The sequence below is a fragment of the Tubulanus polymorphus genome, chromosome 4, assembly GCF_964204645.1.
Source record: "Tubulanus polymorphus chromosome 4, tnTubPoly1.2, whole genome shotgun sequence".
Lineage (NCBI taxonomy): Eukaryota > Metazoa > Nemertea > Palaeonemertea > Tubulaniformes > Tubulanidae > Tubulanus > Tubulanus polymorphus.
Window position 1 is genome coordinate 9,257,890 of NC_134028.1, and position 144,179 is coordinate 9,402,068.

General features: G+C 38.5%; 4 protein-coding genes and 11 non-coding genes across 16 annotated transcripts; 4 read left to right on the plus strand and 11 right to left on the minus strand.

The window, feature by feature from the left end:
• Nucleotides 1-2,810: 2,810 nt before the first annotated feature.
• LOC141904186 (zinc carboxypeptidase-like) lies at nucleotides 2,811-12,402 on the minus strand. Of its 2 annotated transcripts, XM_074792739.1 has the most exons (8): nucleotides 12,344-12,401; nucleotides 11,801-11,842; nucleotides 9,317-9,998; nucleotides 8,231-8,332; nucleotides 7,431-7,603; nucleotides 6,727-6,822; nucleotides 6,543-6,641; nucleotides 2,811-5,997 (listed from the first exon to the last, which is right to left on the minus strand). In XM_074792739.1, the coding sequence occupies exons 3-8, from the start codon at nucleotides 9,963-9,965 to the stop codon at nucleotides 5,827-5,829; spliced, it is 1,290 nt and encodes a 429-aa protein (XP_074648840.1). In that variant the 5' UTR covers nucleotides 9,966-9,998; nucleotides 11,801-11,842; nucleotides 12,344-12,401; the 3' UTR covers nucleotides 2,811-5,826. The 2 variants fall into 2 exon arrangements, with proteins under 2 accessions (XP_074648840.1, XP_074648839.1); XM_074792738.1 differs by lacking the exon at nucleotides 11,801-11,842 and having other exon boundaries at nucleotides 12,344-12,402.
• Nucleotides 12,403-13,300: 898 nt separating this feature from the next.
• Nucleotides 13,301-16,202, minus strand: LOC141904286 (uncharacterized). Its single transcript, XM_074792865.1, has 4 exons — nucleotides 16,094-16,202; nucleotides 15,647-15,857; nucleotides 14,629-14,735; nucleotides 13,301-13,404 (listed from the first exon to the last, which is right to left on the minus strand). The coding sequence occupies exons 1-4, from the start codon at nucleotides 16,200-16,202 to the stop codon at nucleotides 13,355-13,357; spliced, it is 477 nt and encodes a 158-aa protein (XP_074648966.1). The 3' UTR covers nucleotides 13,301-13,354.
• Nucleotides 16,203-28,337: 12,135 nt separating this feature from the next.
• LOC141904287 (heparan sulfate glucosamine 3-O-sulfotransferase 6-like) lies at nucleotides 28,338-42,273 on the plus strand. The gene is made up of 2 exons (XM_074792866.1): nucleotides 28,338-28,978; nucleotides 41,658-42,273. The coding sequence occupies exons 1-2, from the start codon at nucleotides 28,338-28,340 to the stop codon at nucleotides 42,271-42,273; spliced, it is 1,257 nt and encodes a 418-aa protein (XP_074648967.1).
• Nucleotides 38,910-38,981, minus strand: Trnap-cgg (transfer RNA proline (anticodon CGG)). Its single transcript has one exon. It is a non-coding gene; the product is annotated as a tRNA-Pro (tRNA).
• Nucleotides 39,264-39,335, minus strand: Trnap-cgg (transfer RNA proline (anticodon CGG)). Its single transcript has one exon. It is a non-coding gene; the product is annotated as a tRNA-Pro (tRNA).
• Nucleotides 41,293-41,376, minus strand: Trnal-cag (transfer RNA leucine (anticodon CAG)). Its single transcript has one exon. It is a non-coding gene; the product is annotated as a tRNA-Leu (tRNA).
• A 6,738-nt stretch (nucleotides 42,274-49,011) lies between the features above and the next one.
• Trnar-ucg (transfer RNA arginine (anticodon UCG)) lies at nucleotides 49,012-49,084 on the minus strand. Its single transcript has one exon. It is a non-coding gene; the product is annotated as a tRNA-Arg (tRNA).
• Nucleotides 49,085-52,778: 3,694 nt separating this feature from the next.
• Trnar-ucg (transfer RNA arginine (anticodon UCG)) lies at nucleotides 52,779-52,851 on the minus strand. The gene has a single exon. It is a non-coding gene; the product is annotated as a tRNA-Arg (tRNA).
• A 1,830-nt stretch (nucleotides 52,852-54,681) lies between these two features.
• On the plus strand, nucleotides 54,682-54,753 carry Trnap-agg (transfer RNA proline (anticodon AGG)). Its single transcript has one exon. It is a non-coding gene; the product is annotated as a tRNA-Pro (tRNA).
• A 1,606-nt stretch (nucleotides 54,754-56,359) lies between these two features.
• Trnap-agg (transfer RNA proline (anticodon AGG)) lies at nucleotides 56,360-56,431 on the minus strand. Its single transcript has one exon. It is a non-coding gene; the product is annotated as a tRNA-Pro (tRNA).
• A 306-nt stretch (nucleotides 56,432-56,737) lies between these two features.
• On the minus strand, nucleotides 56,738-56,809 carry Trnap-agg (transfer RNA proline (anticodon AGG)). Its single transcript has one exon. It is a non-coding gene; the product is annotated as a tRNA-Pro (tRNA).
• Nucleotides 56,810-57,410: 601 nt separating this feature from the next.
• Trnap-agg (transfer RNA proline (anticodon AGG)) lies at nucleotides 57,411-57,482 on the minus strand. The gene has a single exon. It is a non-coding gene; the product is annotated as a tRNA-Pro (tRNA).
• A 9,662-nt stretch (nucleotides 57,483-67,144) lies between these two features.
• LOC141903841 (heparan sulfate glucosamine 3-O-sulfotransferase 3B1-like) lies at nucleotides 67,145-93,872 on the plus strand. Its single transcript, XM_074792180.1, has 2 exons — nucleotides 67,145-67,320; nucleotides 93,257-93,872. The coding sequence occupies exons 1-2, from the start codon at nucleotides 67,145-67,147 to the stop codon at nucleotides 93,870-93,872; spliced, it is 792 nt and encodes a 263-aa protein (XP_074648281.1).
• Nucleotides 93,873-94,598: 726 nt separating this feature from the next.
• Nucleotides 94,599-94,670, minus strand: Trnap-cgg (transfer RNA proline (anticodon CGG)). The gene has a single exon. It is a non-coding gene; the product is annotated as a tRNA-Pro (tRNA).
• Nucleotides 94,671-106,032: 11,362 nt separating this feature from the next.
• Trnap-agg (transfer RNA proline (anticodon AGG)) lies at nucleotides 106,033-106,104 on the plus strand. The gene has a single exon. It is a non-coding gene; the product is annotated as a tRNA-Pro (tRNA).
• Nucleotides 106,105-144,179: the final 38,075 nt, after the last annotated feature.

Below are 144,179 nucleotides of genomic sequence, written 5' to 3' on the forward strand. Positions count from 1 at the left end.
TATTAGTTACATATTCTGATAAGTTTTGATTATATATTGATAGATTTTTCTCACAGAGATGTCATAAGTTTACATACTCAAAATAATTAACATACACTATTCTAAATATTCTTTAATTGTTTTTTGTCAGGACTCTCTGGTTTTATTCAATTTCCACATCAGATTTTTCTATTTCTTCTCTCCTTCACTTTGACCAGTAGAATAGCCGTTACTACTCCAATGAAGAAACCAAACACAGTATCTAACACAGACTTGCGATCAGGAATTCAGTGACCACAAATCCAAAATTCTATAGACGAAATGTACCTGCAGATTTTCTCGTTTGATGGCGCTCAGGTGCGGATCCAGGGGTGATTGCTTTGGATGTTAGAGTACTCCCCCTAGATTCAAGCTTTTAGTGGGCGTTATTTTGCTTACTGTACGTCGACACGGTTAATTCTTTGAACATGATATCCTCACAAGTCGTTGGATCCGCTATAATATAAATCCAAAGGCTTATAAGTCTCACATCACTCAAAATGTCTTAAAATTATGCAAAAAATACACAAGTTTTATCAGCAACCAGTCAGCTGTTTCTAGCGTTGTTGCTAGATTTGTGTTTTTGGTAAACGTAAGACATATAGACCAAATATTTGTTAGTCTCTTACGGGATATTTCAATGATATCCCGTATTACTTGTAGTTAAGAAATGATTCAAAAAAAACTTTTTATTCTATTCTGTTTCCATTTCTTATTCTATTTCGTGTTATAAGTTATGAGATTTTATTAGATAAGTTTTATATACCATAGTTTGGTTAGATAGAAATAAACTATTCTTTTCTCAGATACGTAGGAACGACTGTGTGTCGATGTTTAGTCAGTAAATTAACCCTTACTAAAAGCAGGAAGCGAAAGAATTTCATTGCAAATGACCGAGAAATAATGGATTTAGGTTCTGACTGGCGCCACCAAACGAGAATAATTCAGAACTTAAATTTGTAGATATCCCGTTATAGTTGTAGAACCACATTAGAGAACCACTTTAGGGCGCTATCGGCGACGCTTTACAATGTCACTGACTCGAGATACAGGGGGCGCGAGCTATGCGAAGTAAACTATGTTATATCTTTTATTATTCTATTCTGTGTACATTTCCCGTTTTGTAAATTAGGAATTTTTATCGAATAAATCTCATTATGTACCATAGTTTGGATAGAGAGAAAAGATAAACATAGAAACGACTGCGACGACACTGAAGCTGTTGAAACTGCCACAATTTAAAGCAATAATCTCTCGTTATCTACGCTTACTAAAAAAGAAAAAAGTCAAGTGGCACCCATGTGAAAAGTTGTTCCAGGCCAAATTAAGCGCGGGCTCAATTTGGCTCGGGCCAAAAACGCTCATGTGTCATCGAAGTTACTATCAAAGCGTATCAAAACCATCGAAATTATACGGAAAACAGACTAACACAGTGCGCAAAACCAACCTCTCTGCGGCTTGTACGCCTCAACTTACCTAAACTAGGGGTCCAGGGACACCATGCCCACTTGGGAAGTGGTTTAAAATGCTCAACAATCTAGCAATTTTAATATTCAACGCCCCCTGGTGACTATATAAAAAAAACAATGACCTTGAAACCCACCACAATCATAGAACATGTCAGCGGCTACAATTTTGTAATCGATTGTGATAACAAAATATGCCTCGTTACCAATTCAATATGGAAATACTAAGTAACTTTACTATTCATCGCCCCCTGGTGACATCCAAAACCCAATGATCTTGAAACTCTCCACATTCATAGAACATGTCATGAACTACAACTTTGCAATTGATCATGATAACAAAATATGCCTAGGTACCAATCTAATAAGGAAATACTAAGTTATTCTACTATTCAACGCCCCCTGGTGACCATATAGAATAACTAATGTCCTTAAAACTCACCACAATCATAGACGATGTCATAAGCTACAACTTTCCATTGATTGTGGTAACAAAATATACATAGGTACAAATATAATATAGAAATACTAAGTTATTGTATCATTCAACGCCCCTGGTGGCCATATACAAAAACCAATGACCTTGAAACTCACACGTTATGGGCTACAACTTTCCTTATTGATTGTAGTAACACAATATGCTTAGGTATCAATATAATGTGGAAAAACTTTTTCCCACCTACCAATGAGTACTGATGACACCAAGATGACCGCCAATTGCGTCATAATTGGCTGATCAAATATACCTGTCTCAGGTATAAAACATCCCTTTCCAATGAATACCCACCACAAATTGCAATGAGAAATGGCAAACTAGTAGGAAGCTACAGGACCCAGAATTCCGGCCAAAATTGACATTTTTGGGCACTAAAAAGGTCATAGGACGACCATCTTGAGTCCGATCGACCCAATTTTTTCTTATGCTGATGGGCCCTTTGGGGATTAAAATATATATTAAAGATCAAGGTAATTAATCAAAGCGTCTTCAAAATTTCCCTCAAAAACTTCAAAAATGTGTAAAAAGTGCTGATTTTGGCGAACAACAATGGCTGCCAGTCGGCCATCTTGATTCTGACAGGGCCAGTTTTTGGGCTGAAGATGTGTCTAGGGTAGATACATGTGTAACCCAAATATCAAGACATTACATTGAAGCGTCATCAAAACTTCCCAAAATAACTGGATTCCGTCTACGGACGGAAGAACGGACGGACGACGGACGAAAAGTGAACGCAATAGCCCGCTGGGACTAAAGTCCCAAGTGGGCTAAAAAGCGACAAAAAACGTATTTGGTAATTAAGAAGAATTGATGTATATTTTATTCTCGTAAAGAAAGAAAGGTGTATACATGTACGTATATACTAGTGGCGATTGACAATAATAGTTTATACATAAGACTAAAATGTTGATGCGATGAAACATGTAAATATACGGCAGCAGAGTACATTTGATCACACCGCAAGTGATCATCGTCAAATATGATCATGTATTTAGGGAGGGGTGCATATCACATATCATTAAAAGGGTATTCCGTAAGTTTATCGGAAAAGATTAACTGATATTTGGAAATACAGAGTACAAGCTTACGAATTCAAACTTTCTATAGGTGCATGTATCTGTTTGATATTTTTCATTTGCATGTGAAATTCCGGAGGGCAACAACACCTGGGCGGGGCCCTGTACCCTCTCCTTGGATCCGCCTCTGCGTAGTTGCAGAAACTTTAATCAGTACCAGTATAAGGCATTCTCCTTGCCTTTCACCGAGCATACCGAACACGCACGCACGCGCGAACGTACACACACAAGCACGCACGCACACGCACACGCACACGCACGCACACACACACCGGAACCACACCTAAGACATTCATTATTTATAATAGAGTGTGAAGGTCTGCAAGGATATAGATGTGATAAAATATCACTTACATTTTTATTAAAATGTCTTAGGTGAAGAGTTCTGAGCTGGTGAACATATACAGAAATGAGATTCACAATATAATCAATACATGTCATGAGCTACATTTTTGCAAATGATTGTGAACGGCCCGCTGGGGCTATACCTGACTTAATTATTAGTTACCTATTCGTTGGTGGTTAGCTTATTTAATCGGATGGGCTTATATCAACGATATATATGGTATGTGAAAATATTCGATCGTGAAACTTAACCACGTGGGGAGACGAATCTGATGACATCAGTAACAATTATCAAATATCATGACTTTAAGTTAAAACCTGTTGATATTTTCCTCAAAAAACCCTTTTCTATTTACGAATGAGCAAAAACGCGTAAAAAGTGCCCATTTTGGCAAACAACAATGGCCGCTACTAGTCAACCATCTTGATTCTCGTTGGGCCAGTCTTTGGGCTGAAAATGTGTCTAGGGTAGATAGATACACGTATAAAACAAATAGCAAGACAATCTATTAAAGTCTTTAAAACTTTCCAAATAACTGGATTTCGTCTATGGACAAAAAGTGAACGCAATAGCCTATTGGCACCCAAGTCCCAAGTGGGCTAAAAATGATTTTAATTATGTTATAACAATATGCTGTTTCAGATTTTGCCCTCCATTTGGACTTCTCTACATTTCATTCAAGTCATATGAAAAAGAACGATTTGACATATTCTAGAAATCGTCCGTATGTACATCATGTTCGGTACCAAATAAATTGATGCCCCCCCCCCTAGCTATTCATTTACTAAGCGCAAATGTAGAACTAAGAGATCGTAAACTAATGATACGTCTCTGTGGATAGAATCGCAAACAGTTTTGATGACGTAATACATTCCTGAGTATATAAATTAACATCAGTAGACTGGTCAGTAGAAATACACCGGTGTATGTCAGCGAATGTGAGGAACCCTGAAAAAATAAAAGTAACATACCTCAGTAATAATGAGAGCCACAAGGGGCACTACGCCCAGCCTAGTTAGCTCCTTTCTCTTTTCAGAAGCAAGAGAGCTGGCAACTAAGATGGCCAATAGTCAGCCATCTTGAAACAGATCGGGCCCATCTTTGGGCTGAAGATGCGTCTAGGCAGGGGCGGATCTAGGGTCTGATTCAGGGAGGGATGAACTCCCAAAATAGGGCACAACACCGCAAGTGATCATCGTCAAATATGATCATGTATTTAGGGAGGGGTGCATATCACATATCATTAAAAGGGTATTCCGTAAGTTTATCGGAAAAGATTAACTGATATTTGGAAATACAGAGTACAAGCTTACGAATTCAAACTTTCTATAGGTGCATGTATCTGTTTGATATTTTTCATTTGCATGTGAAATTCCGGAGGGCAACAACACCTGGGCGGGGCCCTGTACCCTCTCCTTGGATCCGCCTCTGCGTAGTTGCAGAAACTTTAATCAGTACCAGTATAAGGCATTCTCCTTGCCTTTCACCGAGCATACCGAACACGCACGCACGCGCGAACGTACACACACAAGCACGCACGCACACGCACACGCACACGCACGCACACACACACCGGAACCACACCTAAGACATTCATTATTTATAATAGAGTGTGAAGGTCTGCAAGGATATAGATGTGATAAAATATCACTTACATTTTTATTAAAATGTCTTAGGTGAAGAGTTCTGAGCTGGTGAACATATACAGAAATGAGATTCACAATATAATCAATACATGTCATGAGCTACATTTTTGCAAATGATTGTGAACGGCCCGCTGGGGCTATACCTGACTTAATTATTAGTTACCTATTCGTTGGTGGTTAGCTTATTTAATCGGATGGGCTTATATCAACGATATATATGGTATGTGAAAATATTCGATCGTGAAACTTAACCACGTGGGGAGACGAATCTGATGACATCAGTAACAATTATCAAATATCATGACTTTAAGTTAAAACCTGTTGATATTTTCCTCAAAAAACCCTTTTCTATTTACGAATGAGCAAAAACGCGTAAAAAGTGCCCATTTTGGCAAACAACAATGGCCGCTACTAGTCAACCATCTTGATTCTCGTTGGGCCAGTCTTTGGGCTGAAAATGTGTCTAGGGTAGATAGATACACGTATAAAACAAATAGCAAGACAATCTATTAAAGTCTTTAAAACTTTCCAAATAACTGGATTTCGTCTATGGACAAAAAGTGAACGCAATAGCCTATTGGCACCCAAGTCCCAAGTGGGCTAAAAATGATTTTAATTATGTTATAACAATATGCTGTTTCAGATTTTGCCCTCCATTTGGACTTCTCTACATTTCATTCAAGTCATATGAAAAAGAACGATTTGACATATTCTAGAAATCGTCCGTATGTACATCATGTTCGGTACCAAATAAATTGATGCCCCCCCCCCTAGCTATTCATTTACTAAGCGCAAATGTAGAACTAAGAGATCGTAAACTAATGATACGTCTCTGTGGATAGAATCGCAAACAGTTTTGATGACGTAATACATTCCTGAGTATATAAATTAACATCAGTAGACTGGTCAGTAGAAATACACCGGTGTATGTCAGCGAATGTGAGGAACCCTGAAAAAATAAAAGTAACATACCTCAGTAATAATGAGAGCCACAAGGGGCACTACGCCCAGCCTAGTTAGCTCCTTTCTCTTTTCAGAAGCAAGAGAGCTGGCAACTAAGATGGCCAATAGTCAGCCATCTTGAAACAGATCGGGCCCATCTTTGGGCTGAAGATGCGTCTAGGCAGGGGCGGATCTAGGGTCTGATTCAGGGAGGGATGAACTCCCAAAATAGGGCACAACAGAGAGTTAAAAGGGCACCACGAAGAATTAACTCATCAACTCACTTTTAGGAAACACAGGAGAAAAGCTGGAAATGAACTGTTTAGGTACCAACTTAATATTTTTTCTTTTTCAAGTAAAATTTCACAGGAAAGATCACAGGACTTTATAGGGCACCCTAAAAAGCACCCTCCCCTTGGTTCCACTACCGCTAGGGTAGATACATGTATAAACTAATTATCAAGGCAATCCATGAAATCAGTTCTTGGTGTTTGGATAGAGAAATTATCGTATATATTTGAAAAAGTTCTGCACTCCGAATCGCATCCTCACCTGAACACCTCGTACGTTTTCAAATAAATGATTTCGTTTCCACTTAATAAGATATTCAAATATAGTGTCGTAAATCGGTTGCATTTCTTTCAATGATTTCTGGAATGAAACAAAATAATTTGGAAAACCAAGTAACGATAACAAACTAAACATATCTAACAACAGAAATCAATAGTAAACTTACTCTTAAATCAAAACTGGGTGGATTAAACAGATCGAAACACTGAATATTTGGTTTGTCTCCTATTCCCCACATTTCTATCGCGTATGAAAATGGAATCTGAAGTACAGAAAGAAACGTTCATGTATGATTTATTTTTCAGGAGGTTGTTCTTGGGCAATATGAAGTAGCATGTATGTCTTCCCAGGGTAAGCTAATCGTAAAGGGGCATGAAATTGAAGAAAGGAGTAGGAGCGGTGTGGCAGAGTGGTTAGAGCATTCGACTATGGAAAGCCAGGTTGTGGGTTCGAACACTGTACATTACAGGCTATTATAGGCTGTACTGCGCTAAAATGAAATTCGAGATGGCTGTCCTGGCAACCATATTTGATGGCCAATAACCTCAATTTCAAATAGATTTCAGATTTTCAAGAAAAAAATTTAAGCAAGGTTCTTCTTCAAAATTCGGCTTCCCAGGAAGTTGAATTTATGAATTTAAATTCTCCAATTCCTAGGAATTGGAGAATGCATGACGCTTTAGTGCATGATTTGTACATATAAATATATGCTCAGTTCACACAGCAAAAAAGCCTTCGATCTCAAACCCATAACATTTAGATTCGCTCCACTTGTATAACTATAGGCTGAGCCTATGTCTAGCCTAAAAACATATCAAAGATTGAAGTTTTGCCCAAGCGAAAGAATATGCGCAGTTCGGTTTTACTTACATGTCGAACACCGGCCATGAAATCAAACACTGTACCATCAGCTGTGTAATCATTCAAGTCGTACGCCTGGCCGTATTTCAACTCATGTATCGTCGATTTCGATATCTTCTGCGCGAGATCTTTCAGCAGAATATCATTTTCTCGCACGCGATGAGTTTTCCTCGATACTGTGTCTTTTGAGTATTACAGAAATACAAGTAATACAGAAGTAAAATAGAAGTCATATAAAAGAAGTAAATAGAAGTCATATAAATAGAATAAACAGGTACCAATCATCTACTGCCTGGAAACCCAACCCTAGCCTTCACAGACTTCGAAGACATTCCTCGTTGTAGTGGTTTTTGTTTGGTGAAGTTTCGACAATCAGTTTTTATAAGATTATCAAAAATTGTAAGGGATTCACAGTAGGCAGGCCTATATCGAATCAAATCAATTAACCGAATAAATAAATACGAGGCAAAAATCTTCCTTATTTAAAGGTAAAAACGAATAGTAGCCATTGTCTGTCGATAGTTTGAGAGGGTGGGCACATACAGCAGATTTACAGATGCATCTACTACAATCATGTAATTCTCGATTGAATGCCTCTCTTACTACTGTGGTGACATTATAACAGGCATATTTATAGACTAACACCTACTAAAAAGATGAAAATTCAAAGAAGCCACCATTTTTGCCGAGAGTCCAAAAAAGGTTTTTCGCCAACTTAAACTGACAACCGAATATCTGATCTATCTCAATTTTAATAACATCGCTCTGACAACTATGAAGGCTGTTGATAGACTTACAATTACACTCACCAGCAAATGGAAGATATATTTGTTTAATACCGGAATGGAAGGAGAAAAATGCATCAAACTTGTATCGTACGGTTAGATCTCGCAGTACAAAACATTCAGGCTCTACAAAACGGAAGCAAACAAGTTAAATACATACATGGATGATTGGTTAAATGTTGGTGAAAACTAAGCCAATACCCAATTCAAAAAGTGACACTGTAAAATAATTCATCAAGCTAAATGCAGCACACAACGCAGGGAAACACAGAAACATTACCAGCCACTCTCGGTTTTCTACCAAAACCTCAAAACGTTAACCTGATTAGATGAATTGAGTTAATTGCCAAGTGAAATGATCCACCTCCCATGTTCATCAACCTTGACAGCAGTCCCGATTGTTTGGCTCTAAAGGGAAATCTGGGGCAATACATTGTGTGGCAACGCTGCAAAAATATCAGGACCACTTGCTTGAAAATATTGAATTGTACAAATTCAAAGAACAGTTTTATCTAGCATTACATCCGCAGTCCATAGGTTATGAATAAATAACGAAGCGAGTAGTACTACATGTATATAGGTTAACTATTCATTTGACGCACGAGCTTTCGCTACCATAAATGTAATAGAAGCTTCATCAGGTGAATGAGTAGGCCTAACCTATATAGTACTACTCGTCTCGATATTTATCAGGCGCGGATCTAGGGAGGGGGCCTCGGTCCCTCCTTTAAGTGAAGATCGTTTTTTTCGACCGACCTCCCGCCACTCGCTTAATATTAACGCTGCGCTGTGTTGTATTTGTCATGAATTCTTGCCCCAGAATGCAGGAAATGGCCCCAAAACAGGGGCTTCGCGTCTGCGGCGCGAAGCGTAGGAAGGTCTCGCGCCTACGCCCCTCAGTGTCAATACAGTATCATCATAGCTACATTTATTAGGTGCCCCCCCTAAATTGACTCTAGATCCGCCTCTGTTTATTCTAAACCTGGTTAACACGGCTACTCTACCAATCTTTTCAATAGGTTACGGTAACTACCGGTATAACCAATTTTGAGCAATATCTTCTCGTCAAGTTTTGATCCATCTCTCAGAGGGCTCTGAGATGCTCCGTACCTGAGAATGCATGTGGTCCCCTGTACTCTTCATCGGTCTTATCGTTCGAACTTCCTTCACCGGCGAAATTCCAATCGAAATTACGATTAATATCGACGCCCGACGACGTGCCCCTCCAACAATAATTACCGGTATTCTCGATGTGTCTCCGTCCGTCCGGATTCACGATGCCGACGATAAACAAATCCACTTTGTTCACGACGTTTCGCGCGAATCGACGGTGGACGGAATTTTTCGTCGATAATCCGTGACTGATCCGCCGCAGGAAGTCGAGCATACTCTCGACGGGGAAAAACTCACGCGCGTGTTCCCCATATGAGAACAGAATCCGTGGCGGCGTCGTGGCGCCATCTACAGCGCTAGAGTTATAAATGTGAATGAGAAACTGCGGGTATTTCTGTCTGGACACAAACTCATAATCGACGCGCATGAATTGCGGCGCGCGTTCGACGTACATTTCGATGTGTTCTCGGATGCTCGTTAAATTATGATACGTTCGATAATCGGGCAGATATTTTTCCCTGCGCGGTTTCACATCGCCTGCTTGCGTCGAACACAGTATGACGAACGACCAACATATAACAACGACGTTAAGAATTCGGTGAAGCTTTACGATGACTAGACTCAACAGGTAGAACTGATTCATCATTCTCCTAATCACCTTTCTTCATTCGATGCCATACTGAAAAGAAGAAAAAGAAAAAAGTAAGGAAATTGGCAGAACTAGACTGTTCAGGGAGATCACAATCACAAGACTTCCTTATCCCATGTTTTTTGCAGAACTTTCCAACAAGGTTATAATCTAGTAGTGCGCATTTTCCTTTAAAGAAAGAAGTGCCATTGAAAATAACTGAACCTAAACCCGATGATGTCCTAACAGGAATCCAGTGGCGGATTTAGAGTACCTCATATGCCTCACGTGAGGCACCCTGAAAATCTGAAATGCCCTTTTTGAAGAATGGCAAAAAAATTCAAAATCGGCCGAAATCTTCAATGAGGCAAAATTTCTTCAAAAATACGGTCAACCCCCAATATCCACGGACGTAGATTTTACATGTGATATCAAAGACATGTTACTACAAAAATTGATGGACACAGCGACTAGGCCCATCTCAGGGGGGTTACTGGGTTACTAGTAACCCCCTTTTGGCTGATATAGTGCCCTTTTTCTGTGGTACTTTTTATTACTTAAACTGAGACAAAAAGAGCACTTCTTGAAATTAGGCACACGTTCCACAAAAAGGGCACCTTAATATAGACGCAAGGGGTACCTTCATATAAATGCAAGGGGCACCTCCTTTACAGAAAGGACACTTGTTACGCTAGAAGACACCCTTTCCACAAAGAGGGCACTTTCATATGCAAAATTTTTCAAAATATGGCACTTTTTAGTACCTCCGGCGCACCTTTTCCATAAAAAGGATGTCAATTTTGAAATTACATTCAGATAACCTTAGATTACTTCCTGGGCCTTACAAATTCTTAAAATTTTCTTGGGTTGGACCACCAAGCCCCGGTATTATTTGGCCATAGCTTATGAACACAAGAACGTTATTGGTTGAATTGAACAAAGATATAATGATGATGGCCAGTACTGGTACCAACAAGAACTGCAGTTCACCTCTTAATGCTCTAAAATGGTACCATTTTCAACGAAAATTTTGAAAATCCCCCTCGAGCTCCCCCGACTCTCGGCTTGACGCCACTCGGACTCATTTGTTCATATTCCACTTTCAATAAAATGTCTGTATACCATTGAAAATTGTTATGCACACGTTGTGTTTCAACTACAGCGAACCCCTGATATACAGCCATACTCTCCATACCGCCAAAATTGTTCTGCACCGATGTGGGCGGTATATCGGGAGTTGACTGTGTTTCACTCGACATTCCATCACATTTTTTGGCTGAACATTCACATGTTGTAGTCTGGTTTATTACCACAAAAGAATCCAAAAAATGCTTGAAAATGCCTTTAGTGAAATGAAGATGATTCTCATAAGATGCCTTTTTCGGGAAAAAATGCCCCTTTTTCTTTGGTGAGGCAGCCTAAATTAGAACCTGGATCCGCCCCTGAGAATTTCATACCATATGAAACCAAAAGCTTGTCAAGTTGATGATTTCTCTGTATTCCATAAAAATCTAATAAATCTGTATTTTCCCCCGAGAAACCGGCCCCTGTATTTTCCCCAGAGAAATTAGTTCCCCATGCTTCTTCCATTTCCCAGAAACATGGTCACGCTGAACCCTGCTTTGGGACATGAATTGACCCAATTAACCCAGCCCAGTGTTATGCTTGTTAAGGAACTCTGGGGTATCTGTGCGCTGGTCTGTGTGTATTTAGGCTAGCAATCTGTTGGTCCGCGTTCGAATCTGCTATTTTCTCGAACAATATTCTTCACACTTTCCATGAATTTTCTAAATCGCCCACCTGGCAAAATAGCATTGACAGGAATAATGCCGCATTGACAAAATATCACCTACCTTACACCACAGCTTGGTCTTTTGTATCTTTTATAGACTGATCTGTGGAATGAATTCTTCCTTATTATTTGAAGATCAGTAAAAAGGTTATCTAACGCGTCTCATTAGATATATGGACCAGTTCCACAGTTCTGAGTTAGACAGTTAGAGTTAACCCTGAGTTAACGTTAGTTCAATTTCAATGAGTTAACTCAGAGTTAAATCTTAACTCACAACTGTGGAACTGGACCATGAGCTTTAAAGTTACTCTCTTTTTCAATTCAATTATGGGTAAAAGTGCAGATCCGAACCTCTCGTGATTGACACAATCTGCTGAATGACAGAATCCAGGCTAAAATCTTTCTAGTGAAGATATCTAAAAATTAACCAATGGCAATGACCAATGAATGTGAGAATGTACCGAATCAGATGATTGCGAATTGCTGATGAAATTTTGAATCTGAAACAATGATATTTAATGTAATTGATTGAACCGTTTACACGGAGGGGTGCGGATCTGCACTTTTACCCAATTATGTTTGACCTTTTATAGTTTTTATATACCTTTCTATCAAAGTCAAAGTAGGAAAATCAATTTTTTCCACATCTTGGTCGACGTCCTTGGGCGGTGTCAAAATTAAGTCACAACCACCTGATTCTACAATTAGGTGGCAGCACTTTACGGAACATGTACACTTGTAAATTTGTACAGTTCAAAACTGTGTAATATGGTTTCCGGATTCAATCACGGATTTATATCACTCTCGTGATTGGAGCGACTTGAATTTGGTGTCATTGGACTCATCCAACTCCTGATGAGAGCAGAGCGGGCGGTTTGAATATTGTTTAGACAATTGAAATAAAGTACTCATATGAAAGACAGGGTGAAGTTTATCGTGGTAATTATTGTTTATCGTTCTGAATGATGACTATGAGATTTAAACTTCTTAACATATTGATACTGGACCTGATCTGGATTAAACGTGGTCTTCTGGATCCAGTTCCACTTGCGAGTTAGAGTTAACTCACAACTCTGGATCCAGTTCCACTGTGAGTTGGAGTTAACTCTGAACTCAGGATCCAGTTCCACAGTTATGAGTTGAGTTAACTCTGAACTCAGGCTCCAGTTCCACAGTTGAGTGAGTTAGAGTGAACTCTTAGTTGAAATTACCTCATTTGCAATGAGTTTAAACTCGGTGTCAAATGTTAACTCGGAACCGTGTAGCAGGTTTATGTTGTTAATAGTTAAGTCTACCGCGGTAAATAATATGAGAATGTTAAAAATGTGTCCATGTGAGTGCATATAGCTGATGAGGTTGGCAGTGTTTTAAATGACCTCTTTGTTAATGATTCAACCACAAAATGTATATTCAATAAACTACTTTCTATGTCCGACATATATTTCATAGGCCTGATGAAAATTAAAACGAATAACACTATTCATCGATACATTCGTTAGTTTATTTATTTATTCATTATTGAAATTCAGTATTAACAAAATCGCGTCGAAAGGCATATTTCGCTGCTTGACTCCATCCAGTATGGCCAGAGTTGTCCGTAAGATAGTCCAGCGGTCTATTCTATACAGTTGAGTGTGGCTATTCTACCGGATGACTCTGAGACACCTGAAAATACGTTTAAAACAGGAACTGTGGATTATCCGTGGAGAACACGATAAATAGTCACCACACTGACCAGAAACATATGTATTATCACTGAAGAGAAAGACACAGCTAGGCTTTGGTCTAGTGGATGCTCCTCTTGCGTGCTGTAGGTCTGGAGCTCGAATCATGCTATAAGTTTAGAGTTATGGCGTCACCTGGTTAGGGTTACTTAAATCTCGGCTTTCGCATTACATTGATCACCGGCTTTTTCGTGGAACCACACTCCGTCCCGGTGTTTTTTTCAATGTTTCGGGGCGTAAGGAGGGTATTACTGCTTCTCCCAAGCCACGAGGGATTGAAAATAAGCGACGTCAACAGTCTTCAGAGAACCAGTGACAACTTGACACTTGGCATACATAAATACTAGTATCTATATCTTACAAAGTGATTTCAGTAAGATAAAAAATTTTGAAGTTACAAAAATGATCGTATTTGCTAAAAAATATTCCCAGTATATAAAGAGTAAAATTCTAGGACGTTTGTGAAATTAATGATATGCAATGATGTCATAGAAAAAAAGAATAAACGCGTATTTAATTGTTCACAGAGAAATGGCCATCACTTACGTCGACCAGACAAACTTACAAACGTCATCAGTTGCCAAGCGCCGAGTGGACTGGTGGTTTGAGCGTGAAACTGGCATGTTCGAGGTCCAAAATTTGACTCAGGCTTTAAGGTTATTTTCAATGCCGTTATTTATATAAAAATTCGTATTTCTTTATAATAGAATTTTATTAAAATAATTTCAACAAAAAATTCAAAATATTAAGATAGACATTATAGAACCATGCAGTATAGATATTCATTGACGTCAGAAGATGATACATTTACATGATACATTAATTTCATACATGGATTTTATTAATTTAAATAGTATCACTTTCATATACAAAATCAATCAATATAAGTTAGGGTTATATACATGCAAGTCGTCAACAGTTCAATATTTAGCTGCAGAATCGTAAGATGGTGGAGGGCCATTATAATAGTTCATCGGTGGAGATGATGCACTCGCTGGTGGATAGGGGGCGTTGTTCTGAGGGCCACTGTAAGCATTATGCGCTGGAGCTCCCCCGTACACTACTGTTGACGAGGCTGGTCCATTCGCAGAAATATAACAACAAACAAACTTTTGAACAGAAATTGGGCGGACATTTTTCATATGTTTTTGGGATAATCTAGTACCTTGATTCATCGCTTGGTGTCGCTTTGTATACCAAAATATAAAACCGCCGATGAGACAGACCATCAGTAGAGCGACCACAACCACTGGTACAATGATTTTAACTAACCTATAAATAAATATCAATCAGCTTCAACACGAAAGAAAACACAATAATTCAGCAAAAGATTTAAAGTTTAGGTTCAAATTTAGAGTTAAATCATATATATTTCAGTAGTGTTTCGGCTAAACAAATAATAGCCATCTTCAGGGGCCGGTTCCATAGTCAGGGCTTACACTAAAGACCAGTCTAAGACCAACTTAGTTCTATAGCCAATCTAACAACTTAAGACCAGTCTTAAGATTTAAGACCACTTTTGGTCTTCTAGTCGTGACTATGGAACCGGCCCCAGGCGTAGTGAGGCTTATTCTTTGATTTACTATAATTTTTTTTGTTTGTTACTATTGTTTTATTAACTATAGTTTTTTTGGTCTTTGTTACCTTAACTTCTATTCTCATTTCAAGTTTGTTATCACTCGCTCAGATCCTAACTGAAACAAACCCGGTTGCGGATAAGTTGGTTTATGTTTACTCCTTGCCAACACAGAACTGAGAATATTCAGTTATTAATTATTCGATTTAGTTGAAATTACCAGATAAGGTCGAAATTTGTATATCATCCTCAACGCGGATGATAAATTGATATAAATAGGCCCGAATTTTGAAAGTAAAACCAGAGTTTGGCAGAGTATGGAAGCGCCTTACGTCCTGCATGGTTCAGAACAAGCAGTACGGTGGAAAGAAAGATTAAAAGGTGCTAAAATTATAATGATATATTCTAAATGCTGACTTGTCCTTTAATGACTTTACTGCAGGTAGGATCAATGATTCGTGAAGTGCATCTTAAAGTTACAAATATCATCGTAAAAATACATTTTCACTGAAGTCATTTATCCAAGAGTTATCTTCAAAAAACCTTCGGGCATCTGGCCCCGGATAAACTGCGGGCCCCTTGACTGTCTTTTGAACCTGTTAATTACCCAGCGTTTTCACATGAACTTTTCGTAGTTGTTGTTGGTCCGTTCTCATTCTCAGGTATTCTATACCCCTCTCTTGTGCAGCAGTATTTGATGTAGCTTGTTATTCCTTTCCCTCCGCAACAGAATTTTCCACCTGTACAATATTCAACATCGAACCAATGTCCCCCATAGTCACTGTCCATTTTACTACAGAACGCCGTGCAAACAGAGCCTGTAAATGTAATGAAACAAATTGATGGATGTCCCGGGTTCGAATCTATTCACTTAGAAACCCGCTAGTACATACATACTTTAAACTACCCACATAACAAGATCTTGTGAATATATCTCGTTTGAAAAACCCCCATCTCCCACACACTGCATCCCTCACCCACATACCGCATCCCCTCATCCACACCCTCAGTCACTCACCCAATTCAGTGTCACACTCGGAATGTAATAACCTACCGTTGTATCCAGTAACAGAAGATATATCCACAATCAGCATCCATACAATTAAACAGTACACGATATCAACTTCAAAACCTGACAGTTTAACAGCAGTGAAATTAGACATTTCTGAATATGATTTTATACACGGATAAATGTTTTCTCTTCCCGCGAGATGCGATATCGAAAAAGGAGGCACTTAACACTGTAGTATTAGTGATTCAAGTACGGCGCCCCTGTAAGGCAGACGATCGATGCTAAAACAGCTGGTATGGTGATATATTACATCACGGCACGTGTGAAACCGCCTTTTATATATCAGTGTACAAATATTGTCACGTGTATATTTTACTCCGCGCGAGTTTTATGACAAAAAAAAACAAAGGTCGACGTTATTTTCGTCAGCTAAAAACGGGACAAAACGACAGACTGAGGTCGATAACCGATAGAAGGTGAAGGTCGAATTATCTTACAACTCATACCGGTGCAACGTGCATAATCACCCAATAAAACATAGTCATCGACGTCGTCGGTTTTAGTCAAATTCTTATCTTGATTACTTTATTCTAAAAAACCTAGTATTCAGTTTACTAAAAGGGGATATTTGACCTATATTATACAAACAATAAGAGAGTACAAACAGACAAACTTGTTCCCCAAATATTTCAAGTAAAGAAATTTCTATATGAACCCGAACAGGCGCCTGTCGGCTTTACCTACGAGCGACTTGGATGATTGCTCGTAGGTTTTACTATTACGCGGAAATCGAAAACGAAAAAGAAAACAGTTGAATAATCAAATATAATCATGACTAATTGATATGACGACGTTCATCTTTTGTATTTACTTTATGACTGCGACCTGTCTTCAAAGTTTTTAAACGGGTCAATAACCGGGCGTCGTAATAACGGGTCAATAACCGGCAGAGTACGTACGTTATGTGTCATCGTCAGGTTGCTTGTGACGTCATTTTTAAATTTCAGGGCGTACCGTTATTCACGAAACTTTGCAATGGATGGATATAAGATTACTTGTTTTAACGGCTGAGCTAGGGGATGATCTTTTTGCCGGTTTAAGGGAATTAAATAGGCAATATTATCGTATCTAACATGATAAAGTGACGTGTTTTATGTGAAATTCAGAAAGGACGCATAACTTTGGCCCTCTAAATTTCGATGATTTTTAGGGCTTGACTAAAACCAATAACACCATAACTAAGGTCATATATACGTTCGATTTTGGCCGAATATGAAGTTTAAATGACATAAATATCTAGTACATTAATTGAGGTATGGAACATTTACCGAATTTCAAATGTCATTTGAGAAAAAATTATTTTTTTTTAGTTTCGATACGGCGGTTAGTGAACCAGCGACGAATTCATCAGTCTCCACACCTGATTGGTCACCAGTCACCACATCTGACTGGTGATCAGTCACCACATCTAACTACTCATCACTCAACACACTGAACAGACAAATTAACAATATCTGTCAATTACTAGGTCTATTGTCTAGTTATTAGCAGGTTTGGCTGGCATGCTCGAGTATCAGGAAAAGAGCGGCTATACTAATGCCAAAAGAGCCGGTGTTTGTAATTCAGAACTGTCTGATTGGACATTCAACAGATCTGTATCCACGGTAAATAGTTCAGTTACCACTAGTAATAGACTGGTTGCCGGTCTCTACCTTCAGTTAGAGACCGGTTGATTCCATCCTCCATTTTACATTTTCGATGTATGTCAAACATGTCAGTATCGCGTTACTTCCGGGTTAAAATGGCGTCTCATCGAATAAGCGAAACTAAGAGTAATCAAAACCGCAATGGATCAGCTGATTATCTATGAATCATAAAAAAATGTAATCTGCAAACAAACGGAAACTTAAAGACCGAAGAAAAGGCATTAATTGCTGTGAGTATCGAATTAATCCGCTGATATTACTCGGAATTCAAATAGCCACTACTGAATTGATACTTTTTAATTTTGTAGGTAAGAAAAAGGAATCAGCTGTAATAGTCATTCTGAGGGAACTTGGCTGAAGGGCGACGTGGTTTCTTTGTCCACCATATGTAAAATATATTCACTCAATTGTTGTGTTTCTGATGATGTAAAAATGAATAAAGTCGGAATAAAGTTTACAATAGTTGAACTCCTTGCCAGTTTTTTGATATCAGATATTTGGATCCAACGTGGCATCTCTACATATATTCCTGATGATACAGACAGCAAGTTGGGATAGACCAGTAAATCAGATCAACTGGATATTCGCAATAATTTCCTCTCCTTATGGACCATACATGATTTTTGCTAGAAATTGAGTATAAAATCCATCACGACAAACTTTTTTTACTGGCAATTCTATATTTATTGTCCACTTTCTAGTACAAAATCTTATTCAATATACAGACTGCCTGACAAGACGGTGACATACGTATTATGTGACATAGCAAATTGTGTGACAACAGAATGACACTGATATCTCTAACTTAACTCGAATCACAAAGACCAAGTCTTGACCAGAAAGTAGGCCTAAATCCAATCTCAATTCCAATTGCACGCTCGCTCGTGTAGTTATTAATAAATTCCAGCTCTTTAAACCTCATCACTGTATCAGAATCTAGGAGTTTCACCACTTGTTATTTGGAATCTAATTTCATGATGATTAATGCTGGATTCGTTAATCTCTTTGATTCGTGATTGAGGTTACTTTCTGAAATTAAGCCGATATTCATATACTAACAATTAAACCTGGCTCGACTTTTCAATTCATGTTTCGTCCGTTTTTTTTACTTGACTTGAACTCACCATGATACAACAACAATTCATTCTGTGCATGCTGAGCTCATTCAATTTAATACGTATAACTTCTAATTCTTAAGAAAACCTGAGTTGTATCTCAGAAAATCAACATCAGAACACACACAATGACCTACAATAGACAATCAACAGAATATTTGTAAATAAGTATTCATTTACTGTTCACAAGTTTTAAAAGACATTGAAGTGAAGTAAGTGAAGGTACCTGTCGTATAGGCTAATATTTTCACCACACTGAATTGACTGCTAATATCTAGTGTCACATTCAGCATAATCAATCAGTCATCTTAAGCGAACAAACAAATTGCCGGTGTCGTGGCTTCTGCTGAATGGCTGGTTCAGTTCAGTAATTCAGTCAGTAGAAATTGGTTTTTCCATCTCAAGTTCGTCGGTATTGTTGTCGATTGACGACCTTTCCTTTGAGCAGGGTATTTAGATGGTGCTGTAACGGAGACATACTGCCTTGTATGTCGATATCTCCGAGGCCACACGCAGTTCAGGTTCTCACAGAAGCGTTACCTGATAGTTTTGGTCGAGTTTCTTTCTTCCATTGATGTGAAACTCGACTTTTAAGAGGTCCATGGAACGTAAATCGAGACACTCAGGAGGCGGCCATGTTACATTGTGCACGTGATGAAATACTGAAATCTGATTGGATCAGTATATTCCACGGAAAATGGCGGACGGGTTAAACCTGCCCTATTCTGACTGCGAATGCAGGTGGCGCAAAATTGGACAGGCGACCAGTCTAGCTCTACTCCGACCTACGGAAGCCGGGCAGTTGATAGACTGGTTGCCGGTCTCTACCTTCAGTTAAGCCGGGCGTAGGTCGGCCTTGCGACGGCTTGCGACTCACTGCGACGCGACTCACTGCGACCGCCAGCGACGATCGCGTCTCAACGACCAACCGACCTACGCTACCTTGCGACTGCCAGCGACGGGTTGCGACTGGCAGCAACGCCAGTCGCAATGAGTCGCACATGTTCTACTTTCTGCGACGCGACGCGACCGTCGCAACCGATCTACGCGCTCTTGCGACTGGGAGCAACTAGTCGCACACAGTCGCTGACAATCGTGTCGCAACCGACTTACGCCCCCACTTGTGACGCAACGCGACGATCGCGTCGCATCGCAAGGTCGACCTACGCCCGGCTTTAGAGACCGGTTGATCCCATCCTCCATTTTACATTTTCGACGCATGTCTATGCCATATCAAGTGACGTATAACATGCGTTTCCGGTACAAAATGGCGTCTCTTCTGGACGCTCTACGTGACGTTATGCGTATTAAATGTACCTATTCGCAATTGAACACCGAAAAAAACGTGGAAATCCAGTGTCTTAAAGTTCAGCAAAAGGCCATCAAGGCAGCTCTCAAATCGGATGCGATCGTTTTGTTACCGACCGGGTATGGTAAAAGTCTGATATATGAACTGCTTCCGCATATCGTTGACATAGATACTGTATGTAAAAATCCAAACTCAAGTCAACAAGATGTCCTTTGCTCAGCGTCTAAAGTTATCATTGTAGCTCCATTAAATGTCATCTTAGAGGAAAAGCAAGCCTTAAGCGGCGCTGTGTGGTTAAAAATGGACAGTGAGTACCACTCTGGGCCCCCTACCTCTTAGTTTTGAGTTGAGACCCCACTGACAAACTTTTTGGAAATACATCAATCTGCAATGAAGGGAGTTGAGAGTAGAAAGTAATCCCTCATTTTGGAATGATGTTTTCCCAACTCAACGTTTCAATTAAGCCACTTCCATTTGTCTACTAACACTTGCAAACTCTAGATGAAGCAATTTTTTGCAACGATAATGTTGCAATGTAGCATTTCTGCTGATCAGGGTTCGAATCCCTGCACAAGCAATTCACTTTACTACAGTGAGCGACTATATGGATACAGGACAGACTGTTCGTGGTCCTTCAGTAGAAATATTACATTGTAGCTTCCATTATTTCTTATAGGGGAAATATCCGAGAACTTCGAAAAGGGAAACTGCAGATATATAATTGGACATCCCGAAATAATCCTCTCAAAACCAATCTGCAGCGTGCTTCAAAAAGAATGCTTCACGACTAAAGTAACCCATGTGATCATCAATGAAGCGTATTGTATCACACAGTGGGGTGAAAAGTTTCGACCAAGATACTATCAATAATCAAAGTTAAGAGCATATTTTCGAAATGCAAAATTTATTGCAATGACTGGAACTGCAACCGTAAGAATGCAAGATGAAATAAAAATAAATCTGTTGATGCAAAACTATGTAACAATTTCTGCGAATCCTGATAGAGAAAACATAAAATTAACAGTCGTGAAAAGAATGTCTCAGAATCAACACCTTTCAGCTGAAGAGGCATTTTTAGAAACAGCCAAACCTTGATCGATTACCTCATTTTTTGAAAACACTGACTTCCCTAGGACTGTTGTCTATGTAAAGGTGAAATGGTGTGAATTACTTTATGATCATATCTACCAACAGTCGATCATTAGAAATCAACACGAAAAGATGAAGTTAGTGCTCAGTTTCATGCACCCTCAACAGCAGAGGTAAGCCTGATAATGACCAGTAAAATATTTAAACATACTTTTCAGCAATTAATATGCATTTGAACTATAAAAACCCATCTAGCATGTTAAAAGTTCCCTTTCCAAACTCATCACAAATTTCAATAAAAGATGGCAAACCAAGATATGAGTAATAGGGTATATGTTGTTTCATACCGGAGGTCTAGAGGTCGAGCCCACTCGCCCTCTCAACCTCTGATATGAAACAACATATACCCTATTACTCTAATAATTTCATATAAATGAACATTATTTATATGAATATCATATATATGAAAAATCAATTATATAGATTTGGAATAAAAAAATATGTAAAATAAATGAGAATATAAAAAGTTAAGAGTAATTAACGAGTTGAAAATATAAATTTTAATTAAAAAGAAATTACTAAATAAATGAAAGAACAGATACTACAATTCAAAGATATTGATTTACATGAATAAGAAAAATATTTTACAACTAAAAATTTTATTCCTATTAAAGATTTGATTAAAACTGCACGTTTTCGTTTTCAAGTGAAAAATATTACTGAATTAATGTTTAAAAATCATTATCTAATAATAGAGTTATCGAATGATAAAGATAAAATCTTATTCAACACAATAATTCCCAAAATTCACAACATTTGAAGAAATAGATCAACATTTGATAATTACATATGAAATACAATCACTTTTTAATGATGAAAATTCACATAAAACATTATTTTTACACTTACGTTATTGCCCTTTCAGAGAATGTTATGTATTATTTTTCAGATTACAAGAAAAAAGATTTAACCCTGACATTCCAAATGAAAAATCATTCAAAGATGTGGGAATTCAATGTAACTTATGATAATATCAATTATCTATCAGATAGAATTAATAATATTAAGTGTTATGAAATATGTAATAAAAGATATAAAAATGAAAAGAGTTTGAGAAATCATATATTCATGAATTAGATGAAAAGTTTTATAATTCAAATTAAGTTTGATAATGAAAAAGATTAATTTCCTATACATATTGATGGATGAGTGTACGAATGGTACGAATGGTACGAATTGGAAGAATGGATGAGTCTTCCAATTCATCCACTCATCCATTCATACACATTCTAAATTCTATAATATTTCAAATAATAATTTTATTTTATTTCATAAATTGAGAATAAGACTGTTAAATTGGTTGAAATATTGTAAAAATAATATTTCATTAAAAAGGCGGGTTGAGGTATTAATGTATTAAATATGTATTAAATACGTATTAATGTATTAAATACGTATTAATGTATTAAATACGTATTAATGTTTTAAATACATATTATGCTTTATTTCTGAAATTGAAGTCACAGAAGTAATTTATTTTTTTATTTATTCAAATATGATATAAAATTTCTTTACATTTGACTAAAATAATACAAGCTGATACTAAGTTATTCAAGGTAAAGTTTTTCTAATATTATTTAGTCAAATGTAAAGTAATTTAGCATCAATAAGAAATATTAGAAAAACATTAGAAAAACAATAGGTCTCTTTAACAACACTAACTTATTCAATTGTATTTTTTTCTAATTGAATCTATCTAAAATATTATAGATTCAATTAGAAAAACAATACAGTTGAAAAGGATTCGAAGAGATGAGTCGAAATCGATCGAAACGTTTGAACATGTAAATAAACTCATTATCATCATGAAGATTGTGATAGTTGCGTTTTTATTATTATTTAAGCCAATCTTTAATTAAGAGAGTTGGATATATGGTCAAATTCAGCCGAAAGGAAGGTTTCATCGCAGACCCGTAGTGCACGGAGAAAGAGGCCTTGAGCGAGACCAATTTTGATGGATTTAGCAGTAAACGAAAAGAAGTGAAGGTATGCCTCAGCGTTGATAGGTTTACGGTAGACTGAGAAAATCAAATGAGAATATTTATTGTGAATATAAGAACATCTAAAAACGGAATTTGGTCATTTTGTTCCCATTCAAAAGTGAATTTCAAAGATGGATATTGGGAGTTGTGAAAGTCGATAAAAAGAGGTAAGATCAAAATCATCAGAAACTAAGCACAGGATGTCATCAACATATCTAATCCAAAAGTTAGGTTTAGAGCCAGCGTAATTTGGAAGAATTTCGGATTCAAAATGTTCAAGGAAAAGATTAGCCAAAATAGGGGATAATGGGTTACCCATAGCGAAACCGAAAATTTGTTCAAAGAATTTGTCTTGGAATTGGCAATATAGATTGCTCACCAATTTACTCAATTAACCTGTTCTCCTCTGTATATATACCCCTGTTTTTAGTCTACATCTCACACCTGACGATGATCTCTAGTGTGAGATCGAAACGTCGTGTATTCTATATATTTTAGATTGTTCGAATAAATGAATTCTTGATTTTAAAATTCTTTTAATCTGTAGATAGTGGGTATCTTATTATCCGTTCACCACGTTTGAGTGTGGTTATCGTTCTATATTTCCCAATGATTCAAAATTCATCCTAAAAAATGCTTATCACGTGACCATCTGAGCCGGTAGGCCTACAGGTGAATTTTCATATGAAACCTTTATATTTTTAGGTTATTTTTAGTAAACTCTGAGAGCGAGTCTTGTAAGCAGTAATTTCTACAGAGCATGTGAAATGTTTGGATTATAGAGTGTTCCATAGTAGTAGTTTGAAGGAAGCATTTTGATTCGTCGTTCCGCAGTAACAAAATGTGAGGGAGCACTACTGACTTCACAGACTGTCGCGTCAAACAGTTCTGTTGTCTTCATGGATAATTATACCGCTATCACCACTACAACTCGTAGAATATACTGGACTACTCTGAAGACACCAGATTATATCAGAGCTTTCGATAGATTTGCTTTGTTCCTTACCAACTATGGCAAAATATTCAAATATGTTTTCATGTATCCGCCGGGAAGTGTGTTTAACTTTCTGACAATAATTTTACTGATAAAGTGTCGCAGATATCAGTCAGTTCGTTACACGTTCCCCTATCTCATAACACTGGTGGTTTCAGATCAACTTGTCGTGTTGTTTGAATTAAAGTATTTCCCTTATCATTTGAAGGACTTTGTCACGCGTCGTCTAGGATTCTATAGAAAATGTGACGTAAGCCTATATTATCTGACATTCGCTAAACACGGTAAACTATGTCCATCACTTTACTATTTCTATTACTATTTCTACTATCTGCCGAATCGAGTTTCTCCTTCATGTATATTTTCAAACCTATTTCATAACCAGGCAATATCTGTATCAAATTACATGGTTATAGTGATTGCTATCGAGAGATTTGTTTCTATTCGTTTTCCTTTCTTTCACTGAAACATTTCACCGTCACTCGGCGCAAAATTGCAATAGGTTTTATCATCCTCTGGGCGTATATTATGGACTTGGATACTAAAATCGTGTACACTAGTGGTGTTAAATTCACCAAGAGACTTCGATACAATGAAACATATATGAGTACTTGGTGTAGTGGGTCAATAGGTTATCATTATGAATGGTTACGAGACACGATCAAAGCTGTAAAAAATTTTTTACAAGATATGTTTCCTTCTGTAATGATTGTAATATTATCAGTGTTAACTGCTGTATTACGCAATAAGAGATCTGCAGCTCAACTCAAAGTGAGGAGAACAGATCGTCATCAATCTTCAACCAGTAAAACTCTTCTCGTTGTAGTTATTGTGTATATTTTACTAGTTTTACCACATGCGTTTTGTAAATTTATGGTTGGAATTACGTTCAACATTAAGTATTCTTTGGTTGTAAATCACGGTATATTTAAAGTAACGCCGGTACAGAGATTCTACCTGGGAGATTTATGGTCACAGTTAGACATTTTTCTCGACATATTTCGACACTTTGTATTCTGCATTAATTTCATATACATCGGAACATTGAAAGTTTTCAGAAGTAAATTTATAAAATTATTTACCGATTGTTTTTGTTGTAAAATGAAATCAAACCTGAATAGATTCTTTGAACCGGGGCGCCGTCTGGGGTTGGTTTTACGTGTCTCAACCCTTAAAACATTGAAATAACTCTGGTTCCATGGATAACTCAAAGCACCACAGCTGCGGGACCAGATAGAAGTTAATCCAATGATGAATAAATAAATGATCATTACAACAGTATAGAATTGTTTACAAATAAAGAGTATTGAATTGTGTTCATAGTTTGAGGTGTTTATACCAGTGAAACAATGTGATACACTATTACAAAGAAGACGGATTAATTGATGGACTCAATTCACTGATGTGATCGGTCGAAGTGAAATTAATATTTCAGAATCATCGACTTCAACAAACAATGGAAATAATACGGTGAATATAATTAATTGAATATAATCAAATTAATTGAATATTATCATTCGTATGCCATGATTAACAAATAAAACTTTCATAGTTTAATTCAAATATATAACATTTTCTCTAGTTTTTAACACCAGAAACTTATTGAATTGAATTGAATTTATTTTGCATTTCAAAATTACATTATAAAATAGAAAAATTTACAGGGTTTCGTGTGAATTTTTTTTTTGCAAGGTAGCGCAATTATGAAAATGCAGGAGACCCAGAGAAGTCAAAAAGTGACTTATACGAATCCGGGCCCCCAAACCGAAAAAATGCACGCACACGCGAACATACACACACGCATGCACGCACGTACGCACGCACGCACGCACGCACGCACGCACGCACACACACACACACACACACACGCGCGCGCACACACACACACGTAATAAACAGGAGACATATATCAAGCAGTATATGACAGTATACATAATTTCAATACATCAAATAGCGTTTAACTACACAATCATAATACATCGCATTATGAGAGGGTGATTTTTACCCGATTAACTGTCTTTTATAGTGTTTCCTAAATATATAAATACTTGTAGATTTTTTTTAGTTCGACTGCTCGGGAATTCCATAAGTTGGGCCAGAAACTTTTATCGAAAATTGTTTTTTACGGGTTCAATCATTAGGGACGATGCTTTGAAAAATCAATAACTCTGTCTCAACTTACATTCAAAGCAAGTATTGTTTTATCAATCAAAACAATACCTGATGTTGATTGGATTAATATACATGTAGTTGAGTAAGAGTACTCCGACCGAGCAGATGAAGGTTTAAATGGCGTCCAATTTTCCAAAATATACCGCTGCCGGAAGTAGTAGACTGATCAGAGGATTCTTCATACCTGTTCTATGAAACTGTAAGATGCGAAGGATACAGAATCTTGGATTCACTCATGGGCAGGCAAAATTTTGTAATGCCTAAATCTAGCATAGAAAAAAAAGCATTGTAGCATTGGTTAACTGGTCGATGAATCGGGTGGTGCAATATCAAGGTTTGCGTAGACATTCAAAAATCGAGTAGCGGATTGATAGATTCGTCAAGAACAATTTGAAAAAAGAGGGGTTTTTATCGCCATTACAATAGACAAATTCTAGGGCATTAAAGAAACGACTGTTAGAACAACGCCGATGAGAAATCATTATTTGGGAAAGTTGTGCCATTTCACTAATACGTTCACTACTAGATACCATAGGCCTCGCTTTAGTTTCTACGATTTCTAAACATTTCAATTTTCTGTTTCATTTTCAGTCTCTGTTTCTATTTCTGAATGCGTCGAAAGCAGAAACCATATGCAGGCACCTCGAGGCAACGTAAAAGTGGCGTAAACATTCAGATATGGTGGGCCACTGAGGTGCATCAGACATACTGTTCCAACGTCATGATGCGGACAGAGTGAATTTCACAACTTAGGAAGTACGTATATATCCTTACAAGTAATACGTTCATCGTTGTCGATGCAATATTTATCTATAAACTGGCTCCCGGGTACCATTAGTCCTAATCAGCAACACAAAAACGTACGTTATAAAAAAGTCGATGACAAGTTGAATAAGCTTATCAATCTATCTAAGTGGAAGTGGACCTCTGGCAACGGCAACGAAGATGTACATTGCCTATCTTTTAGATTTTGTCATCGAGAGGAACATGCAACCCTCTGAACGACAATAATATTCATACGACAGTATTTTTAATACGTATATAACTTTTCCTCATATCACAGAGGCCTTGTTTACTATATATAACTATGAACCCGTTTGAGAATTCTCGCCATAACATTTCGGCAAAACGTTATCTGGATTGCGTTAAGAAAATGATGCGTCTCATCAGAAGTAGTTTTCTTCCTGAACTAACTATGAACAGACAGTCTGTTCATGATTGAGTCAGGAAGGAAACTACCGTAGTTCTGATCACTTCGACGCGCGGCACTTCTCTCAAACGTGCTCAGCAGCGACGGGAGGGAACATTGTTCGTAGAATAGCTTTGCATTATTTGTCAGAATGAATGAACGTGGATTCTGCGTTGTTCTTATTGATGGTTGGAGTGAACCAATCATAATAATTCTAGATACAAACAACTAGTAGATAGATACATATATCAAATTAGTCCAGTGTGACTTGTCAAAGATAACACACATTACACGCGCGCATCGTCTGGGCTGATCGTGATTGGTCACTTAACCTTGACCAGTAACAGGACCTAAGCTATCAAAGGTAATTAACAATTCCGACTCCATATGGTGGTGGGCTTTAGTTGATAGTACATTGTGGATTAACGTTAACAGCGATCGCCAGGGGGCATAAGGGACCAGCCCCTAAATCTGAGATGAGATCTGCATTTATTCAAAGCGGTTTCGTTCGGAGATACTAGGAAATGCTCGTGGAGTTTTGGAGCTCCAAATATGGATAGACGATTGACGTTGGATAGACGAGGCATCGTAATGCGAAATGGATTTTTCAAAACTATCCTGGTGAATGTATTTTGAACAAAACTACGCACGAAACTCACAATTTCAAATGATGTCTTACGATGGTCTATTCGGCAATGTTCGACTAATTTCCGTCGTTGTCCTATTGGTGACGGTCGGATTCGGATCGGCTTCGTACCTCGCCGTTCAGGAAAGCGGGGCGGCTCGGACCCGGTCGGTCGGGGAACATCACCCAGGGATTTTGAAAAACTTCGACGACAGCGTGATGGAAAAACAAAAAATGGATTCTACTGAAACGGTGGACAGATATAGAAAACGAAATTCTATTTCGGATCATAAAAATGAAGCGAAGACGAGCAACTGGGATAAACACGAGCAAAATACTGATTTGAAATTCCGATCTAACGATTCTGATGACGGCGCTAACAGAACCCGTCCCGAATTCGACAAAACTAAACTAACTCGTTATTTGACGAAACCTCAAATGAACTTTAAAACAGACCAATGGACAGGAAATGATTCTGCGAGTCACTTAACGGATTTGGATCTGAGCTTCGACCAACCATTCCTTGGTTTTTCTAGAAAACTTCCGACCGCTATCATAATCGGAGTAAAAAAAGGCGGAACTCGAGCGCTGTTAGAATTTCTCAGACAACATCCCGATGTGAGAGCGCCTGGACCTGAAATTCACTTCTTTGACAGACATTACGACCTGGGATTGGAATGGTACCGGTAAGTTTAGATTTCACTAAAATACTAAAAGTGTCATGATTGAATCAATAAATCTGATAATGCAAATTATCGAACCGTAAACTACAAACGGTGGGTGTCGAGATGCCATGATCAGAATCTCTATTTTTTGTAACATGCGTGAGATTCGTTATGAAGGTCAAAGTCTGTGAATCTTCAATGATGTGATTTAGCCTTTCGTCCTCAATCTAGTTCCGTTTGCAGGGTCACGGTTTTATGGTGTATATGAGACCTACGTACGTAACAACCATTTGGGGAATTTAAAACCAAATCGGGCATTAGCAGTGGTTTATTATAGGCTAACCGGGGATGTGGGAGTGACACCCACCTCCCTGGGCTAATAGATCGAAACCAAGAGAATACAGAATCTTATAAACTGTGGTAGAACTCTCCCGTAAAACAGAAAAGTTTTTACAGCCCACATTTAGGTTCTCAGGGCTCACTGTAGCATTTTGTCAAATTAGTGAAATCTAAATTCAATTTTGTCAAGTTTACATGATTTTCCCTCGTCGAATTCTTGCTAACATCCTTGGATGCTCGATGACGTATATACGCCTACCTAAGTCCATAAGGTTGGAACTGAGAATCGTCATAATAATTCTTATTTTTGATGCAGCCGACAGAATCGATTTATCTGACATGAACGCGATGTAGTTCGGACGGATGAAATCCCTTGAAGTCTGAATCGTAAACTAACGCCTAGTCTCAGAGCTTTCTTAAACTCTGTGACCTCCTCCTCGGGCTGTTCATTAAAATGTTCTCTCAACGGATTACTGAAGTTTTTTATGTCGCCTTTCTCGGATCTGACTGCGGTTCCCGTAGCGGTCTCTCACTAATTACTCGTCTCGGAGAAATCCATAAAATACAAACTTTAAGTATAAAAGTAATCAAACGGAGAGTTTGTGTGTGATTAAGCCCGATAATACTGACATCATTGCCTTCATTAAATTCAGATTAAAGTAATCTACCATAAACTCTACAAGTCTACATTCATTTTACCCTGGAATATGATTAAAAGAAAGGTATCCCTTTCTTTTCGTCCTCGCTCGGTTCTGTTGTACATTTCAAAGTCTTTTTTGTCTTTTTGTCTCATTTTACGCGGGCGCGATTATAATTACACTGAAGTTAAATCTATCGCAGGATTCTAGATCTTTTTTCTTTTAATTCTATCGTGTTTTTATTGATGGGCCTACAAGCTGTGGCCTCCAGGTGTATCATCGCGGTATCTATACAAGCCGCATAGTCATTGACAAAATATGAATGTCTGAGCAGTTAATAGAGATTTTCGACAGGTATCGGTGTCGCGTCTTTCTTGATTGTATTATTAGATAAACATGAACGGTTAGCAAATTGATTTTTAAACAAGAAAATTGATTTTGATAAATTATTTCACGCCTGCGAAAAAATATAGAATTTTTGAGATAAGCTAATGCGAAATTGCTAATTTGAAATCGAAGTTTTAAGAAATTTGGGGAATTATGAGATTTGGCGTCTGGGTAGATGATACAGGTCTTCGACTGTTTAGTAGTGGTTTAATTTTTTTTATTGAAAATTGTCAATAATTGATAACTTGCGACCGACTGCATTCACTTTTGCCTCTAAGCTGGTATACAACTTCATTGCCTCCATGGTTGTGGAAAGAGCTCTGTTGATGTCTGCTTCATCATGACTTCGGATCATATCGTGTGGCCTACTAGTTGGCAGCCGGCCCGTCCCCCGGTTTGGCGGTCACTCGATTCCTCTTGAGTCTTGGTTGAAGAAGACATTGTCATCTAAAATAACATGTTTATGTTATTCTGTATGAATTCGTGTCTTGAATACGTGTGTCTTGTATGTTGTATTTTCTTATTTTAAAATTTGTAACTTCATTGAAATTGGGAATATGTAATAAGGATCAATAAAGAATTGAATTGTCACCTAATACACATGCCATCAGAGGACGCGGAGCCGTATATGACAGTTATGCTATTATAAATTGCTAATCTCATAAAACCTGCTTACTCCCAAGTATCGAACATATTTTCTAAAACATTTGAATATTGAAATTATATTTTTACACATTTTTATATTGACCGCTTGTTGCCGCCGATGAAATTCACGACGGCCCTACACAGATCGTAGATAGCTTCGTCATTCCACCAGCATCCCCATGTCAGGGTCTTACTTTTATATCAGACTTCTAAATCGTGTATACATCCGCCATTTTGACCGAATAATCCGATTTATACTTATCATTTCTATTTATGCCTGCTGCTTCTGATATAATCATACATCCTTTGCTATTACAATACGTTTTCTAATGATAGTCAATGCAATATAACATTTCGACGTTCAAATAGAGCTCATTATATAATCAAAGGAAGCCATTCTACATCTTTGTCAATAATATTTTGCCAAATAGCTTGTATGTGTACACATAGACCTGTGACGTTTGGCAAATCGATTTACGGTTATCGTTTGTAAAATGACGCGGAATGGTTAACATTGTTTAGGTTTCACAATGGTAACGTTTTATATAAGGCGTCAAAAATATTTGAAAAAAAAAAACAGCAAAAAGATTCAGTTGTGTCTACACGTTGGCCATAATATGAAACCAGTTTGATAGTTTAAGTTGACTCCCGGTGTAAAAAATGGTAAACGTCTATTTTAAGGAAATCTCCGACTCGCATAAAGTTAGACATTTACTAATTTTACATATGGAACTGCCCATTTTGAGATTATGCGTAGATATGATGTTTTTTTTTGTTTGTATGTAATGTAGTAGTCATGGAATTGGGATTTTGTGGTAATGTACATGTTGTCTGGTATACAAGTAATCTATCTAATTGGATAAAGCACCAATAACTGACAGAATGTTATGTGGCGAGGTTTATTAGTTTACCAGTCACGGTTGTTTTAACACGCACGCACCATTCTCCTATAACACTTGGGTTTGCGCCGCTCGGCATCGCTACCGGTCCCGGCTTGGGTGAAATCTCCCTTGGGATATATCTATATACTCTTAAAAATATCACTGGACGTATTGGCTCCACTCTGCGCGGTTGCGCCACCGTGCGGGATTTACGCGAAGCAGCAGAAACAAACATGGCCACCTTCCGAATTTTCAATGTTAGAAATTATAAATGAATTTCAATTATTTCAGCTATCAGGGTTTCAAGGCATGACTAGAAGATGTGATATGGCGATGCCAATAACTGATAATGCCGCAGTGAAGCTAGTCACGATCGAACTGTCCCGATTGAGTGTAGAGCAGCCAAAACATATACATTTGCGTAGTTATATAGCTATTTGCAGTGAAATGCAGACGAAACATGAAGCCTTAAAATGGCCGTTTACAAAAACGTTATAGCAATCACAATTGAAAGATAGAAATGATATACAACTTAAGTCAAAATTATGGCCATTTCTAAAATAATATTACTAATTTGTGCGGAACGTTTGGTTTTGGAACAACGATGAGGGTGGTAGGTTGTCATTCGATTCAAGTCATTGTTTACCACATGCAACTTCCGTGTTGTTGAAAATCTCGCAAAAAATGGCGCAACATTGAAACTGGGTATTATTAACTGCACTAACTATGATCGTTGTGATATGTGTGCTGGCCACAAATGCACACAGATCACACTACACTACCCATTCAACACCCAACTACCCACAGCTTTGATATAACCATCCTATTATCCAGGAAGAAAGCCACTAAATATTTGGATGGATATATGAAAGCTGTGGGTACTGGAGTGTGTAATGGGTAGTGTAGTGTGATCTGTGTGCATTTTGGTGGCCAGCACACAGATCACATTGTTCATTGGGGTTTAGTCCAGGACTCGCGAGATTTTCAACAACACGGAAGTAACGTGTAATAAATGATGACTTGAATTGCATGACTACCTACCACCCCTCATTATTGTTGGAAAACTAAACGTTCCGCACTGACTAAAAATTAGTAATAATAATCATTAACATTTTAGAAATGGCCAGAATTTTAACTTAGGTTCTATCTCATTTTTATTTTACAATTGCGATTGGTATAATTTTTTTTTAAACGGCCGTTAAGGCTTCATGTTTCGTCTGCAATTCACTGCAAATAGTTACTCAACTACGCACATTTAAGTGTTTTCGGCAGCTGTACACTCGGCACCGTTCGTGACTAGCTTCACTGCGGAATTATCATTAATTAACATCGCCATATCACATCATCAACTTATATTGTGCCTTAAAACCCTAACAGCCGAAATAATTGAAATACACACACGATTTCTATCATTGAAAATTGAGAGAATGGCCGTGTTTGTGTTCTGCTGCTTCGTGTAAATCCCGCGGGGTGGCGCCACCGCGCGGAGTGGGGCCGAAACGTCAAGTGTGTATCTCCCTGGTTCAAAATTTTCCCCTCGCTATAGCTAGCGATACTAACTAAGCCTATACGTACATGCTTAATTAAGAAACATATTGCTAGTTGGGCCTATGGGAATAGATACATACGACCCAATATTCGCCCTAATTAATGAATTCTTTAGAAGGTTTTTCTTGTTGCACATACAGTTGGATCCGCCAGCCTTATCAACTTCAATAGCGCTATAAAAATGTAGTTTTATTATGCTGTGTAAAGATCGCCGTAAGACACAGACTACGGTGTCTAATTATTTCTAACTAACGAGCACAAATCATATATAGAATTTCAATATCAGTCATTAATATTCTTCGACCGAAGAGCTATATGCGTACGTAGTATTATCGATTTATTGCCCACGGCTCCAGGTTCATGCAACCAACTATGGGCTGACTTTTTAACATCGCGTTTATACGTATTTTGAGATCATGTGACAAGTCTTTTTTCATACGTCGTTTTTCCCAATTTCCCTCTACTCAAGGAACATATGATATCTATTCACCACATCTGAGTGCGGTTATTCCGATACTAGGGCCCTAATTGCTCGAATGGGTTCATCTGACCAAAGAATCGGTTCATATGTATATAGACAAATCCGAATCGTCCCTAAGATATCAGCAACCATAGCAGGTATTCGCCGTTTCTAAAAGAAAATTAATTTCTTTACGATGCGTTGAATGCGTTTTTTTCCCTTTTCGTATGCACACCATTAGCGTAATCTTCACGAGCGTATCGAAATGTTCTCCCCGGGGACAGCAGACCACAGCGAGCGTGTATGAATAATTCAATGTTAATTTGATATTAATCGAACTTGTTGCCGTAACTGGTGCCTCACGATCGGAACTGCGTCTTCATAAGTTCTCTCGGCGACTTATCGAGTCGTTCTCTCGCTGTTCAGATAAAACATTACGTTGTGAACACTTGATTCATCAGGTGGCGTCTGACTGTGTGGGCCTCTAATTAGCTCGAATGATCGCCTCGCAATTACGACTTACAAGCAATTCACGTAGGACCCTTTTTTTCAAATAAAGATTCCTCTTATCCGAGATGAATTCTGTTTTTCTGCTGCAGGAGAGGATAAGACTTTTTCACTTCTAGCTGGTGAATTGTCGAACATAACAACAAAAACAGTAGGAAAGGGTGTAGAAACTCTCGGACCTGTCACAAGGACTCCGCGGCTATAGAGATATTGATGCACCTAGCCTTTGTTTACCAACCAGTGCTTGACACTCGCCACAAGAACATACAAAAAAAGATGATCGAAGGAGATTTACAAAAGTGGTTGATCTGTCATCATAAACACCTATAGTTTTTACCGACTGATATAGCGTACGCCTACTCAAGCCGAAAAAGCACACGGCCGCGAGAAATAGAGGGTGTCTTGAAAAAACGTCACTCTGATTGAGTTAGTTCTGCCTTGGAGTAATCAGACTGAATGGAGGACGCGCGCAGTTCATTTGTACTGGGCGATGTGCGTCGCTGTCAATCATGTAGTCTGATTACTCCAAGGTTCCGTTAAGTAAATATGGTTATGCAATGTAGTGAATTTGTTCTAGAATGAAGCCGCCGGATGTTTACTTCTTACTATTAAGATTTCATGGGAAATCACTGATGCATTAAGGACACAGAACCGGTCATCCATGTAGTGACAAATTCATTCTACCGATTTGCACTTACGAATTACGAATAGGATCGCCGATTTAACCGATGTTAAACTCAATACCTATAAACGATTCTATACTTAGCCTTAAAAAATTTTAATAACACGCAATTTCTTGCTGAGAGTCTTTCAACCATGTTTTGCTTGGGTGCCTACTTATAAAATGCATATGCACTATATCGGTAACTTTTTTAATTACTTGGAGCACAAATTTAATTCATGAAAAAAGCGGAAGGGCGAAGAAAACAATTCTATTACAGCAGGAAAACATAATAGCCGGAAAAAAATAAAATGAAAATCTTTTCATTAGTTATTTTCCACGTAAAACCTCGGAAGGACTGCAGAAAAAATTAAAAAGCGAGTAAAAATTGTGATAAATTCTATTCAAATGATGGGAGAAATAAAAGCTTATTTTTTTTTCAATAATAAGATTGAAAATTGAGATGAACTTGACTTTTACAAGATACATCATTGAAAATCAAGACGGAGATGTAAAGAAAGATTTTTCAATGAAAATACGAAGGACTGAAAAAAAATTTTTCTAATTGAATTATTTTTTTTTCAGAATCCTGGAAGGCGGTTCCGTACTCCACTAGATTAAAAGAAGGCCTAAGTTATCATCTCATTCATCATCCTGAAATTTTCAAACGCACATTTTATTACTTGATTTAAACAGTAAAGAGTGATAATTTTCGGTAAACCCTGTAAAGCAAATGCTAATGTTTCCGTAACGTTGAATCTGACTACGATGTGTAAAAGAATTTTCCAGAACTCGGAGCCAAGTCGCTATGGGCGAAAACACGTAAATACCGAGACCTTAAAGCGATGTAAATTCTGATCACTTGTAATTGAAATCATTGTTTATAAAACAAGCGTACAATAGTCAAACCCTCTACATTAACCGTGAATGCAGTTGCGTTTAGTGGCTGGAGGCATGGGAGAGGTTCCAATTCGATACAAAACAGAATATGAAGCATGAACGTTATTTTAATGTGTATTGATTTTTTCAGTGATGGAATTTTGACATCTATCTATACATGCATCTATACGTACCGTTAAAAAAGTAAAGCTCGGCGTAAACATACCCACGTGCGAGAACATACGTGATGTCACAAAGGCAGTTGTTACTTCATCTATTCATGTACGATTTTTATAGGGTTATACAACTTAATTGTTTGGTACTTTAAATTTTTTTTGGAAAAATTCGGGTTTATATGATATAATTTATTTTAGATTTTTAGGCCGCCGAATATAGCCACCGAAAAGATTTTTCAGACTTTCTAGTGGCAGGTTTTCAGTTATACTTAATCGATTTAGCATGCATAAATTCAAATGCACAAAATGCAAGGAAATTGACGTGGTTGCTCAAGTACATACTTACATACACAGTACATTCAAGCCTACATAACTTCTAGCGAAACGGACCTTCACCTGCCACACCAGTTGCCGTCTGAAGCTTCAGTAGACTAGGTACAATCGATCAATCTATGGAACTATAATTTCAAATAACAATGATGATACATTATTGTTTTCAGTTTCATAAATAGGAATTTGAATTGATTGATTTTTATGGTCTCTTCATACCTTCAGATGCCGGATTACGATATTTATCATTCTGACCACTGTTGTATGGGATTTCTTGTGCTCAACGTCACAGACTAATGATACTTTCGACTTTCAGGATTAGACCAAGATGAATCTTATAACCATGTCTCCTATTAGTACATATACTACCTTTGCAATAATGTATTGATTACCGGGACGGATTCTTGTGGGATGTAAGAATCATCAGGTTTTGCATATCTAATGAGGTTGTTGTCTCAGAGGTTCAGATATTGACCTCTGGTCAGAGTGGAGAGTGGGCCTACAGGTAATATCAACACAGCTTATATAATATATAGTCTTAGAGAATTCCGATATAAAACTGTTTATACGCTTTGATGGTAAAGGTATACAGCTAGGGATAGGGATTAATTAACATCCAGGATATCCTAACATTAAAGGGGCGGATCTAGGATTTTTCGGATTTTTCGACATTTAGAAAATTTTGAAAAATACTCAGGAAAATGGTGCAATTTGACAGCATTTGTGCGATGGTTTCAGTGAAAATTATGACATCCTGCTGAGCCGTGGCCAGGATGAGGTGTTGATAATTTTAATGAGATGATTGGGGGAAGCTTAGCAGGTCATTTTTTCAAACATTTGTCATCATAATTTACAATTTGTCATGGTACTGGCTTTGGAAATTGACACAGATTGGGAAAAAGTCAAATAGTTTTGATTGGGAAAATGACCGCTTACCGGATACATATACGGCCTAGCGGAATGGCGGGAGATACACTAACTTATATATACGAGCAATCATCTTGGTGATTGCTCGTAGCATACGGCGTCATACAATAGGTTTAAAATACAAAGTCAAAACGCTACTGTTCGTTCTGATTCTGAGGCAGCTAACATTCTTATTTCATCTTCTTAGAGGCTATTTACACGAAAAAGCCCCTTATACAGATCTAAATGGAATTTTATGTTTTTAAGCTCTCCTTGACCAGATCCTGCCCACATGTTTTGAGATTATATATATACAGGTTTGTTTCATTATAAATTGTCGGATAAAGTGTGAATTTCGTTGTAAGGTCCATCGCATGTAAGATATATCGCCCTATTAAATAGGGTGAACGATCCCCCCCCCCCAGTCATTGGTGAGTTCCGTCCGGATACCAGCCTTAGAAAATTTGCGCACCGATTTCAAAAGATTCAATCATTGGTACCACTTTTTCATTTGTTTTTGTTCAAAATATGCGTATGGTTCCATACTAACTCGATGAGGCCAAATTGCAGGTAAGGGAAGCACATTTTTCACCAATAATATGCTAAAAGTTGTGAAAATTGTCTACGCAACTACCCCTACAACATTGGCATGGGTACCTCACAAAGAAGTTTCTGAAAAAAATCTACCGCCATGAAAAAAAGTTCCAGTTTCATGAAAATCGATCCCCCGACAAGGCTGGCTACTGGCCTAATGTACATATTTTGGTATTTCATAATCAAAACCTACTTAAAAAATTCAAATATTAGAAAAAAATTTAACTTGATAAAAAAAACGGATTATTGTTACGTATCGGCGTCATGCGCTCTACATATCTATAGAATGAATCTAAAATCCTCAGTTTTCTACTCTAAATGGTGATTAATATAATCGTAGTATCGTTGGAACCAGATTTAAAGGGGGATTTTCAATGATGTATACGGACCTGTTAGCTCGGATAAGCCCTTTCACGTCGTGAAATGATAAACTTCGAAACGGATTGACTCATTCTCTTCCCGCCGGAGTAAATTCAAATCTGTGACATGTAAATGAGATTTCTTTATAATCAGCTACTCTTCTTATTTCTTAAGTAAGGATTAAACAGGGAATTTCAATTTACAGCAAATGTCTTGTGGAACCAACTGCCTTTAAGTTTTAGACAAAGTCCATCAGCTCAATTTTTAAGCAGAATTTGAAAACTTACTTTTCTTAGAAAAGTTTATAACACTGCTATCAATCTAAAGCAGCTGTAAATTCTAACTTAATTTTATTCTTCAGGCGTATTAAATTACTATTTTATCAGCTCATGTTCATTTTATACTGATGTTAAGCGCACTGATTACACTTTGAGTGCGCTATATCAGAAAATAAATCATTATTATTATTCTTATTACAAAGATTATAATTAGTAGAATAAAGATTGATAAGATTGGGGTTGATCTGGGAATAGAATCCAATTCACACTCTACGCGGGAATAATGTATACCTCTGGATTAAATACCAAGTCTAAGCGTGATTTACAAAACATTGTTAAATTAATTGAAGAGAAAAGACCAGCGGGCTCGTCCGGGAATCGAACGCGGGACCTCTCGCACCCGAAGCGAGAATCATACCTCTAGACCAACGAGCCGGTCGATGTGGCGTAACCGGTTCGATTTGTGGGTTAGAAAGCATTGTTAAGCCGTTCTCCCTTACCCCTCGATTCTAGTTATTCCCTCACCTGACGATGATCTCTAGTGAGAGATCGAAGCGTGTTCATATATTTTGATTTTAATTCTTGATGAATAAAACTTGTTTTAATGCTTAAATTCTGTATATATTGGGTTATAAACTTATAGCTGTTCTCCACGTATGCGTGTGGATATTCTATCACTGTTAACTGCACCGAAAAGAAAAAAAAGGTTTTTACACAGGGCTCGTCCGGGAATCGAACCCGGGACCTCTCGCACCCGAAGCGAGAATCATACCTCTAGACCAACGAGCCGGTTGGTGACAGGTACGCGAGTCAATTTGTGGCTTAGACAACATTCTTTTCGCAGAAGTTGCCTGGCCCCGTTGGAAAAGTGAATGAACCTTCTAAAACTTTCAAACTGCCGTTCGGGGAAGATCTGTCGTTGCATACAATTTGCGTATTTATCTTAGGAACATGAAAAGTAATCTACTCTCAAATGATTTAACAAGGTATCTGGGTGCTTCAAATTTAAGATTTGCCCTTTTTCAATAGGAAAGTGCACCTTTACGAGGTGGATATGCGCACTTTTTCTTGAAATAGAACTGGCCCTAAATAAGCTCGGTTCGGAATTATCGATCAAACACTCCAATCCGCTCTAAGCCAACAGCGGTAGGTGAAAAGTTAAGCCGACATTTAGAAATGTTTATATACGTACTGATAAAGCACATAGAATTTCGGTATCTACATGTTGACCTGTAATATCGAGTGAACCTTTCATCAACAGGTTTCATCTCAAAGTGATTTGAAATTTCTTCGAACTTAATCAGAGCGGGATTTTTTTCCCATTAATACATTTCTTTTCAATCGTCTTATGTAACTTCATCGATTTTCTCGAGAGCAATTCTCCACGCGACCTTGGTGACCTGAAGTGTTGTAACCGGCCGATGAGATTTATTGAATAATCTTGTCAGTGACAGTTGTAATTAAAATCACGATACACACTCATAGAATTCCGATAACGCGATCTGAAACTAGCCCTCACAGTCGACGCGTTCTTTCTTCACTTGCGGTCTCAAAATAATACTGGATATTCTGTAAAATGCATTTTTTATAAGTTCAATTATAAAACAAAGTCTCATGGGTTCGGGTTTCATAAACTGGGGCTTTGTTTCCCTTTAGATCAAAGTCCTTGTAAAACTATATACAGACGATATAGAACAGCGTCAGATTTCTTTGCAACAGAAACTATCAATTCTTAGCGACAAACCACTTATTTATCAAGTCACCTCTCGACAATCAACAGACCTAGTAGTAGGAAAAGGCCTACCCTAGTTTACGTACAAGGCGTTTGACATTTTGCGAATAGGTGGAAATGAAAATGAAAACTGTTACGATGACCGCAAAAATTCAATTGATGGAAACATTTTTTTAGGAAAGTGGACTGTTATAAGCCTTATGAAAAATTTGAATTACGATTAGTTACACAGAACTACAGTAGGGTCTATAGATTCCGCCCAAGTCGGATCCGGGTGTTTTTGTCGCACTAATATGAAATTCATAAAATACCAGAATCTGTTAGATAATTAACCTTCTGCACTGTGGGTTTATATTTGTTAACCCACCACCGAGATCAACATCAGTTCACTATAGTCGTAACATACCAACTCGGATATCACCTAAGTCGGACACATTCTTACGGTCCCTCAAAAGATCCGACTTGAGCGAAGTCTAGTGTCGTATCACCTAAGATGATAAACGTGTTTCGATTAAAAAGTTCCATTAAGCCTTTGAAGGTACAGAACTCGGCGATGCGAACTACATATCATATAAGGCCGCTTAATGTTGTGTTTTGCTGCGAATCTATAATTTTATCGGTTTATCTTTAATAAACCCGCAGGACTAATCACTATCAGATCGCTGTTTCCTGAATTAAACACTGATGTTGTTAACATTTTACTGGAGGTGATATTTTGTACGTAGTAATGGTTAACAACTCTCACAATCGATACGATAATGATAGATTATTTAATTAGATAGATAGCTTTTACCAGCGTCTATCATCTGCTCAAGGTGTCATTAATAGTTCTTAACTGAGTTAATTGCCATGAAATGTTCCTTCTTAATTACTACCTTCGTTACCATGGCTACTTTGCTGGCTCGGTTGCTATACAAAGTCGCGAAATTATGCCGCATTATAGAAAGCCTTGAAAAATTCCTGGAAATGCGCTATAAAAAATGAGGAAACGAAAATTATGATAAAACCTTGACTTGTCAGAAGTGGGATTCGAACCCACGCCTAGAGAACTAGACTGCGACCTGAACGCAGCGCCTTAGACCACTCGGCCATCCTGACACCTGTTTTTGCCGAAAATACTATACTAGGAAAAAATACAGGACACTCTCGTGGAAAATGTTCGTATAAAATAATAGAGTAGAATGCTGAGAGTACACCGTACATTGACGAGAAGCGTTTATTCGATTCGGAATGGAGACAACACTGTGGCTGATCCAGACGGGAGCGCAAGGGACACTAGCTGTCGCAATTTTCCCGTGCCCTTCTGAAAACTAGAAATCTCAGATGAAGTTTTTTTCACTTTGAAGTCAACTTAACTCCGTTTGCTTTTATACTTTCAGGCGTCGGATGCCGTATACACTTCCCAGACAGATCACTATAGAAAAAACACCGTGTTATTTTGTAACGAAAGAAGTACCAGCAAGAATTCACAGAATGTCGAAGGACACGAAGTTAATTCTAGTCGTCAGAGATCCGGTAACACGCGCCATATCGGACTATACCCAGAGTCTCAGCAAGAGAACAGCTAAAAAACCGTTCCACAAACTGGCGTTGATTCGCAATTCAACGGTTGTCGATGCCCATTGGGCGGCTATCAAAATAGGAATGTACGCCAATCATTTATCGAAATGGTTGGACTATTTCCCGCGCGAACAAATACACATAATAAGCGGCGAAACGCTCATTAGTGAACCCGCGCGTATTGTTTCTGGTCTGCAGAGATTTCTCAGACTGAAACCGATTATTTCCGAAAACAACTTTTACTTCAACGCCACAAAAGGATTTCCATGTTTAAAAAAGAGAGGGAGGCGGGGAAGACCGCATTGTCTGGGGGAAACCAAGGGTCGCCAGCACCCGGCTATCGCTCCCAGAGTTATCGACAGATTAAGACAGTTCTTTCGACCGTTCAATCGTCGTTTTTATAAAATGTCCGGTATCGATTTTTCGTGGTCGTAGCAACCGCGGAAACTACGTGTGACAATCCGTAACAAAAATTTGAATACAAACAAAATGGTGCTACCGTAGCCTAGCAACTAATATAAGTTACAAACGGATATATTCGAAACACACGGATTGATCATGGGTCGAGCCGGATTAGATAATATACATGTATTTATATTTTGACTTACGTAGAAGGTACTATATTGGAAGTGTTTGTGATGACGATAAAAATTTGCTCAAAAAAGATAATCAAAAATTAAAGATAAACCCACAATTTAAAAAAAGAAGATATGAGAGTAGTATGACGCTTAAACTGAAGTGCTATGAGTCGTTTTCAAAACTGAAAACGGCATTTCAGTCGAATCGTCAAACTACTGTCATAGTGTTTCTTTTGAATGCTGGTTTTTCTTCAATTCAAATATAGATAGTTATCAATTGTCTTTGTAGACTAATTGATTAATTAGCACGTTATGAAATAATGATAAAAATGAACATTACGATGGATACTATTGATGTACGTAATATAACGAATCTATCGTGAGTAAATGGTAGATTATGATTTCAGTTAGAACATTGTAATCAACGTTGCCTACGTACATTGCTCGGATCGGGGTGTATACGTCTTGTATCCGACGTATTTTTTTTAAGATGTCAATAAAGCCTATTTTCAATTCTCTCTTCAGTAAAAGAGAGTTTTCTAATCGACATTGTTCCCAGTTAAATAAGGTTAAATGTTTTTATATCAAATTAACAATACACTCGTCCGGAATGTATCGTAAGTTTTCAAGTTGGTAAAATAGTTTTCGCTATCAGATCTAGTCTACATAAGCAAAATTCACGAAAGACTGTGTGCGGACTGTACACCGGCCTCTATCTGGTTGAGTTGGGGTAGTTATGGGAAGTTGACCACCGTTTAATGTTTGTTGACGGCAAAGCTTTTCTATTCGAATTTCTGCGCTTGAAATTCTTATTGAATATTTCGTGGTTATGATTATTTCTATCCGTAAGCCCATCACCTTCGACCGGCTCTAAAGCGAGGAAGTAGAAATTGCGAGATGAACGTTAATGCGGTGTGATGATTTCATCTTATCAATTGAAAATCACAATTTGCTGTGAGAAGCCAATATATCGATGATTGAAAATACGTTTTTTAATGATTTTGTAATATCTCTGCCGTATCTGTAATGGTACTGCGGTAATTGAGCTTCGGTCGCATTTAATGCTTAGTTTGATTCGAAGTAGGGTTTGGGAAATCGATTGGGTCGCTATGAACTAAACAATCGAATCACTAACATCGTCAATAGCGCTCGTTTTACTTCCATATTTCAATGAAAATCGAAACGACTTTTCTCATAGCCGAATCAGTTAGCAATAACTATACCCAACCATGGAGCGATAAAAACTCTTAAGCACGTTTTTTGCCTCACGTATGATGCTATCTGGATTCAGTAGCCTGAAAGGGTACAATGAAAAGACTTATCTTACCTGTGGCGTCGAATATACGGGGCGCATAGACACGTCCTCTGTTGGGATAGCCGTTAGTGTGTCGGTACCCTTTCCTGGCGCTTATCTCTGGAATCGGGGTTTATCTCCGTAAAAACAATTAACGAATCGACTTTAAATTCAATATTGCGCTATACATTTTTCGTGAAAGAATTGATTCGTAATTCTAGTTGTTATGGGCTGGTCCATTCTTTAAGTTTTAAGTTTAAGTTTTCTCCATTTAAATAAGCTGGTAGCCTTACGATACGATCTGGAACTAGTTCAATCGGGAATTAGCTCAATTAAAAATAATTAGAGACCGGAGGTTTTTTCGTATGTACATTTCTTTTACAAAAACGACTCCCCGGAGTCCCCACATAGAAAAACTATGTTTTTCGTTCCCATTGCTTTTACATATATAAATAGATATTATATTCTGACATTCAGTTGTGGTCATTATATATTCATTACTTCTCTCAGGTGAAACGACGACGTGGCGGTATTGTAAAATACGAAGGTGACACTATTTTATTGACGAAACGTCGGGTAAATGATTCTTCAACGCAGCAAGAGCGTCTCCTTTGCACGAGAAAGGAAAAATAGCTTTTATTCCTACTTACATAGCGCATACAGTCGACCCTGCCTTCTGTTTAAAATCGTATTCCCAATTCCAAATAAACCTCAAGCTCTTACGGTGCATTTCATGAATTCGATAATATTGCACTTCATAACCGATGGTGAGATCGGAGAGACTAATATGTACTTTCTAACGAGGATGTATGCCTACTGAAACCTTCGATAAAATGTTAAGCCATTGCGTGAAACCACGGAATTCGTTTAAGTGTCCATGGTGAAACTTATTATGGCTGATACAGGTCATACGTATTATAATCTTTCAATATGACAGCGACCAAGAGTTGGTTCATGCGCAATTTAACAGGCAAAAACGAGAGAAAATTAGTTTTTGCAAGAAGTTAACGAGCAAAAAACGATTTTTTTTGCATTGAATAGATTACGCGCGTGGCCCGTGTTAGCTACCATAGAAACGGACTAAATGGGTTTTTTTTGTGTTTAGCATGAAAATGTTCGAATGCATAGTACTCAGACTCAAAAAGACTTATTCAAAAGACGATAGATTATCATTAAATTTCATTACTTGATCATTGGGATAAGTGATGAATAAATCGATTTCATTATCATTTAGATTTTATCATTTAGTTCACTAACTACTGAAAGAAAAGACAATCGTCCTCCAGTGAAATAAAACAATGTATTTGTATTGTTACCTGCCTGTGTTGTAGCGCAAAATGATGATGATGATGATTATGATAATATTGTTGAAATTAATCGGTACATTTTGAGTCGAATTGAATTGAGTTTTTAGTGTTTGTTGTTTCGCAATAAATAACATTTGATAGTGTTACCATTTCTTAACGTTGTTGTTTTTATGGATAGGTCGTGGGGCTCTTAACTGATAAAGGTTTGTGAATGCCGTGTGCTCAAATCTCGTAAGAAGAACCATGGAGCTAGGAGTGACCACCTCCCTGGAAGAACTTACTGGAGCTTCGTGAATATGGTCCCTGAGTTAGAAAGCTTGATCACATTTCCAATAAACTCAAGCAATGTACATGTGACAATTAGCAGAAAATTTTAAAAAAAGACGCTGGTACGTGTATTTCAGCTGAAACTTGAAACGAATGTTTTCATGACGAACATACGCATTGAGTAAAGAAGAGCCACGTGTCCACTTGTGAAATATAGGGCCTTTTTATAAGCTTCGCCACAATTTCGTTGTTCCACAAACACAATGATGTTCTAGATCTTAGAAAAAGTAAAACAGCTTATTGCGAAAAGAAAATTTTTATACTCTTTTAGTTTTTCAACCTAGATTTTGATCTTTCTTCAGAAAATATTCAGTCCGGAATGTTTGAGCGTGGAATTTAAAAAACCCTCCAATTTGGGGGGGGTGTCTGGTTTCACAAACGGGGGTTAACTTTAGCATTAGGTGATGATTGGAATTGAAAATGCTTAATTCGAATTAGCAAACTAGCAAACTAACCCGAATTAGTTCGTGAAACCAGCCCCAGGATCCACCACTTAACTTGAATTCTTCGTGTTAAACGCCCCCTGGACACATAAGCGTATCACCATTTCGTATACATTGTGTTTCCTCAATAACCATGGGTGGTCATGGGTGGATGATACAGGACGAAGCCGTTGGAAGAGGTCTTTTTTAAAAAACCAACTGTTATGCGTTCACCAATCAGCTAGCTTTTATCACACAGCCGACGGATCCCGCGAACATTGATTCAGTTAGTGGTAAACTTATTAGTTAGATATATGAAATCGATAAGGAAAGTGATCGTTTGACTAGATTTAATTTACAAGCCTTCTTTAAACCGATTATTGATCCGGGTCTCACTGCAGCTGCTGAGCCTAGGCCTTAAACTAATTTGTAAAATAGTAATTTATCTGAACTAACGACTACCAAGAAGAACCACTACTCAAAAAAGTTCCATGTTATCAATGTAATTCTTAAGACTTTTAGATCGATTTTAAATCGTGTATCTTACGGGTCTCACTGCAGCTGCTGAGTCTAAGCCTTAAACTGATTTATAAAATAGTAATTTATCCGAACTAACGACTACCAAGAAGAAGCACTACTCAACAGATTATCCACGCATTTTATCAATGTAATTCTTAAGACTTTAAATCGCTTTTAAATCTTATAGTTTACGGCTTCGTGTTAAAGTTGTTAATAAAATATCGGGTAGTTTCCATTCACCAACGGTAAAACTGATTGTAGAAATTAACCATTAAATTGATTTTCGAGTAAACTCATTTCTAAACTGTCGCGTCCGGGAAAACCTAATTACCGCTAGTAAACGACATCTGACAGCAATCTGTTGCTGATCAAATCCGAGCTCGGGTTCTGTATCAACTTTAAACGGAGTTCATTTTCTCCTAATCCACTTGTTATGTCATCTTAATCCGTACATGTCAATCACACCGGGATTAAGTCGTCTCTCGTTTAATCCCGCGGATTAACTTTTGACACCGCGACAGAAAGTGGCTCTCAGGCGCGTTCGTAGAACTGGAAAGAGATAGTAAAGCATTGGCTGCGATGATCATCTATTTTTAAAATGCGTCTGATGTTTTTCCGTTTGAAAGATCTACCGAGTCTCTGAGGCCTGAAGTGTAGTGCCCCTGACTGTGGGGGTGAACATCCTCTATGGAAAAGCAATAATGCCGAAATACGTACGTATGTACGTACATCACTCTTGTCTTATAAGCAAACTCTCCATTACCTGTTGCATTCTCCTGGACAGATTGTACTCAGCAACTCGTCGTTCGTTGGTCCATATCGCATGTTTGATCAAATGCATGATGTGGAAGATCCATTTACCTAGCATTTGAATGTCTTGGGAGGGGGAGGGCGTTGGAGAAATCTAGCGCAGTTCTATTGGATATATAAATGATATTAGCAAAAAGGGCACTTTCCAAAATCCCCTGCCCCTCCCGCCGCTAGGCACAGCCCTGCTTATAAACATGTGACCATGCTGAAAAGCAACACAGCTCTGGTGGTTTCACACACTGGTTGGAATTATTCCTGTAAAAAAAACACGGGGCGGACTTTTCCCACATAGTGGAAAGAAATGTGCATCTTCGTCTGACCGGTTTCATTTAAACGTTACGTACAGCGCCCTTTTTCAGCGACAGCCTCCTTTGAATGTTCACGCTTGAACCGTCTCTATTTACCTAGATAGCGTTTACGTACGGTAGGCTGAGCCAAAGGGGAAATCGATCCGTAGTACTCAAAGTACTCAAATTCAATGGCCCACTAGTCCTCAGTGTAGCACTGATGTACTTTTTCCGCGCTGAAATCCACCGCAAAACGTATAAAACGCAAGTGTTTGTGTCGGGATGACTCGCTGTTATTTTTGAGGCCGCTTTGAACTCGTGCCCTTGTGGTTTTTAAATTAGCGGTTAATTTTCCGCATTTTTCCACGTCGATGCTCGATTCGACACGGTAATTATACGAAGCAATTTCAAAGTTATTAGTTTCCTACCGGGATTCTAAACCTATTGTTTACACACAGATCATCGCCAAACGTTAGCCAGACACACTCGCAATAAGTATTTTTCCCCATCTGTCCCCCGCAAGTAAAAAATATCTGGAAAAAGAAGGTTACACAATTCGATATTTTCTTCCAGTAGATGCTCGATATCAAATTCACGTCGCTGTGTTCTATTGCCCATACATGGCTAGTAAGGTCTTCATACCCCTAGCGTATGATAGAAAAAAAGTGTCAAATCATATGAATACTCCTTCCATAAGAAGTAAACCACCATTGAATTCTTTCAAATCTCATTATAAACGGCACCTTTAACATTTTATTGATAAGCTATTAAGAACATTATTGCACTCAAACCAATGATATTTTTTTCCATCAGTATCACACTTGCAGGTTCCCTCATCACCCACTGTATTTCGTAGCGAGTATCGACAACGATTTTGATGTTTTGCGTCGGGGATTCAACCAGACAGATCCTTTAGGATTTTTTTGAATTGACGGTCCTGCTTTGTGCTGTAAATCTTCCTTGTAAAAAAATTGTGTTACTCGCAAGACTGTAGAAATAAATGAAATGAACTGAAATGTATATATATTCTCCACTCAAAATAGCTTGCAGTTTTTCAGAATTGAGCGTATATTGATATCTGTTTGATATGTATATACAATATGAATTTCAAAATCCACAAAGAACAATCAAATATCACGCCCTTTTAAAACACTCGAATGTCACTTCGGAAAGGGCTGCTCCTAGCAATCCTAATCCAATATATCGACTACAGGATTGCTCCGAGCAGAGAGGAAGGTTTTCAAACCGTCGGTGTCACGTTTTCCCCCCTTTTTGATTTTTCTCCGCCCATGAAATATCTCAAAACAAATCATTTACTCATACAATCAATGTCTGAGTTATTTGTTTTGACACACCCTGTTTATGTTTGGTCTGAGCGGCGTTGGTTTATTTAGAATGCAATCTGATATTCATAATCTAATATCTAGCAACCTCCACACGTTCCAATGCAAAACGATTAAACAAAAAACATACTAATATTGATCTATTGGAAACATCCGAGACGAGCTGGCTCGTATTTCACTTTATTAGCCCACAATACTTTGCTCGTTTCAACCTTTGGGTAGGTTATAGAAAAGTTGGGATTACCAAGAATTTAATAATTAATAAAAAAGCGATTATAAGCGATTTCGTCCGCGACAGGACTCGAACCTGCAATCTTCTGATTCGAAGTCAGACGCCTTATCCATTAGGCCACGCGGACTATACTAAAAACCTGTATAGAAAAATTGTCTGGTTTTAGAATTTGGTATTTATTTTTTGGTATCTGGCAGCTTTCTACTAACATCTTGAAGTTCATCAAACACTTTCTGCATAGCTTTTCCACCCGAACCCTGCATCACTAATCCTGGTATTGTAGTACTGCCTCTTGGAATGCTTTATAAGATTATTATAATGCAATTTGGCAGTATGGAAAATTTCGGGCTAAAGTATTTTTAAAAAAACGAAGTAGATAATTTTCAACAAAATGGTACATTCAGTCGTTCCTAGTTCCATAAAAGCATGAAAGGGCACTTTGAGTCCCTATCAATATCAACAGTAGAAAGATGCATTACAACGTCATATAGCCCGTGCAAACTATCAAGCAAAAATGCATGTTCAGCATGTCCTGAATTGGTTTCTTGTAAATGCAAGACTGATTGCAGCCGCGCCAACTAAAATGCAGAAAGAATAATGTCACTTGTACATCTGCATGTGGCTGTTGCACAGGCACTTGAATATGGGCTTTGATAATGGATAAATATTTGATAATTTACCAGCGATACGTTAATCCTACTTTAATAGATCCGCCATGTTTTAAAATAAATTTACCCATGATGCAACGCGCGCCGGTCGTTTAGCTATACTATAGTACTATACGTATCGCTGGTAAATTATCAAATATTTATCCATTATCAAAGCCCATATTCAAGTGCCTGTGGCTGTTGCCACGAAAACTGCCTAGATAATGATAAACTAGGGGTCCAGGGACACCATGCCCACTAGGGAAGTGGTTCCAAATGCTCAACAATCTACAATTTCAATATTCCCCCTGGTGACCATATGCAAAAACCAATGACCTTGAAACTCAATACAATCATAAAACATGTCAGCAGCTACGATTTTGTAATTTATTGTGATAACAAAATATGCCTCTTTACCAATTTAATATGGAAATACTAAGTTATTCTACTATTCAACGCCCCCTGGTGACCATATTCAAAACCCAATGACCCTGAAACTCACCACAATCATAGAACATGTCACGAACTATAACTTTGTAATTGATCATGGTAACAAAATATGCCTAGGTACCAATATAATAAGGAGATACTAAGTTATTCTACTATTCAACGCCCCCTGGTGACCATATAGAATCACTAATGGCCTTAAAACTTGCGACAATCATAGATGATGTCATGAACTACAACTTTGCAATTGATTGTGGTTACAAAATATGCATTGATACGAATATAATATAGAAATACTGAGATATTGTATTATTCAACGCCCCCTGGTGGCCATATACAAAAACCAATGCAATGACCTTGAAACTCACCACAATCATAGAACACGTTATGAGCTACAAGTTACTAATTGATTGTGGTAACAAAATACGCTTAAGGTATCAATATAATGTGGAAAAACTTTTTCCCACCTACGAATGAGTACTGATGACACCAAAATGGCCGCCAATTGCGTCATAATTGGCTGATCAAAAATACCTGTCTCAGGTATAAAACATCCCTTTTCAAAGATTACCCATCACAAATTGAATGAGAAATGGCAAACCAGTAGGGAGCTACAGCACTCAGAATTCGGGCCAAATTTGACATTTTTGGGCACTAAAAAGGTCATAGGACGGCCATCTTGAGTCCGACCGACCCAATTTTTGTTATGTTGATGGTCCGTGGGGGGATTCACATATATCCGAAAGATCAAGGTAATTGATCAAAGCGTCTTCAAAATTTCCCTCAAAAAGTTAAAAAATGTGTAAAAAGTGTTGATTTTAGCTTACAACAATGGCTGACAGTCGGCCATCTTGATTCTGACAGGGCCAGTTTTTGGGCTGAAAAGTAGTCACGAAAAGTGAACGCAATAGCCCGCTGGGACTAAAGTCCCAAGTGAGCTAAAAAGTAAATTGCAGTTAAGGGAATATTAGTTTTACTAAAGGTTAACTTGTATCATCCCCAAGAAGTAAGGAAAATTCAAGGAATTGCCTCAGAAATGAGCTTTCATTCGACAAATTCGGTGAAAGGGTTCAAAAGATATGGGAGAAAATCTTATGGGAAAAAAAGAATTTTTTCAAATAAACGCGTATAATGTATGGTTACCATGGTGACAACGTTTAGTTATAATTTACTCGTGAACGAATATGGAATGATTTTAAAATTTTAAAGAAAAAAGATTAGATATGGTTTTAGATAAACACATCCTCAATTAATCCATTGGTTACGTCAAGAATGTGGACAAATTACGCGATTTTTCTGCAATTGCAACAATGGTTACCATTGTTGCAATTCAATTGTTAGCAAGACGTAGTAATAAGCGGCCCAATACATGGCCGAAGACTTTAGGCAAGTTTGAGTACATCTGGAATGTCACGAAAGACCCAACGCCCAAAATACCGGTACCTGACGGATGAAGAACGCAGATTTGAATTGCTGTTACCATAGAAACCAATAAACAGTTAATCCCGATATTGACCAAGTACATACGAGTTATAAGTAAGTTTAAAGAAATATCAAAATAATCAACAAAAAACATTAACAACATCACTATTTGAGTTAATAACCTTTAAAATGAATATTTCATATGAAATTGCTATTTTCAAGTGAATATTACACGATTGTTGCTGCTGTAACTAGGTAACAAATGAATGTATGCATAAAATTAACGTTGCGCTATATGCGCTGCAATCCCCCAACTCACAGAAGGTTTAGATTGTAAAATTACTCCAAACCTAAGATGAGATATTTGAATTATTTAGCAAAAGTAGTTTAAAGTGTATTTCCTTGCCGAATGAAAATGAAGATGTTTAAATTTCAAAATGTCTGACTTAAGCGCCCCCTGTAGGCCAAAAAACGAAAAAATTGTAAAAGGCATCCACCACACATGATAGCCCACATACTCTGCTATCAAATGAGCCCGGATGCCAAGCTGTAACAAAAAATGCCGTGATCGTCGAATTTTAGGATAGTTTTTTAAGGTTGGCTGGCTGAATAATTGTTGCGTCACAATAATGGTCCGAGTGATGATGGTTTATTTTGAATGCAATCTGGTATTTCACTCCACGCGTTTTAATGCAAACGATTAACCGACAAACAATTATTGATCGATTGGTAATATCAGAGATGAGCTGACTCGTATCTGCCTTAATATCCCAACAAAAACTACAACAAACTATCGGACTATTTACACGTAGAAAACGACAAAAATATGAAAATGGACGAAATGATCTTCAACCTTATAATATGGCTATTTCCCAAATTTCGATGTATTAAATTAGGCAGCCAAGAAAATTCACCCCAATCAGTCGCTTGTCGGTTCAGACTGAATGGAAGATTGTTTGAATGAACCGGAACCGAATTTCCAATGATACTTCGATTTAAACAAATGAATATGTAAACTCGACCGCCGATCACACTTCGATTTCAAAATCAAACCCCCTGTTTCGCTCCCGGCAGGTGTGGTGGGTCTGTATGGGATCAATCAACAATAATGGGCTGTAAAGCCTCCAATGGATTCGTCAATTCAAAATCAAACGAAATTTACAAACCAATAAATAACAGGGAAAATCCCTTTAAGATTTAAACAAAATATCCCAGCAATTTGTTCGTATCAACCTTTGGGTAGATTATAGAAAAGATTCGATTATTGAGAATTCCAAGAATAAAAAAGAACCATAGGACGACTTACGTCCGCGACAGGACTCGAACCTGCAATCTTCTGATTCGAAGTCAGACGCCTTATCCATTAGGCCACGCGGACGATACACCGATTGGCATCGAAAAATGGTTCCAGATGGTATTGTTCCATCATCATTAACAATGCACTTTTTCTATGATCGAGCCGTTAAGTATTGTTGCTGCAACTATTTTAAATGGTTCTATTTTTTGGTAAAAAGGTGTCCTAAATTAAGATGCACTAATTATGGTGGGCGTTCAATCGGATAATAACGTGAAATTCTTGATATCTGCAAATGAGGATGCTAACGCCTGGACGCCAATACAAGGAAAAGCTGCGTTATGCTTTTCTCCGAAAATTCGTTTTAGTTCGTTAAAAGACAGCATTTCTTGTCTGGTAGGAAACTCATTTGCATAGGACTTGTACGAATTGCCTCGAATCAAACACTACGATTCTGATCTAGGACGGAGGTATATATTTGAAATACGTCTGATCTCCACATCAACTCGTGATTGTGCTAACTTCCGCCCTTCCTGGAGCTGTCTGATCCCAACCAATCCAATTTTAACAGAAAACAGAAACAAATACGACTATGCAATCACCGTGTCTGGTCAACTTGAATGGATGATGCCAGAATAGATACTCTACACGTAGGCCTACCTCTAGATTATCCGATACAAAAAATATTGGTATTTCTAGCCTATACGAAGACCATATAATAGTTTGATCAATAAATTTTTATCTGAAGAACTCGCGATGGTTCGTCTTATTGATTTTCATACCCGCATTGTCATAGCAACACAAATTATGATCTTTGTGTGAAATATTTTCATGATAATTGATGTAAATGTCCAGGATCGCATTGCGAATAATCGTCGGCCAAAATTGCGAAATCAATTCGTACCAGGGAATTCTTATCAACAGGCCGCCGTGCATGTATACTGGTAAATCAGCCGACATTATTCGAGGATAGTCGGCCTAAAGGGCCCGATGGCCAATACACATGAAACAGGAAAACGAACTTTTTATGTGTATTGACGTCTTAAAGAATGACACATACATATTGCTTAATATGGTCGACAATATATGATGTCTTGTAAATGATATGATATCTATTACGGATCATGACAATAATTTTGAATTTGAATATCGATGGTTGAATTGCATTGACCGGCAACTAGGGTGATGATGTACTGCGCATCGTCTCAGATATTGACTATCAAAAAGACAAAAAAGATAGAAATGTTACATTATTTAATTGCAAAATGAATGCCAAAATTTACTATTATAATTGTTCTTTTGAAACGCCGATATTGATGACGTAGTGCACGTCGGCTCACACGGAACACCGGTATGTCACGTGAGTAGTTCTCAATGTATATAAACATTATCATAACGGTTTTCACGCCGTCAATTACCCGACCACATGGCAGTATTGCCCTCATTGGTCAATTAGTGGAGTCTAAAACGAGATTCTACGTTTAGAATTGTATAGTCATGTTGACCGAGCCAATGGAAATCCAGCGGGTCGATATTGAAATATCATTAATCCAATGGCCTATTTGATGAGCCTATAGTTCTGTCATGGACGATACCAGACCACGGTCGATGTAAAGGCGATTAATAACACTTAACATTATGAAATGCGAAGGGGTTGAAATCTTCCATCTCAAATACGCATAAACTCACATAAAACATATGGTAACAAAAATCGAATTCTATTGTCCGTGAATATTTCGCACGAATCCACGCGCTTCGGGGAGAGTGGTGAGTCATTGAGAACAATCTACATGCAAACCAAATAGGATTCAAGCGTTATCACTTGTTAGTTGACCCATTAACTAATACAACTTACAACGTGACATAGGGCATCGCGCGTGGTCATCTGCGTCATTCATTTCCACAGGACATATCGGCTCGTTGGTCTAGCGGTATGATTCTCGCTTAGGGTGCGAGAGGTCCCGGGTTCGACTCCCGGACGAGCCCTGTGTAAAGTTTTTATCAAATTGATAAATGAAAATGTATCTTTCCCTACAACCTTAAATATAATTTAGGTTGCGCGAGGTCCCGAGTTCGACTCCCGGACCAGCCCTCAACATTTTTTTCAAATTGATCAATGAAAACGTATCGACACTAGCTCCGACGAATCGATCGTTCCCTACAACCTTAACTTTCCACCAATGAGAAACCAACACTTGGAACCCGTGTCAACGCGTGGCACCCACCCCCAAAACCAGCATATCGATAATTCGTTTAATTAATTGCGCTCACAGGTAGTGAACAATTCGGTAGAAAAAAACGCGTGTCAATTGTTAACAAAAATATATCAAATTATCTTCCGACATTTGAACCACTCGCCATCGACTGATTGTTTCATATTCTGTTTTTTAGGTTGGTTACGCAGGGTTCCAATCGATATTACGGGTTTGCGTATCTAATTTTTTCCCCACAGACACGACGCAGACGCGACAATCGAGTTTCAAATGCGGCTTTGAAAAAGTTTTGTATCGATTTAAAAAACATGAAAGCACCGTGCGATGGAATGTAACATTTATAGAGAAGGTAATTTACTCGATATTCTATTACCAACATCACTAAAGCCTGCAGTGTTTGTTGGCATAAACGTTAAAAATACTACAAATACGTTTGCGAAACAGTCGGAGCGAGGGATTTTTTTCAGATTTAATAGCTTTTCGATCTTTGAAGACCCCGAGCACTAAATTCTACTAGATATCTGCGAGTTAAGGTTTTGAAATTTTTGGTAGCATCGGAGGGGTTGCAGAATCTCATCGAGATATCGAGGTTTTCAAAACCAAGAACACAAAAACAACATTTTTAGAGATATATACGAGACAGTCGACGCCTACCTTCCATTAACAATTTCAACTTCAACAGGCCCGTGCCGATGGCGAGAGTTCAAGGGTAGGCGAACGAAAAGATTTTCAATGTGCCCTTCAAACAGTCTATGTAAAAAAATTTGGGGAATACTTTTCGAAATTTTGATACTCATGTTTTTTACTTGTTTTTAAATGAAAAGTAATATTTTCTCAAAGGCACTTCATATGTATTTAGTATCTACCCTTTTTTCCAATAGAAAGTGCCCCTTTTGACGGTTAAATAGCGCCCTTTTCTTGAAATCGAACTGCCCCTCAAAATTCGACGAAGGCCTGGTTCGAATGGAGTTATAAGTAAGACGCTTTTTTACAACAAGAAAATCTAAAAGAAAACCCGACGAGTGCAGCTTTAAACTCAAGTTCTTTATAAGTTTTACTTTCATGTAAGACTGTGCCGCACAACCTTTTGAGCTTATATCGATTTTATGATGATGACGTATTTATCAAGTCGTCAGAGAAGCCGCTTCTATGTAACATTACGCGATCCCTGACATTTTAACCAAACCCATATTAACCACCGCTTTAAAATGTCACCGTTGAGCACATCAAAGCTGTACGGAAAAAACCTTATTTTCGTAGAAGGCATCATTTCTCCCCCAATCTCCCCCCTCACAACGATGCGTTAGAAGTTATTGTATAACGCTTCAGTAGTCTTGTTGATACGTATACGATCAATAAAAAATAGTGTTAATTACAAAGGGCTCGTCCGGGAGTCGAACCCGGGACCTCTCGCACCCTAAGCGAGAATCATACCACTAGACCAACGAGCCGCTACTTGTAGACCGACGATATGCAAATAAGGAAATTTGAATTTTGCTCAAGAGGGGCATTTTGTTCATGTATGAATTTGAAACTTATAGACGTTACGTATAATGCAGTCATACAATTTTCCGTTGGTATTTTGAATTGAACTCATTAAAACAATAGAGTAGGATTCAAGTTCCTAACATGTCTTCATCTTCAATCTTATTACATTCGTTTAGACTTATTGAGATACATGAGCGCTACTAAAGAAAAGTACGTACGCATTGAGTTAAATTCTATGAAGAACCAAGATAAGAGAAAAACGTACCGTTGGGCTCGTCCGGGAGTCGAACTCGGGACCTCTCGCACCCTAAGCGAGAATCATACCACTAGACCAACGAGCCGATATGCGACATTGGGAATTTCCTCAGAACGTGCACTATGTGCATTCATGAATTGGAAACTGTATCCATTCGTACAATGTTCTGTTCATATTTGAATTAGATACATTGTACAATAGATTCAAGTTCCTATCAGGTCCATCCTCGCTTACCAGGGTTGATTTTCTCCCGCTTAAGTTCACGCCAACATAAACCCTGGCCGCAGGCCCTTCATTGTAACCTGTTCACCCAATCTTGGGCAATGCAATAGACCAATGAAGGGTTGCGGCCAAGGTTAATTGTGTTGGCGTGAGCTTCGGCTGGCGGCTATCAAACCCTGGCAAGCGAGGATGAACAGATCTTCAAAAAGTGCATTCGTGTAGACGGAGAGCCATGTCTTCAATACTCAATGAACATGCTTAATTCTAATTCTAGCAATAAAACGTCCCCACGAAGACAACTAGACACAAAACTTATGAACCGTTTATGAAAAGTGCGTATTGAGTTCAGTTCTTTGCAAGTTCATAAGCAAAATCTAGTAAAAAGTTTTCTATGATGTTTATATATAATGTTTATATCATATTTTCTATGTGCGGACAGGTTACCTATAAAAAAAACTCACGAAGGGCTCGTCCGGGAGTCGAACCCGGGACCTCTCGCACCCTAAGCGAGAATCATACCACTAGACCAACGAGCCGGATGAGTACAACCCAATTCGTTCAAACTAAATAACATCTTGCACTTGGTAGGCTATGAATTCAAGATAACCTACTTTTGGCGGAACGTAATGCAAACTTATCAACATGGGTTAGAATTATTCTTTCGGTTTGGTAAGTTTTTTTATTTGAGGCGCCAGAACATGACATGATATGTTTGTTTTTTTCGGGCTGAAATTGAAAGCTGATGAAAAAGTATACGTTTTTCCTTGTTTAGAGCGATCTGGGACCAGTTCCACAGGTTGTTTGTTGGTAAAGTTTGACTATAGATTTTTATATTAGTTTATTTCCAATATTTCAACTTAACCAGTCATCTTAACATAAGCATTGTCCCTCTTATCTCTTTGATTGATTGATTAGTTTTTATGACTTAATTGGATGATGGGTTCCTAACAAACCAACCACGCCTGCCGAAACATGATTTTGAAATCGGAAATCGCATTACAGAAATATTGTGTGATATGTGTATTGTGATATTGTGTAGATCATGATCAAGTTTTAACCGCTTTTTTGTTAAGATCAAGTTTTCACTGTCGAACTCTGTTTATGTATATCCATGACCAAGTTCAACAGCTGTGAGTTAGGTTCGACTATTGAGTTGAAATAAGTTCATTTTCAACTAGCAAAATTCACAACCAGTGTAACAGGATCCTGGGAGTTTTAGCACCCTCATTCGCATCTTAGTGGTCAGTCATGCATCATCTTCACCAATAACCATCGCTCTGACTCAAAACAAAAAAAAAATAACAGGAAGTTACTGATTCAGCTCTGTTAGTGTATATATATAAACTTGGACATCAAATTTCGATATTTCAGATTTTTTTGCACACGGGCCGATTTCGACGGTTATGGTCAAGCAAATGAATGTATATGAATAGTGTAAGTCCGAAGCTCTTTACCTGCGCTATCTAACGGGGTTCCGAGATTGCGGGGTTCCCCACGTGACGGTGGGGAGTTTCAGAATCTAACTATTTTCTTTCGGTAGTTCATCTTTTCAGTTCTCACTGCTGTTGTTTATATCGTCAGGAGACGGTGGCTTTATTATTTTTTTACGCCTGCCACCGTCGTCTTCAATTTTTACCTCTTGACAAAAAGCCGTTGTTTTCGTTGCCGTTTAAATCTGATACCAGCTAAACACAAGAGGGACACGCCATTAACGCTACTTTGATCAACCGTTTCTGATGCGGGGATAATTTCAGCACTGATGGGTATTGTAGATGTACCCGATCTGAGAAGCTGGGATTTAATGCGTTCTTTGTGTACCAGCAAAACGATCGATTCGCAGCATTGTGTTCCCTATCTATCACCTGCCCTTTGAAGGCCAAGGTCAAAACTATAACAGAGCATATGATAATCACGGCTAAAGTTAAAGTTTATAAGGAAAAGAGAAGGGACCTCTCATGGATGGGTATATAAACCAGCCCTGGGATAGGAACCATGCAATCTGTATATACGTGTGTTTATTCTTGAGGGTCGGTTTAGCACATTAACAATAATATCATAATGTTAGAAGCCTGTGTACATAATGGTGTTACTATTTACAATAATCAAAACATGAATAATAATCAAAAACCATTAATTTGGCTTTGGCTGGGCGGAACCCGTTAATCGATGTTCTACTCAGGACCAACACCGACGAGTAGCTTGTTGCTAAATCGCAAAAATTCAAATTCAAATTCAAAATCTTTATTCAGCATAAACAAGTGCACTGTTTGTGACTGACATACATACAAATATACATGTTACAACATTGTGCGCAATATAATATTCTTCATCTGATGAACAAGAACTGATAGAAGCAAAATAGATACAATATGATAGACAATGTGTGGTTTGAAAATATAACAAAAATACTGTTCAGATATGTTTGGGCATTCTAAAAAAGACGCCTACTATACCAGTTTTGTTCTGTAGGTATCCCAGCGACAGTGTCCATCATACGACATTAATGGTTCTGATGGAATAGTTGTCCTGAACCTTGAGTAGGGAATGGTTGTACCAATCCGTATGTAAAGAAGAGATCTTAATAAATACCTAGTACGTATTTCTCCATATTTAGGCAAAGTGCCCAATTAAATATTTGATAATATTCATAACAAACAATGATGCAAAACTGCAGTGTCAGTGTTGAGATTGATGACATATGGCAGCTTCTGCTCTCGAGCAGATTATTTCCCTTGATATAAACTGACTTCAAACACAACAATACCATGTTGACGACAGACTTTGTTTTCAAAATTCGATTGTCGATGAGGCGCAACTCTTGTATGACAAAAGGCAGCGATAATGGATATGAGGTGTACTAGGATTGATTTTTATAATGTTATATTGTTGTTTCTGGGCTCGTTTGATACAATCATCTAATTGTCTCCATACAATGACATATAAATGCGTATATATCTTATAGGGTTTCGGCGAACTGCCCTTCCTGGTAATGGATAACACGTTGTGTTTTTTTTCTTCTGGTTTCTATAGCTTGTTTTTGTGACATCGCATTTTGTCGGGCTTCGCAAAAAGGAACGGTTCCCGATCTATTTACCGGCCATCATCGCGTTTTGTGCACACGCACCTTAGTTTTGAGAACCATGATTCAATGAAGTAGCAATCAGACACCAGAGTTGTCGATCCATTGGTTCGAATATGGGAAAGACACGACGGCCCTGAATACACAGGAGGGGGTATTTTGGTTGAACACAATTTTGAGTCACAGTCAACACAAATGAAAAAAAAAATACTTGCTCAGATAAACAGGAATAAGATTGCACAGAAGTCATTAGCAATAAAAAAAAACGATTCAGTACATTTCCATCGTTTAATGATCGGCCAAACATACAATTAGATAAAAAGGACCGTTCGTTGGTCCGTAAAGAGAAATAATCATCATGAATGTATGTATAATCAATTGAAACCAACTGTCAGTCGGTTTTTCGTCAAGTTGGATGAGTTAGTAAGAATATTCTACAAATAGCGTAGGTAACTTTTCATTCCGGGAAAACTTGTGATAAAAACCACCGTTTACGGCTCAGTAAACGACGAATTTGATGTTATTTCCGAGGAAACTAATACAACTCGGGGAATTGAATGAAAGAAATTTATGTACATTTTTGGGAAATAGAACTCGAGTGCTATTGACTGGAAAACATATGAACGTTCAAGTTATCGACGAGTTTCTCGAGTGGAATTGATATATTTTGAATCGGTAGTAACTAGAGTCATTGTCAAGAGTTCTACTGTTTGTGGTCAAGCTATTAGAATTGACCGATCGTAAACAAACGTTTCTGTCAATTGAAACGTCTACCGGTTGCAATACGCTCGATTTAACAATTATCTCTACACCGCTAAATCCGTCGAATCTAAAGTATTTTTTATTGTGACGGTGTAAATAAACCAGTTGTTGAGAAATTTCACGCACTTTTTAAGCGGTTATTTGAACGACTGGTGAAGCCTTTACGATTGTCGCCGGGTTTCAATGGACATTATTAACGATAGGTCTGCTCCAGAGAAAACAACACAAGGACTAGTCATCGGTGAGGGTAAGCCCTAAGGGGACCCGACTGTAACCGAAAATCCTTCCAACAGATTTCTATTATTAAGTCTATTAAACGCTTGTCACAACAGGGGGAAGGCAGGGGTAAAACGGAGGTCAAATGGCGGATTTAAAAATTTTCCAATGCCAACTCAAAACAGTAAAGTATCGCAAAGAACCAGGACCATACGCTCCGAGCCGTGTACAATTCAAATGTATTTGAATTCCCGGGAGGCCTACGTAAGCCGCTAGTGTTCGCTTCTTATCCTCTCAGACTCCCAGCCCATTCAATGAAAGGATTACAAGCACGCCGACTAAATACTTTTACAATAATGGCTTCTCTCACAAGACACCTATCGCACTCTGATTACAAGACAACATCGGGGGGGGGGGGGGATTTCCATTGTTCGGTCAATTTACAGTTTGTAGAAGATTTTAACCGGCATTGTGTTTAATGTCCGTTCGGCGAAAAACACATGTTTTTAATAAGCGTCAGATTCTTACACGAAATATCGGTGTATAATCCTCAGTGGGCGTTGGCGGGATTTTAGAAGTTTCACTTTTACTCTTTTTTACTCTTTTGATCTCTAAAAGTTTCAGCTGCCCAATTTCTTGTGTGATTTTCATATTCGTCATTCGACTTAATTCGAGAGAGTGAATAAATATAGATTCTCATAGATTCTCATCCATACCATTTCATAATGGAGTGTACTTTTTTTCGAAAGTTTAAGAAGTCGGTACATACCGCAACAACTAGTAAATTTCCCAAACTTAAAAACATTTTATGAATCTTTTTACATCACAAGACCCAAACATCGTAAGGAAGCTGGCAGTATTTATAAAAAAGGCACATCAACTAGCCAACGCTGTGCACACACGTCTTAATTGCGTGTATAATGATATGTACGAACTTTATAGAAGGAAAAATTGTTAACTGTATATTGTAAATGTAACTGGAGTTACTGCATTTGTATAACTGTAAACTGTTTATTTTTTTGTATCCTGTGCTCGAAAAATTGTATAATTTCTGGAGCAATACATCTGAATCTGAATCTGAGTAAGATATCCAACCCCCACAGTCTCAAACGCGCGTCTTGGCAATCCACCCATTCCACCATAGTCTTGCTGGAGCTCCACATTTGTGGAGGATAATTTTTCACTACATTATCCCTGAGAGGTGGAAGAGAGCAGCTATTCGAAAATTCCGGGAAAACAAATGCAACTCAGGGAATTGAATGAAAATAAGTTAATGTACATTTTTGGGTAAAGAACCTGAGTGCTCTTGAGTGGAAAACATATGGACAGTCAAGTTTTCGACATAAGACAGAATTTGTATTCAAAGCCAATCACTTTACAAAAGTCTGATCTCCAAGAAGCGACAACAAACGACAAAAAGCGGAACTGCTCTATGTCCGATCAGTGATAAAACTATAGCCACTGAAAGTTACTGCTGAAACGATGGCTTCTGTGGCTGGATCCGTTGCTGAAACGATGAGATCTAGATAATTCCTGCGCACGTTGGATTAAAGGATTATCTAGTGACAGATGTTTCGTTTACGTTGAGAGAAGACGTCTTAGGGCGATATCTTAGAATTTGCATATTTCTCAACAACGAAAACGTCTAAAAGGAAATGTGGATCCAGACTTCCACAGAACTTCCGATGTGTATCAAAACGCATTTCAAAAGTTTATGGTTAGAATCTGTCCAGCCGTTTTATGAGTTGATTTGTGAAGGTTGAACCCTAAACCGTGGAACTATTTGAAGTCACAAGACATCGGACCAGGCCCTAGCCTAATGTTGGCACGCGTCAAATTATTGCATTTGAATTGCAACTGGTTCTAGAAGTGACTCACTTCGTTTTGTTTAAGCATTGTTTAGCATCGAGTGAGTGGTGTACATGTGAACGCGCTCTCTTATTAGTCACGGACCAAATTTGACTCAGTTATGATCCGGACCAATCTGGCCCCGGCCAAATTGCAATCTTCAATCTGCAAACGACGTTGCTTTACAACCTATTGTTTCTACGCTGCATTTTACAACAACGTTCTCGGTTACGTTACGTTACGTTGCCGCTCTAGTCTTCGCTGTAAGCTGTGCAACGAAGCGTAAACGCTTACGCGCGGTGGGATTGTTACCGATACCGATAAGAAAACTTTCGAACAATAATTTGCATTATGATCTAACGTTACAAATCGATATCTAATTACTCTGTATTGAATTGATAGGGGATATTTTACCGAGTGAACGGATTAAGGGTTTAGTTCCCCAGGTAGAAAGTCAGTAAAAGATTGTATTTGCCGAACAATCTGTCGGCAAATACGGCGTACAAGATGCGCGCAAGATTTAATTAACTGCCGAATAATGGGGTGCCCGCAAAACCAGCTATACCGCCAGATGGCGTGACGAGCAGTAGGTCGCCCGGTGTCAAATTTAGTTCATTTTCAATGAACTCTGAACTGGACTCCCGAATCAATATATCATCACAGCACCAACCAAATATACAATACTTTCATTCTTCTACTCGGAGATCGGTGTAGGTATATGAATAATCGATTTATCGAGGAGAAAAGTTCATTCGGATTTGATTGAAATGTAGAAGAAATTGAAATAGAAATCGGCCAATTATCCACTAGAGCAACCTGGTGGACCCTCGCCTGCCATACGTGGAATCCTCGATTGCCACAGTAGCACTGCGGACCCATTGTTCAAGGAAGTGGCTATGATAGAACCAGATCCACGATCCGACGAAAACGACTTGGCCTGTGGGTCAAAATGACCCGGACTAGGCCCGAGAGTTCTAACGTTGATAAACCAAAACACCAGCTATCCCACCAGATGGCGCAACGAACACTCATTCTTACACTTATGGTTTTTAAACGGCTTATTATATTTCTATCTTTTTTATGAAATTGTAAACAAGATCCATATACCATGACAATGGAAGGAGAGTAAATAAACTTATCTTATTTCATCTCATCTAACATTATCAGAAATTTGAACTGAAATTTTTGGACTCCAGAATCCTTATATTATCGCATGACTTTCTGAATATATATCAATTCATTCTTCTACTCAGATATCCGTATAATCTTCATTGATAATTGATTTATTTAAGAAATAGTTCATTCAGTTTTAATTGAAATGTAGATGAAATCGAACGCGGAAGACCGATTAACTACTAGCGAACCTGGTGGACCCTCACCTGCCATATGTCGAATCCTCAATTGCCACAGGTAGTGTTGCGGGTACAATTCAGCTAAAATTTAGCACGGGTCCAATTTAACACACATATCGACATAGGTTTAATCTGGCTCGGGTTAAACGTGGACGTCGTTGAACACGCTCGTATTAGAGGGCGTATGGGCAAAAACGCGGTAAAAACCAGAAATTACATCTCTATTGAAATTCCCATCGGTAGATAGAAATACCGAATGAAACGGAGAAAATCGATGACCTTCTCAGACGAGAAATAAACCTTTGTACATTCGACGACTGACCCGATAATCAAAAATATCGAACCCGAGAAAATATGAAATATCAATACGCCATTAACTACTAAATAATGAAATGTGGTTCCCGTCTGAATTCAGTCGATGCCTTTCATCTATAACGACGGGTGAATTCATCAGAATTTCACAGGTCGCATTTGCCAACCGAATCTGAAAACGGATATAACGTTTTGGTCCAGAACGTTTTGGGCTTTTTTGAGGGGCAGTTCTATTTCAAGAAAAGGAACACCTTTACGCCATGAAAAGGGGCTCTAATCGAACATTTGGCAATGAATTACTTTTCATTTCCAAAAAAATCATGAAAATTGTGTTGGTAAATTTGTGAAGGAGGGCAGATCTTAGGAAGAACCTGAATAGATCATTTGAAAATGGATTACTTTTTCTTAAAAAAAGAAAAAAAAACCTGAAAATTGTATTGACAAACTTCGAGAAATCTTGACCCGAATTTTTCTACACTCACTTTTTGAAGGAAACTTTAAGGGGGTTCGTTCGCAACCCCCTTTCGGCACGGACCTGCAAAAGATATATACGTACAAGACGGTCTACCCTCAGAATAGATTGAAATTGAATTAAGACTTGAGTGATTGGCAACGTAATGGCATTTTTTAAAGCGTTTTCAATCGCAAATACGTCGAGAAGTAATCATTGTTAGCGCAACGAGACAATGCATCCATTGTTCTGACACGTTATTAACGTAAGCGTACACGCGGTATTTTTAAAGTTGAACGCGTATAGCGAGCGACACACGAACGCAGAATGTATAAAATCACGACGCCAGATTCGCGCTATTTTGATTATAGCGCAATTAAAACGCGTGAAAAAACCCCTCTCGGGATCTACTCCGATCAATCTCGATAACTCGATCTAATTAATAACGACAATTAAACCCTCCAGGGGGAAGCACTGACACCCGCTGTGCCGGATTAAAGCGGATTAATACATCTTTGTTCTAGGAACGATTTTTGGCCATTTGTTATTTCCTCGATTGCCGTGTACGGACAAATGAAGACGGCGCCATCGCAGCGCTGCTGAATTCGACTTAGCCCCGGGTGAATACCTCCGGCGTAACTGGAACGGCTAGGCGGCGCTGCACATTCAACCGCAGGGATTATCGGCCCGGGTTTTATTGTCTCAAGGCGACTGTAAAAAGATGAGTTCGGCCTTACCGGGCTGTTGGTATCGATCGAACCCGCGGGAGTTTCCGCCAGCTCCGCAGGCTAACCTTAGAACACTGACTTACCAAAAGATATTCTGTCAGGTTCAGTGAATTATGCGAGATCTGAAAATAATAGGTATCACCTTCGCGTCGTAATGAAATTCTCCAGTCAACACAAAATTGTTGGAGGACCTTCAACTTTTCAACCGATGCGCGTTGAGTTGGTGAAATGATTAATAAATCGATGCTTATTCTTGTAACAATAACAATAAGGGGCAGAAAGAAAATCGATTAGACTTTTAGCGCTTAAGTTCTGAAAAGGATTTGAGACATGTTTCAATCCAGCTCTTCCACAAAACTATGCACAGAATATTGAATGCGATTGGATTGGAAGTTACGTCCGTGGCCAGGTTTTGATTCGCGCATTCGCAAAAGTCAAGAAACGGATGCAGATCCAAGGGTACTCAAGGATGTCCAAATTTTTGCCGATCAAACAATTTTAAAAGACCCTTTGTATGTGAAATGCTCAGAACGCACGAAGCACCTTGCATCTACCTTAACGAAATTGTTCTCGCGGGTCGACCCAAACTTCTATGGATCGCTAGTCATTTTACTGCTAGCGGTCGTGTTTGTACCACATCGTTTTCTGTACATATAGCCGTTCCCTTTTCCGAAAGCTTGTTTCGCCACTTTTGTCAAACACTGAGTTGGGAGAGGTTTCTCTCGCGCCAAACTGATTCAATCAAAAAGTCTACATTGCAAATAGTTCAAGCAATCACCGTTAGGATATTAGTAAACTGCTAGTTCACGTTGTTCCTATTGACGGGAGGCTGATTCACTACGTCAACAGCCAGCATGCGCTGCCGTGAATGAACGTAATCGCCGATTGGCGGATCGATTAACCAATAGAGGCGCGGAGTCGGGCGCCATGTGATCGCGAGCAGACGCGCGCGTAGTGCGTAAATTTCCCACAAGAAACACGCCGAGCATTTAAACTGTCAGACGAACTGCGATAGTTTCTCCGAGACCAGGAGCCGCAAAATGCTGCCATTGGACGCTGGGGAATTCGTCCCGTCGGATTAAAATTTGTCTGCGAGTATTAATTGTGACATAACGCAGTCAGTATGGTTAGCTGTAAATGTTCTTGGATTATTCCTATATTATGGACGATTAATTTCGGATATTGTTTCGTGATTCACAAACTGAACGTCGATGGCAGTTCATTGACTTACAACGATAGAGGTCCCCCTCCCGGGCCATCGCTTGCGACGAGACTGAACACTCAGCAAAATAGTGATATCAAATACGGCTCAAATAATAATAATAACCAAATACAAACTCTCGAATATACGAGGAATCTAGAGTTAGAAGCAGAAGTATCCGATCAGGAGGTCGATATTAACGCATTTAGCACCGACGTTGTAAATCCGAACCAGAAGTCCCGTCCCGATATGAACAACAGCACCGACGGTGATAAAAAATTACCGAAAGCTTTGATTATCGGAGCGAAAAAAGGTGGAACTCGAGCGCTGTTAGAATTTCTCAGACAACATCCAGACGTGAGAGCGCCCGGACCTGAAATTCATTTCTTCGACAGACATTACGACCTGGGATTAGACTGGTACCGGTAAGTTGATTTCTGACGTATTTGGAATATCATAATATACACTGTTCTTCAAATCTTGCTGCATTTCTCAAGTCGATCGTCTCTCTGCGCCGCTTCTTGTCCTTATGACCACGCTGTACTTAGTTAAGTATCAACATCTCAATATGGTTAAAAATAATTTATTTTTTGAGATTTTGCTTATCATCATTTCATAATTTCGACTCCTATCTTCGGATCATTCTGTCGTATATCGTGGAAATATGCTCGGTCCCGATATTAACATTTCAAGAGATCTTATTACGTAAAACCAAAATTATATAAAGAGGACCTTCATGTATTTATGGTAAAGCGTACCATAGGTTTGACGGTTATTCGATTATATTGATTTTTTTTTCATATAGAAACGATTATACTATAAAGGGATGGCCAATGCGTATAATCAATGTTATGCGGGAAAACCCCAGTAATTAATCAGTAAAAGGTTTAATTGGAATTGATCTTATATAACGCGTCTAAATGTGGTCGATGCTACTATGTATTATGAAAAAAGATAACTTAACTGTATAATCAATTGTTTTTGATCTGTTCCTCTTTAGATACATTCAATGACATATGTAGCGTATTTCTCATCCTCCTGCCAAAATCGTCGCGTATTAATAGTAAAAACATTGGCGTTATCGATTTACTATCGACGTCAAGTCTTAACCAGTCACATCTATCGAAAACTATAGCGAGAAAAGCCTAATCAAATATACGTCATTTTGAGACGAGGAATTTCGATGGTTTTAAGAGAGAGAGAACAGTTTTATTGATTTATTGCAGTGCTTTGCTTTTGTTCTCACATATTTTAATCAACACTAAACATGAAATAAGTGACGAATTAACGTTTGATAAGCATTTCAAAAACCGACAAAACACAAGGCTTGAATGGAACATTATAAAGAAATATAAGATATTTCTATATAAGGAAATCTTTTGTTCTATCTTTTTGATAAATCTGTTTGGCTTTGAACGTTTGGGTAGGGTAAGGCAGTTCGTTCTAATTATCGTTTAATATCCCGGTAAACTACAGCTGACCGCCAGTATAAATGAACATTTTCTGATATTTTGAAAACAATTCCAGCCTTTAGAAATATCCGAACAATAAACGGTCAGAATCATTTTATACCGAATCTATCGTGGATTCTCGGGTCGGAGACTATTTTTCGCGAACACGCATTACATGCGATTAAACGTATTCAAACTAATGCGATCACGACTGAAAACGCGCCTGCTTTTTTATACCGTGTATATTAAATCATTTATCTGCGTCCGATTACAAATCGCGTGATGATGACGGATAGATTATTTTTGAATGCCATTTCAGTCTTTAAACGTTCCGCCGAATTCTTCGAGCCGAGCGCCGTGAGCTCCGTGGAAACGATATCATATAGATTTTAATAGATGTATTGTAATAAAAGTTTTCATCGCACCGATTCGTGCGCGCGCGACGATCAAAAGAAAAACTTTATACGCGCGGCGTAAAATGTGAAAGATGTTTCTGGAAATAATTTACAAATTGTACCTGGTGGCGTTATGGTTAATTCTGCCAGTGTTAATCAATGACTCGATACTATATTTAAATATATATTATTTCTGGAAAGTTTTCAACCGATTCTTCGTAAGTGTTCAACTAATCAAGAACTAGATGAGCTGACTTTCTCGGCTGTCTAGGTTAACCTTTTTGACAAATACATCGGATAGAAATTCATGATTTTTTGTCTATATGCGACTTGAAATGGAACGAGTATTTTCACAATTACGTCAGTGCATAAAGGCATAAACCAGACCGCGGTTATAACCTGTGATGGTCTAAGCATGGGTATATCCAACGATGGTCAGAGACGTTGTAGGGCTAAAACATTGATACCTTATTTTTCCTTTCTGCCGAGCCGACACGGCCGGCCGCCTATTTACTAAGTACGTTACCTTAACAAAAATCACGATCAAGCAAACTAATAACAGACCCGACAGCTATGTAAATGAATTGATGACAAATTTCATCGCGATTTACAACACGGCCCGGCCGATTAGTAGAAACAAGGTATCATTTCTAGCCTCATCCGTAAATTGGTACTAGTAAAATGTACAACCGTACTTTAACGAGAACAAAAGATCGTTATTTCTGCTCTGGACGTTGGAATTATTCACCATCGTCTGTGATAGGAGAACGCGATGATTATTATGGAATCTGTTGAATGAATGTCAACACTCGAGCTGTTTACTATCAACTATATACAAAGCAGCCTCATGTGATTAATCAATTTATATTGATCATTAACTCCGTACTAGCCGATGTTTTGATAGCGTCGATCAACACCTCTTACGTCCGGGGTTCGAATCTAATATCCGGCAATCTTCCGCTAGAATGATAATCGCGGCTTAGGTTTTAGGGGTTCGCACGCGCGCCGCTCCGAAAACCCCTCGGGGGGTAATTTAGAAACTAAAAACAAAGACATCGTCGACGTGGTTTTATCTATAAATGCGACTGGATGGATGGAAAGTTTGGTGGAAAAGTAGTAATTTTGACTGGAGTTAAACGATGGACTGGTGGTAGAATAGCCACACGCAGACGTGGAGAACAGATGATAATTTAAAGCCCACTATATCTCGAATTTTATTCATTAAGAATTAAAATCAAAATACTGAATAGTTCGCCAGGTGTCAGCCGATTTCTAGTGAGAGGTCGAAATATCATGTATTTTGGTGATCTTAATTAAATGATGGACTATTTCGTTACGCTTAAATGGAATAAGCTTGCAAAACGATAAAACGTTTGAAATGAGATGATGCAGATAAAAGTAAGGGGTTTTACTAGACCAATAGGCTAGATGGGAGAAAAAGGTAATCAAAATAGAAGATAACACACTTTTTGCTATGAGTCCCGTTCAACCGACGTAAACTATCCTTTGTTCTGCGTAACTTCCAAAATCATAATGGTTTTGCCTACGAATTGTAAGTTCCCAGTAAAAAAGAAAAAAATAACAAATCAAAGATTTTCACGTGGACATCCAGGTGAGAATCAGCTGATATTAGCCTGTTACTAATTAGACTACGGTTGATTAAGCTAATTACAGAGAGCGTGAAGTTAGCTATCGGCAGCAGACACGCGAGTTTATTTACAAACATTTAATTTCCACACTTTTCAGCAAAACTTAACCGTGAATCATCGAGATATTCAACACCTTTCTGTTGCCAAACGTAAACTTCCTGATTGTTGTAATAACGAAGCTGTCAAGAGTTGGGTAAACTTACGTTTAGTCTGTATAAACTATGTGCAGTCAGTTTGCTTAAAGTTCTATAACATTTTGTGAAATCGAGATTTGCCGAATTCATTCCCCACTTTGCAGCGAGAAACTTAAATTTTTCTTAAGATATGAAATTTCATATGGAGCTCAATTCATTTCGAATGACGTTGAATCCGGCTATATCAGCGAACCCCCGAGCAATCGGTGGTAAATAACCCCGCTGTCTCGATGATGGATATTTCATACGAGCTTTTCAAAACGGCTCCACTTTTTCCCTGTGATCTCGGAGACGTCGTCGCGGCTTCACCGAATATCACAACAGGAAGTAAGCATAATAGAAAACAAGGATAGCGAAGCATGAAAAGACAAGCCTAATCATTTAATGGACCGGCTTTTTGCTGACTCATATAAACCGTTTTAACTACGAAGACATGAAGTAGTTGATAATTCATAACGGTGTCCGTCTGACTGTTTTACTCGCGCGGTTAAAACTAGGAGTCAGACTTAAAGCTTCACCTCCGAATTGGATCGTGAATATTTTGTACATTGTCGCGTCATGTCTTATCGCTGAAAAACAAAAATGGCTGAACACAGACCGTGTATTCGTACTCAATATTAAGGAAATGATAGCTGCTTTTATTGTGTTCGCAGTCATATTGTCTCAATTGTTGCTGTCTATCTCGGCAATTGTTTCGAAATGAAGACTTAATTTTCCTCGGAGGTTCTCCACACTTGAGAGACCGAACAACAATGTTATTGTATCGTGATTAGTTGCGTTCGGGCAGGCGTATATCTACAGTTTCGTATGATGATGATAACCGTACCTCCTACGAAAATAAAACGCTGTATTTTCAACCCATTGGGAAATCTGAAATGTGCAATAAAATAGCAATTACCGGCTGCAAAATCCATATAAAACGCATTCCCGATCCCATAGAGCTATATAGCTTTAATTACAGAATTTGTTATTACTTTTGCGGTCTTCGCTTTAACCATATACGTATTAGAGCCCATGGATTTAAAGCAGGTTTTGCCCATCAGATAATTGCTGGCGATCTAAGCTTTGAATGCATTGTCTTCGACGATATCTGATGATCAAGCAGTTGGCAGGTTCCAGACATCGCGTAGGCTGTCCCAACAGGTTTATTCCTTTGTTCGCTGTCTCAGACCGGCGACTTTAATAATTTTTTTCTAGAAACTAATGATATGGTTTTCTACAGTTATATACAAGTCACGTGTCACAGCGTTGACATCTTTTCCTCTTGAGATGACGTAACAATGGGAACGGTTTCATTTGAATTCGTCGCCAGGTTGTAATTAGTACTGACAGGAACAGTGTTTTCGCTCTGCTAACCGTCTTTGTCCAGAAGGTAGCCCGGAAATTAGGCTATTTGTTGTAGCAAATGTTTGTAACAATGTTCCGGGTCCATTGGTAATTAAATTCATTAAACAAGGCGCCGCCGATGACGTAACAAACGTAAAAATGTCAATATATCAAATATCAACCTCCGAAAGATACCCTAAGCAATTCTGGACAGAAAAACGCTTTCCCATGGAAACACATACAAACAAAGACATAAACGCTTTTGAATTCTCCGTATATAGGAAAATTGCGTTAGATATCTTCACATATACGTTTAGATTAGTAAAGCGCGGATAATTATATTGTCTTTTCTATCAGAGTTAACTGGAGGGCTCAACCTCCCGACGGCTACATTGACCTATTGTACCCGCGCTACCGGACGTTATTAGATCGACTGAACGCTGGGTGAATCGAGCGTAAATTTTACGTTCGCTTCGTTGGATTTTTGGTTTTGTGATGTAGAATTCGCTGGTGGTGCGGTTTAGTTTAGTTTCAAAGTGCAGCTGACACCGTCCGGGGTTAGGTGACCGATGTCGGGTTTGTAAGGGGCAGTTTCCAGGTGATTGAGTTTTTATTGGTCAATCTTGAAGATCCCGTGAATGGAATACACATGTTCAAAACGTTGTATAACTATTGCGCGCGAAGGTTTTTATTGTCGTTTTGAAGAATATGATGGGTTTATTTATAGAAATTGATGAATGATGTAGTTAGAATACGAGTCCTATCTGATAGAGAGAATAATCTCACTACAAATTGTAGATAAACGCTCGTTCTTCAGAGATTTGTTTGGCGAAAACTACCCGAAGAGTACGCACAAGAAAAGCAATAGTTTATCTAAGTGTCATCTCTAGTAATGCCAGCCTATAAAAAGGCTTACAAGATACAAACTTTTATATTAGATATTCATGGTAGAAGATTACATTTAAATCGTAAGTTAGCCTTATAAATATAGGTACATACAGACATTTAATAGTTTTACGATTTGTTAGAATGAGTTTGACTATACCTCGGTACTTAAAAGGTATGTTATATCGACATTTAGTGCTTCAATATCATATCTTATAGGTCATTTCTGAAATCATCATCTGCGAAGCATTCACAAATTGTAATTCAGATTCTACTTTAATTTGTATGATGGAACAGCCCTCGAATTAGATGAACTGTACAGGTTGATTGCGTATTTTAATTTACATTTCATTCGTAAGTCAAATTGGAACTCTATGATATCCATTAAGTAACAAGTTCGAATTTTCATGGTGTAAAACTTAGCTAACCATAAATATGTCCTAAACTGTAATTGCATTCTATATAATCGCTTTAAAAGCCCTTTTGATGACGTGTAAACAGCTCTTATATCCGACGCGTATTGTGGTTAATGGTTTGATTTTCGAATGGCGTCAAACGTTTAGCTTTTCACGCTAAACATTTAGCAGATTCATTATTTCCTGTGGTTTCTGATGATGAGTATAGCTCTTTTTTTGTAACGAAAATACATACTACAGAAAAAGGTGTTTCGGGGAGTAGTCTAAAATAAATGCTTCCTAGAATTCATGACTTTTCGTCAAGTGATGACAATCTTTCCACCCTTCCAGTCGTAAAGTTTTTTTCCTGAATTGGTTTTCATTACGCGGAGGTTGAAATTGCCAATGAATAAAATAAAAACTGGAATCATCTAATGTCAATATCCAACCTTCGCTATTCGTCCCAAAACTTTATAAAACTTACACGCGAATATACAAACTATCCATATTCGGAAATATATGAATTAAATTTAGTATCTAGATAGAAATGCTCGGATATATACAAATTTATGGCTCATTTGAATGTGTATGTCACAACAAGCTTCTATGGTTATACTACATGAATGGAATACCCCCGAATTAGGGCGGGCCTTAACCGGGATAATTATAGTCACATTCCATGGAACGACCCACCGGCTAAATCGAATTATTAACGCTCATTCGCGCCGGTAAAATAACCGACCGCGTTTACTTTACGATTCGTCGAAAAATGTTGACCTAGATATTTTACGATTCAATCAAACACGATCAGGTTGACCTATCTTTAGAATTCTTGTCGATATCAACTCAATTTTGAGTAGATATAAAAACGCAGTTTATCTGACGTCGAGAAAAGTTAAAAAAATAACTTTTTTCTGACGTTCTTTACTCTCTTAAGATAGCCATCGTAATAAGTTGAGTTCACTTAAAAATTCTAAAAAGTCAGAATTTTTTTTTCTCATGACGTTCCTTGCTCTCTCTTAAAATGGTTATCGTGACAAATTGGGTTACACTGATTTAATTCCCTTCGTTCGGTGGATTATGAAACTGTTCAATTAAAAGAAAATTGACTTACACTCTCATGTATATGAATATCACGGGGGCCAGTTTTATAGACTGGGAATGGTATATTAACTTAAACCCAGAGGCTAAGTCAGTTCATTTTCAATTGAGTAAATCCGTAGGTCAGAATTGAACCAGCGGTCTAAGAATATCGCCAACTTTTTACGTGTTGGGGATTTAGAATGAATTACTCGAATTCGGGGAATCGACCCCTCTAATTTGTCAACGATCACACCTTAAAGCGAGAAATATCAGTTCGTAATGACAGACTCGGTGACAGATGGAATTTACTAGACCCGGTATTAATCTAATGGAATCGATGTGAAATGCAGCATTAATAATCGTAACAAAGCAGTTCTTCGCGAATTTCTCTCGGAGACTATTGTCACGAAGTCCGAGACGCTATTGCAACTTGTGTTTAGTAATAGCGACGTATTGTCGTAGGGCATGAGACAATAATTGAATCCGGGTCCACTATACGACTGACTATACTATTCGGTGGTTTGTTTACAACCCGTTCGGGTCCGGGATCTGTTCTCGACCCGCGAATGGCTTTATACCGTATTGTGTCTAGTTAAACGCGGCCTATTGCAATTTGAAGGGTGCCCTCAATGACGACTACGCTTAGAAAACCGCCGATAAACCGAGCATTCAAAGAAAACCATTGAAAACGATCAAAATATCTCAACTTTACACATGTCAAACACTTAACAAGTTGAATACTCTTTGTACGGGCGTTAAGATTCGCGATCAAGATTTATACTAGCCGAACTAATAGTTTATTTAGCAACGAGAATAGACCCTCGAGAGATTCGTCCCCGGAGCGGTTTCTTTAATACAGGCGCGCGCGCGCAAAGAGAACTCGGTGGCCCCGAGCTTAGATCCCAGACACGGCGGAACTATTCTCTTTCTTCGGTGTAATTAATATACGGAACTATTTGCCTGTAAAATGGAACTAAAAAGAACCCCTACAGCAAGTTTTGATAGTTAACCGGTGCGCTCTTCCAAAGGATGAGTTTAATGAGATCACTGCAAAATATTTGCATACTGTAAATCAGTTATTCGTCGTAATACGAAGGCTTTTTCTCTTATCTGAGTTGTTTAAAAGTTAATGCCGGGTGTAATCCATTGTCTGCCACCGAACCCTCTTTAAGGCGAAAGAAAATCCGGAATACGAGACGACAGAAATGTTTGCAAATAATTTCAGTAAACGCTGTTCACCGAAACCCTAGTGTTTCGTGTTTTCGTGATTATGTTCGGTTGTGCGCTGTGCTAGGCTAGGATTCGATACATTCCGTCGACAACCTGCTCGGTATCAATGAAATACTGTGAATTTTTTATTGCAGTAATCCGGATGAATATGTTTTGAGGCGAAGTTTAGGAATATACCATCAGTCTGTATTACGCGGTGTGCGCGCCAGAGGAGATGGTTTTGTCGGTTTTTACCTATATTGAAGGTTGTTTAAGCTATTACTGTACATATGTTTCTCGGTTGTTTGAATCCCTAACAACCTACGCGGTTACTGAGATTCGATTCCCATCATATCTACATCTCATCGCGTCCGTATCCCGACATAGTTCTTCGACGTTATCGACATCTGTTCAGATTGTTACTTCCAGTTTTTCCACCCCGGCAGAATAAACTCTGGACCATGAAATTAGCTAATTATTACTAAAGCGGCTTTGAATACTGTATTCGGTATGGCGTCTATCGTCTTTTTTTCCAGCCAAAATATACTGCCAGAAATACCACGAACATTTTAACTACGTACAAAACCACCAGATAAGGAGCGTATAGGGGTTAATTTTCTACGTCACGCCTCAAATATCAAGGGGATTTTAGTTGGCAATATTTTGTGGTAGGCAAGGGCGAATCCAAGGGGGACTAGGGGACTACTACTAGTCCCTCCTAGATTTTCTCAGGTGCCGTCAAAATTTTCGAAAAAAATTTCATTCTTTAAAGAACTATGAATCATTTCCTCGTGACTGCCATCAAATGGCCTTGGAGAACGCCAAATTTTCTGAGGAAGATCCGACTTGAGCGGAGCCACTTTTGTAGTGGGAAAGTACGTACGCCTATAATGTCTTACTTTCGGCGAATTCGTTTGTTAGTTCGTTTTCCAATTGGAAATACCTCCGCATTATAGAGCTGAAGGTAACGTAATAAGGCCACCGAATACATTTCTTCTCACCGGTAGAAGTAGGTTCGCCTGCCTTAAGTGAAGTGAACGGTTGATTTTTAAGGAAGCAAGCCCGGATCATCGCGGTTCTTGTATCTTTCTCTCTTTTTCTCTCTGTATACACGTTAACGCTTCAAACGTTTACGTATCTTCTTCCGACAACGCTTTTCCCGTAAAACGTTCGTCCAACTTTTAACTGGAGAACGTAAGCGTTTTTACCCCGCGCGTTTAATATAGCGTAAACGTAGCGGTGATTAGATGAGCGTTGAACGAGTCTGAAAGAGTCTTTCGACAACCATTAAACTAATGTTATCGGTAGTGAGAAGAGTTTTTATAGGCTTATATACCCGCGTTCGGGTTGTCGTCTAATACATCACCGCGTGCGCACCACAGTCTCTATTAAACAACGATACGATTCCATCGGAGGGAAAAATCGTTTTCGCTGAATTGTAGCCGAGATCTATAGAATGATAAAAACGTATAAAAGTTAAAAGCAAAAACTAACGGCGAAATATCGAGGGAAGATTTGATAAACAGAACGAACAATAAATGTCAATCTTCATGACAGATAAACTAATGCCGTCCTCGGTGTAGAAGATAAATAGTCAATTAAAATTTATTGCCTAGCTTTATGTTAGCTAGATTGCTACTGAGTATAATGGCGCATTCGGTAGAAAGAGTTCCTCGTTATGATTTACGTAGGAAGTATGCATCGTCAGTGCTTCACCTTTTGCAGCTAGAAATTGATAATATTTTCAACGATAAAGTTGAATTTTGTGAAATATTTGTGAATGCTAAAGATAGGTGTTTTTCTAATCCAAATCCGTTGAGTAGCGCGCTTAATACATAATTCGGCTCTTATATCGGTTGCAACTCTCCCTCTCCCTCTCCCTCTCCCTCTCGACTCTTTGTAGGAGGTTATATATGCTGCGATGTGAGAGGTGTCAAGATGTGATTCAAACTATGACACAAGTCAGACTGCGTGAACTAAAAAGATAACCATCAAGGTGATATAAATTATCCCCAAAGCTGTTTACTACTAAATTGACAATGTCTATAAAAAACAATTTTTCGTACTCGTACTATCTGTCGCTTGAAAATAGTATTTTGCGCATAATTAGGATACACTTTTGACTATGGAAACCCCTATTTCCATAACGAACAAACGTTAATTCATTCATGAAATTAGGGTTTATCGCGCTCTGTCGGAGTCTCCAACGCCCCGAAAGAAGATTCGTTTTTTCAAGGGAACCCAATTATCTTTATGCAACGTTGTTCTTGACTTTGAAATACTCCAGACTTAACACTGTTATATAGCGTTAATAATGAGTTAATCCTGGAGTTAGACAACCATATTACCGCAGTTAATCCCTTTACCCAGTGGTATACCGTATTCATTAAAAACGTAATCAGGATGTTGGTAAAAAAACAAACTGAGGTCACAGATAGATCGGTGCAGTTGCGTATACTGATGTTTGTCAGTGACTCGATGTACCTATATACGGAAGCTGTATTGCTATAGATCGCAGGGATGGATCCAAGGGAGGTGCAGGCGGTGTGCACCCCCTAAAAGTTGCAATAAAGTTTCACAAGAAATGGAAAAGTATTAAACCGACACCTAAAATGTTTCAATTCACAAGCTTTCTCTCTGTATTTCCAAAAATGAGTAAATGTTTTCCGATGAGCTTGATTTCGGGTAGACTGGTTACCGGGGTCTACCTTCAGTTCTGACGCGAATGCAGGTGGCGCAGAATTGGACAGGCAACCAGTCTATCTTTCGGGGTGCCATTTTGATTAAATGATGTACCCTGTTCTGGGGATGCACCGTACCCTGAATCAGACGCGCGCAGTAATGTCTTAAACCACACTAAACGTCTTCACGAGTAATGTCTACAGCCATTGGTATAGTTAGTTTATTCATCAAATACCTTCATATCAGAGGATTGAGATTGAAAGATGCCTTTAACTTTTGCGGGCGAACTTCTGTTATCTGAGTTAGTCGACTATTCGCAAAGCGAATGTCAGTTAGCCGTATGTTCAATAAACAGTACGCTACGGGTTCGAGCACGGTTGCAGAAGTTCGAACCTTATAGTTCTACGATGGCCGATTTTAGTATTAGATGCATTAAATCATCTCGAATAACTGTGAAAACCGAAGTTCCCCACCAATCAGGCGAATATTTGTTTCATGACAAGTTTTCATCATTTTAGTTTCTGTAGATTGATATCGGTGACTGAATAGAGCTACGGCAATTGTTGGAGAGACCGGGGCTACATTGACTATGCCCGTTCACACTGAGCGACCGTAAATAAAATGTGGCCAATGTGTCCCGGTCCAAAGTTCCCATCGGGTCACTGGCCCTATGTACCATACTTCCCAAAAGGTCCTCACGCGGTTACTGCGATGCGAACAGCTATATTCATATGTTACAGTCGTGGAAAAACAGCATCGGTGTTTGACACATGCAATGTTTGATATTAGTATTCATATCATGGAACGCGGAACATTTAAACCAGTGAACCAACTCTCGTATTAGTCAGGTGCAAGTGCCACTTTACTGGACATGAAGTGTCGGTTGGATTTATGAGCTGTTTTCATGAATCCGTATCTAATTATCAAACATTCGTTTGGGGCAGTTATATGACTGTTGTTGTGTCGGTGTACATGTGGGTAGACACTGGCTTATGTAGTGGGGCATCGATAAAAAAGGATCACCGGTCAGATATTGCCTATTGGGGTTAAAACGTAAATATTTCTTGGCATAACTCATTTTCGATTCGACATTCCAATTAATCCGTTGATATATCAGGTCTTGATTCTACGGGGATACCAGTTGAATACCCCGGTAATGAATCAAGAATCAGACTCACCGTATTTATGGATCAGGTTTACTATGACTAAGAACTGCGCCCTACTTATTCACATACGTATATGCTACACTTGCATCGTAGGACATTTTCACAAACAAATCTTTCAACGCTTACAAACGATTAGTTTTAAATTTGAAATAGGGACGTTTCATTCGATTTATACATATTTGGCCATGCCAACCCATCACACCGGAAACGAAACGAGGGTGGAGGGTTAAGTTTTGAAAATCGTTAACGGAAATCGGAAGTTCAGATGTCGGTCGAAATTACATAATATTCTAGTTCTATTTTCGGCGACGTTTCGTGTTTACCATGGGCGTATAAACTGAACGTCCATAGATTTTTGACGCCGGAAAAACCGATACAATAATACTTTATGCATTGATAACTACTTTGCGTTGATAAGGGGTACGGTGTGAGTCGATGAGCACTACGTCATCAATAATGGCGTTTCAAAATAACACTCACGATTTTAAATTTTGGCATTATTTCATGACTCTTCATGTTCGATTTAGTAAATTTTAGTAAGTCTTTTGAGAATGCATTTTGAGTGGATGTGCGCTACATCATCAATAACGGGGCTAGCCTGGTTAGACTGGTTACCGGTCTTTAATTATTCGACGAATTCGAATTCGAAATAACTTTATTGATTCTTAATATCATACTACATAATGCGTCGTCGATAAGTTTAGACAATATACCGATATACGTGTAATATCTTTCTTCAAGGCGTCAATAAACATTCAAGTTAGTCTTCTTGTTTAACCAGCTTCTCGAAAAAGCACATAACGTGTCTGAGGCCTGCGCATCATGCCCGAGGCCTGCTCAATCAAACTCACATTCACCGATTACGTAACCGATTATTCCGCTGTAACTGTATCCATCGCGACTAAGCCGGGGCTACTGTTTATCCGTCAGGAGGAACATCTATCTGATAATTTCCTGACGGACATTTTTCCGTCGCTCGCCGTTCGATTCGTATATTGACTCATATGAAGAGTCACGGAGAGATAAACATCGGAGTCAATTAGAAACAAATCCACGAGTTGCTGAAACACTGGCCACCAGTGGTCACCCGGAGAGATGGTCAGTTGAGTGTCACACGATAAAAATACTAGTTGAGTAGATGATTCATGGCGTGTCTCGCGGGTTTGTGACAATGATAAGATCGTTGCTCTATGCTCGATTAGTTAACTATTAAGACGAGCTGTGTCTCAACCGAGATCCCCCCGACCTTGAGACCGATGCATCATCGCAAACATCATTGATAGGATTGGGTCGATTGGCACGAGTATTTAGTGGAATATTTTTCGTGCGTTGATTAGACAGCGCGTCTGGATACTGATTTCTTGCTCATGGGCTGCATTTTAAGCGTACGATATGGTGATGAATTCTCATGGACGAATGTTCATGCAAAAACACTAGTTCAATACCTTTTCATCTGAAACTTATTTACTGGTCATTTTCGATTCGGGCATTTGCTCGGTCAGAAAATGAGCTTTGAGGTGAACTCGGCTATTGATATGGCAATCAAGAGCCAACAGAAGACATCAATGCTGGATTCGATCGAGGTCTATTTTCCATTTTTTCTCAAATTCGGTTGATGACGAATGAAATTCGTGTCATAGCATGAAATGATCAAATTTGAGTTCGTCCATGAATTTGCCGGATGTTGTTGGTATTATTGAAAAACATTTTTTTTCCTCATCGTGTTTTCATATGAAGTGATTACAGAATTAGAAAAAAGAGAAACAAAAGAAAAAATGGTTTAGGCATTCGAATGATTATGATAAATTATAAATACCTATTTGTACAGTCGGTAAGTATATAATAAATAACAAGAAAAATGTAAACGAATCATAAATTCGCTTTGAACGTATAGGCATCACAAATTCAGCAAATTTGTTGAAAGATTTGAATTCGTACATCTCATTATCTCTCAATAAGTTTCCAGCCTCCTTGGTTGTATGGATTAGATAAGAGTTAAATACCGAATTTCTAAAAGTATTTATAGTTTCTGCATGGATAGAAAAACAGTGAAACCCATTATGTCCTATAGGATAGCCGGTGGATTTAGGTCCTCCCTCGGTGGCAGTGAAATGTGGTACATTCATATAGCCTCATAACTTAAAGCTCGATTCCAGATTGAAATAAACTATAACTTAAGATCACTAATGATAAACGGTTTCCTGTAAAATGTGGCAAATGTTTAATAGTTTAAGGTTCAGAGATAATTCGCTTCTCTATTTTCTTTTGAATATTCCTTTCAAAAATACTCTACTAGGCAGTAGCGTTGGCAAGGAGGAGAATTTTTACAATTTCCGAACAGAGTGTAGGAATGATGCTGAACACGAGACGATTTTCCAATCCATTAGATCCCTGTAACTGCCTCCGGTCCGGCCGACATTACACTGATAGGAATCTGACATAATCTTAATTCCAACAATGTCGAATGCGATTGTGACAACGTTTGAGGACGTCGGCATTTGAAGACCGTCTAAAAAAATTTGATAAACACAAAGAATTCCCGATTAACTTGTCTAACGTTAATTCAACTGGCAAATCGTCCTTACAGTTCAAATTCGCTTAATCTTTCAAGGAAGGCTTATATTTTCACTCAACATATCCTATCCATCATAAACGCTGTCATTGATATTTCATTTTTTTTTCTAAAACATCGACACGATACCACGTGCTTAGATGGACTCCGAAGACTTACGCACCTATACGCGAGTTACGTAGTATGCATATTATAGATACGTTCAGAGCGAACCTCACCCTGCCCCCAGGTAACACGGCGTTGTCATCCTTTTATCATGTGACAACTATTTGATGTTTTTACTTTTAACGGTAGTAATAATATTTCTGCTCAGAATTTACCTTCAGTGGGTGTACTGCGTGTGAACGGTGCTATTAATAGAAAACAGATCGGTTAGGCTCTATGCGCGTTTCGTGGTAAATATCGTGCGCTCGGAAAAAAAACCACCAATACGTAGTTTATTTCGGGATTGTTGTTGTCAATATACGCTATATGATATCAGACAATCGAAGTCTGGTTTGAGCAAGAAAACTGACTTGAAAGTTCATTGACGCCTTGAAAAACAACAAGATGATATTGATGATATGCACATGTAATATCAAGTATCAATGAAGTTTTTTAGATTTGAATATATCAATAATTGAATTGAATTGACCGGCAACCAGTCTAACCCCGACATATTAATGACGTATCAAAAGTGCTAATCAATTCCGTTACAAAATAAAAACCAAAATTCACGGTAATTGTTATTGTGGAACGCCAATATTGATGACGTAGTGCACATCGACTCACACAGAACCCATCATATAACGCATTATCAATGCATGTAAACATTATTGTAACGGTTTTTACTTCGTCAAAAAATTACATACATATATACTAATTTCAAAATATACGAATGCTGGATTTACGAAATTCAGAATGTTTTGAAAATATCATCTCTTGGTCATCCCATAGTTTACTGGTGTATTCCCTCCCTCTGAAAGCTCGTTTGTATCGGCTTCGGTTAAGACAACCGAACTCTAGCAAGCGGAGATATTACGTACGGACGAGTCACGTGTCTATACGGTCTGGACGTCGTGTATTATTGATCCCAGTTCGTGTTCGAAAATAATTCGAGCATGATTTTTTTTCAATAATCGATAGAAAGTTCTGATCGTTATTTCACCATCGATACGATAAGCGACTGCCGATGGGGAGTGCTCGTGCGAAATGACTAATATTAGAACTGTATTATCAATAATACTTTCTATTTTATCGTAGATTTACGACAGAGTTCTATATTTAAGTTCCAGGCCTACGTCGTGTAGATCAAACGTGATACCCACTACATCTTAGAGAATTGATTTTAGAATTCAACCCACCACTTAAATCGCGTTGCCCGTAGTTATAGTGAATGAATCGCGCTGTTATATTGAGTCTCAACTCAAATTCATCGTATTTCGTGAAATTCCTGAAGTGTTTTCGATTTTTCGCGTATGGTGCTTTTTGTCCACGGGCCAGGGTGGTGGCTGGTTTTAATTGTATCAGGGGAAACGTTTTGACTGCGAAGTACCTTACGAAATCTCACAATAGGGTATGTCATTACGAATCGATCGACCCCATCCCATAAACGCGAGTACGGACCCACCCAAAATATATCTCACATTATAATTTGAATGTCTTTGTAAACGATGATTTGGTCGACTTTTAACAACGATAAAGTGAAGAATTAGACAACTATGTGAGATAATCATGATCAAATGGCTTAAGGCCTGTTCCATTCAATCATATCTGCCTTCCTGGTCATATTAGGACTGTTGTTAACTGGAAATCATTTGAAAAATAGAAATGGGGATTGTTTTCAGGGATAATAACGTGAATTGCTTTTCACGATACATCCAAATCGCGGAGGGACATCGATATATAGCACAAAGAACAACTGCATCAACTTGAAATACCAACCTCTGTTTTTTTTCTTGAAATATAGGGATCGAGCTAGTCATAGATTTCGTTTGATTATTTGGTGTCCCTTACAAACCCCATATACCTGCCTGCATCGAAACAGGGGTTATGATTTTGAAATCGGAAATCGAAGTACAGATATAATTGTTTGATCGGTGGTTGAGTTGACAGAATTCTTTTTTTGTGTAAATCGAAGAACATGATTGGGAAATTTGTTTTTAGTATATTATATAAGTCCGTGCCAAAAAATTTGTATCCAAGTAGTAAGTTGTTAGCATTATTATAACATCATGTATGTAATAAGCTTCTAGGTAATCAAGATTTTGAGTTCTTAACCTTCGCTGTCGTTGCTGGCTGAAGGGCGTACGTACATGTTGCTAATTCGATGTAGATTCCTACTAAACTAATTTCAGATAATGAACGCTTGAGAGACGACATGTCAACAAGTGTCCACCGCGACCAGTAGTTCATCTGTAACAGAAAACTAACTTCATTTGCGGAATGATCGTCCTGAGTGTCCGTTATAGGAACTTAGCTTAATTAGTATCGGTGTATATAGCGACGGCTAGAATCTGTACGGTTGATAATTAAATTTATCAGATTGGGAGACATATAGGGTGGCGTAACCGTAGGATAGCGCATCAATCACACTAATCCCATCGGCGTATGTGTCTAATAGAGTTTTTGGATCATATTCTGCAGGTTGTTGATATGTAACCGAACAGGATTTGTGTACAGCAGCAATTCTGAGCTTTTCATATGCCATTCTATGATTCGTAAAAGCAAACATCATTGATATGAACAGTCTTGCTGTAATAGTTCGGTATGCTTCCACCGAGGACCATATAGATTGCAGCCCTATGAAGCATGATTAGATTCGGGACCTATATTTCTAAGATAGAAATCATGGCGTATCCTCACCATATGTCGGGCTTGTATAGAGTTTCACCCGAAGGTGTTCGCGGTTCTTATAGAAACGCTTTAAAAACGCATGTTTCTTTATCGTGTGTTATTCCAATGCATTATACACGCCACACAATGGACTTCGTGTTTTCAAAACTGACGCGAATCGTGAAAACCTTGTCTGATGTATGGAACCCAGCGGGGTCCAGCCCTCTCCCAGTCAATCATACATTGATCCCGGGCCCCTTGACCTATGTCGATTCGGCTCGAAAACGCCGTCGATTTATACCGGCTTTATATTTGCCCGCATTTGCGCGATATTTCCGAGCAGCAAGGCCTTAAAAGTAATCTATTTTTTCTACTCAAGTATAGCCACAGGTTAAATCCATTTAATTCACTCGAACCCCACTGAGCCGCATTGTGCTGCGGGCTGTTATTCTCCGGCGTACATGAAATGCCATTTCATTCGCCATAAACATTATTCCTATCAAAACTCATTTAAAAACTGTAAAAGGCCAAGCGATGTGCCCCTATCGAAAAAAATATCGGCATCGGTTCTAAGACGTTTTATAGTTATATCATTAGCGAGCAATTGCGTAATTATTTTCACGAAATCAAATAAAACGCGAATTCCAATAGAAATTCCTACGTACGCTTGATTTATGGTGTAAATCCGACTTCTGTAATACTAATGAGGTTTTAAACATTCGAACCGTCACATCTGGCTTCGTAAAACGGTTTTAATTGGAGACAAATTAGGATTAGAGGGTTTGAATAATAGAAATGGGCTATTTAAATGCTTCAAACTGTTTGCGATCGTTTTGTTCGGTGTTTCTAAACAAGCAATACATGATGAATATGTTCAAGTTGGCAGAACTAAGTCGTTACAACCTCGTAGTAATTATCTAGACAAGATTATGACTCCAGGTTACAAAAATCAAAGAAACTTAAAGTATAGAAGTTTTAAGTATAGTTTTAGCTCCACAATCTATTCTAAGCGAGAACTCAATAGACTCTCAATGCGTTTTGAAATTTTTGCCATTTCATCATAAAAATTAGAAAAACATCCAGGAAACTTCGCATTAGCTCGCATTCGCTCTGACATGCTCCTTGTCGTCTCTAGTTCTTTTGGCATGGTTAAGGTGACAGGCCGAATCTTCTAAATGATAATGTGGATATTCCAAATTAGAAATTATCTTTAAAAGCTAGCAGCGAAACAAATTATGCATTCTCTGCGGATCGAACCTGGGCCTCGTGCACCAGGAACCCCTACTTTGCTGTTCTTAGATAAGCTGGACTCCATATAGTTAAATTAGTTCATCTCCAATGTTTTAACTCCCTGTGTCACCCAGATTATTGAATCCGAAAAGCATCCTGAACTATGTATCCTGAGTCTATGGTCATATCAACCGAGACCGCGTAGATGCTCCCTAGTGACCGTGTAAAGGTTCTGCTTCAAATCGTATTTGCGTAAAGTACTCTCTTCTGCATCTCTTCTTCCTTCTTTTCCTCATTCTCTGCCCGCTAAGTTCTGCTATTTTCACTCGCGTGTGTGGTCCTTTGACTTCTACTTATCATTGTGTTAGTCAATTTTGCGTCCGCAGTTAGATAGGGTAAGAGCTTTAACCTCTCCATTTCTCACTCGGTACTGACTCGGGATATAAGTAAGAGGTAATCGCCGGTATAGTTTGTTTAAAGAGTGAGAGGTATTTACTCTCAGTTCTCTCGAACGTGATGAAGCATTAAATTTATTCACTTCACTCTGTCAGCTTTAATACACAAGAAGCGAGTACTCTATCGTACGCGACTCTGTACGGTTGGCGGTTCGATACCGACGTTTTTTCTTTTGGGGAAATATTTCGTCGAAATCGTTTAGATCTGGGAAATGAATTGAGAAATTGTGGAGCGCACGACTATACTCGCACTAGGAAATATTCTGTTACCCAATGTATTTCTCGTGTTCCTCAACCAAGAAATAAAGTCCAAAAACATGGATCCCGTAGCGGGGGTGCATGGTGGGGTGGTGCGGTGCGTACCCCTCGAGTTCTGGAGTTCCGCTGCATCCCAGAAAAACACATCTACAGGCAAATGAATTTAAACATTTTTCGCTATTAGGATTACGCTCCCCCCATCAAAACCCGACGCTACGGCCACGGAAAGTGTCTTATTAACGGGCTTCTAAATCTATTCTTAAATCTTAGTTCTCTCGCCGCATCAGGCCGACGGGTTTTTTTAGCTCCCTTAGATCACTGCATCGAACATCCCTAAAAGACCGCGCGATATATGTGTTTCTCCATTTGCGAAACGACGCATAAAAAAGAATTGTTACGCGTCTGACCAGCAGAACATTCTCAGCACTAGCGATTCCGGTAAGAGTTACGGAGAGATGTCTGTGATGTGGTGCCGAGTTTGTAATCTCTTTAAATCAGTCGTTTTATCGCCCGTCTGCCGCGTGTGAAATCAATGTCATTAACCCGTTACACATCTCTGCCCTTTTACGATCCCCCCTATTGATCTATCAGTCGTACCGTTGACAAGATTTGTGTTTTCCTGTAACCCGATACGCCAGGTTAATGTAAAACGCTACTTGTTGATTTTGTACTCGGCGCACGCTAACGCGGTGAAGAGGCGACTGCGTGATCAACTAGCGTGTACACACAAAGAGCGCGCTATATCATCGTTAAAAAAAAACTAAAGAAAGCGAACATTTTAATCATTACTAAAATGAATAGAAATGTTAATACTATACAGCGTACTACACATTTAAAAGATTAAAAACGATATTAAAACCACGGTATGTACAAGATTTAAAAGTTTTAAAAACTCGAGAATTCATTCAATCAAAAATTGATTTAAAAGACACGATTTTTCGAACTCACACTATAGTGAGATCATCGTCACACCCGAGTGTGGTTATTCTACCGCGATATTCTGATAACTATGAAAAGAAAGAACTCAAAAAAAATTGTGAAGTTAGTCTTCCCTATAAATGAAGTGAAATCGTTGCAAATTTCGAGATTTTAATGTTCATAACTATACCGGTAATTCCTTTATTCTTGTGCGTATACTAGCAACAAGTAACCATCCCCTAAAGTTTTTTGATATTCATACGACGGTGCGGCGTCTCCTTCCAGGCAAACGATATACGCTTTTCCCATCAATGGTACTCTCGTCCATGTCTTGTCTGATATGGACTCTCTTGTCTGATGGACACTCGTGCGCGATTCAGCGAATTGCGCCGTTACCATTTCATATTTATATCTATAAGTATCAGGTTTTAAGCCGTTGTTATGCAAAGAGTTATACTTATTGATAACGGCAATTGCAAATGTTTACGACTCGATGATAAACAATAGATGTTTAATCGGGCTTGTTTTATCGCGTGGATAATTTATCAATTGTATCGGTTACGTAAACCGATATCAAATCGCTAACCAAAATGCGGATAGTATATTTCGTTGATAGTTAAACATACCAATAATTCTTATTTTGTAACATCAACCCATTTGAATACAGTAGAGAACAGTGGCTATAACGAACTTCACGGGACCAGAAAATATATTCGTTATAACCGATAGTTCGTAGAGGTGCGAGCGAGTATGCTCTTACGCCTCCTTGGTCATACAGTCCTCTTTTTTAAAGTACAAATAAATTTTATTAAACAAAGTCAATAGTATATACAAAATAAATACATGCTAAGGTCCAAAGGACATTATAAGCAATTACAATTGTCATAGAAATAACAGTGGCATTTGACTGTGATCATACAGTCCTCTCTCGCACAGCCAGCCCATCCCTTTCAGCTATGGCATTGGCGAAATAATCCACGAATTCATATGCCCTTGAAAATGGGAGAAAAAAATGGATGGTATTCACAGCAAGCCTGAGAATGTCGGCCATATTGTGAACCAGGGAGTCAAAATTGGAAATAGATGTATGCCTCTAATGGGGGTCGAGGACTTTTATGGACGGCTGATAATCTACTACGACGTTATGCCCAGTGTAGTCAAATCATTTGAAATATCACGTTTACCTAATGCTTCTTCTCATCTATACAATAGTGAATCATATACCCTCCTATGATATCGTAAATCTGCTCTACCTTGAACATTTAAGTCAGATATCTATCGGGATGTAGACACAGCGAATGCACTTAATGTTAGCAGAGAAAATAATGAAATGTACATTGTATTGATAGTCAATTTGATGGTTGTTATAATAATTATAGGCGTATTTACCGTTGCAGGTATGAAGCTACTAAATAGCTCAGTTATCTTACAATATTTGCTTTAGACTGTTGTTATCTCGGGGGGGATGAAGATGCGATGGTTTTTACGGAGGTAAATTGTCGATCGGTTTTGAAAGAAAACTCGACGATCGGGGCAAGATAAACCCTCCCGTTCCGACGAGACAAACATAGATATCTCCCGCAGTTAGCGATAAGATCTATAATCGTCTTATCACTGGGAGATAAGATCGACGATAAACCCATCCTCGCTTACTGCCTTCCGCGAGGTAAAACTAATACTGTTGGTTCGGGTGTTTTCGAACTTATGCTTTTCAAGGACATCGGTCGATCACGATTTTGACGACGTAAGTGTTTCCAGTTCTTTTTCAACGCAGGACCACAGTACCAGCTATCCCTCCAGAGGGCGTGGCGAGCACTCGGTCTCAAATTTTGTTTTTTTTTCACGTTTTATATTCAATTTTGTCTCCATGTGCTATTCTTATGGTTGGACTGAAATAAATATATTATCTTATTGTATCTTGCGATACCAAAATAAGTTCATTTTCGATTAACTTGAATTTGATTATTCAAACACCCGTGTCCAAATACTATCGCACGAGCATCCTTCTTCTATAGATAGAGATCCAGTATGCATCGACATCTAAACCTAACGGGCTGGAATCATGGATCTGTAAGCGGTACTGGACCTATAGACGCATGAGGAGCGGTTTTTGTAATTTTAATTTAAGGCAAAATGATACCCCGTTTCTCCTGATCGGCCGGGTCACTTCAGTGATACCGCGATGAAATTTGTAATCAGTTCATTTCTATAGCTGCTGGGTATGTTATGGTAAGCTTGATCGTGATTTTGAAAAAGTTATGTACAGACCGGGTCAACATTTAAGCTAAGCACACTAAGGAGAAACGACTTATCATTTTTATCAGCCTTAATTCTCCATTTTCTGATTACAATATAACGTATGATCCGATAAAATATATGAACCCGTTACCATGACAATTGACTGTACGTGTTTAAATGCATTCCGTAAGCAATGGTAAAAAGTACAACAACAACTGTTCGGTGTCAACTTTCACTCGGTTTTGGTTCGCGATAATTCGGTTTAATGCGAATTCAATCAGTATTCTAAACGAGGATGCGGATCGTTCTCGACTGTGTTGTTCGGTTACCGGTGGCTGTTCATCATTGCGCAACGGCAGCGGGGCGGTTAGTAACGGGCAACAGCCGTTTTAAGAATCGAGAAGGAAAGCTTCTTATAAAACCCCTCCGTAAAACGCATCTGTGCGTGTAATGCACGCAGGCTGTAAATAATCCGGCTGAAGTGTCTCAAAATACACAACAATAGAATTCTGAGTATATCGGACGAAAACGTATCTACAGCTTAGCTTAAAACCCCGAGGACAGTGTGTGTATGTTTTGCGTAGTATAATAAAGTAAACTTAAACTCAAATAGATACGAATAAATAGACATATGAATTTTTCTAAGTGGACTGGATTCTACGTTTCGCTCCATTCATCGCGGATTAAAGACACTGCCGATGGTTACAGTTCATACTGAGAAGAGAATTGTAATCGTTGACGAAAAAAATTCCATTCCTCCAATGAGTCTTTTTTATTTTCATCATTATCAGTGGTGCGTTTCTTTATCCACGTATATTCATTAGTAGCTGTGTGTCGATTCTTATGATGAATAATTAATTTCAACCAGTTTTTGAACAGGCACGCCGAATCGGACCCGTGTATTACTCATTGTATATTAACGATTTCGATCGATGATTGTGGAATTTATGTTGCTCTGCTTTTCCCCCTGGATGACACCATGGATGTTCTACGGTGGCAAGCGAGGATCCGCTATATTCGGTTCTCGGGCATAATACGACTAGAACAAACATGGGCAATATCCCCAAAAAAATTTCGAGTGACTGGTTGATTTGCTTTCAAATGACTTTTCGAACAGATGCAATATTAAGATTAAATCATTTTTAAATGTGTTTTCTAATCGAGATATCCAAAGTAGCGTTGATTCTAGACGTCGTTTCAGCAATGGATCCTTTTTCGGTCAGTCAACCCGCCAGATGTGGTGTTGGTCAAAACCAGGAGTCTTAAGCTAATTCTTATTCTCAGCGACACAGAATCTGATGGTGCCATGTATACATAGCGATATGTATGATCCAGTTATAGGTCTAGCAGTTGATTAGACTTATAGCTGCTAACTTTCCACGTATGCGAAAACGCTGCCCATGTCTCGTAGACCATTCTGATTACCGGTATTCAAGAATGATCGATATTAACACAAACTTCGAGTTATAGAACGATTTACGTAGCCGGGAAATATCCAAACGAATCGAAGGAAAAGTTATCCTTTCATTAACAGACCCCAGTTCCGAGGGTAAAGTGACATTCTCTTGCTATAAACACTTCACCGACTTCTTAAGAAAATCATACCAACGCAAAACCCTCGATAAACAATGGCAATAAGCTAAAGTTTCTGATATGTAGCATACGCATATATCATCGGGATTTGCGGCATTTCGGTCGATAGTCTGATTATATTGTTGGCCCGATACGACAAACTTCTATAGTTAACAAAAACCTATTGTTCATTCTAGTGCCGATGTATGTATATGTATAAAATGGAGGGTCTCTTTTCGCTGATTTACGATATACGTCAATAATTAACTAGTATTAGTCACTGATAGTATAAGATGAATTAATAGCTAATTCTTAATGATACAACAGCTCAAGTAGCGGTTTCTACATAGGTGATGTGCCAGTGAACTATATAGTCTATTTAATCGACCTACTCGTGAGAAAGTCTTTTGACAAGCGTCACGTATATACTTGGATGTCCAATAGGAACAAACTGGAATATGAAATTCAAGATTCGTTGAAAAGTCAGGGAATTTTGTAAAAAACCTAAAAATCGGTGATTGCTAGATCGCGCATAAAATGAAACAGTTTCCGTTCATATCTTACGTATTTAACTGTTTAAATTGATCGGATCTTTAGCATATCGAATCAGGAAAAAAACGTGCATGTCGAGGAATAGTCAGGGAAAAAGTGAGTCAAATAAATGTGGCGACCCTGTCAGAGTCATACCCAGTCACGACTGGTCTCTATAAAGTGTGCTAGGTGTCTTGATGTTGAACTCGAGTCAACTCAAGGATTTTGCAGGTCCACTGTTCGTTTAACTCGACCAGATTGAAAAGCGGATAATTCAACGAACTTCAACTCAAACCATGCGATACCGTGAAAATGATATAGCTTCTTGGTTATGATCGGCAGAGATAGCCAATCGCATACGTACCTACCAAAGTGGTTTCCTTAGTTGCGCAGTCAATGTTTGAGATTTAAGATCAGTCATAATCCAGTTTCATCCTGTTGCTATATCTGGGGTTGATCTAGGGGGCTGATACAGGTAGGGGAGGGGTACGCCCCAGAATAGGGCACCTGATCATCGGAAAACATAAACTATTTTCAAAAATACTGAGAACATGGATTTAAACGTTTTAGGTATATATTAGTAGATATCCTATAGCGCATATTTTTCATTTTCCCTAAGAATTTCAGGGCAACTTGATATTTTAGGGGGTTGGGGCACCCTCTGCACCCTCCCTGGACCCACCCCTGACTAACCTAATGTCAATGCTCGCAGTATAACCAGGGTTTGTTTTTGGATGCGTTCGCGGAACCGTCCAAACACCGCTTCCTAAAAACAACCCCGCGATCATGAATGACGCAACCTTAAGAACACAAATGTTTAGACGGAACTGCAGTACAGACAGACCTGATGGCGATATGTTTGCAGTAGGAAGAGTGACATTGACACATAGGTTTAGAATTTTTCACCGTCAATTATCGGGTCCAATTCCAACAAACAAAGCCATTAAAGCATAAAAAATCCATGTGTCAATCTTGTGCAACTTGTGAAGGATTCCATCCGCTGATTGTTACCGGAAACGAGGCCGCGATAATTAACTGGAATATCGATTTTTGCAACTTGTTGACTGGTTCAGTTTATGTATTGACAATACAAATGGACTGGTGTCCGCTAGAGTGATGACGGACGTGACGTGATCAGCTTCAATCTAATCTAGACATTAATCAAATATACAAAATCGAAACACAGTCTCGATTGAGCAATATGAGAGAAATCCAAATACTGTATACACACGCGCGTCTTAACAGATAACGGGGCTCTCTCGAATTACGAAACCGCAAGTTTATTTATAAATTTCTGATGATTTGTGACTTACGTTTCGTTGTTCTTGTATTTTTCAGACAACAAATGCCGGCGACGTTGCCCGGGCAACTGACCATGGAAAAAACGCCGTGTTACTTCGTCACAAAAGATGCGCCGAGAAAGATCTTCAACATGGATAAGAATATCAAGTTGATACTAGTAGTGAGAGACCCGGTGACTCGAGCTATCTCAGATTATACGCAGAGCTTAAGCAAAAGGACAGCTAAAAAGCCATTTGCCGATTTGGCCTTGTTGCGAAATTCGACCGTCGTCGACGGCCATTGGGGGGCTATACGCATTGGCATGTACGCGGTACATTTAGAGCGCTGGCTTCGTTATTTCCCGATGGAACAAATTCACGTAGTCAGCGGCGAAAAACTCATCTCGGAACCGGCGAAAATAATGGCCGGCGTGCAGGGCTTTCTCGGCATTAAAAACATCATCAACGAAAAACATTTCTTCTTCAACGAAACGAAAGGATTTCCGTGCTTGAAGAAAGGCGAGAGCAGCGCGCGACCGCATTGTCTCGGTAAAACGAAAGGGCGCCAACACCCGTACATAGACCCTCGCGTCATCGTGAGGTTAAGACAATTCTTTCGGCCGTTCAATAAGAAATTCGAAGAGCTAACCGGAATGAAATTCGGGTGGACGTAGCACGCCTCGCGTTACCGTATAGAATTTCTATTAAGAACAAATTGAAACCATGTGCTATTATTTTTTTTCGAATCGACAAGACTTAATTCGCTGCGTGAAAATAAATGACGTTGCCTCGTATTGTGGACAATCATTTCGGGAAAAACGTGTCTGCTAAAACGTAGTCGTAGGTGTCGGCTATACCCACATCTGTGACGTGCGGAGGACAGAGACATCTATTGTCATCCAGTGTTATCTCGTGGTTGCGAAGCATAATCAACTTGTAAATAGATAAGATAACAAAATAAGATATATAAAATGATAAACAGACTAATGTTTATTACTGCTACAAATATATTTCTGATTGTATCGAACTTTGCGGATGCATTCGGACCTATTTAAAACACTTCTTCTATCAGTCGCGGACTATAGCGGAGTGGTTTTTTTTGTGAATCAGTATAACACGAGTTATTTTTCAAATCACCCGTTTCTCATTTATTCACACGTCAAATATTATTGAGTTTCACAAAGTCAGATATAGATGTATCATCTATAGATTCTTATTTTACTAGATGTTTATTAATAGGTTATTATTGCTCAGTGAATGGACAATTGAGAGAAATGGATATATCACGGTTTATCTATAGAATTGTAGGTAGTTTCTAAAGGATCAGCTTATCATTAAAAAAAAACACGGGCAACTTTTATGCTCAATTCTCAGTCTGGTGTGGGAAAAAATAACCGCCTGGGCTCGTCCGGGAATCGAACCCGGGACCTCTCGCACCCGAAGCGAGAATCATACCTCTAGACCAACGAGCCGTTGTCTGGCGGTAAAAATTTTAACAAAACCTAAGGTTCCTCTGCGGATGGGATTGATCTTGAGTTCTATGATCTTACATTGATCTTGTTGCGCATGCTATTTTTGCAAAGATATTATTTTCATGATCTTGCCTTTTTGTATAGAATATAAAATTGTATAATATATATAACTAACCACTTCGATCAAAAATGCTGTGTGATATGTTTTCTACCGATTTTGGCCAAGTATAGTCATTCTTGAAAATCATTTCACGAAATGCAGGCCTCGATACTCCCCTGAAATAAAGCCGATCACACTTTGGAAATTTGCGCGCTGAAGTCTTGCCTCACCAGAAACTGAGAATTCAGGTGGGTCTCGCCTTCCGATTGATTACTCACACGCAAGTTCCACGCTTCATGGTAACAACTCTGGATTCCAAAAGTTAGGCATTTTCACTTTTTGAGCTGCGCGGTGCAAAGCTCGTGGACTCAATGATCATCGAAGAAGTCCCGCATTCGAATTCTATACGATATAATTTATCGAAACGAAACCACAAACGTTTCGGCTGTTGACTCGTCGCTTCGGCTTCGTGGACTCAATCTGGCCAGATATCACTACTTGCTCCTGCGGCAAGATCGCGAGTTAAAAATGGAGTCGCTTATGAGGTGAAGGCTTGCGGTATAACGACAAGATCTCTAGCGTTTATTGTTACACTTAACATGCAACACGCATCTCTGCATAATGCATAAAAACTAAATTAACGTCATGTCAAATCAGCCCTTGTCTACTGACCCTTTACCGCTCTTAGTCTAATACTGAAATGATAGTCGGCTCGCTGAATTGCCAAAAGGCGAGTTCTCCGAGCGTTGTTCTGTTTGTTTAATGGCTAAACGTCGGGTTACCTTGGTTTCTTGAATTACCTCTAACATCAATATAACTAGAGTAATCCTAGATGGCTGAACATCTAGCGAAAAAATTACATATCTCACCGGCTCGGACGCCGTTTCAGTAGCGCCGGCTTCGGAGTCTGACTCGATTAGCTGCCTCATCGCCATCCAGTCGAATCATCCATCACACGCGCTGTGAAAGTCGTCGCTGATGCCAAACTTCTCATTTCCAACGACTACAAAAATAAGCCTGGAGACTGGACGTTGGGAAATACGTTCAACCGATGAAATGATATTCTATTTCTTTCTTTTTAAATGATCGAAGTTTGAAATTTTGAAACTCGCTTCCAGCGCCCTTTTCGCATTACTGAATATTCATCTAAAAATAGGGATCGACTCCATCATTCATTTCATCTAGATTTCGTTTGATTTTTGTTTTGATTTTGTGTCCCTTATGAACGCACCACTGCCGGAAGCGAAACTGGAGGTTTGATTCCCAAATCAGAAATCGAAGTGATCGGCGGTCGAATTTACAGAATTCTCTTTTTTGGTTTAAATTGAGGACCATATTTGAAACTTCGCTTCCGGTTCTCTGGGACAATCTTCAAACCAGCCTGCACCGGCAGGCGGCTGATTTGGGTTAATTTCGTTGGCTGCCTAGCTTAACAAATCGATAAGGAAATAACTATATTACAAGGTTGAAGATCATTTCTGAGTTTAGCTTCAATCTGGGGATAAAGGTGCCAGTAAGCGATTTGATTCTTTTGGCTTTTTTGATCGTGTAAAATTTTCCGATTTCTCTAATTTTGAGGAAGTTAAGAATATAAAAGTGAATACTGAGACAACAAACTGTATTCATAGCTTCTTATACTGATGGTTGTCGCATATGCGATAAGCTTAAGTCAGCGCATTTACTTGCATTACGATATCAAAAATGATCGATTATTGATTATTGCTATGATTTCCACTAACATAGATCAATACAGTATATATAGATTAACATGTAGATAAACAGGACACGGCCAAAGGAGAGAACACATTCCTAGATTTTTTTTTTGTCGAGAGTGTTTCGCTCAGCCATACAACGCTTGAGCTAGATCTCACGGAACTTATGATAATGATAAAATCTTTGCGAATTGTATCACATGATAACATGATCACATGGGATACCGGCACTCACCAGATGGCGCCACAGAAAACTGGGTCATACGTAGTGAAAAATCAGTCCATTTTCACTGAAATTTGAACTTGATTTTTAGGCTTACAAATTTGCAAATTACCAAACTATTCTTAATTGATACAAGATTCGCTTTTTCACTCGGCGTATGGTATCGACTTCTCTGAAAAATGGTTTAATGACGAGAAAATTGAACTCGAATTTGACTGGAATGTAGATGGAATTGAAGCGCGGTAACTCAGTGTCACTAGCGATCCTGGTGGAATCCTCGCTTGTCACAGTAGCGTTGTCGGTATCCCATTCGATTGAAGCAAATTTCTTGCTCATAAACTTTTGTTAAAAACTCAAATAGCAACAATGTACATATATATTATCTTAAGTATGTCCACGGTAGAGCGTATCGTTGACATCATGGTTCAAATCGAAGATTTACTTTAATTGAACACCAGGGGGCAGTTGCTTAGTCAAAATCGGTAACCAGGATCCAGATCCACAGCAATGAGTTAAGATTTGACTCAGAAATGAACTGTTTTCAACTCCCTAGAGTCAACTATAACTCACAACTGTGGAACTGTGTCCAGTGGATTACCGTCATGTAAAGGTGATAACTGTCTCAATGGTATTATTCAAGTGTTAACTTATGCTTAAGCAACTGGCCCCGAACATCAATGAGAAAGACTACCCCTAACAAAAGAATATTCCCGAAAAAATATAATCGGAGAGTGGTTATGAATGAAATCCTCTCTTGCACCAGTTTCTGGAAGTTAAGTATGTATAGCAATTTGAACGTAATGTATGATGATTTCTTGGTGAAAAAATGATTTCGTTGAGTTCGCAATACGGTGGTAAATTCGTTTGTAAAATTCGTTCGATTAGAAGTGAACTATTGATTGTAAATATAGTGCATATATTATCAAGTCAGTCAGTGCCCGTTCTATTGTTATTATGCAAATGTCGTTCACTGTTTTAAGTCCAATGAGAATAAATAAAAAATCATTTGATACAAATTAAGATTTTTGTGGCTTCGTTGCGTTTCTTGGTTTGCATGTATAGGCATATATATCAAGTGGAAAAGCTCAATATTGGTCGAACGGACCCCGAAGGAAAGGTGAATTCCTAAATGACTTGAACCTTATGACGACGGGGCCTTACCTAGCATTTGGATTTGGGGGTAGGGGAGGGGCTGGGCGATAAACCCGAAAATGGCAGTTCTATCGGATATTACTATATAGTATTTTGCAAAAAGGGCACTTTTTCCAAATTTACCTGCCCCCGCTAAATACGGCCCTGGATGACGTTGATGACTCTAATGGTATATCATTTCTTGAGGCCTTTGACTGAATTTTAGCTGCAGAAATGTATCCATTGATTCAAGTGGACCGAACGAGCAGGCCCCCTTCGTTTCATTACACTGAACCAAAATAATGTAGGTTAACAAATTTTGTCAAAGTCAGTCTGTACAAAAAGATTGACAGGAAATCGAAGCTGCATTCTTCTATCATTGTCCGCAGACATTTTCAATTAAATTTGTGTAATAGTTTCCGGCGCTCAGTAGCACAATAACTCCGCCATTTTCAAAAACCGAATACCCTTATTGATAGACAATTGCGCATTCAAGCGTGATGTTATTCGCATATCATGTTATACATTCCCATAGCTGAGATTCTCCTCTTCCGGATGCTTTTTACCGTTCTCGTTTATCCTGAATATTAGCTGATATCATGGTAGTTTAGACAGATTGTATTGTTCGGCAACGTTTGTGTTACGAAATCTGTTAAACGTCGTCGTTAGCCTAAAAGAAATGATATCTCGTTTCTTCTAATCGGCCAAGTCATTTTGTGAACTACAATAAAACTTGTCGGGTCAACTTTTATGCTGAGTGAGGAAACAAGGTATCAATTTCTTAGTCTAGGTGTTTTCTTTATCAACTCAATCAAAGCTCTGAGAATAATCTGTCAGATGCGTTTGGTGTTGGGTGACGTGGGGAAAATATTCTTCGAGAAACAATGGAACAATGAATTGCGCAGATATCATATATACAGTGTATGTATCACCTCTGACGTGTATACATATGCGTACAGTGTAATGATATAATTAACAGTGTTGTACGTATTGATCAGTAATATCGTATCGATTGGTATCTTTCTGAGCCGTATGTCAATTGTTACATCGTCCGATCGTGGGACGCCTGTCCATGCGCGTTTAAACTTACTAGAAGGACGGCGCACCAGCTTATTTCAAAGGAATCAATTGTTTCCGACGCTGTTTATCAGCGGAGAGTGAACATTTTGCAGTTTATACGTCCATGGCCCGAGTGGAGGCCCACGGCCCAATACTAACCGTAAATAAGCGTTACTTCTTTCAAAGACCATTCGAATTTCAAATCATTCTTCGCACAGATCCAATGCCTTGCCACTTTAACAGATGTTTAAACTACCTGTGTTAAGAAACTGTGTTTAAAAACTTAATTTGGTGTCAAGAAAAGATACATAGTACGGAAATGGTAAATACTTCAATACGGTGATCGGCTAAGTCATCGAAAATCTTGTTGAGCTTTTCTGGAAGATGAATTGTATCTATAGAAATTATTTTGTTATAGAATCCCGGAGTAATTTCGTCGAGTGTCCGATGATAACTGTGTTTCGATGGTAAGTCTGGAAGTCATGCAGAACGTAACGTAATCAACTTATCGGAAGAACTGATAAGATATCGATCAAGTCTCAACAGACTAATTTAATTCGACGTTTCGTCCTCGGACGAAACGTCGATTCGTGTTTTATGTGTAACTGGTCTTTTTGATCGTAGACGATGTTGGATAATGCAGTTACCGCATCAATCTGTTGCTGCCATTTAGAGAAAAACTGAAGCCTTTTTTTCGCGATGCATCGAGACAAATATCCTCTATACGTACACGGCTGTATTCATTCGGGAAAAGCGACACCGATTGTCCAAAGAATCATTATTAGCATTAAAGCTAAAAGAGTGATACCTTGTTTCTCCGAATCAGCCGGGTTATTTTTGTAAACCGCAGTAAAATTTCTGATCAGTTCATTTCTAGAGCTGCTGCATCTGTTATGGTTAACTTGATCATGATTTAAAAAAAGTAATCTTCAGGGTACATAGCCCTCCGGCCGGGTCAACTTTTAAGCTTAGCAGAAAGGGGAAACAAGGTACGTATAATTTCTTCAGCCTTATACACGCGGAATAAAAACATTGCCGTTTTAGATGGCCCCGCGATGCCGCAGTGACATCACGTGAACGTTGCATATATCGATTCGATCAGAATTTAGTTTTCGAGCAACCGCAAAAATTTGACGACATTTTCCTTTTCAAAATCCATTCTATTACGACGTTCCGTTTGTTACGATTGATTTATATACTCGATAAAAAGATACTTCAAGTCAGAATTCATTTCTCAGTTAATTGTGGACCCCGGAATTGAGAGTTACGAATAGCTAACTGTTGGGCGTCTAAATCGAAGAAATCTCTTCAACGCTGTCCGATTTTTTGTATAACAGCTAAGAACAAACGGACCCGGTAAACTCCCTGGTAATTCACTAATGGCTGCTCGAATATCTATTGCTATGCAGGACTTGTATGGCAATAAGGCAGTCGCACAACACCCCGAGAATCTCGAGACCTCTACACAGACTGTCGGATCTAAATGGAATTGGTTTATCATTTGGCAGGACAAACATTTCTCGAATTCTTGACGAACATTGGACACCAAATATCGGCTGAAGGAAGTATATATACATATACGTATTTGCTAATTGTTTACGGGCGGGAGTGAAAGCGACTTGATCGCCGATATACATCGCGACGAAACGGTCAGGCTTATCTGATATTCAAGTCACAGCGCGTGTCATTTTAAAAGTACAGGTCTGATAATTGGAAATCTGCGGCAATCTGTCATTGCGCTGAAAGGTCGTGTGTTAAACAAGACTTCTCTTTCATCCACTCGCACGGGGAAAGATTTGACGATCTATCTATATATCCGATAAATCTCACTTATCGATATGGAATTGCTTTGAAAAATTTACATGGTAAACGGAATATCGGATTCGACGAGACCGAATATCGACTATTCATAAAGATAAAAAAAGTTGACATTGACAAAGAAAATGAAAAGACAAGCATTTTTTTCTAGGATGACATAAAATGTCGATCGCTTAATCGAGGCCCTCCTTCATAACACACTTGCTCATAACACACTTGGTCACACTTTTCCTTTCCAAAAGCATTATACCTTTTGTAAATTATGTGTTTAATGTATTCATTTACTTGAATTATCTTCAGGTATCCGCCATACAGTACTATGTATTTGTGTTGTATCATGAAAATTTGCTTTTTGATATAATAAACTAAAGGATAATAATAATTCTTTATCAGCTTTATTTTGTTAATTATGCTCCATTCTTTTGTCTTTTTTGTCCATTTTGAAATCCATGATTAATGTTTTCCATCAAATCAATTGAATTGAATTGCACTATGATGTGCCTTTTCATTCCCAGATGGTTAGGGTACTCGGAGCCTATTGAAGAGAAAAATAGAGAGCAGTGACGTTTAGTTAGATAGTTTTCAAAATGAAGTCGAAAAGTCGCTCACCAGTTCTCATAGTTTTCTGCATAATTTTCATTTTTGCTTCAATTGAATTATATAAATGTCACTCGTCTCGTCTGTGGAAACAAACTCGGAGCTTTCCGGGATATTCCGACCGTTGTTAATGACGCATTGATAACTTTAGTACGACATGTCGCAATAGTATATACGAGTTGCCATCGCGTGTGCCAAAAAAACTAATATGTCTGACTTATGTCTGCTTTGTATACGACTAGCTAGATTAAAAAACATACGACAAACAACTTGTACAAACACCGAGGAGATTATAACAGAACTACGATCGACGTTTTCATTCGGAAAAGAAATAATTGTCTCGAGTATGAGATATACAGAAGAGAAACAGTCGCTTAAAAACGACGTCATTAGCCAAATTCGTGCACGAAGTGACAATAAGAAGACACGGTCATATCGTTTCTAACCGCAGTCGCACGCAATCATTTGAACCCCCTATTGGGCACCGGCTAGAATAGAATAAGCCCCCCTAGTGATAATAACCTGAACTAGTACACTCCAAGCCGATCAAAACGCGTAATTAAAAATGGCGTTACGCGTATAACAGATGACAGCGTCGATTCGAATAAAAAGTAAATAAAATAACAGTTTTTGTTGCCGTCGATATTCTGTGAAAAAGAAGAAATGCATTCCTATTGAAATAGAACATCGTGGCGTTTCTTATTCTTTCCTTCTCAGGCTTTCAATGTAATACACATTGGATGGCCAGACCAGTGAATAACAGATACCCGCACCAGGTGTCCAAGTTTGCTACTTTTTAGTTCGCGTATCGTGGATTTGAACATCACAAGGCCCCGGAGACAACAGAAATACGACCCTCGTCTGTCGCAAAGTATACGACATTCGTTAGATTTAATCATGTTAATTGAAATGAAATGAACTTTTTGTCAAAGTTTTTGAATGCCGCGAGCACGTGTCCGAAGTATCTAGAAAATAGTTAAAACGTCGACTTGACTAATCAACAATGACGTTAATCTTAGTGGCTGATATTACCGATTAATTTGGAAATAATGATGTTCATGGTCACGCAAGAATAATTACTGAGTAGCAACAATTGAAAACCACTCCTTACAAGTTCAGCTCTTTCCGATCTACTCTTAAATAGGGTGGGATTTAGCATAACAATACCTTTTTGAAACTTTTTCAAAATATTGGCCTTTTGTTTTCCGAGTCTCAGCAGTGTTATATCGGACGGGTCTCACGAGTTTTTTTTTGCGAAAATCGTTTTAGTTTTCACCGCTGGATAACGTGAACAATCTAAACCGCAATTAGGAAATTCATTATCCACGAAAAAACCGTCTCCAACTGAGTGAGATTCGTGGTCTGTGAATAGTTACAAACAAACAGTGTTGTTAGATAATTGGTAGCACGAAACACAGTTTGTCAAAATCGCGTACAGTCGATTCCGGACAGAAAAACTGACGTAAAAAAAACGATAATTGAACAATGCGAATGCTAAATATGGCCGAGTCTCATAGAAACATCTCAACTGCGTGCCCCTCCTCGTAAACAATGCGCAAGTTCGCCATTTCCCACAAAATAGGGACAATATACGAATAGTGTCGACTTATTGAGGTTTAGTTTCACGCAGTTTCTGTGGGACTAATTAGTAATTCTCGCTCACCGGTACCGCCGGTGATTGTTGTTTTGCAGGACCTATTACGCGCGTTGTTGTTCAATCTCGCTCGAAATCGGAAATAGAAATATGTGATATTGTCACGATTAAATTCGCTATAAAGCGGTGATGATTCTTTTAATTTCGCGCTGACAATCGCGTCTGCGAAGTTTTCAATGCGCCGTCGATGCGCACGGTTTTCGAACTCTTTCACGGATTTCGCAACAACCCCCGTGTAGTAACACTTTACACCGAAACGATTTCGTGAATACGTACGTTAACAACTGCGGTGTGGAAATGGGTTTAAAAATCTTGACACATCCACGTTGTGTAAAAAATCATTCATCCGTCTCGCTGTGAATTGTGAAATGTAATTTTTTTTCTGAAAAGATTATTTTTTTCATGATACGCTATATAGATGTCGTCTTATTTGTCTGACAACGATGGGCTCTTTTTTCACGTATGTTTAAGTTGGAACAATCTTTAAAACCCAGAATCGCTCGACTATTCTCTACAAATCTATTTGCAATTCGTTGGAGAAATGATTCGAACAGATATGTAAATCTCTGAAATTGTATTCCTATCAATATATTCAGGGCAGTTCTCGGCAAGATGTAATTGTGTTATAAGTTTTACTGCCGATCATTTCCTACTTCAGTAATTTTTCTACGGTACTTTCGCTGTCCTGCCGCGTACCTCGTTCAATAGTACTAACGAATCATTGCCTTTATTTCAGAAACATCACAAATGAAAGCGATCTAAAGGATCCGGCTTGTAGAAAGCTGTGGTAAGCTCGAAAAAAGAAAAACTACATACTTTACGTTGCTGCCTCGAAATCTCATTAGATTTCTAAACACACAAACTAGAAAATATCAATTGTATGCATGTGTGTAGCTATGTAAGTAGGGATCATTTCTTTTTCAGGAAACACTGCTGTATTTCCATTCCTCATATGGAGTGAGTTTTTCTTTACAAATCTACTTTTCCTTTTTAATCAAGTACGAGTTCATCTGTTTCTCATTCTCTCTCTCTCCTGTCTTTTCTTTCTTTATCTCTCTTTCATTGGGTGCCTCATGCCTTAGCGGCCTTTTAGGCTTTGCAAGTCCCACGTGGAAAGCGCGCTACAACATTTGTCAATTTGTTTTTTTCTCGTTCTTTTTTCAATTCTTTATCTTTCTTCTGATCTTATTGTCCCGCTTTGCCGTGAAAATTATCGAGTTGAATTCAAATTGATTCGTTTTAGAAGAAAACGAAAGAAATCTGTAATGTTCAATATAACGATGGATTGATATTGCGTGGTAGCACACGTACAAACCTCACACAGTATAGTATAATTGGTCAAAACTGTTCTTATCCTCGCCGAGTATAGAATACTGTAACCAATTACAACAACAACCACCTTACACGATTAATCCAAAAAACATGTTCACTAGAAATTCCGCAGGTTCGAACGATCTCACCGCACAAAATAATAACATCATTCTCAAAAACAACAGTCTTTCCCCAGTTCCACTGAAACGTGTCTTCTCCGCTGGAAGCCTTGTTTAGCTAGGTTCGAGTAAAATACCTACATCGTTCGGTTCTTATAAACCTGAGGGAGATGTAGTTTGTTTTTTTTTCAACTACGAGGGGCATTCTCCGAGAGGAACTCGAGATTTAAAGCGCTATCAATTTTTAGCCTAAACCGAACAGGGGTCACTTTGCGTAGGTGGTTGATGTCTAAGTGAATGGAGATTATTAGACCGGAGACGCGAAAAAATAAAGCGCGTAAGAAAATGCACCATGGAATTCCGTCGACTGCAGGTAGATTGCAAAGCAGTACCGTTTCAGTTCGGTGGTCATTTCAATGGGAAGAGATTTTGCCCCTTAATAACAACGATGAGTCTTTATTTCGTACAAGAAGTGCAGACTACAAGAGGAAAAAAGAGAATGCGAAAATACAAAAAAATCCACATTCACATGGAAAAACGTGTTAACAGACTGAATAATTTAAGGACATAGATTTAAAGCTTCGTTTAGGGTACACGACTTAGCAGATGCAATTAGGTCCCTTATCTTATTTTTGCTAAATTGAAAGTTAAAATATGGATAAAACAGAAGAAATTAAGTCAAACATATACTGGGCTGCCTCGATATATTCAACCGCGGAATGAGAGCTGGATATCTGGAACAATTAAATGTCCTTAGTTTTTTTTTCTATCTTGAAATAGGGGTCAACCATGTTATTTATTTGATTTGTAGATTTCGTTTTTAAGATTTTCATTTTGAATCGGTGTCCCTTGCAAACCCACCGCAACTACCAAGAACGAAGCAGGGGGTTTGATTTTGAAATCGGAAATCGAAGTACTGATATAGTTGTATGATCGGCGAAGTGCATAATTGATAATTTCGGTACTAGTTCATTGAATTGATCTTCCGACCAGCCTGAATCGGAAGTGACTGGCTGGGGTTAAGTTTTACATTTACAATCTAAACTTCGAACCTTTTTCTAAACGTAGTTTGCATTCTTTAAACGTGTCGAGATAATTATAGAGTAGCATAGGATATAGGTGTGGTCTATCATTGATATAGAAGATGGCGCCTAAAGCGATTTAACTATTAGATACGATACTCAATTAATTCGCTATATGATGTAATTATATAATTATGTTAGCAACGAACTTCGAATTATTACACATCGACTTCCTTCCTTCCGAGTGTAATTACCCGTTAGTAATCCTTACCTTCACAGGTGGCGCGGTTTGTGAATAATTTAGCCTGACGACATTGTCACCGGGTTCGGATGGCCCGGAGAGTTCTCGGAGGCACAGTCAGTGTTGTCACCGGGTTTGATGGCCCGTAGATTTCTCGTAGGCACAGTCAGTGCACGCGATCTTACTTTTTATATAATAGATTCATATAGATAATAAATATGATGATGATAATGACAGTACAAGTAATGGTAATAAGATATATCGTAATTGTCAGAGAATAGGCCTTAACTCTTTTTGGATAATCGTGATTATTCGTCCCCATTTCGTGGTGTTTGATATATTGTAATCTGAAAATATCACCATACGATATCTATCGGCTCGTTGGTCTAGTGGTATGATTCTCGCTTAGGGTGCGAGAGGTCCCGGGTTCGACTCCCGGACGAGCCCCAATTCACTATGTTTGATTTCGCCTCTTGTGAAGAGTCATTTTGCTTCTAGTTTCCATAACATCATTTGGGATTTTTTCTATTTTTGAAATTTTGATTTCGTTAATGTTCAGAATTGATAATTTCAATTTTCGATGAGTTTCTAAGATTCATTGAAGCAAGACAAGTACTTATATATAAACTAAATTTCATTAAGGATTAATGCATTTGTACACTAATAAAGGCCAAAAGCCGTATTCTAGTATATATCAATAAAAAGGCTTGTTATCCCCTCGTCAGTTATTAAGTTTTTAGTGTAGCTTTGATGCGTTCGAGATGACAAAATGACATTTTAACGTTGTGTGATGATTACGGGTTCGGTCGAAATGTCAGGATCGCATGGTGTCGCATAAAAGCAGCTTCTCGAGCGTTTTAGATATGTCATCTTAAAAAGCGAAGTAAGCTGAAATTATACAGTGCGCATCATAAACGTATGTATAACTCTCAATGATTTAATCTTTCTCACATTTTCAATCCGGTATCCTAGAACATGGGAACTATATTTTCTCATTTCCGATTAGTGATTTTCCTGATAGATTTTCGGAAAGTTGACAAAATAGTTAATTTCCGGGGTCCAGTTCCACAGTTCCGAGTTATGATTTGACTCAGAGTTAACTCATGGAAAATAAATAACTTTAACTCAGAATTAACTCTAACTCAGAACTGTGGAAATGGGTCCAGGGCCCGGATTCATAGACTCAGTATCAAAGTTTTCCCCGGGGTAAAACATCAATCTGGGTGACAACCTCTAGGGGTCATTTCCACGGTTCTGAGTTAAGATTTAACTCTGAGTTAACCCATTGAAAATGAACTAACTTTAACTCAGAGTTAACTCTCACAACTGTGGAACTGAGTCTTGAGTAACAATGAGAAACCATGGTTAAAACTGACAAATTTCAAAATGTTCCTAGAGTCTATTTAGCATTGGTGGTCCCTTTTTATCTCACTGACAATATCTCGGGTAATTTCACAGGTCAACGGTCCTCCGTAATAAAAAGTTTCTTAGAATTCAAATTATGGTAAAATCAAATCAATGCTGTGACGGAGGCGTCTGTTTCCAAGATTTCATCTGTATAAATATCTATGATAATGATAATAATTATTATATTAATGATATTGATAATAAAATATCATTTAAAATTGCTTTACACCAAAACAATGTCAAAGCTCTTTATATTGTTACGGCCAGAAAAAGTCAAACCACAAATACAACTCTACATACCAACTGTTTTATTAACTGAACTGAACAGCTGTATAGCAACAGTACGGACATACGCCCAACGCACACGGCAAAACATTTGTTTCGCCAAAACAGAAAATACGTTTTTCATAAAACGTTTTGCCCGAAAACGATAAAACGTTCAACGCACACGGGACAAAAACTTTCTCGACTAAATAAAACGTTTTTCGCAAATCAAGTAGTGCTTGTTTCGCGAAAAACGTTTTTTGCTCGCGAAAAACATTTTTCAGGTCGGCGTTTTGTGTTTAGCCTCCCCCGCACACGGCATAAGAAAAAACATCGAAAACGTTTTTTTTTTAACGAGGAAAAAACGTTTTTTCGGTGCCGTGTGCGTTGGGCTTTATACATGCAACAACAATGAAAGTATATATGGATTAAATGGGGGATGCAGCAATAACTACGAAACCAACAATGCAAGATCACAAACATGCAACATAGAAAGCATTGGTGAAACACTATTCCGTGTTGTTACGATATATAGAATCCTACACTAAGAAGAGGAGAAAGATGAAGTCTGTAAAAGTTTCCTTCAAACTGATGATTTATTGATTCGACATTTCGACTATATCCTAATAATCATCTTCATTGAAGTTCACAAATCGTACAAAATCTCGAATCGTTGATATTTAACAAATATCGCTAAATACGTAACAACAATATATGTATTTTGTTTTTTAAAACAGGGATTAATAAGAAAACTCTGAGAAAGAAAATTTGGAATGGAATTCTAAAGCATGTTTAAAGGACTACACTGATGGTCGGATGTGTATTAGCGAATTATTCCACAAACGAGGTACTGAAATAGAAAAAGATCGTGAACCATAGAACTCTGTTCGATATAGTGCTTCAACAAGATCTAAAGTGATTAATCTAAGTGTTTATGCCTGACAATATTCAAATACACATAACATGGCTGGTGACAATTCAAAATTAAACACTTCTATTTGTAACGCGTCGCAAATACAACGGCTTTATAAATCATGCACAACCGAAACCCCAGCTGCCAGAGAAAGACCCATAGTCTCGGCGCACCGGGGATCGCCGTGTCCCATTGAGAAAAACCTGTAAAAACCGTGTCGGTCAATTCGTGACGGGCGACCGAGTCGGCGCGTATAGGGCTTTAGAAATACTACGTCGAAATCCTATCATTACTAGATAAACGGGCGAACTGTGAAAACCTAAACGGGCGTGAGACGTCACAGCAAGATACCTCACTAATTGGGACAGGTCTCTTCTATAAACGCCACAATATGTTCCTCAACTACTTCGGAACTCGTCCGAGAAATATAGTTATTAACTATTTACATGTGAAACCGTGAGTGTTCGGTATCCGCACCCAAACACGGACCACTGAGTTCCTATACGGTCTCCCAATGTTCCCCCCTGTCGTTTCGCCATAATCGGTGTGCAAAACGCCTTTTGTCGAAGAATCAAATTTAAAGCTGTTTTTCCAACTCTCGACGAAGAAGTGCTATACGCGAAAAGGCTAAATTTAACTCTTCAAAGGTCCTCGTGTGCACACCCGACATCAAAATCGAAATCACATGCAATAGCCGAGAAGATATATACGTACACAATATCCGTGTAAGATGATTATACGAGAATCAGCCAAAAATGAAAAGCTCTTGAATAGAAGTGTACATTTCGAGCATCGTTTCGGCTATGATTATTAGCCATCATCAGGCGTACTTTCAGCTGAATGTATCGTGGGATATCTCTTATATGCAATAACCGTTTAGAAAAATCAACTAACATGCTTTCAATTCAGAACTTCGAAAATTGACACGAAGCATACCACGGATATTTCGTTTGTTTCGTTATAATGTTTAGTTTATTCATTTATTTATAATTCAAGATCGTCCCAGGCAACAAACACAATCAAAGCACAGTGGCACATATATCACATTTATGAGCGCGATATCCATTAAAATAGCGCCGACGCAACTGATAGACCATATCCAGTATCAATTATTTGGTAAGAAGCGCCGCATACCTGGATGAACTATCAGAAAAATCCCTTGTCAGACATGAAATCTTATTATCCGACGGAGCATCCCATTTCATCGCTATCATCAAAGCTTACATTCTCTAGTGATCAACTGTTGGATTGAAGTCGGATGAAATTCCAGAAGGAATTCAATGTGATGGATAGGTCTCTATTCTATACGTATCAACTCAGTGGATTTTGTAACATCCACACAGTCAGAGCAAACAATATTTCTCGATTATTTCAAAGCAAGTCGTTATTATCATGGCAAAATACGTACGTTCCTCGCTATGGTTTTAATAGTCATCCACAAAACAACGATTGTTCACGAGTCTTTTTTCCCAACAACCCCAACAACAACCCCAACAACAATAGGGAACATCCGACGCTACGAACTACCGATCGAAACTGGTAGATATATAGTAGTACACCTCAAAACGAGAGATATTGTTTAAAATGCAGCCAAAATGTAATTGGATATGAATATCACTTTTTATCTGAATGCCCAGAATATACAATTCTAAGATGACAATGCTTACCAGAATTCTGTTTAACAAGACCTAGTCATTATAAACTGATACCCTTTTCACCTCCTCAAAAAATACTCTGGTCAAATTATGTAAATTCCTGAAAGCAGCCTTTGAACCTTCATGATGTATCCCCCTAAATTATTACACTATTCACTGTTATGTATGTATGTATTGCCACTATATTATATTGTATTGAATGATATTTGTATACTTTACTTCGTACGAAGTTACAATAAATGAAATGAATGAATGAATGTGGTAATCGAAGATTACATGTATGACAAACACGCGGATCAACCATACCAGGTTCTCTACAGTTACCGGGTCTTCGGCACTCAACTTCTTGAATAAAGTTGAATGAACTTTTCTTTTAGATGAATCAGTTATTAATAAGCACTATACCAACTGCTGAGTAGAAAAGGGAAACAAGTGCGTGATAAATTCGCGCTGAGGGATGGGATGGGGTCGAAGCAAATTAGCAAAGGCCTAACATATACATTATACATTCTATTCTTATGAGGGATTTTGTAGATTTTAGACGCACTTTTATGTACCGAAGCATAAACCTTAGATACAATGAGGAGCCTTAACAGCTTGTGTGTAGGCTCGGCATTCCGTTGTAGAGGGATCATTGGGCGATGGTTAAAGCGTTCGACTGTATTATGGGAAGTCAGGTCGTGGGTTCGAACCCCGTAGTTTCCTCGGGAAAGACACTTATCCTCATTGCCTCTCTCCACCCAGCAGTAAATGGGTACCTGGCCTGATAGATGACTCCTGAGCGCCATAGTAGTTGCTCGGATGTTACTTCTCCCCAGGGAGAGATAACTGGTACATGGAATAGAGTTATAAGGCTGGTGGTAATGATACCAATTTGGAGCGCATTTGAACTAGACTCTGTTTAGGACACATGCGCTATATAAATGATATTGTTATTATCAGTAAAAGGTTTCTTCGTAATTTTTATCCGATATGAAATAAGGAATATATATAATGTGACGGATTCTGTTTATGTATTCGATATCGTACTTTTTAGCCCATGGTTCCTCGTTGTTCACGGGAAGAACAGGCGAAGTATTGATTTAATTATACGGATGCCTCATCTAGCCTAATCGCTACAGCGAAAGTGTGAATGTGTCCCGCGAGGATATTTGCTTCATAAACACTGGCAGTGCTGTCCAAAACGTCGGTACATTTAGCCGAGTCCCAGCGGTCACCTTATATCTCACTCCTCTAATAGTGTTATCAACCTCGATAACAGTTTATCAGCTAAATATACGTACCGCGCTGTGACTGTACCTTACAATGTGAAACGAAAAATTAAGTGACCTCGGCACAGCAAACACTCAACCAAAATTCAACGTTGGATCAACAGTGAAAATGTAACAAACATTGAAACAACATTGTTTCAACGTTAACGAAATACGTGGAAATTTCAACGTTGATGCAAGGTTGAAATCGCGACTAATTGGCACAATTCTGATGTCAACGTATTTTCAACATTGAAGGGACAAAGTTGGAGTAACGTTGTGATAGGCAGTGAGGCCATCTTTTGACAAACATTAAGACTAGAATTACAAACTGAAATATCATTTTCTTGTATTTACTTGAACGTAATTTTCATTTTGTTAATTTGAATTCATATTTACTGTGATTTATATATGAGCGTTCATAAGAACTATAAAAATGTTTTCAAAGTTTTCTGGAATGATTTTTTTAGATATATATCGTACGCCAATAAAGCTGCAGAACTATATGATATTCAATCTAAACTTATGTTTTAAAAATGAGCGCAAATCATCGCGACAATGGGGACCTCGAGGGACCGCCACAAAATGGCGCCTAGAAACTGGAAACTTCTTTATTGTATCTGCATCAGATATATGATGTATTATTTTTCCCTGTCCACTAGATTGACACCGATGTCGAGATATCCAATATCGAAGATACGACCGCTCATTAAGAGATAATGCTCTGTCCACGCTGGTCTAGTAATTAATACTCTTAACTAAAAACCTTTAATATCGATGTTGATTTGTACAACGATGAAACTAAGATATTTCTCGACGTGGATCATATATTCAGCGTTGAATTTCAACGTCACCTTAATTTACCTATTCAACAAATAATCAATAGAAATTCAACGTTGAAAAAGACAGTTCTTTCAACGTTGAAAAAACATAGCTGTGTTTTGGATACGTAGATAGATAGATATAAGTATATCTCCATTCATTCATACGATATTTGTGTAGGTGTTTTGACCAACCAGCGAAAATATGAGACGTTAGCACGATTATGATGTAAGCTCATCAATTTGAGATTGCCATGTAGTAATGGGCCAGCTCACAATGGGGCTCACAACCTACGATATCGACAATCAACTGGTGACGCACAGGTGTAGTTGATAAGTACCCGCTTGTTGAAACTTTCTACAACGCAAGCTCATCTTTATCTAGCGTGATCGGACATTTGACGGACAGGATATCTGCGATGAAATCTAGATCCCGGTCACAGATCAAAAACAGATCTCCAGAGTAAAATACATGATTCATATTTCATTATTTATCGCTACTATCAATATTCGCTTGTTGTCCGATGCTGCCGCAATGTCGTAGTTTTGCTTCTGGGGCCAATTGCAGTCGTGACTCAAGTCCAAAAGTGGTCTTAAACATTAAGACTGGTCTTAAGTTGTTAGATTGGCAATAGGACTAAGTTGGTCTTAGACTTGTCTTAAGTCTAAGCCATGACTATGCAACCGGCCCGTGGGGCTAAACGTTAGGTCCGACCATGGACTACAAAACGAATCCGTTTTATTGTCCAAGATCTGGCTAAAAACATTGTACCGCCTTTCACGCTTTTGTGTGCTGCCTTCCAAAAGCAAAAAAGTAAAGCTAAACCCGCGTGATTTGCAAAACAAACCTTCTTGTTTGTGTTTTGACGAGGATTTCTTTATGTGCGTAGCTCTTCGTCGCTTCATCTGTTAGCTTTATCTCCCTTAATCCATCAAAGCGGTCGCTAAATGTCAAAGTTAACGCTGTTATATTGTTGTTGCTGATTTTTGCCGCATTGACGACAGTAGTTATTTTTAACTCCTTCTAAAACCTGCATGAACAGACCTGAATCTGGGTTCATTTCATGTTCAAAAACAACATGATCGTGTCGTTTTCCCAGTGCAAATACGTCGAGTGATAACTTTTTTACAATTTTACTAAGTTGTGAGGCTCATAGTATGAATTATAAGTTAAAGTGCAATTAGGATAGGCCTGTGTTTTTCTACTTCCAGCATTTTTTCCGCCTGTCTTGGCGTTTTTATTTCTTTTATGGTTTTTATCGGTTGGTACGTTAACCGTTAACTGTGAATCTCTTCTTGGCCACATCCAAAACATGGAACAAATGATCATAGGTCATAAGGCCATATGTGTACACACAGCTAGTTTTACTTTGAATATAGGCCTTATTGTATATACGAACAATTATCGTCAGTAGATTCTAGCTTCCTGGAGACCGATGGGCGTTACCAGAGGGGGTCGGGCGTGCGAACGACCCCCTTTTTTAAATCCAAGTTCCGCACATTTTTTCAAGTTCCAAATTATTAATGTTTTTCACATTCCCGAAAATCGCATAAATATATTGCCTTTAGAGTTCCAGACAACGTCCCTTCTGAACTTCGAAAATTAAGACTTTTTAAGGACATTCCAGCGTTTTTTCAAGAATTTAGTAATGCTCGCTTGCCTTCGTTTGGATAATTGCAAATATATTCTACTTGTATTAATTCTAACCCCTCTAAAAATTCCTAGTGACACTCCTGGACCCCAGTTCGGACATTAGGTGCTTTATCATAATCTTTCTGATCTTCGAGGCGTCTCCACGTATTAAGAACCTCGACAACATTTTTGCTCGAATGTGAACTTGAAAATAAACGTCAGTAATTTCTTCACACAAAAAGCGGTCGTTGATACTTCACACTACAACGGCGCAGATCGACGGCCTGCTTATTAGTTTAGATCGAACAAAAATGAATTAAGTTTGACGCAAGCTCATTTGAGCCGGCTCCGCATATACATGTACACGACTTAGTGAGCAAACGTTGATGGAACCTCCCGCGATAAAACTTCATTTCAGCGGCTTCACTTTCAAACATTAGAAGCTGAAAAATTCCCGATGTTAAAATCCGTACAAGTGTTTCATCTGAACTTTTGTCAGTCTAAATATAAAGAGCACCATCTAGAACAATATGGATGAAGAATATGATTTCAGGGAATATGGATCAGATTATTTCGCGTGGATCTTGACCGCTGCCGCCGCAGAAAAGGTTGATACGCGATACGGTCCGAAACGAAGTAATTCAATATTTCATTTGACGGAATAAAACTTTTGATAAGATAAAAATCGATAACTTTGCATCCGTTTGCTCCGACCTGTTTGCGGTTTCGTACACAAGATACATCCCGAATCTTTTTGAAATTCGAGCATCCGCGCGCGCTGTAACGAAGGTCGCACGCTAGAAAAATGAATTGATGAAACATCGAACACGAAACCGCTAATTTGCCCACGGAACGTCACGAAGTTATTGTATTTCTGCAATAGAAAAAAAATGACTCAATGAGTCAACGATTCAAGTAGACACGGGATAGAATAATGATAACCCATGCAGTAAACTAAATTAGCCCTTTTAAGTTGTTTATTAGTTAATTTATGACCGACGAGAAATCGTCAGGTCATTATTGTGAGATATTCGTGCGGCGGGTATAATGGTTTATATTTGCGGATATCATGTAACGTATGATCCAGAACCAGACAGATACTTTGACTCATCCCATATAGAACTGGCACCTTGAATGTTTTCTATACAAAGTGCGTACACCTTTGCAGCGCCGTTGCAATCAAGTCGGGATTCGTATGACCGGAGGATTGGTGGAACCTTTTTCAAAGGGTCGCAGTGTCAACAGCGAGCGCCAAAAAAGCGAAATTCGGCACGGGAGGGGGTTTTGGGCCCTCGTCCAAGAAAATCTCTCACAGGGTATTTTTATGGCATTTTAACCACACAATTCCGTCGACATTGAGCAAGAATTTTTTTGAGTGTTTTGAGTGGATGTTGAAAATTTCGAATTAAGGTGGATATGATTCGGGAATTACGAATCATTGGTCCGAGCAAGGTCGGCAGGTCGAATTCGCTCCGTTAGTTCTTTACATCGCTAAATTAATCCAAGATTTCAAAGGGGCAACCGCACCGCTACTGTGGCAATCGATGTTTCAACGTATGGCAGGTGAGGATCCGCCAGGTGTCGCTAGTAGATAGTCGGTCTTTTGCATTCGATTTCTTCTACGTTTCAATAAAAACTGAATGAACTTTTCTCTTAGATATATCAAATGATTATGGGAACTTTACCGATATCCGAGAAGAAAGATGAATTTTCTGTGGGTATAGGTGCTGTGATGGGTTCGGGAGACTAAAATCCAGTTACAACGGAAGCCCTATTGCTCGTCACACCATCTGGTGGGATAGCTGTCGTTGCGGGTTTCCATTTATATTGAGCTTATTCCTTATATTACGATGTTTTAAAAATCATTTTTATATATACATGAAGAAATTTAGTATTTCACGTCCAGTCAGATTGATGGTATGCGGACGGAATTCGTTAGTAAAAAATACTTTGAAATGCCAAGAGGAAATAATTGCCTGCGAGTCGCGAGTTTCGAAATTTTGAGTCGAAAAATTCTCTTCCCTTTACGTGGAAAACAACTAAAACATGATCCGCCTGTTGTATCGGGTTTTGATTATCCCCCCGCGTTCGCACAAAGTAATCGGAATAAATTCTAAACATGTCTTGGAAACTTTTCGGCTTAGATTCGACGAAAGAAGATACGCGAACACAGAAACAAAATAACACATCCAAGAACGAATACAATACTCGGAAATGTCACGTTTTAAACGGAACAGAAACAATAAGAGTCACTTTACTGTTTTTCAAGATGAGGCTACGAACACTGAAACCCTAGCGTCTCCCCACTACGATCGTCAAATTTATACATTCGGTAATACGACACGGTTGTTTAAATGTCGATGAAATTCATCCCTGGATGAGGTTAAGCGCGCACGTGTATCGTTTACTATAACCGAGTTGTCTCTTCAGCTGAGTTGAGAAGGTTTATAACCTAAATCTAACCCCGAACGAAATACGTAATATCATCTGCTACGAAGACGTCGCGATTAACGAGGAGAAGCTACTCCGGGACATCATTAATAGGTTTCGAGGTCTCGTTTTACCTGCTAAGGGAGGTAGGTATATAGAATGTATCCTTCGACGAAGGAACTTATACGCCACGATCAGAATTCGAATCCACGGACCTGAAGCACTCGGCTACTGCAAATGACACGCGATAGAGACGAGGTAAAAGAGAGAGATATAAGTTCCACAATCACAAAGACGAAAAACTTCATGTTATCAAAAGTCCGAATTTTCGGTTTTTCACTCAAATAAACTTTAACTATAACTATCGTCAGATATGACTTGAATTAGGAGTTTAAGGGCAAGAAGAACGATGCACACTGTACAAATAACTAGTTGACATTGACCATTTTCTATTTTATCACGATAGAACTTGGAAGTTTCGGTCAACATTTACCTGATAATCAATCGTGAACGTCACCGTGGTTTATGCAACGCAGTCTTTAGTCGAGGTAAGTTCGATTAAGTTCAGATATTTGCAAATGTTTTATTCAAAAAGCCATTCGGTAACGAAGCGAAGTTTCTTCTTCGACTAAAATCTTGACACCCAAAACATGCACGAGGCGTATTTACTCAAACTTTTTAACCAGTCTTAAAACTAAACCAGACCTTTTACGTGCTAAAACAAGGGTTGCATAATTTGACAACCCCATTCGGCAAGTGACCATAGTCTAAAGTTACCTAAACTCTTCTCATCGATTGCTCATTTAGCCGTGAATTTAACACACCGATTTACATCGAATTACGTTCTGATCAATCATGCTCTGTAGTACTTTCCTTGGAGCGAAAACTAATTTTTTCCCCGTTAAACGGCGGGGATCCCGCGCGATAGATAAATCTATACACGATTATTTGTAGACCATTTTTATGAGGCGATGAAGTGTGAGAATTAAGAGGCTGACCGCCGAGGGAAAATCTCGCACCCTCGATATTACCTGAGAGTTGTGCTCAGGAAATTAGTCGTAACACGTCTTACGCATGGACGGTACTTTAGATAACCTGACATAGCAGAACGAAGCGAAAAGTCGTAAACACCTCCTGCACAACGCTGAACTAACATCCAAACTACTGTAATTAGTTTATCACCATACAGCATGCGGTTTACAAGGAGGCTAGGATTTTAAGATATTCAGAAATCGAAAAAGTGTCTAATATTTTTCTATCAAATATATATACCGTACTGTACCAATTATATTCAATCGGTACTTTCTTTTTCGATTGAAAATAAGTGTTGATAGTGCATTTTTTCAGCTGACAAACTTTACACGAACGCCAATCCTTGCCGAATTCATGAGCTTGAAAATATTACCATTTCCTATCATTGTGCGTATATGCATACGCACATAAATGTGATATCAAAATGAGTACACGATGCCACAGCACGTCAAGTATATAGCATACGTAGGTTTATGAGAAGATTTGCCACACAAGTATGCTGAAATTGATCGAAGTCAAACGTTTTGTTGAAAGTAATAAATTCAAATTATTTTTTTCGTTGTACTGAAAAATATTCAATTATTATAATCTTCATAGCGTACCAGCTTAGACCAGAGCAAAGCCATTTTTGTTCCGTGATATACAAATATATGTATCTATCAATTGCATGGGTAAAGATGTCAGAACGAAACATGTAGAGAATTATTCTCTACATGTTTCGTTCTGACATCTTTACCCATGTAATATTTTCACCTACATTTTCTCCACTGGCATACGAACCTCTCGCATGCGTATGTATATCCCCTTAAACGCGATAGGGCATAGACTTGGGTGTTTAGATGTGGGTGAAGTGAGGCGATATCGATTTATGTTGAGGTCCACGTGAACTGACTGATGATCACGTGGTTGAGAGAAACACTTCCGGGGTAGTGGGTAAATCGACAGCGAGAGAGAGAGCAGGGTCTAAGCGAACTCCTCCCAATTTCTGATGACTCACGTTTAAACACCCTTCTTACAGTTTCCTGTATCGTTTTAGTCAGGTACTATTTCGGGTCACGGACGGTATCATTTTCTGTATTATTATTGCTTGATTCGGCTTCTGAAGGTAACACCCACTGCTCGATATTCGAAACTTTAGTGAGTCAACTCATTCTCACTAAAATAGTTAATGGTTGGACGATTCAATCATCGGAGAACGTGCCGTGTGGGCCCGGGCGATGTGAAATTACTTGATATTGTGCATTCCATCAATTTTTGGAACCCGAAAGCGATTAGAGCTCAGGCAAGCGAAGTTTCTCGGTGACATATTTTTATCTCGAACAAACATCTGCGCATCTCGACTGGTTTTCAGTTATCGATAGAATCCAACACGAAAACCCTTTCAGAAATTCTCCGATACCACGATGCAACGTTCCTCGTTTCCCCTTAACAATGGGACGCGATCAGTTTTTAAAAAGTAACCAAGGAAACGGCGTTACAACAAAACTCCATAAAGGCAACAATCAAATGATTATTGTTTGATCTATTGTTTTTTATACGCGGTGCGCTAATGTAGCTCGGTCTGTCTGAGTGAGATCCACACATCAATACACCTATATCGCGTCTGGTACCAGGGGCGGATCCAGGGGCATGTTGTGACCATGTCAACTAATAAAAAGGGCATATATTCTTAATTTAGGGCGGAAAGGTATATCAGCAAAATTTTTGAAATTTTACTATCATTTTAGAGATTTCTGAGCATCTCTGAGAGGCATTTAGTCAAGAAACATAGGTTGTATATTTTGGAAAAATATCTATGGTGTATCTCAGGGCCCGGTTCCACAGTCGTGAGTTAAGATTTGACTCTTGAGTTAAAACATTGAAAATGAACTAATTTTGACTCAGAGTTAAATCTAACTCAAAACTGCGGAACTGGATCCAGGTGGTTACAACGGCAAATTTTTATACAGATAAAAAATAAAAAGACACTTAAAAATTCCGACCGTGTCGGGCGACACGGTCGACACGGTCTAAATCCACCCGTGGGTACCAGTTTTCAGGGTACTCCAATTAAAGTCGCTGTTATCTCATGCATCTAGCTAACTAGAGTACCTGCGCGTCCCGTTTCCTTTGATCGTTGGGTATGTGAAATCTCAGCGCATATATACTTATGTAAAAGAAACCATTTTTGTTCTCTAATCATAATGCCGCGCGCGGAACACAAACACACGAAACGGTTATTTTCGACTGATGTGTTTAAACGGCTTTGTGCGACAGAAAATTCGTTCTTTATGTGTCATATCGTCCCGCAATGTTGGCCACTATATACAGCTAAGCTCATTTTTCCTGAAACTTGTTCTGGCATGTTTTTTTTCTGAAAAACCAAACTCGTTTGAGTTTCGGTTTCTGGATTCGAAAACATTCCATCTTCGGGCAGATGACAAATCGACAACCGTATTACAGTCACGTGTCACTGACATGGCGGAAGGAGGGTGCCGTTTTGATGTCATGTCTATAAGTGTATTTCAATTTAAGTCGGAAAGTTTTTGTAAAAGGTCTGACTTGAGCGGAGTTTACTCTATGTTTATGTATACGCATGTATCATTTTAGAAATGGAGTTAAAATGGCGTTCGATATCCACGAAATAGTCAGCCCTTCAGTTCCCGGAGTAAAATCCCCTAGATAAACAATATCTTTATTTGTATAACTCGATTCCAATCATCTGGAAATATTGTTAACGCGTAATAAAAACCGCTAATGCCGAATTTCCGCATCGGTGCTAATAATGGTTTAAACGGCGTCGAACTTCTAAACTTCTGGACGCTCGCGTTGTACGGCTAATCATAACGCAGCTGCCTCACACGGCGTTAAACGTTACGCACTATTGAACACTACGTGAACGCTGACACCTGCAAACGTCAGTTTAAACGCTCCTGCGTAAAGTTTGTCCGTCCAGTCACAAACATTCTCGTAACGTTTCAAAATATTTGCTGGGCTTACCCAATGATAACGGTACCGCTGCACTGTTAGTCTTGACAGGTTGATTTATTGAAAAGAGCCGCCTAAAGGTTTAGTCGCAACTCAACCGTGAACCGCCGCCCTCACCTCATCCAGGCTGAATTAGTTTAGTAAATTGTTTAACAAGTCGTTATCGAGTATCATTTTCTTTCAGTGCGCGTCCATTTTCACAGAACTTAACAATTAAATTCATCCCATGATATTTCTGCCGCTCCCCAAATGAAGGTCGACTCAAAAATCTTCTCAGTGGGTCACCCCTTCCAAATTTGGATATATATGTATATAAAAAGGTTTGCAATTATTCTATTAATATCTGTCATGTTTCCCGTATAGTTATCAGTGTACTGTAATTTTCCTTTCTTTCTTTCTTCTTTCTTACTATAAACACATTGTATTGTATGTTCTGCTCTGTGCAATGGGCTTACTGTGGAATAATAAACTAAACTGTAATTGTAACTGTACAAGTGCATTTTATATACACAACATTGGATTCGAATCCACTATTTAATATTGCGGTACATTTTTCCCTGGGCTCCTTTGACGTTGGAAAAACTTAAGCTTTTTTTCACAGTTTTCGGTAGTAAGGGTATGGAACACTGAGAAATATGTTTGTTGATCTTGTTTTATATAAGTTGCGAGTTGCCGAGTCAATCTTTCGACAGCTAACCGATTTGAAAAATAAGATTAGGCAGCATATTCGTTTAATATATATAAAAATATAGATATACTAATAACTACTTCCTATCTCAACAATTCATCTCGAATTATTGTAGCCTAATATAGCCCCATACATTTTACTAGAAAGTCTATATACTCATTCCGAAAGGTAAACCAGCAAAAGTAAAGCTGTTTTGAACAGGAAACGTTTACAGCCTGGCCCCGAGCCCTAAATTCATATGCTAGCCTAAAAAATTCGTTGCTATAGCAATAAAGAAATTATCACTAGACGGCGCTAGTAGGCATATAAATGATGACTCAAACTTACAACTGATTAGCAACAATATCGGAAAAGGATCTTATTTTCTAGAGACAACCGACAGCGGGTTAGTCGGGTCGTTACAAAAAGGGGCACTCGAGTTTTCCGTGGTTAGCAATATCTAGTATCCGTCATGTCACTAATCACCTCTCAGCGCCTAGCCGAAAAGCCATCGTAAAATCCATTTGTTTCTCTACACAATACGGACCGTTCAAAAAGGAAACCGTGCTCGTAGGGGGTTCGCGTGTGCCGAGGAGTTTAAGTGTTTTCGACAATAGTCGGACAAGACCCGGTCTGGATGGAGATCGCTATTGTTAAGCACCTTCTCTCGGAGAGTAGGATGACCGTATGGATTATACGGTCGCTAGAGAAAAGCATAAATTGTTGATCGTATGCTAAATGAGCACGTGATATCGATCCGTCGCGTAGGACTGATTATTACGCACGTTTTTTTTTCTATCAAACACAGTGCCTTATAAAAACATAGGATTGATTTTTTCGCCATTTTACTGTCCCGATAATTATTACCGCTAATGTGCACACAGTGAATCGCCGTTTACTTATCTCGGCATCAAACAAAAGAACAGCCTGAAAAAAATCGAAATCGTTGGATGAAAGATAAGAAACGTCTGCCCATTTACGTTCTGGTGACTGTGAAGTTATCTACGCAACTTAATACGATTTTCTATGACTAAAACGACTATTCGAAAAAAACAAAAGCACATTTTTTAAAAGACCAAAATGACTAATGCCAATCGATCATCAGCAAAGCGGTAATCTATATCACTGTAACAGGGGCCAGTGAATCAGTGTTACTATTCAGGCAGGACCCCTGGTGTTTCAGGGGATAACCGTGTTCAAAACCTTCAATGAACATCCTCCCAATGCTCCAGTCAGTATTGTCAATAAACAGTCATGCGCTTTTCGCTACGATAATGGCCGATTTCTCGGCGTAGTTTCCGCCTTTTTCAAAACTGTCACCTGATTAAAAAACCGACGGAGTATTAGTGATTGTTATTGCTGATTTTCAGCAGAACAATAATGAGAACTTTTGATGTTGAAAAGGCGTCGCGTCGACTATACCGCTTTTATCGCGATGATGATCGATATCAAGATGAATTGAATAATGTTCGATAGACCGCGCGGATCGAAGACTATAAAACGTTTTAGAGTTCATAAATTGACCAATCAGTTCACGAGACTTCAAACTAAAATTCATCAGCGTTGAATGCAAACAGATTCTACGAGCTTTCCATTAGGCGATTGATGGTTCATGATGATTACGGATTACGAAGTATCTTTTTTGTGTGATTCTTTTAAGAGCATTGCGCCTCAATTTTTCAAGATCAGAATTCAAAGTCGAGAGTGGCCTGTTTCCCTCTGTTTCCCTATTAGTACATTACACACTGGATGCGGGTAGTACCTTTTTAAGCACACTGACACCGACTAATCGTGTCGGCACATTGGCATCGTGGGCTCCGTCTATACTCAATGGGACTTAAGAATCAAAAGATGTTTTCAAAGCCAGACAGCATCTTTTAAAAAACCTCCGTAATTCGCCAGTCGGTAAGTGATGCAATTGGTGTCCCGGCTACAGACAATTATCTGATTCATGATTTCATCAGTACGGCATCTGGGGAGTGCTCTGAACGTATAATTTCACTAATCACAAACAGTTGCCAATGTTGTAATTATTCCATATTAGTTGGTCACTGAAACTTCCCCTCCGATCGGACAGTTGCCGGGCTAATGCCCGCCGGGTGGACTGTGCGCACCTTCGGTTTAATCATTTTCATTACTGGGTCCGAGGAGGTTTTTAATTTGTTCCAGTTTTGCTGCAGGGCACCGCATCGCCCCCTGTGGTCAACACGTGACTAGCAACAATAGTTGTTGACCCTAAAGATGGTACAGCACAGATGTGCGCGCACAGTCGGTAGTCCCACCTCACCTCACATCGCATCAAACAATTTACGTATGACTTCGAATTTCAGCCACAGCGCAATTATAAGATGAGAAATTAATTTGACAGGTTTTGATTTCGATTAAAACACGTCAGGTGCGTGTATTTAATATACGATAGACTACAATTGTATATACAATACGACGTGCACGCGCTCAGTGATACTATATAAGACAAAGGAATTGAAAATCTAATTTCGATGCATTTCTCATCGATAAGTTAGTATGCGTAGGACTAATTGCAGTGCGTATTCATACGATTCAATGCGTTCTGCGATTTACTGAGACTTTTACCTCGTTCGATATGAATCATGTCTATTTTTTCTCAATAAATTCGCAATCAATTTCGACCAAAATTCAATCTTTTTGTCCAGCGAATTTTACGCTATCAGATAACGCGGTAAAACTACGCAATGAATCGCGAAGGACGAGTAAAATATAAGTCCCACAATCACGAGATCGAAAAAGTTTTTAAAATTCCGAAACTATTGAAATTTATTAAGAGCCCGAATTTTCGGTTTTACACTTACAACATTTTCGTTCCTTGAAAATGGTTTTTAGTGTAACACGGATAATTCAGGTTCTTAATAGATTTTAATAGTTTCGATAAGCTATCAGATAGTTGCAAATAGCTACTACTTTGAGAATACAAAAGCTTTGATAATTTCAAAGTTCAAAACTCGACCATCGTGACCCATGAAAACATTCCGCCAGTTCTCATCTCCTTGTTTTTCAACAGCCGCTGTTAGATTTTTTTGCAAGAGCATTTAACGGTATTTTTCGAATCCATTGATTGCAAGTCTAGAAATTTGTAAAAACGTAAATGTGAAGTATGTATGTGGCTAGATCAAGTTGTTTCCTTTAGAGGTATTTGGCTTTTGATATTCTTTTAAAATTGGTTTTTAAAACATATCTATTTACCCAATACTGTTCAAACCAATGTTTTCAATCCTTTTGGACAAATTCAATGTTTTGGATTACTTCAAGTATTGTTATTGTGAACCGCTTCTAAACGCATGTGTAAGGCGGTATAACAATAAAAATCTTTATCATTGTTTCCTTTAGTGGTCATCGGTTGGGCCGCTGTTGCGATGATGGCGCCACTGTCAAGTGACGGACGATCTGTTTCGTTTTTTCAAGAAAAGGTCAACTATCAGCAGTTGATTTATTGATCGTCGAATCTGGGAACACTTGAACTGTAGACGTAGCCCTGAACTCCCGTTGAATTCGCATGAATCGAAGCATATTTTCCTTTCAGTCGTTGTTGTTAGCCCGGGAGTCGAAGAGCGCCAATTTCTCTCTCCCAATTAGACTAAACACCCCGCTGTCCATTCCTCAGACTTCGGAAAGTTTGCGGTTCATAATAGATAAAACCCGGTTCGGTTCGCAGATCGGTGACAATTAGTTCGCTTCAGCATGTGGTCGTGTCACGAGACGTTTAGCCGCCTAGTTCTACTCCCCCTATAGCGCCTGGACAATTTACTAACTCACTTCCTCGCATAATACGATTAAATCAGCGCATTTTGTTGGTCTAATCGACAGGAAGAGTTTCTCATAGAATCAAAAGCTTTTCTCGTAGATTCGAATGCTTTTCCTCGGCGGGATTCCTTTTCGGCGTTAATCGTAGGCTTTTAGTCGACTCGAAACGGTTTGTCTTCTCTTTCTATATTTATGAATGGGAAGAAGATAGGCTTGTATTGCCGAGGGAAACTCCTAGTTTTCTCTATCCGTTTCGTCGTCGCGTATCACTTTATTATTCGATGGAAGATGCTATATTTAGTTTAGAATAATGATTATCCGCCCCAGGCATTGTTCCTATACAGCTATGTGTACCCATACGAGTCCACGTACGTCACTTTTTCGATCACAATTTATAAGAAAGGAAAGAACTTGAAATTCAAAATCGACCAATTAGCCTACGCCTTAATGATTGTGGAGACTTGATGATTGTGGAGACCAAACTGAAAATCACTGTTTTGGTTGTCCTTCATTTTTGTTTCTTCTGGGCCATAAACGGGCGACCGACTGACTTATCCTTCAATGTTCGAACAAACTGCGGATCCTCAATTATTACGCGGGAACCATACGGTGGGGCGGTAGCTTTGAGGGTAGCGAGCGAACCCCCTAAAATGTTCAAAGTGCCCTTCAAAAAGTCAGTGTTTAAGCATTGGGAACAGATTAATCGAAATTTCAATTCAATCATTCAATCTTTTTTCTATAAGTAATCCATTTTCAAACGATTTATTTAGGTACCCGGACACTTCGTATTCTAATCAATAGCTGTCCTTTTATGAAAGTGCCCCTATTCACGGCGAAAAAAGTGTCCTGTTTCGTGAAATATAACTGCCCCTCATAACAGCTCGACACGGGCCTGCCAAAAGCTGCAGCAACATTTAGAATTCGTGCGGACTCTGGAATCCACGTTTCAGAGTCAGAGAACGCGGCTATCGTGAATAATGTGGCGACCGAAACACGTGTTTATTCCAGGCTAATGGTCTTGTACTTTTAGTGGGCGATATTAAGCCCGAGGGCAAGGTTTTAGATTCTGTGGGTACACAAAGTTAACTAATGTATAACAATAGATTCAGTTGACCATATAAATCAAACTATCACCTGTATGTAAGTTATAACAGCAAAGTGAATCAGTGTTTCATAGAATTATTGCAGCAACCTGAGTACAGTTTTTGCAGCAGTAACATCAAACGTAATTCAAGATCATTCATGCGGACCCGTGCCACCAACTATCCAGCTCCAGATGAACTCCCGAAAACGTTCGCTACAATAAATATATTTATTCGTTAGAAAATTAGATTTGTTCTGTTCTTGGTACCTATGCATATTTCTCGTAAGCAGTGAAATGAATAAACGGTTATGGCGTCTCTCCGTACAATGTCGCGAAGATATCGACATTGATCACTAGTAAAGCCACATTTGATAGATATTACTAGCTATATTGAATAAATCATTAATTAAATCGCATTAATCATAGGATTATCGAGATCACTGCTATGAACAGCTTCGAGCCCCAAAACAACTCTATCAAATATCATACACACTCGTTTCTTGGGGCGGGTTCTTAATCTCAGAGTAAATCGAATAAGTAAGTATATACGCTTTGCATGTGTATTGACCCGCAATACCGACATCGCAGGAAATTTGATAAAATGGTTAGGGTATCTACAAGTGGAAAACGACAAAAACAAATGCACATATATATATACAAACGGACAACATATGGCTTAAACCCGTTCAGCTATTAACACATTTCGATGTATTGAATCTGACACCAATAGCAAAACAAACAGAACCCAAACACTCACTTACTGGTTCAGTCTGGGATGGAAGATAATTTGAAAGAACCGAAATTTCCAATCACGTTCATCAATCTAAACAAAAAATCATACAAATTCAAGCGACCATTCAAGTACGTGTGTACTTCGATTTTTTATTTCAAAAGTTCTTTGGTTCCCGAGGGACACTATCAAAATATATAAAATCGATAGATTAAGATCACAGAGAAAAGAGGGACTATCATTTCTATTTCAAAATCAAATTCTATGAATCAAGAATATGATTACCGGTGTACAAATATCTAAAATATCGTCCTACTATTCGTATATTTCTTACGTGATTCGTGATTCGTACGGATTAGATTCGATTAGACAAAATTTACAACAATTTACGTACAACATAGTGTAGATACATGAAAACATGCATGGATATGGCGGGCAACAATTAATGGGGTACACCCGCATTGCTACTGTGGCAATCGAGGATTCCCCACGTATGGCAGGCGAGGATCCTCCGGGTTCGCTAGTAGTTACTCGGTCTTCCGCGTTCGATTTATTTTACATTTCAATTAAAACTGAATGATTTTTACTAAGATAAATCAATTATGAATGAAAAATTTGCCGATTTATGAATAGAAAAATGAATTATATGTACATTTGGTGGATCCTGTGATGATATGGATTCGGGAATTTGAAAATTCAGTTCAAAGTTCATTGAAAACGAGCTAATTCTGATAACGTAAGACTGAGTGTCCGTCACGCCATCTGGTGAGATAGGCAGTGTTGCGACTTTCCCATTACATAGACATGCCTATAAATCCGCACTATTGAATTTGATTTACTTTTTCCTTTTGGGCACTACTGGTAACGTGATATCTAGTGGGCTTGCCTTTTCTTTATGAAATAAACCAGATTTATTAGTGTTTTCTGTAATATTGAAAATGTAACCCAGTTTATAAATAGAAGGGGATGAACGTCCTTATACTATTGTAACGCATTTCTGAGAATCTGGTGTACATTTGAGATTGGTTGAGTGACTACGAGCGCGTAAACTGCTAAATTGATATTTCAATTTTTTCGAGCACGATTCAAACGACAAGACGGTCGGAATTACGAGACAACTCACGTTCGATATTCAAACGTTGAAATTGCCTTCATCAATGTATGGTTATGAGACACGAGCGCAACAAAAAAAAAACATATCCATATTTTCAATCATCAATCTTTTCTTATAAAATAACCTACGACTGACTAACCATAAATCCACGTGGACAGGTCGGATGTCCGTTTTTCTTCGCTAATGGCCACTGACGAATACGTGGATTAGACCTAAATAATGCGACGGGCAGTTTGACGGTCGATTGTTTAATCATTGTCGACTATCGATGACAAATGAGCCTCAGGTAAAAAAGACCCCGCGAACCGCGAGAACAATGGACGGATAAATAAGAGTGTATTGGAGTTTATAGATGATAACCGGGTATCACTTGACAAATTACTGAATATCGATTTAGAGAATATTCAATTGCCCGATGACTAAACCGCACCTTCCAGATACCTGAACTCCGCGGCAAAAAACAAGAATGAAGGCCAAGCAAACGGTACAATGGAGTATGAGCGAGTTGCTAGAGTCGAATTTCAGCATGGAACCCTGAGAAATGCTGATATTAGTTGACTAGATAGTTCAGCATTTCTAGGATAATTAGTTTAAACGTATCATTTACATACAGACTTTTCAATCCTGTTACAAATCTGTTCTCCACATCTGAGTGTTGCTATCTTTACATTTCTAAGATCTTTGTTTCCATGGCCATATAGTAATTTCACACGAGTCCATCATCAAAAAGTGATGATCAGGAATCTTTTTTGGACTTTAAGACACAGATCGATTACACAAACATAAGTTCATTCAGTATTTAAGAGAACTATCAGAGATACCTTTTTTTATAAATTTTACGGGAATATTTGAAAAAACTGCAGTCGTGAGAGGAAGGGGAGTAGGAAGGGGTAGGGGAAAGGGTGAGGTGGTGAGGGATTAGGACGGAGACACGATCAAGGAGGGAGGGAGGGAGAGGGGGAAGAAAGTGGGAGGGAGAAGACGGAAAGAGGGAGGGAGAGAGACAGGAAGGGGTGAAGATGAACGAGAAGGCGACGCTACGAGCCGCGGATAAATCCAGTTATTCGAGTGTGCGTTTATGAAACTAAGAACTCATTCACTCGCCCTTCATCACTTAAAAAGGACAAATATTGTCAAATAAAACCTGACGGGTTATTGTTAGTAATACAATCGAGTGCAAATCATCTTAATACACATGGCACATAGTCTCCTTGTCTGAATGAGGGTGACATGTCACCAGTCGTCGCGTGAGTGCGAGAGAGGTGACATATCACTAGTCGCCTGACAAATGAGCTCGCTAAACTAACTTGTCCCCAGTCTGAGAGATAGATTAGAAATCAATTACCATATTTGCCGATAATATCGCCGCGAACGAAGCTCGCGCTACGAGCATTGTTAAACTATTTGCTAACCGGATAAACGGAAAATACTTAATGCCTTCCTTTATCCCTTCGGATTGATCATTTTATGACTGAACATGATTTCGATGGTTGCAGAAAGACAAAATTCATCCTTGAAAAGACGGCGCGCGAATACGGGCGTGAAAGATGTAATGATTTGTAGTATTAAAAATGAATGCGAATATTTGTGAAAAATGGAAGAAAAATCTCAAGAGAAATTTAGCAAAACCGGTGTAAACTCTTAACGAAACAGTTTAACATCAGCTGAATAAATGAAGAAATATATTAGTTACTTAGACTTGAGAGTTTAATTTGAAATTGGAGTATTTATATTGTGATTTTGTAATGATAATTGAAGATTGAAAATACCGGGGCCACATCAAGTTTCCTAAATCAGATGGTTAGCTCGACCCCCTGCCTAACCACCAATTTTCTTACTTTTGTCCCATTCGAACTTTTAAAGCGAAGAACAATTTCATAATGGACCAAGTGCCTTAAATGAGAAAATCAAACAGATTCCACAACGTGTATTTTTCCTCGTGATTTTTCTGGGGTCACTTCATACTGAGAAAATCTCTCATCACCGGTCTCATCACCACTGTATGGGCGTCCGCACCACTTCTGTGGCGGAGTTTACAGGTTCGCTTGTAGCATAGGACTATAGGAACTTATGCATCAGTTCTTATAGTTTTTATAGTTCTTATAGTTCTATGCTTGTAGATAGTCGGTCCTCCGCGTTCGATTTCTTCTACATTTCAATTAAAACTGAATGAAAATCTTCTGAAATAGACGGAAAATAAATATTAATGAAAACTATACCGATATCTGAGTAGAAAGATGAATTTGTTGTGTGGTTGGTCCTGTGATGAAACATGGATTCGGGAGCCTAAAAATTCGGTTCAAAGTTGGTTCAAGATGTCTTTTTAACTAAAAATGAATCCCCAAAAGATCGATTTTCCAGAAAACGGCAACTAATTTGATGAGTAAGAGTTGCCAAGTGCGCGGTCAGTGTTTTATCTCAAACACCTGCAGTTTAGGTTAATCGTATTTTATCAGGGCTCGATATTTGACGAGCGGTATTCAGTTAGATTTCTCGGCCGGAAAATCCTACACGTCAAAAACTACAAGATCCAATTTATTAAATTGAATCCCGCGTTCGCGCGCGGCTACGGGAATTACAAATCGTTACAATGGGATTCACGTGCGTTTCTGCGGAATCTGTGATTCCAACCACTTTACGCAATTTTCATAATTTTTCTCGACCGACGAAAATATTTGATTGATGCTGACGTTTTACCGGGTCTATTGTTCATTCGGTAAGCGCGTTTACTAGACGGTGAAATCTCACGACTTTGTTCGCGGCTCAGCTAAGATAAAAGGAATACTTAGAAAGGATTATTTTTACATTTTCAATTGACGAGGTGTAAGTGTTAAATATCGCGTTTGACGAAAGATGAATCGTTTTTGCAACTCATACGACGGGAACCGTGTTTTACGCGACGATTTCATTAATTATATAACACAATACGTATTGATAATGATATGCGATAAGTCGCGCCGCGAAGCCGGGCCCAGGATATCCGATGCGTTTTACACGATTGAGGTCCTTCTGTCTCTTATCCGGTCAATGCGGGTAGTGTTTAAGTGAAGATTCGACTCACAAATTACCTCTAAAATACACATTCGCACACGTGCGAAATTTATAGATTTTGCGAATATATACGGCCATCATTACGATTACAAGAAGCACAGACGCTTCACAGAGTTTGGTGAATATGAGTGTGGGTATTGCTATAAGTGTGGGTATGGGTATACATATGCATATTGGTATGGGTAGGCGTATGCTTATGCATATGCATATTGGTATGGGTATGCATATGGGTATGGATATGGGTATACATGCGGGTATGAGTGTGGTAATGTGTATAATAGGTATGGATGTGGATTTCTGGTTAATGGGTGTGCGTATGGGTGTATGGGTATGGGTTTGGGTATAGGTATAGATATCTGACATGATTGGTATGGGTATTGCTATGGGTTTTGGTATGAGTAATTGTATGGGTATGGGTATAGGTATCGGCATAGGTCATTATGGGTATGGGTTTCGGTATAGCTATTGGTATGGATGTGTTTTGGTGTGGGCATTGGTATGGGTATGGGTTTCGGTATAGGAATGGGTATGGGTATCTATTGTGTATTCATTATTACCGTATAATGTACATCTATTCAGAGGATTGTTTTTGTATATTTGTATATAACAAGAAGTCCATCAAACAAAGCCGGTGATACCACGGTGTTCCTAGAGAGTTCAAAGACAAATTCTCGATAAAATCGGATTCGTACAAAGCTTCTTTCAGGAGACTGATGATTCTTATTGCATAGATTCTTAAGTGGATACGAAAGGGGTAAAAACGACAAAGTTATGAAAACAAAAGTGCGTGATTCAGACGCGGATTAATACAAGAAAATCACACGCTTTTATGTCAGCTTATTGTAAGTAGATCCCCGCGCGCGCGCGCGATCATCTTAAAACAGTAGCTGGTCTACACTTCACGCCTCGCTGATCGTTTGTTACACCTGTGTTGATAAAACTACTGCTTTATTTCATCCTTCGTGACCGATTTCAACTCAACGAAATCATCAACATCTTCACAAAAGAAAAAAAACGACACAATAAAATAAAAATCCACAATAAAAACCTAGAAAAGAATCTGACGTTTCGAATCAATTCTATGAGCCATTTTCGAAATCAGATTTTGAAAGCGCGAATTGAGGATTGAAATGAAAATTGAGATGGGAAAGACATTTGAGTCGAAAAGTCAGTTTCTCTTCTCGTTTTTCTTTCTTTTTATTGTGACTCTTTACTATATCGATATTAGACAGTCGTTTGTCTATGGAAAGAATAATATACATTTGGATAAAAAAAGGATTTTTCTTCCCAGATCTTGGTTAAAATCCATCACCTCTATTCGCGGTTTTGGAATTGTTTCGTTCGTCCCAATTATTTTCTAAGCCGATAAAATCATCATTTACTCGAAATATGGATAAAGCTAAAACCCCACGGTTCCGGGTTTATGTTGTGACATTCCTTAAAAGCAGAGTCCTAAGTGCATCGAGCGAATAAAAGAACATTATCGCGTTCCCAAGATGGTTTAGCTTATGAAACATGTCGCGATAAGCCCTATTGTTAAACTCGATATTTTCTGCTTAATCTTCAATGACAAAATATTTGTGTCGATTTCACTGATATTTTCATCCTAAATAGTTTACATTTCAGGTAGAATTTGATGCTTCAATAATAAACCCCGGTCGATGTAATACCGATAGCTATTGTGTCTAATGCATATTGATTTCGCATTAATACCTCTCGGGTGCTCCTTAAAAAAGTTTCCAATCCACAGAATGGACTCGATGTAAACGTGAAGAAAAAATGAAGATAAACAACCGATCACTGATATGTATAGAGGACTATAGGATTGGTGCAGATTGAACAGAATCGCACATGCCTTCAGTAACAACCGCCGGTTTTTGACACCGTAAAAGCCGCTGCAATGTGAGTCGATGAGCACTACGCCATCGATATTAGCGTTTCAAAATAACAATTACAATTGTAATTTTTTGCCTTTATCTTATTAACTAAAAATATTCAATAACTCTCATTTATCTTTGGATTGATTTTGATAATCATTTTTGAGAGGATGTGTGCTACGTCATCGATATATAGTGGTAAGACTGGTTGCCGGTCAATTCAATTCAATTATTGATATATTCAAATCTAAAATAACTTTATTGTTCCCTGATATTACATGTGTATATAATTGATATAATCTTTTTTAATGTCGACCGCATTAAGCAATATATGTGTGTTGTTTTTCATGGCGTCAATAAACTTTTAAGTTAGTTTTCTTGTTATAAATGAAAGCTCACACCCTTTCTAGACACGGTAGCAAGAAATAGATCAGTAATATGAGGTGTTTTCCGTTTTAGATGATTATGCTTAAAATGCAGACATTGACGAGTCGGAAAAAATCGAGAAAAAATCGACGTGCGCGTATGAATATTCAACGTACATTTTTTTGACGTCATAAAAACCGTTACACTAATGTTTTTAAACATTTTTGCCTACTATTCGTATTGACGTACTGTGTGAGTATATATGCATTACGTCATCAATATTGGCGTTTAAAAATGAAAATTTACAATAGTGAATTTTTGCATTCGTTTCGTAATTGAATATATTTCACGTCTCTGGATAAATGTTCATGTATTTTTGGAAATGAATTACGGGTGGGTGAACCCCGCGACATCAATATCGGTGCTAGTCTGGTTAGACCGGTTGCCGTTAAATTAAAATTCAAAGTAACTTTATTCATCATTGACATGTTCATCGACGATACGAATAAGCAATATATATATGTCTGTTAGTTTTCTTCAAGACGTCAATAAATTCTAAGTTAGTTTTCCTGTTCAATTTAATCTCTCCGATTCGCGCTCAACCACATTGACAAATGCCCGATATTCAGAGACTTCTCAACAAAAACGACACATTCAAAAGCGATGACTAAAAACATTAAAAGAAACGTAATTATAAAAGACAATTTTCCGTCGAACTTCGAGTTGAAAAGAAACGTTGTACGTGTGAAAATTAATCAGCTCCGATCCGGTCACGTCACGTGATCGTCGTGTACGAAACGCGAAACTTATATAGAAAATGATAGCGTGAAATAGGATCAAAAAGCATCTCGCACGTGAGATTTAGGAACTCTATATCTGCAGCGATGAGACAGCAGTATCGCCAGTTTTCATTATTGATCAAACCGCGGAGCAAGGGCCTTTCTTTTGTGTTCAGGTATTGTCGGGAAGAAGAAAGTTTTGTCGTTTGTTCTCGCTCTCGCTCGTTTTCACGGCAGTTACAGATCGAGAGACGAGAACGAGATGAGTCAGCAGAAAATCAGTGTAACAACAACCGCGCACGCTATAAAAACTAGTGATTTTACCTGCAGCCAGTGAGAATGGAACAGTTGTTCGGAACTCACCGTCTCAGAGATATCCGTCGCTCGCTCATCTCTGAACTATTGTCATTCGTACACAATACATCCTCGTGACTAAACCCTTGAAAATAGTTTTAAAAGCGACGATAAAATGTATCTTATATTCCAATGGTGTTCACGATTACGAATGCATTATTTGTCAAATTAACCTTGGCATCGTTATAACTTCGTTTAGAATTACGAGGGCAACCTTCTATATTGAAGTTTTTCATGAAAATACTTTAAAAATTGGGGAAATGTATCTTATACGGAGTTCTTGATCACGAATGTATTATTTTTCAGATTAACCGTTATATCGTTGGTATAATCTCGTTTGAAATTACGAAATTCAATATTGAAGGTGTCCCTTAACCCCTTGGCCTTATATGATATTCTAAAATCACAATTACATCCGATTCGTTTTAAAATAAATCTACTATTGCTGAATTACCGAAAATGTAAACAGCATTTCTGCACTGGAATTCGAATATTTGCCGATGGAAAAACTCAAGAACTGGTAGAGTAGGTTAGTAAAAGTGGAAACAACAAACTAAAACTTGAATGGAGAAGTATTACGAAGCTCATTTTAATCAAGTCATGCAGATTGCGTGAAGACACATAGCGCAGCCGATCTCAGCGGCACTGTATCGGAATCGCATGGACTGCGGACAATGAGTCAAAATCTGCTTGCGAAAAAAAGAATTAGACGCGAAACTCCGCAATGAGCTGAGTGGAAGAACAGGTAAGATCACTCTGTCGATCATTACAATGAAAAGTATGACTAATTTAGCTTCAAGAAGGTTTCTTCCCTCATCGCTGTTATTTAAACAATGGACGGGTATAAGCTCGCAGAGGCTGAATAAATAAGGAATTATTAACGGTCGATTTGGTTCGAATCGTTGATCACAGAAATCTTTCGCTGCGCCGCTGCCGTTTCTACTGGTAACAAATGTATCAGTTCTCAGGTAACAATGCGAAACGGGGAGCATCTCGCGGGCTGGAAAATCCCTCGCTAAAAACAAAAAAGAACTGTTATGAAAATGATGCGTCAAATTCCGTAGTTGTACTAGGGGATTAATCGCAGTTCGTATCGAGGACGATATGTATGAAAGTCTGAATAGGTACGAAATTAATTTAGCCGAAAAAGAACTAGATGAATGAAAATGAAAGATGAACGGATTAGCGTTAAGATTTTAATGCGAACGGCAATTTCTAGACGCAAAAAATGGAAAAACGCGCGTTCATTCGTAAAAGCAGATTGTTTAAAAGTTTTCATGAATCATCGTGCGTTACGAAAAAGAAGTCCTGTACCGGAAATAGGCATAACAACTTTCAATTAGTCATCGTAAATACCGATATAAAACTATAGAGAATCCGCTCCGATCCGATCCGAGCTCTGGTTGCATCGACACTCGCCGTGCACGCTGTAAACCATGCGCGATCGAGATAAATTCGACGGATGAAATAATCGTTAAGGTCCGCGAGTATAGGAATCACAAATGCTGGTGGCCAGAGGGCGTCAGAGTTTCTTGTAAACAACGTTTGTTATGTTTTGAAATACTTTTATTTCCTGTTTTTGTAAATAATTTTTAATACGATTTTTCCTCCATATACCATGGAAATGGTTGAGTGTAACAGATATTCGTATTCGTATTCTTTGAAAAGTCCGTTTTGGTAAGCCAAACAATGAATTTCCCGGAAAATTCTTTGTTTCGGCGCGCCAAAACGGACGTTTTAAAGGAAATTCGACGTTTTTGTCGTTTTGGCGCCAAGACGGAAAATTCTCTGTTTTCACCTTTATAAAAGGAAATTTTACATTTCTTTTTCGTTCTGGCACCCTAATCCGTATACCAAGAATTTTACGTTATGGACCTTATCAGCCACCATGTTAGAGTATGATAGATACATCTAATAATTCGTTTTCCATGCACATACTGATCAGTAGCACCGTTATTTTGAAGGTTAAATTACTTGTTCGTTAAGAATACACATCATTTTATCAGGTTTATTCAGTTCGATTCAGTTATTACCGTCGCGCATTTGCGATGAAACGTTTTAACGGTTGCAATCAACGCGTGTCGGTATTTATAAACGTACGTCGTTAGCGTTATTAGACGTCACATGTCAACGTTAAAAACATTCGCGCGCCGTCGACGCTCTGCGTTCCTCGGATGTTACTTAACGCTATCGGCGTCTTTTATTCTACAGGTAATTAATACTGGCTAATAGTTGTACCTGTTCTATCAACTCTAGCAGCGCGCAGCATCGGTATCCGGGTAATTGCCTTCGATACTGATGATAAATCTGTTATTTACATGCATTAACATGAAACAATGCTCATAGCGCGCATGTAAAGGGGAATTATTGCGCGGGTATAAACTACTGCGTCGAAATTATGATTTAATATAGCTTTTTGTGCCGCGACGAAATATCATTAGGATATCGTTACCTTTTTACCGAACGAGCGAGTTTACGGCTAAAATGCATAATAGAAGTCTAGTTCGATCCCAGACAGCTTCCAGACAGCAAAACAATTATCACTATATACTTCTACAGGGTTATTCCTTCAAGATGTCTCAAAATATCACTAAATTGAAATTTAGCTTCGTTTTCTTCTTTTTCCAACAGACCTATGAATTTATTTATATGAATACTTTATTCTCTCTAATAATAAATACATAATAAGCACATGAATACATTTCGAGAAAAGGACATATCCAAGCCGGGGGCTGTACCATAAGGTGCAATTTACCTTTTCACTGAGCCAGCGATTAAGCCTAGCTATATTGTTCATTAAACAGTTTCCAGACCGCAAAAATGTATTACTTTTTACAGGGTTACTCCTTCGAGATGTCTCAAAATATTACTAAAATCTACTGACGCATCGATTTCTTCTTTTTCCGACGGACTGGCCGAAATTCCAGCGCCGCCTATTGGAAATATGATGAACTAATTGGCGAGGTTTGGGTGGTGATTCAGATTATTCGCGGTTCCATACTATCGCGACTCTGATTACCGACTGATTGTTCCAATCCATCGACCTCACTCCATAAACTTGTCAAAATTACCAGACACAATGAAAAGACGCTTCCTTTGATTCAATTTCAGCTAACTTAGACGAACGTTATATGTGCAAGAAAAACAGTTGTAGATGCAGTGTTCCAGTTGAAATTCTGTAATAAGTACTATGCCTAGGCTATGTTATAAGACTTGCAACTTGGATAAGGTAGAATAGCCACGCCCTGACGTGGAGAACTGATAATAAGTTTAAAACTGACCATGTACAGAATTTAAGAGATAAAAACGAATTTTATTTGTCAAGAATTACAATCAAAATACTAGAAATCATCGTAATCATCATAAAATTATATCATTTGTCGAGAAGAATCTATTTAGGGGGGTTGTCCGGGAATCGACCCCGGGACCTCTCGCACCCGAAGCGAGAATCATACCTCTAGACCAACAAGCCAGCTGTGACACGATGATGCTTTAGTTGTATATAAAACCCATCTATCTCAAACGACATATTTCGTAACCGTCGACTCAGAGACGCGTCAGGTAAAATCAGTACAAGAATTACGAATCTAAGGTGCAATGTAATGAAATATGTATATAACTCAATCCAAATTGACCAATGACTCCATGCTTTCTACCATAAGTTGTGTCCAATACTGGACGGGTCGGGGGGATGTTAGGGTTTAGGGGGACCCCCTGTTCCGTGTTTGAACATTTTCTGAGTGATATCAATCCCATATCAATGATTAAACTAACTATGTAGAGAGAATACCACAATTATAACGAAAAAGTCCAAAAATGTAACTACGAGATAGTAGTTTATTTCAACGGTTCGACAATATCCTAATAGTCATCTTCGTTCCTGAAGATGACTATTAGGATATAGTCGAAACGTTGAAATAAACTATCTCGAAGTTACATTTTTGGACTTTTTCGTTAAAATTGTGGGATTCTCTCTACATCGCGTCAACACGGATATAGTGTTCTATCAATCGTGATTAAACTAACTACAAGTTAAGCATGTGCATGGAGCTAAGTGTTGATGTGAACATAAAAATTAATGCATCTTCACACTCTTACGTAATTTCAAATTATGTTCGATCTTCAAATTTCAGGACAATGCATTTTTCATTAAAATGTAAAAAAAAAATTTTAAAAAAGAAATTATATATATCTGGAAAAACAATTTCGCTCGGCCCCCCTCTGACGCTCATATCTCTGGATCAGACCTTATGCCGCAAAGTATGATGTGTATACGAAACTTCAGTCAATACACAGTTTCTGAGCACGACACATCGCGCAGCTACTCGCAGACAGCGCGATAAGAGATTCGATACAGTACGATATTCGATTTGAGGATTAATTTTCTAAATCTGGTATACAGAAATTCGTCGCTCGATCTGCATCGCCCCGTTCGACGATATCAGTTACACTGCATCCGCGCGCGTGTATCTCCAGCATCCTAGGCCGCTGCAGCGGCATCCTTTCGCGTCTGCAACATCATCCGGTTGATCTCTGTTAAGCGTGGATTTCGTTTGTAATTAAATTTCCGACAGTATCATTTTCGATTCAATTAATTAGCCCCGATTTCTATTCGCGATAAATCGGTTTGATTGGCACTTTGATTGCCCGGCCAATTTGCAACCGTACGAGAGACGCTGTTGCTGGCTACGAATTCTCGGCGCATCTATATACAGCGACGTCTCGCAGGTCACTGCTCGCTAATATTTAAGATAACAACAATTTTCCAACAAGTGCAGGGTCGGCGAAAACGATCTTTCACGCTCGATGAATTCTAATAAAATCAAATCAATGGTTTATACCGATTGTAGATGTTTGATTGAATCAGTCCCGAACAGTTGAACCGATGGAGCGTATAGAGTGATATTTTTAGAGTGATACATTCTCTGCTGCTGCTGCTAATATCAAATCTAACATCTTGTTGCGTAAAGAACGTCGATCGAGCCGCGCAGTCGACATGAAATGCAATTAGATTTTCCATGGTGATTGCATCTCGTTTTAAGAAATTAATTCCATCCAATACGGCCGCATTTTAAGCGACAATTCGCGAATATAATCTTGATTTATGTCGTTTCTTTTACGCCAGACTTAAACCTTTCATCAATATCCAGACAATATGAACCAAACATTAAACCCCGTTTCTATGTGTAAAATGCGCCGTTTAATTAAAGGCTGATAGTTAAGAAGGATTATTATCTAAACTATCTAGACAGGAGTACGTACTTACCGGCACGCCGATGTGTTTCAGAATCATTCCCAAAAGGTGGCAGCACAAACCACACATTTTACGTTTTTAAGTCTATTTTGTGTCCCGTATGACGAATCAATATCAGTTTTGGATATATTTTACTTTAGACATGGTTTTTGGGATGGGTAAAATTTTAACTCCACGCTGCTTCATTATTAGATTGGGGTACCTAAATATTTTCATCGAAAGTTCATAATCTGAAAAATTGAAGTCATAAATGACCCCTTGGGTCGAAGAGGTAAATTTCGCATGATGGTAAATTTCGATTTCACGGACAGCCATCTGGTGATCTTTTCTATTTACCAACACGGTATGGAACATTGGACATTTATGGAAGCACAGGTGATATTCAACACAGTAAAGAAATCGCGCATCCACCATCAACAGTTCTCAATTTTATTCTCAGATTTCTCAAACACATGATTACTAGCGGTGCCTAGCGGATTTTGATGAGTCGGCCTTTATGGTGGCTGACAAGGGGCAAATACAATAGTTTATAATCGAGGTCATGTGAAAATAATTCAATAGAGCAAAAACGAAATATTATGGAGCAAAAAACGAAAAAATCATAGAGCAAAAACGAATATTTTCGTTTTTGCGCTATAATATTTCGTTTTCGCGCGTTAGAATTCGTTTTCACGGGGTAGCGAAAACGAAAGTTCGTTTTTGCTAGTGCGCAAAAACGAATTTTATGGCGCAAAACGAAAAATCATAGAGCAAAAACGAATATTTTCGTTTTTTGCGCTATAATATTTCGTTTTTGCGCCCTAGCAAAAACGAAAAGTTCGTTTCTGCGCGGTAGCAAAAACGAAGTTTTCGTTTTTGCTCTATAGGTTTCGTTTTGCGTTTTTCTATAATCGAGGTCGTGTAAAATTAATGCATTTGGCCCTTTTCCGCCACCATATTAAAGGGCCGTACAATCAAAATCATTCGAATGTTTAGATCTTTCTTTTATTTCGTATTGCTTTTTCTTCGTTAGGACGACGCTAAATCAGTTACTAATCCTTATCCATCGAACAGCCCGAGCTGCGTCCGTTTTATAATACATAATCCTAATCGTCAATGACCCCGATAATCCAAGCGTAAATTCGTTACACACTTTCGTTTGCTGACAGTTAACTATCGAATATGGATTGGGTAACGTCGAGCTGTTTGCAACAGCGGCTTTACGATTTGCCTTTCCCGCTTAGAAAGCCTCTCCAAAGTCTTTTATATACGTCTAACTTGTGCTTGTTAAAATCTATCTAATGTTTTTCTTTAAAATCTCTGTATACATTCCGGAAATTTGAACAAGTTGGACCTGAATTTGACAGTCGAAGCAAAAACCACCTATTGGAAAAGAGTCAAGTTTGATCCTGTTTTGTCCTGCCACTGTAAGAAGCGTATTAAAAAAAAGATTTTAAAATTGAAGAAAACAAAAATAGATTGTTATAGTCTTATTGCACGTGGGGGTATCTGGATGAGAATTAAATTTGTCTTTTTTTTTTACCTCTCACACATCCCTAAGGTCTCTTAGGAGATTAGGTTATTAGATTTGAACGAGGAGAGGCACCTGAATAATGACCTCATTAATTCTCGAGAGTTTCCGAGATCTCCCCGAGGTGATGGGCATCTGTCTCCTATATATACATGTATGTGTGATATGACAACACTTAACTCATTACTCGGTTGATGCCTTGCATTATGAAGGTTATATACAATATGATTGCTACTCCTGCACGTGTATCAAAATTCATAACCCAATTAAGTGTAAAGTTAACTTCTATTGGTTACACGCAGCTGTGCAGCTCGTATCTATTCTATTGTCGAATGAATCAAATATGGCTACCGGGCATTCGTGTATAACATTATGTTCACTGTCACAAGTTGATGGCACAGATTTGATTTGCTGAAATATGACGACTTTCACCTTGAAATTCGAAGATGGGTTAAGTACACGAGCCTACGTTTCGTATTAAGTGGGTGTCGCATCTCGCATGTCTGGAATCATCTCATATATACAATGTCCTTCAGTCTGTCCAAAGTCTCATCATACAAAAATGCATATTTAAATCACCAGCTAAGATAGATAATAAAATGTGGGGGGGGGGGGGGGGGTAGGGAATTCCCAATTTGAAGTGAATCTTTAAACCTGTTTTGCCTTAGCGCAAAAGATATCGATGCACATGTTCAGATTCCTAGGATTTTAAGGCTTTGCAGGTCCACGCATTCCAAGTGGAGATTGCAAAATCTCATAAATCCTGACAGAGACAGAGCGTTAAGGCCTATGTAGGCTGATATCATGATTAGGACCTATGTAGAGTATGTCTCTAGTTTAGTATGTAATTAATTCATTTTAGGTGGAACGCGGCCAGTCCAATGTTTATGGTATTCGTATACGTTTCAACGTTCAACGTTCGCGAAAGAAAATCATTTGAAATCTTGGTTGTTAAATCCGGTTCCTCGAGGCTGCATATGACTCGTCAGTCACACAACTGTATAAAAATGTTATCATAAAATCCTCATACGTAATATTTCATCTTATATTACATTATTTTGTATATATTCCTGCTACTTCATATTGTAATTTAAATCGCGAATAAAAACGTTGTTATTATTGATAACCATGATATATTATTCTCTTCCTTTCACTTCAAATCTTCATTAAGTTGATAATAATCTTTATTTACATTGAAATTATAACATAACACTCAGTTTTATAGATACATAATTAAATGGGTTAAAGAAGTTGTAATATCGATGAAGGTGACCGAGAAGCAAAATGCTTGTAAATAGGGTCAACTCAACACACTGCTACGTTCACACAATCACATACACACTCACATTCATCCAGAAGAAAAATCAGTAATAAATGGTGAATCATTAACACTAAATCATATAGCAAGAGATTGTGTTATTTTTGAATTTATATTTACGTTCACCCAGTGATTTAGAAGTTTGTAAGTTGTTGGGGATGTTTTGCCAAAGACTAGGTATTGAACAGAGAAAAATGAGTTATGAAATACTTTTTTGAATTCAACGTTGTTTTTCGATGTCCTCTGTACAAAGGTTCTTGACCACGATGGCTAGTCAATGAAAACTCATTCGGTTTCGACGTCTACGTATTTGTTTCGTGTGGACTTTTTTCTGAGCCGGAAGGCAGACATGTACCCTGCTATTACCTAACCGCTAAGACGGACCGACGCGTCCGTTTGTTGGCCGACTCATTACACCCTCAAGTGCCGAATCAAAATCCGTAATCTTATCATGGAATTATAAAATTAACGTGTACGGAGCACAATGCTCGTCTGGCCAAGTAATCATAACAGCACATGACGTATTACAACATTGGCCCTAGGCTTTAGGTGTCTTCCCGAGTCCCAGCGGATTTACACATCACTAAACTCAGCTTCCAGCAAGTCCAGACGTTCTTTTGTGTAACGCGAGTTTTATCTCGGCGACGCTAAATTAATTTTCTAATCAGCCACCAGATGTCACGTATGATCATAAGTTCCATTAATACACCGTTTGAAGTCGAAAAACGCTCGTTTAAACTTAAAAGCAAAGTGAAAGTTAATTCTCAGAGAACCTTTTACAAAATGGTTTCTCAATAAATTCATCTTCTACTTTGGTTAAGCTTTTATTTACTGTCACAACAACGTTTTAAACTAAGCCTTCTTCTTAACAATATCCTCGTTGAAAAGGTATTTCGACTTTATGTTTTTAAGCAAAGCGCGTTGAACAAGATCATAGATACATTTTGTACTTTCAAAAGGAGGCAGTAAACAGGAAGAGAGGAAGGGATTTGAGCGATGGATTTTTAAGAATGGATCCCTTTTGGGATACGATGATGCGACGATTGCCGATGTCAAGGTCATTTGTAAACATGAAATGGAAAGCGAATCAGAATTTTCAAAACGGGCGCATCGGAACATTCATTAAACTAGTTCCAATTCCTCTTATCTAACTATTTTGAGTGACAGACTTTCCGTTGATATCCAATAGGCTAAAAAATGATACATTGTTTCTCCTAATCGGCCGAGTCATTTTTGTAAATCACAACAAACATCAGTTCATTTCTACAGCTGCCGGGTCTGTTACGGTTAGCTTGATGTTCTTTTTTGTAAGTAATGTACAAAACAGATAGGCAGTCGGGCAGGTCAACTTTCAAATTCAACAGAAAGGAAAAACAAGGTATCGGTATCTAGCCGTATGTGATCGATTTGTGATTTATGAGATGATTCGGAACGCCAGTTATTCAGTTTAACGTGCAGTAAGCGATACATCTGGTCTTTCCAGTTTCGCGCGCGGTTTTTAACTTGTCGTTGATTTTACGTGCGCGTTCCATTCCCGCATCATCATCATGTTCCATTTCAAAGCTTACGTAATCGAAGAAAAACCCACAATCAAAAGAAAATTCAAAGAGCGTATGGTATAAAGTTTCGACTCGAAGTAGTCGAACGATATAGTTACGAAAAACAGTCGATACTAAAACATGGAAGTGAAAAGGTATAAATCCAGTAATATATACAGTGGATAACCGATTGATGGAACACTTCCGTGTTGTGACGATATATAGATAACCCCACACTAATATAGCGAAAGATGAAATCCGAAAACTTTCCTTTCAGTTTTAGATTCTTAGATCCGACGTTGCGACTCGGTATATTCTTATAGTCATCTTCGGGATACTAAGTGAAACAAAATACGGGGTATAACAAGCCATCGAGAGCAAAGAGGTAATTTAAGTAGAAGCAAACTAGGGGTATACATAACATACGTATTCTCCATATATACAGATATATAGAGTGGAACCTCGTTAAAACAAATCTCGTGGGTAAAAGTGAAATTGTCGCATTAAACGGTTTTCATATTATGCAAAGCTTGATTGATATACGTATCTTAGCTGGGACTTGATCGAGAACCTTAGTGTCTGATGTACCATACTAGTTTGAATATATAGGATCGCAGAGCTACGGAGATCTCTGTGGAAACAACCACTGCCAGGACGGGTGAAACCTGGGACATGCTGGAAATCATCTTAATAAACGTGTTTTTTCTTAAACAGTATCGAGGCCGAACTAT

What these genes read in the sequence shown, in the direction of transcription:
- LOC141904287 (XM_074792866.1), top strand. Translation starts at nt 28,338, where the DNA reads ATGTCTTACGATGGTCTATTCGGCAATGTTCGACTAATTTCCGTCGTT. An exon ending in CTGGGATTGGAATGGTACCG is followed by an intron (nt 28,979 to 41,657) that starts GTAAGTTTAGAT and finishes TTATACTTTCAG; the next exon opens with GCGTCGGATGCCGTATACAC.
- LOC141904286 (XM_074792865.1), bottom strand. Translation starts at nt 16,202, where the DNA reads ATGTCTAATTTCACTGCTGTTAAACTGTCAGGTTTTGAAGTTGATATC. An exon ending in TTCTGTTACTGGATACAACG is followed by an intron (nt 15,858 to 16,093) that starts GTAGGTTATTAC and finishes TTACATTTACAG; the next exon opens with GCTCTGTTTGCACGGCGTTC. An exon ending in AGTTCATGTGAAAACGCTGG is followed by an intron (nt 14,736 to 15,646) that starts GTAATTAACAGG and finishes ATTTATTTATAG; the next exon opens with GTTAGTTAAAATCATTGTAC.
- LOC141903841 (XM_074792180.1), top strand. Translation starts at nt 67,145, where the DNA reads ATGAACAACAGCACCGACGGTGATAAAAAATTACCGAAAGCTTTGATT. An exon ending in CTGGGATTAGACTGGTACCG is followed by an intron (nt 67,321 to 93,256) that starts GTAAGTTGATTT and finishes TGTATTTTTCAG; the next exon opens with ACAACAAATGCCGGCGACGT.
- LOC141904186 (XM_074792738.1), bottom strand. Translation starts at nt 9,965, where the DNA reads ATGATGAATCAGTTCTACCTGTTGAGTCTAGTCATCGTAAAGCTTCAC. An exon ending in AATATATCTTCCATTTGCTG is followed by an intron (nt 7,604 to 8,230) that starts GTGAGTGTAATT and finishes AATACTCAAAAG; the next exon opens with ACACAGTATCGAGGAAAACT. An exon ending in AAAACGTACGAGGTGTTCAG is followed by an intron (nt 5,998 to 6,542) that starts GTGAGGATGCGA and finishes TTATTTTTTCAG; the next exon opens with GGTTCCTCACATTCGCTGAC.